This window comes from Sander lucioperca, chromosome 3, assembly GCF_008315115.2.
Source record: "Sander lucioperca isolate FBNREF2018 chromosome 3, SLUC_FBN_1.2, whole genome shotgun sequence".
Classification (NCBI taxonomy): Eukaryota; Metazoa; Chordata; class Actinopteri; order Perciformes; family Percidae; genus Sander; species Sander lucioperca.
Window position 1 is genome coordinate 3,088,032 of NC_050175.1, and position 144,179 is coordinate 3,232,210.

At 41.7% G+C, this 144,179-nt stretch overlaps 7 protein-coding genes and 1 long non-coding RNA gene across 12 annotated transcripts; 3 read left to right on the forward strand and 5 right to left on the reverse strand.

Moving 5' to 3' along the window:
- Positions 1 to 11,846: 11,846 nt before the first annotated feature.
- spg21 (SPG21 abhydrolase domain containing, maspardin) lies at positions 11,847 to 38,234 on the reverse strand. Its single transcript, XM_035999152.1, has 9 exons — positions 37,901 to 38,234; positions 37,526 to 37,588; positions 25,425 to 25,586; positions 24,976 to 25,056; positions 17,501 to 17,646; positions 17,308 to 17,416; positions 13,708 to 13,815; positions 13,466 to 13,606; positions 11,847 to 12,834 (listed from the first exon to the last, which is right to left on the reverse strand). The coding sequence occupies exons 2-9, from the start codon at positions 37,586 to 37,588 to the stop codon at positions 12,727 to 12,729; spliced, it is 918 nt and encodes a 305-aa protein (XP_035855045.1). The 5' UTR covers positions 37,901 to 38,234; the 3' UTR covers positions 11,847 to 12,726.
- Positions 38,235 to 42,325: 4,091 nt separating this feature from the next.
- pdcd7 (programmed cell death 7) lies at positions 42,326 to 47,088 on the forward strand. 4 transcript variants are annotated; one of them, XR_004896798.1, is made up of 7 exons: positions 42,326 to 43,497; positions 43,647 to 43,785; positions 44,261 to 44,491; positions 44,582 to 44,669; positions 46,071 to 46,266; positions 46,346 to 46,414; positions 46,975 to 47,088. XR_004896798.1 is itself a non-coding variant. In XM_031286865.2 (7 exons), exons 1-5 carry the CDS (start codon positions 42,511 to 42,513, stop codon positions 46,201 to 46,203), a joined length of 1,578 nt encoding a protein of 525 aa, XP_031142725.1. In that variant the 5' UTR covers positions 42,326 to 42,510; the 3' UTR covers positions 46,247 to 46,265; positions 46,304 to 46,493. The 4 variants fall into 4 exon arrangements, 3 of the variants coding, with proteins under 3 accessions (XP_031142725.1, XP_031142717.1, XP_031142710.1); XM_031286865.2 differs by lacking the exon at positions 46,975 to 47,088 and having other exon boundaries at positions 46,071 to 46,203; positions 46,247 to 46,265; positions 46,304 to 46,493; XM_031286857.2 differs by lacking the exon at positions 46,975 to 47,088 and having other exon boundaries at positions 46,071 to 46,203; positions 46,247 to 46,285; positions 46,346 to 46,492.
- Positions 47,089 to 49,072: 1,984 nt separating this feature from the next.
- ubap1lb (ubiquitin associated protein 1-like b) lies at positions 49,073 to 69,745 on the forward strand. Its single transcript, XM_031286891.2, has 6 exons — positions 49,073 to 49,261; positions 52,444 to 52,549; positions 56,409 to 57,002; positions 57,912 to 58,106; positions 69,067 to 69,168; positions 69,291 to 69,745. Exons 2-6 carry the CDS (start codon positions 52,445 to 52,447, stop codon positions 69,423 to 69,425), a joined length of 1,131 nt encoding a protein of 376 aa, XP_031142751.1. The 5' UTR covers positions 49,073 to 49,261; position 52,444; the 3' UTR covers positions 69,426 to 69,745.
- Positions 49,263 to 50,853, reverse strand: LOC116041391. Its single transcript, XR_004896799.1, has 2 exons — positions 50,662 to 50,853; positions 49,263 to 50,322 (listed from the first exon to the last, which is right to left on the reverse strand). It is a non-coding gene; the product is annotated as an uncharacterized LOC116041391 (long non-coding RNA).
- An 837-nt stretch (positions 69,746 to 70,582) lies between the features above and the next one.
- Positions 70,583 to 73,518, reverse strand: kbtbd13 (kelch repeat and BTB (POZ) domain containing 13). Its single transcript, XM_031286878.2, has one exon. The coding sequence runs from the start codon at positions 73,101 to 73,103 to the stop codon at positions 71,607 to 71,609; it is 1,497 nt and encodes a 498-aa protein (XP_031142738.1). The 5' UTR covers positions 73,104 to 73,518; the 3' UTR covers positions 70,583 to 71,606.
- Positions 73,519 to 79,729: 6,211 nt separating this feature from the next.
- On the forward strand, positions 79,730 to 89,955 carry rasl12 (RAS-like, family 12). Its single transcript, XM_031287007.2, has 5 exons — positions 79,730 to 80,199; positions 80,717 to 80,773; positions 82,856 to 82,929; positions 84,143 to 84,318; positions 88,622 to 89,955. The coding sequence occupies exons 1-5, from the start codon at positions 80,088 to 80,090 to the stop codon at positions 88,923 to 88,925; spliced, it is 723 nt and encodes a 240-aa protein (XP_031142867.1). The 5' UTR covers positions 79,730 to 80,087; the 3' UTR covers positions 88,926 to 89,955.
- Positions 89,956 to 116,567: 26,612 nt separating this feature from the next.
- Positions 116,568 to 117,159, reverse strand: LOC116041207 (APC membrane recruitment protein 1-like). The gene is made up of 2 exons (XM_031287084.2): positions 117,037 to 117,159; positions 116,568 to 116,946 (listed from the first exon to the last, which is right to left on the reverse strand). Exons 1-2 carry the CDS (start codon positions 117,054 to 117,056, stop codon positions 116,583 to 116,585), a joined length of 384 nt encoding a protein of 127 aa, XP_031142944.1. The 5' UTR covers positions 117,057 to 117,159; the 3' UTR covers positions 116,568 to 116,582.
- A 3,081-nt stretch (positions 117,160 to 120,240) lies between these two features.
- Positions 120,241 to 131,477, reverse strand: LOC116041176. Of its 2 annotated transcripts, none has more exons than XM_031287065.2 (6): positions 131,261 to 131,477; positions 126,808 to 126,849; positions 126,334 to 126,723; positions 123,355 to 123,468; positions 120,838 to 120,928; positions 120,241 to 120,747 (listed from the first exon to the last, which is right to left on the reverse strand). In XM_031287065.2, the coding sequence occupies exons 2-6, from the start codon at positions 126,845 to 126,847 to the stop codon at positions 120,402 to 120,404; spliced, it is 981 nt and encodes a 326-aa protein (XP_031142925.1). In that variant the 5' UTR covers positions 126,848 to 126,849; positions 131,261 to 131,477; the 3' UTR covers positions 120,241 to 120,401. The 2 variants fall into 2 exon arrangements, with proteins under 2 accessions (XP_031142925.1, XP_035855044.1); XM_035999151.1 differs by lacking the exon at positions 131,261 to 131,477 and adding an exon at positions 129,044 to 129,166.
- Between the last annotated feature and the right edge of the window lie 12,702 nt (positions 131,478 to 144,179).

The following is a 144,179-nucleotide window of genomic DNA, read 5'->3' on the forward strand; positions in this document are numbered from 1 at the left end:
TGTCTATTGATGCATATTTCAAACCATCTGCCTTGGTTGTAAAGCACTTTGTGTCAACTTATGTTATTTTAAATGTGCTATATACACAAAGTTGACTTGACTTTACTTGACAATTCCCCTACGGACATATATAGTGAGTTCACAGTTTAGGGACCTCCAACTTCACGTAAGTTGTACTTTCCATATAGTCATACAGTAGGTCACATTATCAGTTTTCTAGCATCAGTTAGTCTTAGGTCTGAGAATACCAAGTTACTAGATAATTATAGCCAGGCAAGCTGGTTCTAGCATCTTCAAATTGGCAATCACCTTGGGTCTTTTACTCACAAACTTTCAAACCGGACTGGTATCAAATGGGATATCGGACGAAGCCCATGTTGAGTTCCGATGTTGAGGGCGAAGAACGTGCATCCACTGTAGAATAGGAAGATCAAAACTTATCTGTTAAGGAGTGGAAAAAAGTTGGATGACTAAAAGGCTGATTTGCTTCTGGTCACCCCTTTTGAACAGCCGATTGAATGGGCTTTATCAGTTGTTATCACTATCAAAGATATGTGGCAGTAGGGCCCCACTCTACCTCCTAGTTGGCTCAGCAGGCCGTAATCATCCATCAGTAAATTGGATCACCCATCCGTGTCAATATACTGATACTCAGAGCAACTGCTCGACCACAGCGCTGTAAGATGATGTATACGAGCGCCAATGTCTAGGAGTAGTATTAAAAAGACCAAAACTCTGCATAAGAAGTTAAGGGGGGGGGGGTCAAACAAACACAGGACTTTAACCCAGGAGTGCGGGGTGTAAAACCTATATGTAAACATCAAGATTTTTTAAGTTACGTAGGCTGCGTAAGTTTGGTTTCTTTTATAGCGTTCTTAACTAATGCACAAACGTTAGTATAAATAAGGATATAAATGGAAGCCGTAACACTTTCACTATTCTTGTAGAGAGAAATGGGACTATTTTATTACACAAACACTCAATTTTGTGCACGCACGTGAATACACAGACACTGAGAATATACAGGAAATATTCAGAGGCTTCTCCACTTTTCATTTTCACATTGATTTGTTGTTGTTTCGCAGTAAACTTTTAAACTCCCTGATAATTATCTTGAGAGTTTGAGCACAATCCTACATTTTTAGATCTAAGCTTTACCTCTGGCAATGAGGTTATGATTCTACCCATTTAATTAGTCTCCATCTGTCGATATACTATCTCCAAAACATTTGACTTCTATTCAGTGACATTTGGCAGACATGTAGGCCTTTGGGTGAGAAACAACTCATTCAAGTTTGGTGTTAATCTGTGATTTCTGCCATTAGACAAAAAATATATAAAACTATGAGTGACTAACACCGATAAAAACAAAGACATGATTCTAAATCCTGAGGGGGTGTTTCAGGAGACGAAATCAATTTAACCGAGTTGTTGTTTTTCAGTGTAACAGCATGTTAGGATATGGCCGATGTTTCTGCTGTAGTGCTTTTTAGTTTGATTTGTCTTTCTGTAGCCTCCTCCACATACCTATGGGTGTTTTTTTCCTGCTTTAGCTCAACAGTGCTGCTGGGATCAAACTGTATAAATGATTCAGGTTTTTTCTATAGCTCTCAACCCAAACCCTACTTCTTATTCCCTCAACACCCTTTGCACAAAAAATAGCTTCATGAACACACTCTCAGGCACTCATGAAACACAGCACCACCCAAAATAACTGCATTCACTATTTAGAAGGTACCAAAGGTGCTTGCATGCCTTTGTAGAAAATGAAACACTGTCCCAAAATGGAAGTGGCTTTAAAGCAAGAATGTGGAGAAAACTTTATAATCTTAATCTATTTTTGTTGTTGTTGTTGTTGTTGTTGGAACCTACTGAGTTTTTGCAATGTGGGTCAACAGTTCCTTTACTAAAATGCAGAACCAAGTTACTGTTTTTTATGTATTACTGTACCTAAATTCAAAGCTCTACAAACAAAATCTAGAAATGTTTTTGGTAAAGCATTTGAGCAAATACCGTGTAACCTTTCTTCTGTAACTGCTTTCTAATGAACATATCTCCCTGATCCATTACTTAAAAAGACACATTCTGTGCACATTCATTCTCCCTTGAGCAAGAAACCCATTGATTTTTGAAACCCCATGACCTTTCTTCCACCATAAGCCCACAATTTGACTGTTTTGGTATAGCTATTTTGTCATATACGTAATGACAAACTGGGAGACTATTACAGTTTTTGCCAATTGCTTACACACTGAAATCAAAAGTATTACACAATTATCAAAACCTTACACTCAAGGAGCAAAACATTGGCCCAGATGTGCACCACTATAAGCCCAATGTCAGCCTCACACTTTTTGCACACTTTATTTCTTCAACCAAAATGAAAGGAGTCAGAAGAAGAGGGAGGATGAAAGGGGGAATCCACAGAGTAGGAGAAGGAGGTAGAGGATGAGGTAACCCAGGCCATGGAGGACGCCTGTGAACAGGTTGACTTGCAGCTGTGCAAGGATGGATTCGACATTCAAGACGGTTCTTCCAACGTTGTCTTGCCAATGAGGATATATTGCCTGTGATGTTGATGAAATTCTCTGGCCAGATCCAGCTAGGCAGAGAGATAATGTCTAGTATTTTCTGTACTTTGTCAGATCTATTTTTTTTTTTTTTTTTTCTGTAATTGTAATCTGTACTGGATACATTATTTATGTTTCTCTGTTGTTTGCTGAGCTAACAGTGTTATGCACACTACTGTAGTAGCTGTATGAAAACTGGGACATTTTTTTGTGATTCTCCATGTTGACATGTTGACTGGTTTTGGTATATGGAGAGAAATTAATTGTATTTTCCTTTAATCGTATAGTCTGCAGTATTGGTCTTGTGTAGTGTTTGGTGAACTTATTGTATATTTGCACTTTCTCTGTGTACATCATTTACAGTACTCTAACCACTAAGAAGTAGAATTGCTAAAAGTGTTTTAGGTGAGCAACAGCAGTGTGTAACTGGTTCAAACAGAATTAAGTCATGGTAACAAAATATGTTTTTTAGAAATGAGTGTATAGTTTTTGCAAGAGCGTTTCATTTTGCAAAGGGTCTGAGGTGTTCTGCTAAATGGGTGTGTGGTTGGGCTAATTATGTTTAGTGTTGATGTAAGTTGATGAAAGTCTAAACGCGACTGAGTGCTTCTATGAATCAGCCTATAATCTATACAGTCAAACATTTTCTTTTGTAACCTAGAAAAGGTAAAAAATCTCATGTTATGTTAGAAATTACCTAAGACATCTCAGGGGAACACAAGTTTCCATAAAGCCTGTAGTGTATTATGTATATTGTTCAATGTCAGCCATTCTGACTTCTGGTCATTGCACATGAGAAATGGGGATGTGATAGAATGGGGGAAGGGCCCAGGGGCCTCTGTTGTGAAACCAGCAGGAGAATTCATCTGTACCTGTTGGGATATTTTAGATTGGTTTGTGTGTGTGTGTGTGTGTGTGTGTGTGTGTGTGTGTGTGTGTGTGTGTGTTTGTGTGTGTGTGTAGTGTTGTATGTGTGTGTGTGTGTGTGTGTGTGTGTGTGTGTGTGTGTGTGTGTGTGTGTGTGTGTGTGTGTGTGTGTCACTTAGAAAAGAATAAAGAATAAGGGAGCATTAGTTCCATGTGTTGACAGAATGTTGTTCGGAGAGAAATTATAAATCAATGTGTCCTCCTTTCATCCGTGTTCACCCTGTTCTTCCTTCCCTTTCATCACAAGCAGTGGTGACCATTGACCTCTACAAACTGTTCATCATGAGATGCCAGGGAGAAAAAGTCCCAAGAAACACTGCATCGACCTTGATATTTTTTATTTTTTTTATTACATTAGATGATGGATGGAACTGGCCATTAACTGAGAAATCGTATTAATCATGATAGAAATCAAACCAATAATCAACAGTTTCATAATCTCAGGTTTGAACCAGGGAGGTTAAAACACCTGTTCTTTGTAATTTCAGGATGTCTGTTTCAAGGATGATTAATGTAAAGGGGATTAAATGATCTTCTATACAGTTATGTAATACAAAAGAGGATTTGGATTGTCTCTCACAGTGGAAACTTTCTGTACTGTATAATGATGAAGGCACTCCGACTGTTGCACAAGAACTCCACAACAATCTGACAGCCTCAAAGATCTGATATAGAAATTCCTCATATATTATGGCTTGGCTTCAGAAAGTTGAAATGGCCTTTGCCTTTTTTACATCTTCATGATGACACCTTGAGCCACTTAGTCTTACCCAGACCCGGACTGGCCATCTGGAGCACAGGAGGAATTCCCCCAGGGCCTAGTCAGCTGATTGGCCTGGAGTGTCAGACCAGTGTTAACCCTTAGAGACCTGTGGGGCTGCTAGCGATTTCGACTGACATTACTGTCCCACGAGACTGCAATTGGGTATGACTGGAAACCTGACAATCTACAGACCAAGGGCATTCAGAGGATGTATTGCTTTGCTATGCTATTCTTGCAGACATATTCAAATGTCAAAGGTTTTTTAAACAAAATCCCAGCATGCGTGGTGTTCCTTGAGGTCTTGGTGTCTTAATGTGATATTTTGTAGGGATGTCTGACCTTTTTTAATTCTAAAGTGATAAAAAAATGGTTAAATTCTGCACCAAATATGTGTAACAACTTAAAAGACATAATTGAGCATGAGAATGGCCATCATACGAGTAAACAGAAAAAAGTAACCGTAGGCTACGTAAATGTGTGGGTATTGGCCTTGACTGCAGTTATGTTCCTGGCCTGAATTATTATCCCTGTGCAGCCCTAGTCTGATCTGCTGCCTTTTTTACTGTCACCATTTTGTTCTGGATTCACTGACTTTAAGTTAACTCATCAATATTAATTTTGTGCAATTTTTAGTTTGTTTTGAGTGTACCGTTTTATTGCATTTACATCTGTGTAGGTACAGTATGTGCAGGGTGCGATTTGTGAACAAAACATGCAAGAATTAAATCCCCCTTCCAATACAATGGGTATAGTGCCACGTACTCGATCGGCCATGCCAAAACACTTATGCACTTTAATAGTCAATGGAAAATAATCTCAAAATGAAATACCACAATGTGATGTTGACATAAAACACACTGTGTTCAAGCTAGAGCTGAAGATCTCTGCCCGAACCCGACGGGACCCGACTTATTTTATTTCTTTGTTCCAACTTCCAAGTGGCCTATAGCCTACGTTAGTCATGAATAAAGTATGTTAAAATGTATAAATGACTCATTCTTGATGAAAGACAAAAGAGCTGTGTGCGTGCGGCGCAGTCTCTTTTTTCTTTCTCTCCCTTTTCCGCCGAGTGGTGCGTGTGCCCGCTCACTGTGTGAAGCGCGTGTCCGCGCTATTTTCCGACATGCACTCTAATCACTGCTGATAGACGGCCTTTTGTACAGTCGGGCTGTAAACAGGTTTGGGCTTTTAAAAAGCTGTCAATCAAAATGTACTTGTTGGGCTCGGGCCGAATTCTGTCGGGCTCGGTCCTTTTTGGGCCAAACTTTTAAGGCCCGATTACAGCGTTAGTTCAAGCCGGGGAGCGGAGTTTACTAAATGCGGCGAAAACAAAATTCTTTCACCCAGGAAACTCTCGTTCGTACCTCGGGAGTGTTTTAATCCAAATCCGATCTATTTCCTAAACTTAACTAGTCATTTTGGTGCCTAAACTTAACTGTCAGCGCCGCATGACGCTCACTTTTTCTGCCGAAACTCCACTACCACGGCCCCTGAAAGGACCGTCATCTGGCGGTGCCTGTAGCCGGCTCACAGTCACCTATCGGCGGCTGAACAACTGCTGCTGGTAGCCGGCGTCCCTGAGCTCTGTAGCGGCTAAATACAACCAGCAACTGCTGCTCGGATTGTATCGTTCTATGGCACTATGTTCACGTTACAGAGATTTACTTAGTTTAAAATTCTTCTATTTTAGGTATATAATTAACATATGGTCTCTAGGCATTGATCACTTTGAGGGGGGGATATATTTTGTCCCCACCAGGATAATTTTAAGATGCATAGGTAGGGAATGATAACAGTAAATTGCTCAACATATTGAAGGCTTGTTTTAAAAAAATGCAGCAAACCTCTGAAAGAAAAAAAAAACAGCTTCCCTACAGTATATTAAGTACAAAAAGCTCTAATAGGTTATTAGTAATAGATTAAAAAAATATATGATCAATGGAGCTTTGGTGTTGCCATTGATGTGATCTTCTGTCATCACCAAGTGGACATTCAAGTGCAGACAACATGAAATGTGCATGAAAATATTGGCAAGCACAATGATTTGGTTCTGTGATCAAAGTCCGGAATTTAACAACAGCATTATGCAAAAAGCCTTTCAAGTCTTCAACTGAGTCTTTGTAGGTGTCACTGCATTCTTCAGCATTTAGATTTTGTTTTTATAAATATTTATTAATGTACTGTATTTGTCCCCTTTCATAATCCTGTTATTTTACTTGATTTACTTGATATTTCTCACATGGTGATGCAACACATGCATCACCATGTGAGAAATGTCAGCACCCCGAGCAGTTAGGGGTTCGGTGCCTTGCTCACGGCCACCTAAGCAGTGCCCATGTGGTGAACTGGCATCTCTCCAGCTACGAGTCCACACAGTCCAAAAGCTCCAGCTCCAGCAGTGAACCAATGTCATCTAGTGGACATATTCTGACATGGCACATATGTAGTATTTTTAAAATGCCTATAAACTGATTAGGTTGTGCAGGTATACCTAATAAAGTGGCCACTGAGTGTAGTTACATGATGCGTTACTGTCCAATGCTGATGCTATGAATGATATGCTCTGATACCGGTAACACTTTGTTTAGATAGTCAATCTGTAGATGCTCTACAAATGTATCAACAGATTATCAGTACATTTCTCAACTGAATGTCTGCAGACTTTCAACAATGAATCTGTAGATGGTCTACAAACTATCAACAAAATATTGTACCTTCATAACTGAATGTCTGAAGACATTCTCAACTGAATGTCTGCAGACATTCGACAATTAATCTGTAGATGATCTACAAACTATCAACAAAATACTTTCATAACTGAATGTCTGTGGACATTCGACACTTAATCTGTAGATGATCAACAAACTATCAACAATTTTCATTGTGATAATCTATAATATATCTATAGATATAAAACAGCACATTTGTAGTTTATCAGTAACATTAATATATGTATAAGTCTCAACAACTTTGCTACAACACATTTGTAGCTTATCAGTGGCGTCTTGAAAGTATTTTTACCATTTACATCTACCGCAAATCTCTAAGAGTCTATTAGCAGCATCACTAATGCATCTGTAACGCTTTTATAACACGTGATGTGTCATTTAAGTAACTATCTGTAGGTATGCTTTGTGACTATCCAAAAAAAGTGAAACACGTGAAACTTAGTGGACTGTTTATGGCTTATCTACTTCAAATTAACAAAATATATATTGATCAACATGTTCAGTGCATTCAAAAAATCTATAAATATGCCTATGACTATGCAAATAAAGTGAAGCTTGGTTGACTGTCTACTGCTTGTGTACATTTAATTACAGTATGTGCAACTGGGTCACTAGGGTAAATACATTAAAATCAACTATTCAAATTATTTTGTCGTTGTAATGAAAAAAAAGCATCAGAGATGCAATGTCAACTGAGGTCAACATTTTAATGAAATGAAAAATCACAGCATTGTATAAATCTTATACAAAAATCAGAGCCTCGTATACAAATGACACAACTCTTCCACAACATTGCTGAACATGATTTAAAGCTATAGTGCGTAGTTTCTGTTGCCCCCATGAGGAATTCTAACTAATGACAACAAAACTGTTGGCGTGTCCACATGATACAAACCTTCCGTGACCTGAAATAGTATCAAAAAACGTTAGCGGACGTTGTTGTTCAGTAGCTAGTTCAGAGATTATCGGCTAATGAAATTACTGCAGGGGGGGGGGGGGGGTTCTGATCCTAGAATCGCCCCTGCTTTCCATCAGTGTGTATTCATGTCCCAGTAATGCTTGTTACTAACTTAGCCACCGTGTGTGATTGTGTGTGTTTGTGTGTGTGTGCGCGCGTCAGTCGCGGGGGGAACTTAGCAGCCCCGCCCACTGCAGAGAGCCGACAGGATTGAAACAGCAGCAGCTTTCAGCGACTTTAGAGAGAAAAAACGTAACAGCGTACATTGATGTTAAAATGTATACAGGTTGGCAGGACAGTCTGAAATGTTTTGCACGGTCTTTCGCTGTACGTTTTGTTGGTAAATGTGAGATGTTCGAGTCAGTCACACACGTCCCGTCTTCATCAGAAACAAGGAAATGATCAACCCGTGGCCGTTCTCGCTCCTGCTTGGTCATTGGCTCTCAGAGTCACATACTGACGGCAAGTGGGACTACTGGGATTGGGTGAAGTCGCGGGAAACGTCAGGTTATTGGTCAAATTTGCAGAAACGTTGCGGTGATTGGTCAAAATTACGAGTCGCACTAAATTCGCGGTGATTGGTTGAATTTGCGTGAATTGGCACGATCGCGAAATCCTGGAGGGACTGATAAAAAGTATAATCTTCAACTTTATCTTTAAGGCTTGTTTGGATATAATATATAGTTCTGTTAAATCTTATCATATATGAAAATTATAATTCAATTTGCAGCAATTCACCAGCGTCTGAGAAGTTTTTTGCTTTTTCCCCGCCAGTTGTCATGATTCGGCGTAACGAAAGAACAACTGCCAGGGTCATTAACATACTGATCAGCATTCATTAGGAGCTTTGCATTGACTATTTATGGTTAAAAATTGCCGTGTACAGGGCGGGATAAGAGGCTGATTCACGTATGCACACTGGGTAATCTGTGATTTATAAAGGGAACATTGCTTACAGATGTACGTATGCACGGTTTTATAAATCTGAATTTTTTCCTACGCACAGTTTTATAAATGAGACCCCAGAACTGTGGAGCTGAACTGCAGAGTCTGGGATAATTCTGTCATCATGAGCAACCTCTTTGACATTACATGTTGTCATTTGATCTATTGATATTGATTGAGCAGGTTTACATAACTTTAAATGTCTTATTGATTAGAATTCTTATAGAGATAATTAAAAATAAAGACACCCACAGAGCATTTAGAAAGGTGCATAATAAAAGTATTGCTTTTATGAAGAATAAATTATTGTGATTTCCTTTAAAAACAATGTTGATGGGTCCAAAATACACTACTCACAAAAAGTTAGGGATATCTGGCTTTCGGGTGAAATTCATGGAAAATGTAAAAAGTTCAAGCTACAGTGGTATAATATCATGAAAGTAGGGCATTTAAGTAGAAGCATGCAATGATTTCCTCATCTCAAAACAATTATTGAAACAAAAGCCAACAACAGTGGTGGGTATAACACAACAAAAAATGTCAATGTCTCAATAACTTGTCATGTGCCCTTGAGCATCAATTACAGCTTGACAACAACGTCTCATGATGTCCACAAGTCGAGTTATTGTCTGCTGAGGCATGGCATCCCACTCTTCTTGAAGGGCAGCCCTCAGGTCACTGAGGTTCTGGGGTACAGAGTTACAGGCCTCAACAAGGCGACTCAGCTGATCCCATAGGTTTTCTATAGGATTCAGGTCCGGATAAAGTGCAGGCCACTCCATTTGAGGTACCCCAGTCTCCAGCAGCCGTTCCCTAATGATGCAACCTCGATGAGCTGGAGCATTGTCGTCCATGAGGATGAAATTAGGCCTGTGTTGTTCATGCAGGGGCACAATGACTGGATTAATGATGTTATTCAGGTAGTATAGGCTTGTCACTGTACCATTCAGAAAGTGTAGGGCAGCTCTGTATTGAGTAGACACACCTGCCCACACTGTAACACCACCAACACCAGCGGCTGATGCATAGCGTTCTCATAGCGCACCCCCTGCTGGCAGGAGCTGGATTTTATATTTTTTAAATAATTACTAATTCGCTGTCTGACATTATTTATATTTTTGTATATCAAATAATGATGCAAATAGCAAAAAAGGGTTATGGATAGGTTTGAATATAGCCTACTAAAAATTAACTGTTATAGCTGCTATAGAGGTGAAAGTGAGTCAAGTGACGTGACTCTCTGAGAAGCGAGCAGGCTGAGACTAGTTGACTAGAACGTTAGTTGTAGAGAAGAATATGTCGCAGAAAAGGATACAAGAGTTTTTCTTCCGGCATAGTAATGCAGCTAAAATTAGCAAGATTTCATCTGTAGATGTTACAGTTGATGTTTCCTCGTCCACCGCCGAGGCAAACTCTGTTGGGGCAGCAGAAGAGCCTGAGTCTGAAATAACATTAGCAAGCAACTCGGCTAACGTTAGCAGCACCATCATAGCATCTAACGATAACTTTACAGAAGGATTCGAAAAGCCCTGTCAGCCAAGCAACTTCAGTTATCCTGGAAGGAGGTTCGGGACAGAAACTTTTCAACGGTCTTTTCAGCTGAGATGAGAATGAATGATAAGCCGTTTCTTGTGTCATTTGTTGTGTTCGAGTGCCATCTACTGGGCACAATTGTTAATTATCCTGAAATACGGGAATATGTTCAGCTTACTTCCTGTTCATGTGTGGAAAAGAACTACGGTTTACATGCTGGTTCAGTGTCTCCTGAAACTTTGGTTATTCTGCAAAAAGAATAAGTTGCTTTAAAGATAATTCCGTTCCCTGTGATGCCTGTAAGTACAACTGTTTTCATTGCAAATGTTTTGTGTAACAGAAACCGGTGTGACGTGGTTAGGACACATTTGCTGTGGAGAAGGCACAAGTTAGGAAATTGTTGGCGAGGTCATTGCAGCCTGATTATTAACATATATTTTCAAGCCAACGATCTCTGGTGTGGTTTTGACGATCAGAAAAGTAATTTACCGTAGTTATATACTGAAACAGGCTAATGATGTCAAGTGCGCTTCTGTGGGGTTGGGGTGCGCACAGTGGAGTCAGAGTGGCGAGTGCTGTTGCATAATTGTGGAACAGTGGAATTTGTGGCTGCCCAGGACTTTTCTAAAACTTATCACTCTCACCCATACACTGCGCTAAAATGACGTATTTAGCTGTCAAAATCCGAAATATTTCCTGGGGAGAAAAATCGTCAGACATCCATTATTTTGTTATTCAGCACCCCTGGTCAAAAATAGGTTCCCGCGCACCTGACTCTAAACTCAGTGGCCACTTCCGTCTGAGAACATCCTGTTTGAAGCCTCGCAATGGCGAGGTACTGTTGATCAATTGTTAGGTGTCGTCTTGGTCTCATGATGTCAAACTGTCAACAGCATGATGAGGAGGACTGTTTAAATACCAATTCTAATTGAACCAGGAAATGTATTGGTCGATTCATGGATCAAACACCTGTTGTGAATTTTGCCGTTAAGCTCCTTGTTAGAGAACAGCAAGTTGTGCAGAAAGTACTGAAACATTGAACTGTTGGACATGCGCATTCAAAAGTTTAGAGAAGGTCACATTAAGTTCACCTGTAAAGGTTATAGTGGAGTTTAGGTTCATCCTGAAATTTCACCCGAAAGCCAAATATCCCTGACTTTTTGTGATTAGTGTAATTGTTTGTTTATGTCGGATGTCTGCTTCCAGCTTCTAACAAGGCTTGTGAGCCAATAGTATAAGTGACTGTAAGTAGTGGCATGGCAAGTTCAAGTTGTGATGTGAATGCAGTAGAAGGGGTAGGGGGAGTGAAACATCTAGTGGCTAAATGCGATCAATTGCACCTAAATATGACCAATGGGTCTAGACTTGGTGGTAAGACAGAGTTTGTTCTACTGTAGTGAAAGAAATGAAGGGAACACTCGTTTGCAGCACATTTGGCTATTCCTCCTTGGTTGTACATGACATTAGTAGACTTCAACATTCATCTGCTAGAAAGTGACATAAAATGAAAAGAAAAGGTTTCACAGTGTAAAGCATGTTTGCATTATCTCTTATACAAAGACACAGAACATCATGTATTCTACAAGCGTTCAGAAGCAGAGAAAGAAAAGTGATCAGTTATCACTACAGGAGCATTTGGAGCTCTGAATGAACGCCCAGGCTGTAGTTGTAGTGGACTTGGACCTATGATTGATTTTCAGCTTGCCAAAACAGAACAGGAAAGTGTTTTTTAGTGGCTGAGGCTTTGGCAGTTCAACAGATGGACTGATTCACGAAAACACTGCTCACAGGCACAACATGTAACCTTAGGACAGAGCCACATTTCTAACAGCTCCCCACTGTGACACGAGTGGAAATAACAACTGCACATGTGACATTTTAAAATAAGTAACTGTATTCAAAAACAAATGGGGAAAAAAAAATGCAATTTCATCTCTTTGAATTACACAAACACTTTCAGATATATGTCTCCATAACCAGTGTTCATCTTTCTGTTAACAGGAAACCATGTTAAGCACAATATATATTACACATAGAAATGAACACTTGAGGCAAACAGTTCAGGCAGTTTATGAGTGCAACGATTATCAAATTCATTCCACATAAGGCAAAGTGTCATAGTTTTTTAAAGCAAAGCGGCCAAGTACAATCCATGTACAGGTCATTATCAAAATATTGCTTCATCTGTTAAATAAAAATATTTTCAGTTGACTCGCTGATTGACTGTTGAGGTCCATAAAAAATTGAAGAAAGTCCTGTGAAATGCTGAAGAGCGAGAGAAAGTGTTGAGGAAGTGGGGTGTCATTGGTCGGGTTCAGATCCCTGCTCCTGCACCTCCAGCTCCTCAGCACTCACCATGGCAGGACTGATGGCAGCGTATCTCGTCCCGTGGAACTGACGCAGGTGAATCTGTGCAGGAAAACAAAAGCAGCATCATAAAGAGGCGGAGGGACTGAGGAAACAGTCAGCTCTCCACAAACTCCTGGGCAGTTCAGTGCTTGTGTTTTAAAACTTTCTTGTGGCAGAGATAGAGGCAGCGATGTTTCCTGTACGGGACTCTCACACCGCCTCAAAACACAGCGGCGGTGGTGCGTGATCACAGAAGGCTTGTATCATGTGGACGTGCTGATAGTTTTGTTGTCATTACTTAGAATTCCTCATGGGGGAGTTGGAAACTATGCAATATAGCTTTAAGAGTATTTATTTATTTAGCTTATTCTTGCTTTTTCTTAAAGTGGAATACTTTGTCTTGTATTTTAAGTTTGCTTAAATTTTTTGTATGTTGTTCGAAATAAAACTATTCACTCATTCGTTCATAGTCATTCATTCGCATGGTGAAAAGTAGAGAATATCACCAACTCTACTAAAACAGCTGTTGAATTTTGGCAGCTTTTCCATTTGATTCTTCGACTCTTTCTTAAAATAAAATACCAGCTCACTACGGACTGAATCCATCTGGGATTGTTCACCTGGAGGATCAACATGTGTCCTCCACAGACAGCAGCTGATAGTTGATAGTAAAAGAGAAACCAGAGCACACCTGTATGTAGAGGTTGACCTCAGCACTCCTGCACAGGTACGGGAAGTTGCCTCCTGTTTTCAGATGAGCCCGTCTGGCGTTAGGATACAGTTTATACATCTCCTCCTTGGCCTCCAGTGACAGAGCACTCTGATCAAACACCTCCACAGAGAAAGCATGTCTTTCAGGTTATGGCAGTAGAAACATACATGGATGTAATGGACACTGGTATACCTGATGGAGAGAGATGGTTCAACACTTACATCTATAATGGTCACAGCAACATCTTTGATTTTGTGCGGCTCCACGTAAGAGTTCTGACAGTTGAGTGTTAGCCGCGATGCTAACTCACTTTGGTTCAGACTCTCCAACTACAGCACAAACATGGAACATGGAGGGCAGAGGTAACATTTAAACAAGGAGACATATCAATCAATCAATCAATCAATCAAGCTTTATTTGTCATTGCATGAATACAGTGTATTAAAACAACGAAATTCAAAGTGGCGCTCCAGATCAGTGCTTTTAAAAAGATAATTAGTAAAACATCTAAAATATGTAACAAACAAACACCCCCCCCCATCCCCTACATACATTCCACTCTCTCTTCTCTCTCTCCCACACACACTTACCCACCCACAATTGACTGACACCCTCCCATCCCTCCCAGACAACACACACCCTCCCGCATTTTTGCAGGTTTCAGCATAAGAAGAGAAGAAAAGTTTGCAGATGAGGTAATGTCCAGAGGTAGTGAGGTTGGTCATGACAGGGGATGGGAGATGGGTTGGGGTGGGAAATGGCCATTTATTGCACAGGGTTATTGTTTGTTCAGTGTACGTATGGCCCAGGGGAAAAAGCTGTTTGTTAGTCTGGCGGTGCATGCTTTCATTGACCTATAGTGCCTGCCAGAGGGAAGCAGGTTGAACAGTTGGTGAGCAGGGTGGGCAGTGTCTTTGAGAGTGGATCTGGTTCTGTTGAGGCAGCGTAATAGACATTACATATGTATACTTAAAGGAACAAAGTGGTCACCTGGTTGGACAGAGTAGTTTTTGGGAAACACATTTATTTGATACAGTGAGGAAAATAAGTATTTGAACACCCTGCTATTTTGCAAGTTCTCCCACTTAAAAATCATGGAGGGGTCTGAAATTGTCATCGTAGGTGCATGTCCACTGTAAGAGACATAATCTAAAAAAAAATATCCAGAAATCACAATGTATGATTTTTTAACTATTTATTTGTATGATACAGCTGCAAATAAGTGTTTGAACACCTGAGAAAATCAATATTAATATTTGGTACAGTAGCCTTTGTTTGCAATTACAGAGGTCAAACGTTTCCTGTAGTTTTTCACCAGGTTTGCACACACTGCAGGAGGGATTTTGGCCCACTCCTCCACACAGATCTTCTCTAGATCAGTCAGGTTTCTGGGCTGTCGCTGAGAAACACGGAGTTTGAGCTCCCCCCAAAGATTCTCTATTGGGTTTAGGTCTGGAGACTGGCTAGGCCACGCCAGAACCTTGATATGCTTCTTACAGAGCCACTCCTTGGTTATCCTGGCTGTGTGCTTCGGGTCATTGTCATGTTGGAAGACCCAGCCTCGACCCATCTTCAATGCTCTAACTGAGGGAAGGAGGTTGTTCCCCAAAATCTCGCAATACATGGCTCCGGTCATCCTCTCCTTAATACAGTGCAGTCGCCCTGTCCCATGTGCAGAAAAACACCCCCAAAGCATGATGCTACCACCCCCATGCTTCACAGTAGGGATGGTGTTCTTGGGATGGTACTCATCATTCTTCTTCCTCCAAACACAGTTAGTGGAGTTATTACCAAAAAGTTCTATTTTGGTCTCATCTGACCACATGACTTTCTCCCATGACTCCTCTGGATCATCCAAATGGTCATTGGCAAACTTAAGACGGGCCTTGACATGTGCTGGTTTAAGCAGGGGAACCTTCCGTGCCATGCATGATTTCAAACCATGACGTCTTAGTGTATTACCAACAGTAACCTTGGAAACGGTGGTCCCAGCTCTTTTCAGGTCATTGACCAGCTCCTCCCGTGTAGTTCTGGGCTGATTTCTCACCTTTCTTAGGATCATTGAGACCCCACGAGGTGAGATCTTGCATGGAGCCCCAGTCCGAGGGAGATTGACAGTCATGTTTAGCTTCTTCCATTTTCTAATGATTGCTCCAACAGTGGACCTTTTTTCACCAAGATGCTTGGCAATTTCCCCGTAGCCCTTTCCAGCCTTGTGGAGGTGTACAATTTTGTCTCTAGTGTCTTTGGACAGCTCTTTGGTCTTGGCCATGTTAGTAGTTGGATTCTTACTGATTGTATGGGGTGGACAGGTGTCTTTATGCAGCTAACGACCTCAAACAGGTGCATCTAATTTAGGATAATAAATGGAGTGGAGGTGGACATTTTAAAGGCAGACTAACAGGTCTTTGAGGGTCAGAATTCTAGCTGATAGACAGGTGTTCAAACACTTATTTGCAGCTGTATCATACAAATAAATAGTTAAAAAAATCATACATTGTGATTTCTGGATTTTTTTTTTTAGATTATGTCTCTCACAGTGGACATGCACCTACGATGACAATTTCAGACCCCTCCATGATTTCTAAGTGGGAGAACTTGCAAAATAGCAGGGTGTTCAAATACTTATTTTCCTCACTGTATATTTCCAAGACAGAGTTTCTGCAGGTTTCACCAAGTGAAATTTAAGACCTTTATCACAACATCAACTAAGCCCTAAGTTCAGTTTTTTCAAGTATCGCTAAAGAATAAAAACGGTTATTAATAAGCTGATTGGCTGCAATATAAGTTGCATGTGGGTCTCATTTGTAGTCGTAATACAGCGAAATTATATTTGGACTAGCGAAAGAAAGAACTACAACACCACAGAATTAAAAAAAGAGCATAAGAGTTAGCGTTGCATGGACGTAGGAAAATTAAGACCTGTTAAAATTATTTAAGACCTAGAACACAATATAGCGAATTTGAGACTTTTTAAGACCTAAAATTTAGATTTTGAAATTTGAGTTTGTCTAAAATGTCAACACATTTCTTTGACTCATTTCTTCACGTCCTTTCCTCACATCTTAGCCCCTCCCACTGAAGATGTGAGGTGAGAGAAAAGACATATCATATATATAGACCCCCAACAGCTGTCCATGAACGCCCCCTCGCTCTGACATCTCTCAAATTAAAATATCCGCCATGTTACTCTGTCCTGTTTGAGTGGCTGTAATGTACAAGTCGCATCAACACAGTCACAGGAAAACAAGGTAACGGCGAGTTGTCAAGATACCACCAATCACAACGGAAAGAGCATTTGCTGCGGGTGAGTGTAACTGTCGTTTATTCACATTTAAAGGGATAAATCGCCATTTCACCGCCGCGTGCGCGTCGGAGTTTGTCAACAAATGTGCGGGCAGCTGGGGCATGCCCGGGCAGAGACGGGGTGATGGACTTATCGGAGCGTTGGCATATGGCAGGCAGAGAGCATTTAAATATATGTATCTCTGTCCTGTTCTTCACATCAGTGAGGCTTTCTTCTCTTGTTTCAACGAAGTGAATACATGATGAAGTGACTGGAACTATCCGTCACCTCTCGCGCGTGGATTCTCAATGTCCCAGCTGTTGCCCGGTCTTTGAGACACAGCCGTTGTCTGTTTTTTTTAATCACTACACGCGGTTCACAACACACTTAAACTGAATCCTATATTTGACAGGGAGCCAGTGCAGAGACTTGAGTACAGGGGTGATGTGAGACCATCTAGTTGACCTTGTCTCTCTCTCTCTCTCACACACACACACACACACACACACACACACACACACACACACACACTTACCCTGTCAACCATGAAGTCGATTGCATCTGCCATTTTAGGGTCCACAGGTCCTTTAGCAAAGTTCCCCAAAACAATCTTCTTCAACATGAAAGCTGGCATCAACCAGAAACTGAGAAAGGAAGATGGAAAGGAAACATTAATGATGACTGTAACCACTGAGAGGACAGTCTGTGATGGAATTATTAAAAAGCACCTGTTGGCTGTCCACGTCTGATTAAAGATGGAGGTATCACTGAAGGAATTACACAGTATCAGCGAGTGCACTCTGGGAGACTTGTGTGTGCACTCTGCAAACTTCTGAGCCAAGAATCCCCCCAGGGATGCACCGAACAGATGGACCTGGAAGTTCAAGTAACAGGATCATCATTTGATAGAGAAAAAAGGGTGATCAGGCCCACAGTGCAATTCTTTTACTGTCCCAGGGGAGTTTGTATTGGCTAGTAAGCAGCCAGTGCAGAAACAAAACTTGCAGTTGTTTGCCTCCATGTCTGTCCAAACTCATAAAATATACAGTTAAGGCCAGTGTTGGGTGTAACGCGTTACTCTGTAACGTAACTACTTTTTCGGGTTAAAAGTAGTCTAACGTGCTACTACTGAAAATTTGGTAACGAAACGTAGTTCCTTTTTCAATTCGGCGCAACGTTACTTTTCCCAGGGACAGATTTAACAGCGACACTGCCTTCTCAGCTGCACGCTCACAAGCTCCACACGGCACGTGACAGAGGCTGGTAGCAGAGCAATCATGGCAAGCGAGAAGCAGCCAAAGCTAACTTTTGAGAGCGTTTTAAGCTTCGTGGCTTTTTGCTAGACGGCGCTCTGAGCCAGGCAGACACAAAGCTGACAAACTCACAGATGGATGCGGTGGAGATGGCCTCATACATACACGCAGCAGACACGCAAGGATTTCCAGAAAAGAGGCTGCATGTGTCTACGACAATGCACGGACCATCGTGGCTGCACGACCGGTACAAGTCGATACAGACATTACATGAATTACACTAACACCGTGTAAGGCTGATGACCTGCTGAATTGTAATTTAACCCGCGCTGGACTCGTTCATAATGAATCAGCCGTCACTCTGTGAGTAGAGAATCCAGTCTGCAGGGTAGTTCAGACACTTCACTGATAAACCATAGATTGGCTTTATGGTCAAAGATAGTTTTTGTATAATTAACTTCAGTCTCTGCCAGAGACCCCTGCTTTTAAAAGTAACGTAAAAGTAACGAGTAAAGTAAAAAGTTACTTTCCATAGGGGGTAACTAAGTAAAGTAACGGATTACTTTTTTAAGGAGTAACGAGTAACGAGCAAACACTACTTTTTAAAAGTGACTTCCCCAACACTGGTTAAGACTGAGGAAATTTCAAAAAAAGGTATTAAGTGTATTTTTTGGCAAAATGTGGATGCTTCACCCACATCTACAACCCGGCAGCACAGAAGATCTTAACAACCACCACAGTGTCACTATCCGACAAAAAGTCTCCCCTTCTGTTTTCCGGAGTTAAGGTCTCAAACCGTTTTTAGTACTTTCTCTCTGCAATAACAAAAAATAATTTCAGCTGTAAAAATAATTTCAAACCTTTTTATCCTATTTACTTAGACCAACTTGTTATTTATTTAGAACTTTTTACACTCCACACAAAATAACACACCTCCCTCTTTCCTCCCAAACGCGTCCCTATAAACTATTAAATCAAATAATTATTAATTTCTTACACTGCACTGGAACTTTTATTCTTGTATTTGTATCTTATCCTGTTTTATTTTCTATCTCTTTTTAATTGCTCTTTAATGTTTTATGTAAAGCACTTTGAATTGCCTTGTTGCTGAAATGTGCTATAGAAATAAAGTTAAATACAGGGCCAGTATCGCTGATACCGATACCGATACTTTTTAATAATTAAGGTGGATTCATCATCAAATTGCTCAATCTGAAGGAATTTTCATGACCTTTACGTGTTTTTGTGATTTTTCCTTTGGATTATTAATAAGTTAAATACCAGGACAGAATTTGCATACGCTTGTATACATTTGTTGTGTTAATAATGTATCTTACAGCCTTTTTTACAAATTATACAGCTTGCTGTTGTTTCATTTTCGGCCTCTGGCCTGCTTGTGTGTGTGTGTGTGTGTGTGCGCTGCTGGCTGCTGCTGGGCCTGGATGCTTGCTTGCGCCGCTGAGTCATGTGACGATACAACATCAAATCACAAGAGGGGGGAGAGGAGGAGCAAAGTGTGCCTGCTCTGCGCTGTGACAGGAGCGGCACTGACACAGACACAGACAGCCAGGTCGCCTCTTTGATGAAACCGCAGCGGTGCAAACTGGAGAGAAACTGAAACTCAAGTATCGACTAGTTTTTTTAGTCGTATTGACTACACTGGTATTGATCAATATCAATACCAACGTAGGGTTGGGCGATGTCCCCTAAATTGGCAGTTGACGATGTTTACAGTAAAACATTGCGATGGACGATGATATCGTCATATGTTTACTATATCTCTTTACATAAATATTTTTTTCCACTTAAAGTGCCCATATTATGAAAAAAACACTTTCTGGGATTTGGGGTGTTATGTTGTGTCTCTGGTGCTTCCACACACATACAAACTTTGAAAAAAAATCCATCCATGCTGTTTAGAGTGAGATACAGTTTCTGAATGTGTCCTGCCTTCAGTCTCTGGGTGAGCTGTTCAAAATCGGCACGGCTTGTGACATCACAAGCCGAAACGAGCAGGCTAACCGCAACCATTAGCTCGTAGCGTTAGCGTTAGCATGCTAACGCTTATGCTAACGCTAGCATACTACCTCGTTCTCAATAGCAAAGCACTGCTACAACACACACAAGTTCACCATAATCTACAAAATAACTACTTACATGTGCGCCCTCATTTAGAAGTCTCCCAGCTAATCCTGCCTTGTAACTGACCAAAGTTGTAGAAACAGCCTTTCTTTTACTGTCTATGGAGCTAGCTAGCTGACATGATCTACATCTGAGCTACTGGGCATGTGCAGTGCAATCAAAGATAGTACAGAAGAAGAAGAAGAAAAGAGGTCTCACTCTGTAGCTAAAACAGAGACCAGCTGAAAAGAGGAGCTGCAGCAGTGAGAGAGAGCACTGCAGTACAACAAAAATATGGTGTTTTTTGAAAATTAAATCATGTAAACCTATTCTGGTACAACATTAAAATACAATTATGAACCTGAAAATGAGCATAATATGGCTGCTTTAAAAACTAATCAAAATAACAAATGAAATTCAAATGGTATTATAGGCGTGTGGGTGCTCCGGAGCTGCAGCACCCACAGAAAATACTGAGCATCCACGTGTGCCAGACTGCCAGTAGGCTACATTCATTTAAAATTAAACATTGCAGTTGTTGCTAAGTGGAGCGTGTGAGCGCTGATCGCAGTTACGTGTCAGTTAAACTTCTCATCTCCAATCCTATCTGTATTTGTGAGGAGTGGCGCTGTCCTGAGTTGAAAGATAGCCTGCTTTACGGCTTTATTATCGAGTTAATAGGCGTGTGTGTTCGTGTCAGCCGCTGTCCATTTCCTAAGGTTCTGAAATGCAAAACATTTGTGAGCACCCACAGAGAAAAACATAAATCAGCACTTATGATAGAGGAAGACTGACAGCTCTAATATAGCTCTAATGTACATATTATAATTTGTTTACAAGACTGTCAAAGGGAGACGGGTATCTCTCTGCCCTGTCACACGCTGCGCTTCCTCGCCTCTGCCTGCTCCGTGGCCGGTGTGTGTGAAAGCCTGGTCAGCGAGCTTGTTACGTTACACCCGCAATCTCTTGTGGAGCATTATAACTTCGAAAAACCACAGGTTCCAGTTAGTCTTATAATGGATATGTGTGTTGTGTTATTTAAACAAACGATCAGGGAACTAAACGCCTCTTGTCCGCGAGGCTCCTGATAGAGCTCCAGCCAGCTCACAGCGGGTCTGTGAAGGTGGACAGGCCGACTGGCATGCCAGCGACCCCGGCAGGCACCGGCTGGCTGTCACGTGAAACTGTGGAGCTTCTGAAATCCAACAGTCGGACCAAATTTGCAATTGGCCATACATTTTCATAAAACAGCCCATATTTGAGCTGTACATAGTTGATTTATCGCATAAAAAAGTCTCAGAAGTTAATTTAGTGATGAAATAGCAGACGAACAATGTATAAAGTTTCCAGTTGTTGGCCACAATAGCAATCCATGGTTGTTGTGATTGTTGCGGCGCTTTGCACATCAACACACTTGACTTTGAATTTCTGATTGGGCGGGCCCAGGACCGCCCACTAGGGGTGTGCAATTCAAGCTCTACCGATTCAATTCATAGAGTTCCAAAAGTTTTTTTTTTTTTTTTTTTTTTTTTTTTAAATTGTATGTCTACTGCAATCACATGGGAAAAGTAACTACATTTACATACTGTGAATAATTTTTTTGATTGAGAATCGTTTTTGAATCAAAAATCAATTTTGAATCGAATCTTGAGCCTAAAAATCGATATTGAATCGTGACATTTTCTGAATCGTGCACCCCTACCGCCCACAGCTCCGCACCTGCCTGCAAAGTTTTTAGGTTAGCTATAGAAGAGACTAGGATTATTGTGTGTCTGACAAGGTGGGGGGCGTGGTATCACAATGGTGGCTCTCCATCGTGATGTCGGTCAGCCATTAGAGGTCGACCGATTCATTGGTTTTGCCGATTAATCGGCACCGATAGTTGATTGGTGGAACTATCGTTATCGGCAAAAATCCATACCGATAGTTTTTCCTGGTTGCGTCCGTTGCTGGAGCGGCTGAGAAGCGCACGCTGTCATTCATTACACAGTACGCGAGAGCTGAGAAGGGTCTGCTGGCATCATGCATTACAATAGCGGCCTCTAGAGGCAAAATAAAAAGTATCACTGATGCCTCGTGTTGTTTATTTTCGACACGTGTTACTGCGCGCTGCACGGAAAGCACATGCTGTGCGGAGAAGGCTGACATCAGATGCGCGTTTAAAGCATCGACAGCAAAAAGGTATGTTTACAGTACATTTTGTCATATCATTATAAAGTTATTAATTTGTTGAATAGATGCTGCATTAGTAGAGAAAGAACAGCACAACAGTATGTTTGTTTGCTTTCGAGGCTGAGATGACGCTAAACATTAGCAGTAGGCTAACTTACCTCAAGCGGTTAAAACACTGACAAAAATAAATGCAAGTCCGACCCAAATGTCAGAATCAGAACCCTAAAGGCTCGTCCACGATCCCAAACGGCACCTCTGATTCATATTTAGATAATTTAATAACAGTTAAACATAGAGACTTACTGATTGCTGCAGCTAAAAGCTAACGAGTTAGCCGTCACGGGGGTCTTTGGTGTCTTTCTAGCCTTTACAGGTGATTTTCTATCCAGCCTGGAACTTGTGCCTTTTTTCGGGGTTGTTGAGCATTAAATCCAAACTGTTACATCCAAGATTTATCCACTTGATGTCCATAATTCATCACGTTTTCGGTCATTTCTGCCGCTAACTCCGTGCTACCCATAGACAGTAGGTGCTACCGACAAGGGAATCTCCCATGATGCCTTTGTTTATGTTTTCAACCAATGGGAAGGCAGGTCCGTCACACATTACGCCTTATATGGGCATCCATGCGAGAACAAAGAGTATAGTGGGAAAGATAGATCCCTCCACGTCAGAGATCGTCTGTTACCGTTCTAAACCGTTCTACAGAGAAGAATGGCTTCACTGTTTTGAGATTTGGCATACATTTGGGCCTTTTTTGAAGAAATGTAAATAGTTTGTCCTTTATATGAATTATAATGCTAATTATGTTTATTTTTGCACTGGATGACTCCAAATATGTAGGAGAACTGTTTTAGACAACACACATGCTTGTGTAGCATTGCTGTGGGTGTAATATCAATAAATATGACATTATTATTTTGATTATTGGCAAAAGCGTCTGGACTTTTTTTGAAACAATGTATGTATTTTTTTCAACTGTATAAGTTATAAATACTATCGGTCGATTAATCGGTTATCGGCAAATACGGCCCAACCTAGCTATCGGTATCGGTAAAATCCACTATCGGTCGACCTCTATCAGCCATCACGCCGGCACAACCCTATACCAACGGTGGTATCGATATTATCGATATTTGGATCGATCCGCCCACCACTACGCACCACGGCTGCTTTCAGCTCGCCATTATATCGCAGTGAACGCCGTCTGCGTGGAGTTTTGAAAACTCTAACCACACTTGCAACCGCATTTGGTCTGTACCCAACCCCAATGGCCACAAACATTATGATGTCACAATGAAGTTCACCTTTGTCCATTTGGGTGTACACTTCATCATTTTATCCTGACATTTGTGTGAAATAGTGTCTTTTTTTTCTATTCAAAACAAAAAACAAAACAGTATATACAGAGCAGTTGGAGTGTAGAAGACAGTGGACATGTATGGTCATGTAACTCGTCAGTCCGTTAAGCAGCGTGAGAGTCCCGTAACGTTACAGGAAACAGGAAACATCGCTGCCATAAACAAGTTAAAAAAGAAAAACACAAGCACTCAACTGCCAAGGAGTTTGGGTAACAACAGGTTACAGTTTACTGCAACAACCAAGCAAAGTGACTTCTCTTTTCTCTCTCTCTGTGACATGAAGCTGTGGTCGGAAATGTTGAACACCAATGCTTACAGAAGGATTTACAAATGTATTTTAGGATTTATACACAAAAATATTTGTCAATGCACAGAAAAATGGTTATTGTTGTATAAATGTGAAACACATAAAATATGGTTCACAAATGTATTTTGGACAAAAATGATTTCTTTGTTGGTGTGGCTGTTTATCATCATAAACTAAATACATTTGTGTGTGTGTGTGTGTGTGTGTGTGTGGGGGGTGTTTACAATTGTACTATACTTTTTCAACAGGGAAGTATCTGTAGCCAATCAGATGTCTCCTTCTGTTTCTAGTAAGCATAGATAATAGGTTTTGATTTTAATGCTATGATTTCATGTGATCACATAACGTCTGCGCAGTCTGCAGTTATGAACTCACTCTGTATATACAGGAAAGTGTGCATGATTACATATGTCTGAGTTATTAATGCTTGCTCTGTTAGTGATGTGGCATTCAACTAGAGTGTTAGCTAACAAGTTAGCTACATAATGCTAATATAATCATTAGCTAGCTAGCCATAATATGAACCTAGTAACATTAGACAACATAATCTTACAGGTTACTCATCTTCAAATAGCTTACCTGTTTAAATATGTGCAAGAAAATATATTCAGTTTGAATTGATCAGCAATTTCTGATTAACTAGGTTATAAACGTGAGGTTGGTAAATTATTAAGCTAAGTAATTATGTTTCATTACTGATGCTCTAGCTGTTGTAAATCCACTAGCCCATTCATATAGGCAGTGCTGTACCAAACAGCTGGCTGAGGTCAGCCAATCAAAATGGCCGAGGGGTCAATGTGTCACTCCCAGAGCTTTTTACTCATTGTGGTTTGCTTCCCTGTTACTGTATAATGATGGGATTCAGATTGCTGTTATGTGTATGTGTGTAATTCCTGGGAGTACTTTTAGATGTTAAGTTGGCCACTCATGGGGGAAGAAAACACTGCATGCTCAGCTCTGAAGCAAAAATGAAAAACGCACACACTTACTTTATCCAACTGCAGGTGATCGAGAAGCTTCCTGAAGCCGTCGCAGAACTCCATGAGATCCCAGTACACCGGATACTGCAGCTGGAAACCACACATTGACCCTGGAATCAGGCTAGTCTTCTACTCAGGCCAATATGCTAGTTAAGTAATGGATTAATCAATGGGTCTATTAACAGAAACTCATGATTTGATAAGCACCAGTCTCAGGTGGTGTCTATCACAGGAAACAGAACAAGACGCCACCTTGAGCTCTGAGAAACTCAAGGTAGGCATGTTAAGCTTTTAAACATTTTATAGAGAAAACTTATAACAGTAACAATATGAATAGAGAAAGGCAGACGAATCCAGAATTAAAATAAGCATTAGCTGCAGCCCTATTCAACCTGAAGCAGTAGAAACAGAAGATGTGACATGCTGAAGCTGCAGTGTGTTTGCAGCGTTGAGCTCACCGAGATGACTCGGTAGCCCCATCCTGTCAGAGCCAGCACCTGCTGGAAGAACACCTCAGCTGTCCCACTGACTGGAGGGAGCAAGATGATGGGGCAGCGGATGCTCTTTGGGCCGGCGTCGTACAGCGACCACACCTTACTGTCATCGTCATCAACAATAATCTGGCGGAGGCAAAAACACAACGTGAGAAGACAGCTTTCTGCAAACTAATCATGGCCCTGAAGTTTCTTTCACACTGGATTTCAAACAGGCCGCGGGACGCAAATATGGAACTATTTGACCTGAAGACTAAAATACACACTAGGTTCAAGGAGTTCTTTATATGCATTTAATAATGGAGACCAAACATGCAATGGTTGCTGCAAAGTATTCCAGGAGAGACGTAATGAAACTAACTAGTTAAAGTTATGATAAAGACTTGAATCTTCAATAATTCTAGGACTCTCTCTCACACACACACACACACACACACACACACACACACACACACACACACCTGCTGCTGTAGCAGTTAGCTAGAAGCTAATTTACAGGAAACACATCTTCTCTGTAAAGAATGACTCTCTGAAGGATTCTCTGGTCCCAGGTTCTGACACGTGACTATTTGTTGATAAATATTATCATTAAAGATATTGGATTAAGTAAATAATTAGTAGGGGTGGGAAAAATAATCGTTTCTTAGATGCATCGCGATTCTCTCTAGAACGATTCGATGCTCGATTCTGATAAGTTAATAATCGATTTAAAAAAATAAATAAAAAAAAACGTGTTGATTTTTAGTTAGTTACTGTTTCCAGACAAGTACAAATCAGAAAACAGAGTGACTGAAAGAGGATGGGATACTGGACAACAACTTAGAGTTTAGGCAAGAGTGCAGAAAAAAAAACACACAAAAATGGCCAAAACACATATAGGCTGTTCATCTACTTTATCACATTACATCTGACCATCTCATGTTTCATGTTCTAAGAAGCCAATTCTCCACCTTTAAACATCATGCCTCTGACATGGAAGATTACTGGGAGAGAAGGTGACTTTCACAAGCATGTTTAAGGCTTAAGCCTGGAATGACTACAAAATAAAAAACCTCAGTAGACAAAACATTTCATTAAAACTTGTGTATGACAAATACTGTATATGTCAAAATCTAAGCTTTGTCTAGCTGCTTTGTCTAGGAAGTGATTAGCAAACTCAGATTTATATGTATATTTTTTTTAAATCACGCATGGAAATGTACATTAAAAAATTGTTGCATCGAGATGCACCGATAATCGGTTTAGAATCGAATTGTTGGCCTCTGAATCGGAATCGAATCGTGAGGTGCCAAGAGATTCCCACCCCTAATAATGTGCAGATTGCCCAATAATTAAAAAAAACTTTAGTCTTTGAACTATGTTCCCAGGGATCATGGGAAAAACATGACACTACATGTCATGGTTTTCTTTTTCTCAAAAATAAGGTAATGCCAATTCTTCTTGTATGTAATTCATGACTAGGGCTGAACGATTTTTGAAAATAATCTAATTGCGATTTTTTTCCCAAATATTGCGATTTCGATTCGATTATTTTTTTAAGCTCTTTGTCTTCTGTATTATTCAACAAAGACAAACAATAAATCATTTTATAGTATGAACAACACACAATTACACACTAGACAGTTAAAAAAGTAAAAATATAGTATATACACACACACACACACACACACACACACAAAGTGTATTTTTTTTTACAGTGCACAGAGAGGAGCTGCCTCCAGCCCCTCCCCCTCGTGAAGTTGCGTGCTGCCGTGTGCACTTGTTCAGAGAGGCTATCGTTGCGTTAGCTAGTTGTTGGTGTTCTTGCCATGGGATTAACTGTACTAATAAAACTGTTGAAACACCGCGGCCATGCTGCTGTGAAAGCTCCCCGAACGTCATTTATCAGAGTCTGATTGTTACCCCTCTCAGTGGCAGCTCCTCCACTCCATATCTTTATAACGGAGCTAACCGCTAACCGGAGCTAACCGCTAATCAGAGCTAGTTGCCAACCGAGCCTTCAGTTCTGCGTGTCTGTATCCATTAACTGCACGTATGGACTCGAACCAGAATAAAACCCTTCATTTTATTAAAATGGCTGTAAAAGTTTTAAACTACAACTCAGAGTTGTTTGAATGACAGAAATCAGCTCAAGGTACAGTGTAGCGTTAGCATGCTAAGTTGATGCTTTCTCTGCAGAGTGCAGACTGATTTTGCTCTCGCGAGTCATGTGACCAAATCGCAGCCTTTGCGATTAGGAAATCGCGTTTTAACATATCGCGATATTATCGCAAATGCAATTAATCGTTCAGCCCTATTCATGACCTGTATTATTGTTTATCTAACCAACTCTAGAACTGTGTCAGTATGGCACACAGATCCACTCACGGCGGGACACATGATGTAGCCTCAAAAGTCACACTGACATGTTAATAGATGTCTAAAAACAACAGGCTTTCATAGGAAGTGAAGACATGAAGACGACTCGTCAGAGTGGGTTTTCAATGGAAGTGATAGATGACAAAATCCACAGTTCTGTGTGAAAACATTTTCTATTTTACATATATTTTATCGGTTTAGTACAGCCCGACTTTTACAGGATTACATTACAATACAAATATTTATATTAAAGACTACAAATAATCTGATTATGAAATATCAAAACCCATAACATAAAAAAACAATTTTGATAAGGTTCCCTCAAACTTGTTTTTTTCTATACCGACTGTGACCAACAAGAGTTAAAATACACGACGTGACACTTGCCTCTGGTGGTTGAGAATGGTGACACTGTTTCTAAACATATCTTTGGATATTTTCTGATTCTGTTTCTTCAGCTGACATATACCATACACATTAGGGATGTTAATAATTAACTGTTAGAGGAATACGCCACCGTTTATTGAAATAGGGTTATTCACCGTCACCTCTATAGGTGGGCAAACGCATTTTTGTCTCAGTGCATGCACTGTCTTAGGCTATGTTTACACGGAAACGATCTGAAGAGAAAACGCAAAAGTGGCGTTGCGTTACCACTTTTTATTCCGCGTTTAGACGAGCGTTTTGGGGGGGAAATCTGCGTGCATATGGTAACGCAAAAGTGTGTGATATTCGATGTAATATGCACTCCAAGCAGCTAGGTGGCAAGTCCGCGCGCCTGCGTACAACCTTCCTTCTACTTCTCTCTCTAGTAGCGCAAAATCAAAACACAACATGGCGAAGCGAACAGCAAAAGCTGTCTTTTGTCTGGACAGACGAGGAGGTGGAGTTATTGCTCCACACAACCTTAAATTACAAAGCCACAAAGGCACAACAGGGCATGGACTGGGAGTCCTGCCAGTCAAAATATACATAGACATAGACATATGGACCGAATTTCTTCAGCAGTACCCTGTACCTGGAGGGACGTCATATCCACACGAGAAAGACGCTATCTGTAAAAGTCAGATACCATCAAAGCTGAAAGCCATTCGGATCAAGTATAGGCAGGCTGTGGATACCCAACAGCGGAGTGGCCATGGGCGAGTAATCACTCTTTATTTTGATTTATTTAACAAAATATGTGGTGGGTCGCCAGCCACCACAACAATAGAGGCTGGTGTTGAAACATCAGAGGTGAACGACACCGTGGACACTAGTAGTGAGTCAAACACGAGCATCTTATCGCCTGATCTGCCGAACACAGAAGAATCAATTGTCAGCTCCCATACCTCAGTCCAGAAGCGGAGTAATCTACTTCAGGTATGTTTTTGTTCATTACGCCTACATACACCATGCCCAGTGGTGTAGTCTACGTGATACGCAGCTATACGCAGTATACCCACTAAGCTCCAGGATTTCCATAAACCCACTTAAAAATGTCCAATGACATGTAACAACATACTTTCCATTATAATTTTGTCATCTGTGGTTTTTCTGTCATCGCATAGGCTAAATGAAAAGATATTTCTTCCGTAAATAAAGATAAAACTCTGTAAAAATAAACATAAAAGTGTGTCAGAATGCAGGAAATGAAGTCTTTGACGCTGAAAATTTTCCTGGGGGAGGACACCCAGACCCCCCACTATGATATGCCCCCCCATATATATAGGCCCATACATATACAGTACAGTATACCCACTACAATACATTAGACTACACCACTGACCATGCCATACGATTTATCATTGTCAATACCAAAGATATTCGCTAATGAATGTTAATACTTTCCCTCTGTTCTTTTCAAGGCAAGGCTCGATGGCCATAGAAGTGAAAGGCTCCAGAAGAAACTTTGAGTGGATCCAATGCAGACCGCCCTCGACATAAAGAGGAAGATTGTAGATATCTTGGAGAAGGCTGAAAGGAGCAACAGCAATAGGCTGGACACAATTGCAGAGGCTCAAATTAGATTAAGCCATAGTTTTCATGTCCTTGTGAGAACCTTGACATCTCAGCCACAAGCAAACCGTGCCCCACCTGACCACTACAACACAGCACAGCTCATGGCCCCCGCACATCCGAACACACCACCACCCATGGGCCCTGCACATTCATACACACCACCACCCATGGGCCACGCACATTCATACACAGCACAGCCCCCGCACATTCACACACACCAGCACCCATGGGCCCTGCACATTCGTACACAGCACAGCTGATGGGCCCTGTACCTCCATCCTCCTACAGACAGTTACTGCTGGGGGAACACTCCGATGAGGAAAAAAACTGAACTTGTGTCTTTTTAGGAAAACTTTTGAGTTCGTAGACAAAGTTTAATTAAGTTTGTTTAAATTTTGTTACACTGTTTTTGTGCAGTACCTGCCTACTGTTTAAGTACATGAGTTCATTATTTCTCAACCACTGGGCAGAGGCCCACTAGTGGGCCGCAAAGTGATATGGGCCACAAAGTTTTATAAATGTCAGGATAACTGTACAAAAACAATTCATGTTTACAGTATCATCAGAGGCGGAACTTCTGTTAACAATATTTACCAGGCTCTGTTGTGTTGCAGTAAAAAAAAAAAGAGACCCGTGCTTTAGTTAATATGGCACTTTATTATTCATTGCATTGTTGTTTTTTATGGTCAATTGCAATAAAAACAAAGTAAAGAACAAGTTTGCAGCTTGAACAAGCAGATGTTGAAACACACCTGAGATTAAACACTGTTCATGTGGACTAATCAAGTGGACTAATAACTGAAGGAATACAAGTGGCTTGTTAGTTGAATCAAAAAGTCATTTTAACAATGCTGTGCTCTATGTGAATACACAGTAGGTATACTGATCTGTATAAAGTACGGAGTCCTCATGGACCCATTGCTCACCTTGCTGTATAGAACGTACAGCCAGTAGTCAGCTACCTTGGTCACTGTCCACACGTGCAGAGTCTAGGCCATAGGCCATTAAGGGCCAAGGTATTTGGTGAGGGTTCTCCTCACTCTCTTTCCACTTCCCTCATTACAGTCGGTCAGACAGCGGTTTGTCTGGGTGCGAGGCTGCAGATCCCTGTCTATGGCTTCCTGCTCAACATGGTGATCCACAGTGTCGTTACAGGCCTCACAGTAGTTGCAGAGGACAAAGCAAGCGTTAATAACACTTGGCAGGACAAGGAGATTTATGTCCATGGGCCGCCTCAGGGCTGCAAACCTGGCCTTTAGCCAACCAAATGCACATTCGATCACCATACGGGCCTTACACAAACAAAGTCCAAAGTACTGTTCTGATGGGGTAGAGCCTCCATTTGAGTACTCTTTCATAAGGTAAGGGAGGGGTGGGGGTAGGCAGGGCCCCCCAAGAGAAAGATAGGTATGGGCTCCTCTCCATCCACTATCTGCTTTTCGAGTGAAGGTATCTTCCCAGTCTTGAAGTAGGTGTTCACTTTGGAATTGGCGAAGACACGCGCATCGAAGACACTTCCAGGCCATTTTATGACCACATCCATGAATCTGTAAGGCAAGCAAATAGCATCTTTTAATTCTAAGTGCTTTACAATTTTATACAATGACAATACAGTGAAACATACATGGGATATAGAAAGAGCACAAGAGTGCTTAAACACCTTGATTATGCCTACCTGTGTTTGTGGTCGCACACAGCTTGGACATTCAGGGAAAACTTGCCCTTCCTGTTTATGTAGTCCATGGCGTTGACAGCTGGCTCTTTTATTTCAATATGAGTCCCGTCTACCGCTCCCAAACATTGGGGCATTCCATGATCCTGCAGAAATCTGGAAACGAGCTCCTCTGCCTCGTGCACAGTAAATGGCAACTGTATGTATTTCGGACCGAGGTGGACAGTCTTGGCTTTGCATGTTTGTCTGATGATGACCGACACAGTGGACCGTGATAAGTCAAAGGCGTTCGCGTTTTTTCTTAGCCGTCCCTCGTCGCTTAAATAATACAACGTGCAAGCTACCTTTTTGAAGACTCCAACAGATGCTGTCATGTTCGTTATTTCACCCTTGATGTAAGGAAGAAGTTCTTCACTTAAGGCGACAAGACAATCTTTGGACATATGGAAGTTTTCACGCCATGCATGGTCATCAATTACTCCTTCCACAAAGTTGTCCCACCATTTACTGGTTCTCCCAGGTCTCGTCCAAAGCCGTCTGGTTTGCCTCCGACGAATTGGTGCATCAACACTTTGATGGAGGTAATTCATAAATTCTGCGTATTCACAACGAGTACAAATAGCAATGCAGATTAAGACTAGACGATTTCCTAGGCAGATATTGACTTGGGACTATATTGGGTGGAAGTAGGCTACAGCCGAAGCACTGCTACTTGGGCACAGAGATATCACGCAGCACCTGAAAATCCCCAACTTCTGTCAACATACCGGCGTGAATATTAGCTGGCTATTTTTCCTACAGTAGACAGTGAATGGCGATGAACATGGCGGATTTTGTGAGAGACGAAGAGGAGTCCAATAAAGTCAACTGGATAAAGTCAACTGGAAAAAACGATAAATGGACCCAATGAACAGCTGTCCACAAAGTAAGTGATTATTGTAAACATGATGCATGGTTATTTCACGGGATAGATCGACCCGTATTAGACCTGTACTCACAGAGTTGCTGCGTGATATATCTGCACCCGAGTAGCAGTGCTTCGGCTGTAGCCTACTTCCACCCAATATAGTCAATATCTGCCTAGGAAATTGTCTAGTCTTAATCTGCATTGCTATTTGTACTCGTTGTGAATACGCAGGCCACAATAAGTAATTAGGTTTTGTTTTTGTTGTTGTTGGGTCACTTTTACTCACAACATGCTAACCGGCAACATAGGATTCCATTCATTACGCTAAGCTAAGCTAGCGGCGGCGCTGCCGGACTGAAACAATGCATGCACTGAGACAAAAATGCATTTGCCCACCTATATAAATGTAGAGGAGACAATGAATAACCCTATTTTAACAAACGGAGGCATATTCCTTTAACTGATAAAGAGAATTTGACCATAACCCTACAAACTATATCATAAAAAAGAAATAAAAAAACAGTTGGTTGCATGGTAGTCTCGCAGTGCCAGACCTTCCTCCACAGCGCTGCAGAGGAGGGTCTGGCTAGTCCACACAGCATTCCAGGATGGGAGAAAAACGTGCTCTGGTTTATTGGCATTTCTTTAAACCAATCACAATCGTCTTGGGCGGCGCTAGGCAATGGGAAAAGTGGCGGAGCCGCTGCAAAATAGCCTCAGGAACTTACATTGTAGCTTGTTTCGCCGCTGCCGACTGCATATACTGGACCAATGTCAAAGATTGGTGTTCCCATTAGTCACTAATGGCGTTTTTCCACTACATGGTACCTGCTCGACTCGCCTCTACTCGCCTTTTTTGGTTTTCCATTATGAAGAAAATCCCTGGTACCTGCCAACAGGTACTTTTTTTAGAATAATCTCCGTTGAGGTTCCAAGCAAGCTGAGGTTATACCAAAAGGTGACGTGAAAACCTGCAGACTACTGATTGGTCGGAGAGAATAGTCACTAATCACTGCGTCATCATTGCTAGCGACAGACGGGACTGTCCTGAACAAACCCGCCATTTTTAAATAGTTTAGCCAGCTGTGTTTTTTTTTGCTGCCTCCAGCTTCTTTTGAAACTAAATCTGTCTTCTGAGAAACAAAAATAACACACTTTCCTTTTTCTGTGTGTGTGTGTCGCGTTAGGTCACGGAAGTTTCCTGCGGCCTCGCTATGACGACCAGCCACGCTCGCCTCACACATGAGGCGGCACTAAATCTACAATGGAAAAAGGAGGACAAGGCACCGCGGCCGAGTCGAGTAGAGCTGGTACTAGCAGTGGGTAAGCGCCATTAGACACAAAAACATAGGAAAATAGGGTCCAGGTTGAAAAAAACGGTAGTTACCCTTTAAGAGTCTCCATTTGACTCGGGCTTTTTGTTTACACAGTAGGTACCGATAATACTGACTACAGCCTGCTTTAATCTAGCCCTGTTTTCCTGTTTGCCCTTTTTTCAGAAATTATTTTTACTAACTCGCAAAACTGCTTTGTAAGGAACTTTATACTGTTAGAAGCTAACTAGTCACTGGTTAGTAGTAGGGTTGTATATTATCTGAATGAAATGATTTTTTTTTTATTTATTTTTTTTTTACTTTTCCAGCCCTGGCCTAATGGGCCGGCTGGTATTTACTGGCCTGACGTTTGTTGGAGCCTGTGTCATTTAAGCAGGTTTCAGTGGTATACCTCTTTTACACCACCTACCAGGGTTGGGCTAGGGGGTATCCGATTAGGGTTCAACCCTTCTTTTGGAAATTCAAACCAAGCCAGTCTACATGGGTATATCTCGGGTCATGACATCTGAGATCACCTGGGTCAACCTGGGAGCACTGCATAAACAATTATCTTAAGTTCTAGAAATGGGCGAGGCTTGAAATGAGCAGCTAACATCACATACTCCCGTCCAGCTGTATACCAGCAGAACTAATGTGTTTTGCAGCTGAAATAGTTTATTTTATAACTGTTTCGCAGTGATTACGTTCTAAAGCACAAAAAAATAACCATCAAACACTGCTCAGATGATTTTGTGGTGTGATTTCTCCTCCTCTGCATATTTACTGCAGCAGCTGGAAAAGGAAGTAGGTTGGTCTAGTATCGATGTTTGACTATTTTAAGACGAGGGGAGAACATTTCTCTTTGTTTGATTTCATTAAAAGTAAAGTTGGGCTTTGCTGTTGGCTTCACGACTTATTTTTTATAAAAAGACAGAGAAAAAAGAGAGAGACTCGCACTTACCAGCAGCCGCACTGAACTGCAGTCTGCAGACGGGTGTCTGTCTCGTAAGAGCGGTGGTGCGGAGAGAATTAAATTTAACTTATTTTCATACGTTCACATTTAAACGCTGGGCTTCGCCTGTAAAACTCCGCTGACGCTCTGGAAAGGTTGACTCGCGGAGTCACCTTGGGCCTCACTGCCAACGGGCTGTTCTCATAGGAAATGAATGGACCTTTTTCACAGCAGACATTTTTTGACTTGTCATAGTAGGAAAAGCACAGCTGAAATTGATAACCTTAACAATGGCTTAATTCCATCAAGTGTCCCAGTAAGCTATTTCAGTGAGTCAGCATCAACTACCAGGGCCTCGCCTAAGTGGAATGCAGCCATCATTAATGGTTTTGAATACACCTGTGCTTTTCCTACTACGACATGTCAACATGTCTGCCATGAAAAAGGTCTATTGAACCGCTCCGCTCTGCTGTTGTTGAAGCTGCCTTTGAAAATCCAGCGTGAAGCATAGTGAGACAATATCTGTATTGTTGTTGTTTTTCCAAAGTGTGCAGCGACCGGTGACTGCCCCACTCTCATTTCCAACCAATCACATACCGTCTGGTAGCGACTAGAGATGTTCCGATACCAGTATCGGTATCGGCTCCAATACTGCCTAAAACGCTGGTATCGGTAAGTACTGGAGTTCATGCACCGATCCGATACCACGAAATAAAGCCCTAAAGAAAATCTACGTTAAAGTAGTTTATTTATGTTCTTCTTCCGTTATAACTGTCTGTCAAACTGCATAATAAAAGAAAGTTCTGGGGCATTCATGTTTAACAAAGAGTTTAACCTGAGCCAGACCGACAACAAAGATAGAAATCATATCACATCCATACAGGGAGAGTAGTATACACTTGTTAAAACATAATAAAATATATGACACACTGGTATCGGATCGGTACTCGGTATCGGCTGATACGCAAGTTTAGGTATCGGAATCGGTATCGGGAAGCAAAAAAATGGTATCAGACCATCTTTAGTGGCGACCCAGGTCAAACGCAATTGACATTGAAATCAACCCTAGTCCTACCCTGATCCAACCCACCTCGCTACCTGGGTCACGATGCCCATTAGATAGAGGGGGGTAATGTCATTCAAACACACAGTCGACCTGGGTATAACCCTGGTTGAGCCCTGGGTGTGAAAGGGGTATTAGTTACAGGCATAATAAACACAACATTTCTCAAAAGCAATTTTTTAAGGGGACACAAATAATATAGCCAAAATTGTACAGCTATGTAAGATAGGTGTAGTTGTGGAACTCCAGTAAGCTGGCTGGGAAGGCTACTTTATTCACTTTAAACTTCAAAAACTGATTTTATTCTGGCCGCCACTGCCAGTGTTTTGTATATAAAGATGAGCTATTATATGTTTGTAACATATGTATGTTCAGGTTCATACTTGTGTTTTGTGTTTGTGCTATAACATGTTTACTTTATATGTTTATATGCTTTAATTTTCAAAAAACACTATAGCAGCACTTTCTACAGTCAAAAATGTTCAGTTATTTTTTACTACATAACCAGAAACGTTTCTGCTAATGTCCAATAAAGTGCTCTTTTTGCTTGTTTCGTCCATTTACTTATTGCTCTCAACAGCATAACATTACAGCATGGCTACTACGGTCACAGCCTCCTGGCACACAACAACGGCAATGTAATTACTATGTCTGTAATCACGTTATCTAGGCATATAGCTATGTACAGTGTTACCATTCTCTTAATACACCCATGCTAGCTACCGCTGATGTTAGCTACTAGCCGATAGCCCCGTCAGTTTGGGAAATAATGACGTTACATCCACGTTACAGTCTTTACAGCATACATACATCCATCCATCCATCCATCCATCCCTCGGATATATCATAAGATACTACCATGGATGTATTAATAGAAAACATGGTGAATTACAACCATTAGCTATATCCATTATTACAGCTACAGGACCTCAGGAGAACCACCACCATACGAGCACGGGCAGTGCAGGGCGACATGGCCGGGCGCAGTCCCGCGGGTCTGCTCGCCTCATTATGCGCGTTCATCATGCCTAGTTTAATAACTCTGGATTCGGCTAATAGTGAATGTTAAAAATGTTAAAAACGTGACATTTTAAACAAGGACCCTTTAAGTGTTCGGGCTGGTAAGTTGATGTACCCCAAAAAATATTATCCGGTGAAATATATAAGTTTCTTTTGCCATGCAAAGTCTCTGGGAAAAGTCTTTCTGGGCCAAAGGGGTGCAGTTCCACCGTTGGCCACTAAGCCCATGGTTGCTTTAAAGGTACAATATGTAACTTTTCTGCAATAAAATGTCTAAAAACGACCATACCTATGTTATATATTTTTTTGAGTTGTGTAGTTACACTATCCCAAATGTTTCCACCAAATGTCAAACCCAGAGAAATCTGTTACAGTACAGCAGTATATATTAATGCTGGACAAAAACACCTTTCCTAAATGGAAATAAAAAATTAGATTGGGCAGGTTCGAAGTTGTGATTGGACTACTTGGCATCAGTGAAATGTGGCAACACTGGACTCACACGTCCTGGGACAGACACATACATGATGTTATCAGACAGATATGCAAATGTAATCATGCTGCATGACAATTATCAACCAGTTACAGTATGTGTTTGAAACACATCAGGCCAAATAATAATACTGACTTGTCTTGTCTATTTACTTGGGCATATTGCTTTTTTGGGTAATGTTTATTTCCATATTTCTACGCGTTTGTAAAATCATTATTACACGTTATGTGTTCATGTGCAGTGAACATGGATTAGCATCACAGATTACAAGTCATGAGGTACTTACTCTTTTGAGCGGCACTGTGCTTCTGAACCAGTTATAGTCAGGAGACACTTTAATCTCGTCCATCTGGGGACACACACATTATACAGTTATAGTAAGGAGACACTTTAATCTGTCCATATGAGGACACAGACCGTTAGCAAATGCAGTGACTTAAACAGCTAACCTCTAAACTAATTCCGCTGTGAGCGTTAGAGGAAGACAAACACCTGGCGCTGCTATATTAGCTGAACTGCTAGCTGTTGGTGTGCGTTGGTAACATTGAAGATACAAATCAACAGTATGTGGCCGTTAACACTCGTTACGGTGAGAACTCAATGACCCCAATATAGCTTAAGTTATTGACTGTGCCTAAATATGATTTATGGTTATTGTTACCGTGTTCGTTGTGGATGTTAGTCACCGTGTCCGAGGAATTTCATCCATATCTAGGTAGCATTTCCTCCGGTCGCCTGCCTGGTCATATGACTACAGCTTCACACACTTCCGCAAATCTGCCACCGCCTACCTAAAACGCACAACACACAGCTGCCTGTCTGTCTGACTGACTGCCTGCGTGTCTTTCTGTGTGTCTGTCACACACACACACACACACACACAAAAGCACACTACACCATGAAGGTTAACTAGCTACAGTCAGAGACGGTTTAGAACCTCTTTGCTACAATGTACAGAGCTGTAGCCTTTTGTAACGGTTTGCAGTCATGCTGTATAGGCTACGTTTACGCATGCGCACACAAACAATCCTCAGTAGTTGTTATCCATGATGTGTTTAGAATTCTGTTTAGCATGGGATATGGAATATCTATGTGTGCTTAATGATAATGTGTCTTTAACAGTCTCTATCAGTATCAGACTTTTACTTATGATAATTAACACATTTACCAGCCATTATATTATACATCTTAAGGCCGTGGACTTACGAAATAAAAGTACCATGAAATAATTAAAAGTAAAACCTTTTAATATATTTATTTAACTAATTGATTAATTGTAAAAAGTGTCCCAAATGATGAGGGCCTTATTTGAGACAGGGTAGGGTTAGGGTTAGGGTAGCACAGGTGGTTTAGCAGGTTCATAATTAATTAAGGACATTATATGGGGAATTTGGGACACTAAACTGCACATATACCGTTTGTACGTAAGAATCTCCAAATAGGAGGTACGCTTTCCGGATGCTCGCTTACCCCCTTGATAATAACCATTGACAGATAATAACGCGACGTGTGTAGGCAGGTGCTGCAGTACCATGTACCAGTCTTGGGCCGCTCCTCTACTCAATCTTTACCAATGATCTTCCATCTGTTTTAGATAAAGCAAGCATTTCAATGTTTGCTGATGATTCCACTATATATTTAGCAGGAACTGATATTGGTGATTTAAATACAAAACTACAGAGAGAGCTACAGTTAGTGGTGGACTGGATAAGGAGTAACAAATTGATTCTCAATGTATCTAAAACTACCTGTTTAGTGGTTGGAACTCCTTTTTCTTTATGTTCCAAACTGAAACTTGAACTCAGCATAAAGCAAAATTCTGTAGAGCAAAGAGAAGAGGCTAAACTTTTGGGAGTGATGATTGATAATAGATTGTGTTGGGATAGACATGTTCAGAAACTGGTAACTAAAATGGGCAACACTTTGTCTGTTATTAAAAGGTGTGCAAAAACTTCACACCACAGACGTTAAACAAGTACTTCATGCTTTGTTTTTTTCACACCTTGATTACTGCTCCGTGGTTTAGTCCAGCACCTCAACAATTAATATAAGAAAACTGCAAGTGATTCAGAATAAAGCAGCACGTGTGGCTCTCTCATGTGGGTTTAGATCAAATGTTGATAAAATGCATGAAAGCCTCTCATGGTTTAAAGTTAAAAACAGATTGGTGTATTCACTAATGTTTTTTTTTTACATAATGTTATAACAAACAAAACACCTTTTACTTTATATACAAAACTATCTTTTAGTACTGATATACATCATTATCCAACAAGACATGCAGTAGGAGGTAGTTTTATTTTACCTAAAGTGAAAACCAAATCAACTCAACGTTCAGTTAGGTACAGAGCAATGTTTGAATGGAACTCTCTTCCAAATACTATCAAACAACAAAACAGTCAGTATGGTTTTAAAAAATCACCTAAAAAATATTACCTTCAAAGATATTTCAATAGGCTATTTAATATCAATTTAAAGAGATTCTGTCATAGGGCTTTTCGTTATATCTTTTTTTTTTTTTTTTAAATGTATTCGGGGTAGCGTAATCTTTTCAACTTCTTTTATATTATTTATTTATTTGTATTTTTTTCTTTTTTTGTGTGTGATTAATTGCATTAACTGTAAAATATGATTTGTATTTTCAAATGTTGTGTAATCTGAATGTCTTGTGCATGGTGTGTAATGTGATGTCGTAAATTGTATTGTCACATGATAGATTGTAGGACCCCAGGAAGAATAGCTTTTAGCTTATGCTGAAGCTAATAGGGATCCAAATAAAACAAACAAACAAACAAACAAACAAACAAAAACCATCTTCCGCCACAGCTGGTTGTTGGTGATGTAACGTACTATAGGTATAAAAGCTGCCGAAAACAGGAAGAATGAAGAAACGACAAAACAATACCGTAATGGGAGGAAGGTGGGTTTTAAACATAGACAGTAGTATATAAGAAGGTTTTAAACATAGGGAAGAAAATATCACCACTCCTCTCAGAATCGGTCATATTCTCAATTATTCATATAAAAGAGGCAAACACCCAACTGGAAAATGCACACACTGTAACCAGACGGAAACAGTTGAACACATAATACCAAACCCAGAGAAAGAAAGCACCTTACAGACACTTGAGAGGTAAAGCCTCCACAACAGCAGCCATTAAGGCATGTCACAACATTATTAAGTTTTTAAGAGAAATTGAATAGTAAAGAGAATCCCGGGGCCTGTTTCACAAAAGCAGAATATATAAATCCAGGATAACTGATAAAGTGAGGCTTGACCTAGTCTAATCTGTGCATCCTGGCTTGGTGCGTTTCACGAAGGCCAAGCCAGGCTGAGGAGGAGAGACTAGGTCGAGTCAGGCTGAAGTAATTCAGATAGATGCGCGTCCACGGCTTTCCTCAAAAGGCCGCGAGGTCGATCACAGATTTACTGATGCCAAAATGGAGAATACGCATTGTACATACTTTATACAGAGTGAGCAGCAGCTTCTTGTGGAAGTATGATGATGTGAAACACATTTTTTGTATAAAAAGAAAAGAAACACAGCCGCTGTAATGAAACAGTGAGAGAAAGCGTAGCAGACGATCACGGACCGACTGAATGCGTAAATAGCCTAAAAATATACATTAACTGACCACTGCTCTGAACTGAAACCGTCATAATCATTCCATTCAAGGATTAGGTTACTAATCATTTGCACAAATTAACAGTTGTACTCTTTGCCTTAAAAGTAAGTAGAAGATAATGTTACTCAGGAAATTTACCATGAAGATCAATTTTCTACAATGCTAGAGTATGATGCGTAAATATCTCTTTCACTCTGTTCCTCCCTCTCTCTCATGGGCTAAAATATAAATTTCCTAAGTCATATTAACTTCCACTGCTCGCTTTTAATGCAAAGTGTACAACTGTTCGTTTTTGCAAATGACAGTGACTCATTGAATGGTTTCAGTTAAGAGCAGTAGTTCATACATGTATATTTTTAGACTATCATTCAGTCGGTCCGCTATTATCTGCCACGCTTTTTCTCGTGTTTTTTTTTAATTTTTTTTTTATAGAGGACGAGTTTCCTTCTCTACATATTATATGCCTTGCTCCCTTGTGGACATAGAAAATAAAGACACTGAAGAAATTTGACTCTAAAATCTAGAAACTATAAAGATAATTAAGTGATAAATTCCATGCACACTGTAAACATGAATGGAACAGAGTATATTCATCAGTTATCCCCCCCCCCAGCAAAACATAAGGTCAAAAACCATTGGGGTGTCCTCTCCAGGTTGTTACATGAATGTACAGTAGCCTACATCACTAGATAGTTACTGGTCCAGTGAACTAAGACTATAATTTGGGAGGATTGTACAATTAGGATATGTTCTTTAAATCCTCCCAAATTATAGTCCCAGTTTACTGGACAACACAATTTGTGTGCTAAGAATGCCAAATACCATGCACATGGAAGTGGAACAAACATGATCCTTATTGTTAAAGAATTAAAAAAAATGAATCAACTAAAATAATTCAAGGGGCATTGGTCAACTATAGAAATGTACAGTATTGTATGTATTGCCCTAGTAACAGACTTCATTTAAAACACATTTGAAATGTTATCAGCCTTTTCTAATTATCTCAACAACTGCCATAATATATTCATCAAACTTCTAACAACAATATGAACAGCAGTCTGCATACAGCAATATAACAGTAACGATGACTGTCACATTAATAATTATTAAAAAATATTATGGTCCCAACTTTAAATAATAACAGTACTTAAATGAACAGCAATATGCACCTGTTGTATTTTAATCCAGGCTGATAACAATAGGGTAAAACCACTGCTGGGTGATCAGAAAAGGCTCCAGGATTAAATAAATCCTGACTGTTAGCCTGGTCGGGAGCAGGCTAGCTGCACAGAATAAATCTCCATGGTGATTTATGTGCCTCCACTTTTGTGAAACCGAGTCAAGGCTTAAATCATCCAGGATAACTGATAAATCCCGGCTTAATCCCTTATCTTGGTTTTGTGAAACAGGCCCCAGGTTTTCTGTTTGTTTGTTTTTTTCTGCATGTATCTCTCGTTCACACTCCAGTCCAGTTGGTGGCGGTAATGCACCTATATTTGGTTTGCCAACCGCCAATAAACCATGAGGAAGAAGACACGGCAGAGACGACTGCAGCTTAATATTACTCCTGTGAAGAGTTAAGAGAAAGAATAAAACTGTTTAGTATTGTACATAACGTAGATTCGGTGTAGCCTTGTACGCGCCATGGACAACATGTATCAGCCCGCCTCGTCAGACACCCAGCCGCCTCCTGTCTATAGTGGCGGCTACAGCGCGAACAGAGCCCCGCCGAGCAGCACTCAGCCGGGCCACACTGCTCCACCGTGGACTCCTTCCCAGGGGTATGACGCTCACCCGTACGGGTTTAGGTGCGATTTTCCAGCACCGTCTCATGGAGGAGGAAGTTTCGGAGGGCCGGGCTTGGCCCTTCCTTATGGATTTGACCCCTCTGTCCCCCCGCCTCCTTTCGGCTGTCCGCCGCCCGGACACTTCCCTAACATGGTGCCCAGCGCTCCGGTAAACATATACAGCAGCAGAGGAGCGTTTCCCCAGCAGCTTAGACCCTGTCCTCAGGCTACAGGCTATGCCCCGGACTGTAGTCAGAAACAACAGCACCAGTATGAGGATTTCTCTGCGAGTGGAGCTCGGTTTCCTCCGCAGGGTAAAGATGACAGGATTCCTGAGGATGAAACAGTCCTTCAGAGGAGGCAGGATCAACAGTGGCTCGGACGCTTCCTACAAGACAGAGAACACAACTCCAAGAGCCTACAGGCCCGGCACAAGACGCCCCACAGCTCTGCCCCGGAGCTGAGAGCGGCTCCGTGCAGCTCTGTCCCGGAGCTGAGAGCGGCTCTGTACGGGGCAGCTCACATTGTCTCCCAGCTGGCAGAGTCCTGTGAAACTCTGAGGAACAACGTGGAGAATGAGTGTGTTTGGGCCAACTCTTATTTAAAGGCTTTACAGGTGAAGAGAGAGCTACAGGACAGACTGGCAGTCCTCGGTGCCAGTGAGTGTTTAGAGAGTTGGAAAACTAAAGTATCCCGTGTTGCTAAGAGGAGAGCCCGGCGCCGGAGAGCCAGGAGGGAGCTCCAGATGGAGCAGACCCAGAGAGAGGAGCGCATCGCGGACAAAGAGGCTGCCATAAACACATGGAGGATGCAGCAGATCCGCCTAGTGGAGGAAAGGAAGAAGGTTAGTACGGATGTGTCATCCAAGTCCTATACTTAAAACCAATGCCTATACATATGCTGTGACTTCTCCTTCATTTGGCCATGCTACAACTAGTGTGTGTGTGTGTGTGTGTGTGTGTGTGTGTGTGTGTGTGTGTCTGTTTTTTTCAGGAGCTGGAGCTGAAGCTGGCTGCAGACTCAGTTCTCTGCGAGGTGAGGAAGAAGCAGGCAGACGTGAAGAGGATGCAGGAAGTCCTGAGGTCTCTGGAGAAACTGCGCAGACTGAGGAAAGAGGCAGCGTCAAGAAAAGGTGAGAGTGACGGCGAAAAACACACCAGCGCAAGTGTAGATTCATGCCGACCGTGCGCCTGGCTGTTCACACCTGACGTGCATTTCTCCAGGCGGTCACAAAGATCCTTCTCCTCTCCACTCTACAGAACGTCTCTCTCTCTCTCTCTCTCTCTCTCTCTCTCTCTCTCTCTCTATTCATAATGTCATCATTGTGTGTGTGTGTGTGTGTGTGTGTGTGTGTGTGTGTGTGTGTGTGTGTGTGTTGCAGGTATGGTGACAGAGCGAGCGTGTAACTGTGTGTGTGTTTGTTGCAGGTATGGTGACAGAGTAAGCTTGTGTGTGTGTGTGTGTGTGTGTGTGTGTGTGAGACTGTAAGACTGTGTGTGACTGTGTGTGACTGTGTGTTTGTTGCAGGTATGGTGACGGCGCAAGCGTGTAATTGTGTGTGTGTGTGTGTGTGTGTGTGTGTGTGTGTGTGTGTGTGTGTGCTGCAGGTATCGTGACGGAGCGTTCCTGTGACGAGGCGTTCAGCAGCCGCCTGCAGCAGCTGAGCGGTGTGATGAAGAGGAGGACGGCGGTGTACTCGGCCGAGGAGAAGGCTCTGATGGTGATGCTGGAGGGAGAGCAGGAGGAGGAGAGGAGGAGAGAGCAAGAGAAACGAGGGAAGAAGGAGCGGGAGAGACAGCTGCAGAGGAAACGCAGAGCGGACGCCATGCTGTTTGGAGGTAACAGTCCCTGGTTTAATAGCAGTGTGATTCAATCCCATATGTGTGTGTGTGTGTGTGTGTGTTACGTATATATTGTTTGTTTCTCAGATGAGCTTCCTGCCGACTCTGTGCTGCAGCCCTTCAGACAGTATTACACCGAGGCCGAGCACTCTCTGCACGCTCTGCTACATATCAGGTTGGTTTTCATCTTCACTTCACTGTGGCATAATAACAATCATAAGACAGAATTATGGTAGCCCAAACAAGACAGAGCAACAATTCTCAGAAAGGGCTCGATTCATCAAAGTGCTTCTGCTTTCCTTCTGTAACTAAATAAAATCATGTGGGAAAGCATGTGGGAAAAATGTCATGACTTGCCTTTTAATGACTGAACAGTGCAGGGATAGTTAATTAGTTAATAATTAGTTTAAACACTGGCCCCAAGCCCCTAAATCTGGTGGCCAAAGTAAATTTTTTGGTGGCCCAAATGTAAACTTAAAAACAACAGTAAAACAGTAAAAACAATCCAAGTTCTTTCGTAAACCTACTCTTTCAGTGTCTTAGTTTTTATTCCAAGTATCTAACAGCCAGTGTGGGAAAGGTTGAGAGATGAGTGAGCCAAAGGAATGAAACACTGATGTATGATTGCAGACATGAGAACTCAAAGAGAACTCACTGAGTCCTGCTACAGTAGTAATTTAAACAGGCGTCCCTAATAGTCGCTTGCTTAGACCACTGTGGGTTATAAAGCAATTTTACTTTGGGTAACGTTATTGATCTTATAAGTGAGTGTGAGTTTGCTTGTAACGTTAGTATCCAGCGGGCGAGGTTTTAGTTTCCAGATAGACGCCGGTAGCCCGCTGCAGCTACGCGGCTTTCCACAGACTTTAAGTTGGGCTTTTATTGTGAAGGGTAGAAACAGAAGAAGTGAAGCTAGCATTAGGCTGGCTGCAGTATAGGTCATAAGCCACGCCCCTCCATGTTGGCAGATGGCGCATTGACCACACTAAAAAATTCATTCATTCAACCTTTATTCATACTCAACAGATCATCAAGGCGCGGCCCTCATTTACAATGACGTCGAGTTACAAAGACAAAAAAAAACAACACAGAAAAGGAAGCCACACCATCATAACATAGAAAGACACTACAACTTTTTGAATTGGAAAAATGATTTGATAAATAAATTAGGATATTTAAGATGCAAAAGAAATACAACTATGTAAAGCAATTACAAGTAGAAGGTTGGTCCGATTTCTAAATTGTCCAATAGGCACAAGTGAGTTGATTTTAAGAAAGTGCAGTAATTTGTTCCAGGAGTCACTAAAACTTTCGTGGAACATGAAGTGAAGGCCAGTCAGCAGAGCGAGTCTGATAATGTTCCTCTGAGTACCAGAGAAGTTCTGTAAAGTAGTGTGGTAATTTCATAGATAAAGAGATACCAGTGAGTATCCCGTCTCTCTTTTAGATGGAGAGCTGACTGCCACCAACACCAGGAGCTCTGAAACTAATTATTTAGTCAACACTCCTGCTACCATGCTGCTAATCACATGACCTGGAGGAGGACATAATAACTGGTAGTGTGTTCTTCTTTCAGGAGACAGTGGGATGCTTTTGTGGTTCCTGCGGATCATCCAGACGGTTCTCCGGTTCCTCAGGGTTGGGTGCTGCCCGAGGCCCCATCAGACCAGGCCTGGGCCTCTGCTCTGCACACGGCCCACTCCGAGTGACACAGCCCACTCCGGGTGACACGGCCCACTCTGATCCGAGTGGCACGGCCCACTTTGATCCAAGTGGCACGGCCCACTCCGAGTGACACGGCACCGTCCGAGTGGCACGGCCCACTCTGCTCTGAGTGACACGGCCCACTCTGTGACTGTGACAACAGCCAGCAGCTGGCACACAGCTGGAAGGAGAAATCCAGCTGAAGAAGATATGGAAATAATGGCGTTTTTCCACTACATGGTACCTGCTCGACTCGGCTCGGGCACGGTGCCCCTTTTTCCATTGCAGATTTAGTACCGCCTCATGCGTGAGGCGAGCGTGGCTGGTCGTCATAGCGACGCCGCAGGAAACTGCCGCGACCTAATGGCGACACACACACAGAACGTCGAATGTGTGTTGTTTTTGATTCTCGGCGTGTGGCTGTTGCCACAGCCAGAAGACAAATTTAGTTTCAAAAGAAGCTGGAGGCAGCAAAAAAAACACCGCTGGCTAAACTATTTAAAAATGGCGGGTTTGTTCAGGACCCCCCCCCCCGTCTGTCGCTAGCAATGATGACGCAGTGATTAGTGACGATTCTCTCCGACCAATCAGTAGTCTGCAGGATTTCACATCACCTTTTGGTATAACCTCAGCTCGCTTGGAACCTCGATGGAGGTGATAATAAAAAAAGTACCTTTTGGCAGGTACCTGGTAGGCGAGTACCAGTTTTTCTCAGCGTGCACAAAGCGAGTAGAGTCGAGGCGAGTCGAGCAGGTACCATGTGATGGAAAAACGCCATAAGACTTTAATGAGTAGAGAAGTTAATAGAGGTTTGTTTGTTTGTTCCAAACCCTCTGTGAACTTAAATAAGAAAATGAGATAATAAACATGTGATGTGTTATTGTCTTGGAGCTGTCAGACTCTTTATGTCAGATCTAATATATGAAGACTGTCAGGTCAGAACTGCAGTTGGGGAGAAACAGTCAAAAACAAAGTACTGCTCCATTGATTTGCCGGTCCAGTCAGAGAAACTGAGGGAAAATGTTGCAGTTATTTTAAAACCCTAAAAGATTTGGGGCTCCACCCCTACTATCCACATCAATCATGTAATGACGTACTCTTGTAAAAAGGCTAAATGATAAAAGGCAGATTTCGATTTTAAAAACAGGATGGTGATAAATAATGTTCATTCTCTTTCTGTTGTGGTTCATATGTTTTTATTGAATCTCACATGAACAGCATAGCTTCAGGTTGGCTTAATTTCCTTTTAGAAAGTACTTTGTGGTGTTGTTTTGTAAGTAGCAATGATACTTTTAAAATCCAGCAATTGTTTGCTGTTTATGGAGTTTTTTGAATGTACATTTTCAACTTTATTCAAAGCCCTATTCACACAGAACGAGTATTACCTGGTGACCTCTAGATGAATACGGTGGTTGTTTGTGATCTTAATCCCGTGTGAATCGCCCATGTCTGTAATTTGTAAAATAATAATTCCCTCGCAAATGACCTACCATATTTCACCGAACACAGAGGTCCTATGATAATATTAGTCCTGTGCGAAACGACATGTCTGTGATTTGGCGGGGTTGTATATACTTTTTTCATGGTTTGTTTCCTGTGCGCCTTTTTGTCCCTCTCGCAAATACGGGTATGGGATGGTGGGGAGCTGTGGGCACCACCTTAATGATCTACCTAATCTGAAACACTGCCCGACATAGACCTCCATCCCCGAGTCGACGCACTCCCTGTGGCTTCGTCTGAGGGCTGACGCTGATGCTCTGTGCTGTATGGCGTGGATCACAGGGGATGTGCCTCTGGTAACCTCTACCAGGCCTGGCCCAAAAAGATACGCAACCCAGACCCAAGTGCGGTGCAGCGGCCTCGCCCTGGCTGTCCTCTGCAGGCCTCCGGTAGCCGACTCTTACAGATAAGTCAGTAAATTTGAGTAAAAGCAGGCTTTGCTTATCCCGTGCAAATGCTCCACATGAAACTGTGTGGGGGTGTAATTACTAAATCAAACATGGTCCCCAGATGATACTAATCCCGTGATAATAGTGCTTAACTGTCATAGAAAAGGCGTCTGATGAGCACAAAGTGTTGGGTTAACCTCCCATTGTCATGGCATTGAAGAAAGTCACCAGAATCATCGGACATCACGAATGGGAGAGAAATCTGTCCAGTCGTCAAATGGGAGAAATTTGTCCAGTCATGTTCTGGACAAATGGATCAGCTCACGCCAAGCTGAAAGTCACACATAAAATATGATTGTTATTATGTTTTTATCATGTTTTCTGTGTATGCTGTGGCATGCAATGTGGTTCATTATCCAATAGAACCTAACGTTGGCCTGTGTCCTGCTGTCACACAGTACTAACGGGTTGGAAGCCTTTCTCAGCCAGCAGAAGAAGCAGCTCCATGGTCCGAATCAAAGAGCAAAGTCACATCAGCTGGTTTCATTCTGTCTAAAACAGGAGCGAGACCAATCACACACCTCTTTCATGATCGCCGTGGATACAGCATCCCAATAATCAACAGACTTGAATGAAGCGTGGTATGCACTCTTAGCTCTTCGTGTTAGATGTCTCTTCCAAAATGGTTGATGATTGGACCAACTGTTCATGGACTTATGTATGACTTATATTAGCAAAGGTCCATCATGGCGGATGATTCTGTTTTTTTTTTTTTAGAGCACATGCCTCCATGTGCCCGGTGGGGCTTAACTTTCTTGTGAAGCCTCTGCACACTATTGCTGGTAATTTGGCATTAGACAACAAATAATGCGACTACTAACAATAATAAACAGCACAAACTCAATAGAGTTCTACCCCTTCAGGGTTTGAACGCTATTAAGTAATCAAAGAATGTTGTCACAGTGTTTGACTCCAGCCAGCCTTACATCACTTCCTGTATTCAGCCGTGGGACCTTCTGCTCTCTTTGTTGACTTCCTATGTGGATCAGCTGATTCAGGTTACTGGGAGTCAGTAGATTACTGGCTCTCTAATCTGACCTGCAGTCAGTCTGAGCTCCACACACTGCTGAGAGGAAACTAACACTGACGGCAGCAACAACACTACACCACACAGGTGAGCGCACATTTGTTTTATTACAACATTCAAATCTACAAGTCTACAACTTACTGGAACACAAAGGTTATTGAACGATTAGGCTGTGCTATACATTGTATTTTATTTCAAAAGACGCGCACACACACACACACACACACACACACACTTTCACATCTTATTCTAGCACATTTAAACAATGTTACAAAGTGGTTCACAAAGGCAAACCGAAAGTCAGCACCACAATTAAAAAATAAATAGAATGAAATACCCCAAATGCAATAACATAAAACACAAACAACAGTGAAACTTTAATCATTTTGAAGTTTTAAAAGCAGCCTCTTTGGGATATTCACTGTTATTTAAGTTCACAATACAGCTTTCTTTTTTGTTTTAGGAAAACATTTAGTTTTGTGGAACATGTTTGGTTTATTGCAGGACTTGCTGTATAAAATGGAGATAGAGGTGAAGAATATCTAGTGTTTGTGTCTTCCATGTGTTGCTTTCCGTTAGTGAAGTTGTGCTTGCCAAACTGGGAGTGGTCACACGCGTTTCATGTTGTTTGTGCAGCTTCTGTTTTGCACGTCAGAGACAACACGATGAGCTTATCTGTCCTCTGTGCTGTGGGACGTCCCGGACCATCTGGCCTGGTGCTGTTGTGGTGTTCAACGATCCAACATGTGATCAGCTTTCTCAGGACACTAAACACCTGATTCACCCTATCACACAGCATACAGTAGCCTTCTGGTTTACACACACACACACACACGTTCCCTGCACACACATCTCAGGATTGTGTAACCCATTGGACCAATATAGAAGGCCAGCGTATGAGCAGACAGGCTTTATGGGAAAGTAAGTCTGATTTAGCTTTCAGCTTTTCTCAGCGTGCACAAAGTCAATAACACCTGGTGTACTGTATGTGATTGGACAGTTCCTGTATCTTCTACTCATGTTGTCAGCTGAGCTCTTCTTCAGTAGTGTGTGGAGGACTAGTGGAAGAGGACAGTTTGAAGCTGCAGATGACATCAGAGAGGGATCATGCTGATTGGTTGTTTCAGTGCCAAACAGCGGAAACCTTCCTGTTGATAGTCACATTTCCATCCTTCCGTCACCATGTTAGCACATAATCACACTAAAAACAGTAGCTTCTCTCTCTAAAACAGTTTACAGTCTGTGATGATCTGATATATAGTAATATTTTCATTATAATATTTATTTATTCCCAGCATCGAGAACACAACATTCAGTCCTCTGCGGTTACAGCGTACAGGACAGAAATGTAATGTGACTCTACTTTTAGGGTGGAATTCTGCTTCTCATGACACACTGGTGGAGTTGGAGTAAAATAACATTAAAAGTGTCGTCTGGATGCCCTGCTTGGTGGCCCAGTGGAGACACTGCTGTAACGGCTTCCCTACCTGTTAGAGAACTTCTTGTGCACCCCCACATGCAGCTGGAGCCCCGCCCCTCAGACAGCTGAGTCTGCCTCGGTCACTGTTGCTACACGCACTCATAAACAGGTCCAGAGGAATGGAGTGACCACTTCCTGTGCATGCTCATTGGCTGATCAGCTGTTTCCTTTTCTTTATATTCTGATTCTTGCTTAAAAAAACACATGTCATAAGTGCATTTGTGATATAAAAAATAAAAATTGATAATGTGATAACCTGCCAACAATGTAATAAAAATGTAAAGCAGATAATACAATAACAATTTGCCCATAGTGTTATAAGTCAAATCATTTTGTGCTGGCTAATGCATTATGATTTTTAATGAAACGTGTAACAATATATATGTTTCATTTCAGAATCAGATTCAGAAAAAGTTTTAATGCCAAAATGAGTACACTTACGTTGAATTTGCCTTGGTTAAAGGTACAAACATAAACGAACATATACATAATACAAATATATACATACAAAATAACAGTTGCCTAAGGAAAAATAGGCTGAATGGGTTGAGTGCAGAATGTCCAAAGAATATAAAGTATATGCAATAGGAAGATGTATAGTCCAGGATAAAGGTTAGTGCAAAGTGTAGTGACTAGGGATGGGAGGGATGGGTGGGATGGGGGGGCAGTGGCCTTGTTGGTGAGGCTGACTGCAGAGGGGAAGAAACTGTATTTATGGCGTGAGGTTTTAATCCTGATGGACCGCAGCCTCCTGCCAGAGGGTGGGGTTCAAACTGTTTGTGTCCGGGGTGAGAGGGATCGGCTACAATCTTTCCTGCCCGTCTCAGGGTCCTGGAGGCGTACAGGTCCTGGAGAGACGGTAGATTGCAGCCAATCACCTTCTCAGCAGAGCGGATGATACGTTGCAGTCTGCCCTTGTCCTTAGCAGTGTTCAGTCCTCTACAGACTAAAACGTGGACCAACAGAAAAAGGATTTGGTTCTTTTGCATTGACATTGTAAGTTATTTTCAAAGATGACTCAGTTGTGGTATTTGGTTAAACTGGCCCACCGAGATAGTGCAAACTAAAGTATAATTGTTCAGATCACATTTAAACACAAAAAGAACGGTTTGTTTGGGCATATATGAACGCAGCCATCACATTCAGATGCTGGGAAAAACAAGCACACAAAGATTACCAAGAAAGGTTGGTCTTGGCTCGCTTGTAATCCAATCCGTTTGCAGCAACCAAGCAACCCAAACAACTGACTCACAACTGTGGTGGTCCATCGTGCTGGGTAACTGTGATGGGTCCATTGTGCTGGGTAACTGTGATGGGTCCATTGTGCTGGGTAACTGTGATGGGTCCATTATGCTGGGTAACTGTGATGGGTCCATTGTGCTGGGTAACTGTGATGGGTCCATTGTGCTGGGTACCTGTAATGGATCCATTGTGCTGGTAGTGAGGAGCAGATGTAACCCTTGACCTGTCGTTGAAAGCATTATAGAGGTGAGTGCCACTGGGCGGCAGTCATCCAGGTGGCTGGTCTGGTTTTTTCTGATACAGGAATGGTGTTGGACATGTTGAAGCCTGTGGGTATGACGGACTGAGCCAGTGCCACTTGTATCATAGTGAATACTAGCGCTGTTTGGTCAGCACACAGTTTGAGGTCCCACCCACTGATACTGTCTGGTCCTGCTACTTTCTCTGTGTTCAAGAATCAAAAGTCAAACGGTGTGTGTGTGTGTGTGTGTGTGTGTGTGTGTGTGTGTGTGTGTGTGTGTGTGTGCATGTGCGTGCATGGGAGCAGGATGGACGGTGTCCCTCTGAAGATGCCACAGAGTGTCTCACAGGAAGTCAAAGAAGACGTGGAAGTTATTGTCCCTGATTATCTGAGCACACTGCAGGATACAGAGGTGAGTGTGGTCTGAATGTGTACAGTAGGTGTGTATGTGTACATACAGTATGTGACACACAGACTCACAGTGTGCTCCTGATGATCTCTCTTACAAACACACACACACTTGCTATTATTATCTGCTTTACAGGCAGAAACAAATAACTTTGCTTTTCAAAATTAATTTGTGTGTGTATGATTGACTGCAAACTTCAGACAGGTGAATTCACTGGACATGACCCCTTAAAGCTTCAGAATTGATCTAATTATTATGTGTAATATGAAAGGATTGCACATAGTGATGAACCCAGAAAACCCTCACAGAGCTTTATAGTTTCAACGCATTGTTCAACTCACAGCTTCTGTTCTGGTTCACTCTCACCGCTCTCATAGCGTTGTTATCAGCAGCAGCAGCTGTTTTCAGGAATAAAGCCTCTGTACTCTCAGCAGCAGACAGCAGACAGACACAGTTAGAGACGAGCTGGGGAACACAAATGAGTATTTAGCAGCTAAAGAGTCCGATGTTTTCTCATGAGTTTGTAGAGACCTGTGGAAACAAGCAGCTGTTTAAGCAACTGTTTGTAACAAGTTCAACATATCAATCTAAAACCGGATGATGTGTCAGTGTTGTGATCACAACTTGTGTCACACAAATGGACAAAGAAATCAGTTGTTGCAGGTTTAAGTTGCAAAATTAGGACTTGTGTCTCAACTGTCATCGATCTGAATGAATCCATGGCCTTGCCTCCAGCATTGGCCAAAGCAGAAACTTTACATGCTTAGCTTCTGGCTCAAAGAATTGTACTTACATATCAGTGTGATGTTTATTGAAGGCTTACATGGCTTCTAGTGTGTCTGTCTGTCAGTCTGTCCATCACTTTGGTCCAGACTGAAACGTCTTAACAGCTGGATGGATTGTGATGCAATATGGTTCAGACATTCATGTTCCCCTCAGGATGAATTTTATTAACTTTGGTGATCCTCTGACTTTCCATCTAGACATCTGTCATCATAAACAGACGTTGACAGAGATACATCACTTCACACCATAGACTGTAAAATAATGGAGGAAGCTTCCAGGTCCGAGAAGTGAAGCCAAAGCTGAAGCTCCTTAAAGCTGCAGTCTTTGTAACTCCAGCAGGGGGCAACTCCTTAAAGCTGCATTCTGTCTAACTTCCAGCTGGGGGAGACTCCACTGGCTCCAAAAAGAAGTCTGTTTCTATAGAAGTCTATGAGAAAATGAATCTACTTTTCACTTGATTTAGTTTCAAATCTTCTTCAACACAGCATGATGTTTATTCAATAAATGATGGTCCCATTTATTTTAAAATAGATGATAAAGCAGGGGCTATGCTTTAGGACCTGTCAATCAGGACAGAGGCTTAGTAATGCTAACAATGCTAACACTATGGACATTAAAATAGACCTCAACTTGTTTTTGGCTGTTGTCCGTGTTTTAATCTTAACCTTTGACCCTCTCAGTGTGTTTTCACTTAAGCAAAGTTCATCGGAACATTTGGTCGCCTAGAAATGTCTTGGCTCAAGGCTGGCTAGCTAGCACTAGGGTTGGCTGGTAACTTAAAGCCATAGTGCATGGTTTCTGTTGATGCCGCACCCCCACCCCTCCTCCACGCAGTTGCCAGTAGTGTTTAATCTGTCAAATAAAGGAGGACGCAGAGGATTAATAAACAGGATGGACTCTTCAGAAGAGATAGCTGAACGCTGCTGTTTCCTCTCTTAGCGGTGACGTAAAAAGCATCACTCAAGCTTCTGCGCGCAAATGTTGCCAGACTACACCATTTAGCAAACATAGCCATACTGAGAAATACAGAGAGAGTTTTGTGGACTTGATTAGTTAATGTGAATTGACTTAATTAGCTTTGTATTAACTTATTTGGATGGACGTCCATTAATATAAAATAGTTTCGCATTATAGCTGTAAGAAAAAGTCTGCAGATTTTCTATTCTGCCGTACATGCAGAAGAATGTCTCCAGTACCCGGAGGTCTGTGTTTACCTGCCAATAAATCTTCGCTGGATAAACGCTTCAGACGGGTTGAAAATCAGCAACTTTCCCTCTTTAGCATTTAGCTTAGCACAGCGCCATGAAACCATTAAAGTGCCCATATTATGAAAAAAAACACTTTTTCTGGGATTTGGGGTGTTATTTTGTGTCTCTGGTGCTTCCACACACATACAAACTTTGAAAAAAAAACATCCATGCTGTTTAGAGTGAGATACAGTTTCTGAATGTGTCCTGCCTTCAGTCTCTGGGTGAGCTGTTCAAAATCGGCACGGCTTGTGACGTCACAAGCCGAAACGAGCAGGCTAACCGCAACCATTAGCTCGTAGTGCTAACGCTAGCATGCTAACGCTAGCATTCTACCTCGTTCTCAATAGCAAAGCACTGCTACAACACACACAAGTTCACCATAATCTACAAAAGAACTACTTACATGTGCGCCCTCATTTAGAAGTCTCCCAGCTAATCCTGCCTTGTAACTGACCGAAGTTGTAGAAACAGCCTCTTTTACTGTCTATGAAGCTAGCTAGCTGACATGATCTACATCTGAGCTACTGGGCATGTGCAAGTGCAATCAAAGATAGTACAGAAGAAGAAGAAGAAAAGAGGTCTCACTCTGTAGCTAAAACAGAGACCAGCTGAAAAGAGGATCTGCAGCAGTAAGAGAGAGCACTGCAGTACAACAAAAATATGGTGTTTTTTGAAAATTAAACCATGTAAACCTATTCCGGTACAACCTTAAAATACAATTATGAACCTGAAAATGAGCATAATATGGCTGCTTTAACAACACTGGCTTGGCTGCATCATGCTCCCCAGCTCCACCCTCTCGTCAAAACTCATCACATCTGGTTGGAAAAAACCAAGATGGCAACCCCCTATCGCCAAATTCGAGGCTTCAAAACGGCAGTCCACAAGGCAATGGGTGACATCACCGATGCTACATACATAATTTTTACAGTCTATGCTTCAGAGCAGAACTCGACCAACAGACTTAGTGAGATTCCTGGAGTGGAGCCATTAAAGCAGCCATATTCTGCTCATTTTCAGGTTCATAATTGTATTTTAAGGTTGTACCAGAATAGGTTTACATGGTTTAATTTTCAAAAAACACCATATTGTTGTTGTACTGCACCGCTCTCTCTCACTGCTGCAGCTCCTCTTTTCAGCTGGTCTCTGTTTTAGCTACAGAGTGAGACCTCTTTTCTTCTTCTTCTTCTGTACTATCTTTGATTGCACTGCACATGCCCAGTAGCTCAGATGTAGATCATGTCAGCTAGCTAGCTCCATAGACAGTAAAAGAAAGGCTGTTTCTACAACTTCGGTCAGTTACAAGGCAGGATTAGCTGGGAGACTTCTAAATGAGAGCGCACATGGAAGTAGTTATTTTGTAGATTATGGTGAACTTGTGTGTGTTGTAGCAGTGCTTTGCTACTGAGAACGAGGTAGCATGCTAGCGTTAGCATGCTAGCGTTAGCATTAGCGTTAGCATGCTAACGCTACGAGCTAATGGTTGCGGTCAGCCTGCTTGTTTCGGCTTGTGACGTCACAAGCCGTGCCGATTTTGAACAGCTCACCCAGAGACTGAAGGCAGGACACATTCAGAAACCGTATCTCACTCTAAACAGCATGGGTGGATTTTTTTCAAAGTTTGTATGTGTGTGGAAGCACCAGAGACACAACATAACACCCCAAATCCCAGAAAAAGTGATTTTTTCATAATATGGGCACTTTAAGGCTAATGTTGCAAAGCATGTTGAAATATTGATATTTGACGAGAGAAAAGAGAAAGCTACAAGGTAGTAGGCTGTGCAGAACAGTTTGTGTCACTAACATGTTGTTTGTCCATGTGACAGTACAAGTTCCATCTGGAGAACTGGGTACTAACTGGGCTACAGAGCGGCTTCAGCAGCCAGCTTCGGCCGCAGCTCTCCTCATCAGGACTGCAGCCATCTTGTCCGCCATACTGGATGATGTTCAGCAGCCCGCAGCAGAGCCGCCTGGCCAGCCGCCACTGCTCCGACTACTGGGAGCCCAATCCTCGCCAGCGCTCCCACAGCCTCAACCCCGCCGTCCTGCGCACTACGCTGGCCATCTCAGACTCGGAGGATGATGGAGAGAGCGCTGCAGAGAAAGCCAAGATCCGTTTGTCAGTGAAAGGCAGCTCTGGTGGGGAGCGTCCTGCTGCTTTATGTCAGCGTGCTCAGAGGAGAGCACAGAGAGCCTTTGTCCCAGACCTCCTGCACCCCCCGGCCTGCCTCAGCAGCCTGCCACACCAGCGCAGGAAGAACCTACGACAGTGCTCCCTGTCAGGGCTGGACACGTCCCGACAACCTGATCCCAACACATACAGCCAATCCAAGAGCCTGTCCTCACACAGGACCCCCACTACCAGAGCCAATACCATCGACGGGCTGCCCAGCACCTACAGCCACACCATAGCACGCACGGTAAGCTATCTGGCGGAGTCAAGTTAGTGATAGACAGATGGTTTGTCCAATCAGCTAACCAGTAGTTCCCAGATGGATATGCCGAGCAAATGCGAAGCAATCCATCTGGCGGAGTCAGGTTAGCTGCTGTCAGCATTACAGGAACAATCTGAGACATGTACCACACCGGCCGTTTTTGAAACTGCATACTATACTAGCAGTGTGTACTGATTTGGCCAAAATCTAGCATGCAGTATTGTATGTAAACAAAAGCTAAATCTGCAGTATGCCAAAAATTCCCGGATGTCGGACTGATTCGGAGAAAATCTCCAGTATGCCTCGGACCAGTCTATCTTGCCTACATTATCCCACAATGCAAAGCGCTGCAACAATCGCAACAACTGCGGCTTGCTGATATGGCCAACAACTGGAAAGTTTTTACAATTTTCATCTGCTATTTCATCACTAAATTCACTTTTTTATGCAAGAAATCAATTGTGTAGAGCTCGAAGGTGGGCAGTTTTCGAAAATTGATGGCTATTGCAAATTTGCTCCGATGTTTTAGGAGTTGAGAAGTTCCACAGTCTGACGTGACAGCCAGCTAGTGCCTGCTGGGGTCGCTGGCTGGCCGCCCGGCCTGTCCACCCTCACAGACCCCGCTGTCAGCTGGAGCTCTCTCAAGAGACTCACGGACAAGAGGCGTTTATTACCCAGATCATTTGTTTAAATAACACAACACAAATATTGATTATAAGATTAACGTGAACCTGTGGTTATCTGCCTTTTCTGACTTAAAAAGCTCCACAAGCAATTGCGGGTGTAACTGTATACTGCATCCTGCTTACAGTGTTCGTCTGTAGTATATAGTAGGCGATTTCGAAAACGGCCACAGTGGTGCTCACCACCTGTTTCTTCTCTGTTTCCTTACAGCCTCTGGGCCCAGACTGTTGCCCTGCAGGCCTCCGCCCCCTGGATCTCAGCTCCCATGGTTCCGACTCATCAGCAGAGCTGCTGTCAGCTCTGAGCCCCGAGGAGAGAGAGCTGTTGGGGGCCATCACTGCCCGGGGTTACCCCCTCCGTACTGCCATCATCGCCCTGCAGAGGGCAGGCCAGAGCCAGGACCAGGTCAGTCACTGACACATACAGTACAGACTAGCAGAGCCAGGACCAGGTTAGTCATTGATACATACAGTACAAGCCAGCAGAGTCCGGACCAGGTCAGTCACAGACACAGAATGCAGCATATATATAATATATATAATATATAATATATTATATATATATATATATATATACACATTAGGGCTGGTCCGAATAACATTTTTTGAGCTTCGAAGCTTTGGTAGTAATGAGCATCGAATATTCGAAGCTTCGGAATTGTAGTAACTGCTGTGAAGTTTTTGGTGTGGTTGAGGATGTTGATGGCTGCGAAGGCGATACCTGGGGATGTACCTATATAGACAAATTATTATTAGGCTGGGCTACAGTAGGCTACATTTTTACTGTTCGTCATTAACTGCCATAGCCTATTCACAAGTCACGTTATTTTCCATGAAAATTAAGTGCACATTTTTATCACGTGTAAATGGCGGATAAAAGCAGCTCGTTCTAATTACAGAACTCAGGTGATTTCTCAAGCTTGATGTGCTGTTGTGGTAGGCCAGTTTCAAATTGCATATTTGACACTCTGCCTTTGTCTTGTCCTCACTTAATGTAAAGTTCTCCCACACAGATGAAGTCTTCAGCATTTTTGTCTTCTTTTCGCTGAATCGTGACGGTAATGACGTTCATCTCATGGGCGTTTTAACTGGGGCATGTGACGTGATGTCCCAGTAAAATCTCAAAGTCTCCTATATTTCGCAGTAGATTAATTTAGAGTGATAATAACGGGTAAAAAGGATAATACATTTTGTTTCTATTATTTTATTTTCCACAATGTCTAAGCAACGCAGCTTAACCCAAAATACAAGCTCAGGCATGCACTTCTGTCCATGCAAACTGCGCTGTTCTGCGCTCTAGCCAGAGAATACTCCCGTTGCAGGAACACTTTAGTAGTCCAAGAAGAAGCAAATATATTTATTAAGTATAACGAGGTTGGGTTGTCCATCCTATTAAAATGGCTAGGCTATATAAGAAAATTGTAAAAGAGAGTATTATATTTCAAACATATTCAAGCGCGAATGAGAACCGTTTGGAGAGGGATGCCAGGTTGTGCAAAAAAACCAAAAAAAAAACCGAATATTCGAATGTCAAATTTTCAAATCGAATACCAACCCACCGAACGAATATTCGAATATTCGAATATTCGGGTCCAGCCCTAATATACATACATACATACATACATACATACATACATATATATATATATATATATATATATATATATATATATATATATATATATATATACATATATACATGTGCATTTAAAAAAAAAAGACAGCACTGGAAGGAGAAAGGAGGAAAATAGCCACGGTAGCGTTTCTTCACAGACTTTACACGCCATCAAAATGAGACCAAAGTCCATATGTTGTCGTTTTAATTCTCTTTTTAACTTCCTTGGCGACTCTGTTACATGTCCTAGATAGGTGCTCCATTTCTAGCTACAAATATCCCTAATGTAGTGACTACTGAGGAAACAAATGATCATTTTATCGAACAGAATCCCGAATTCAGAATGTTTCTGAAAACAGTGGTGGAAAAAGATCATATATTGTTCATATGTGTAAAAACAAAATATCTACTGACTGCGATGACATCTTTAACCTATGATTTCAAACCGGTAAATTCCCAAACAAAATGAAAACAGCAAAATGCATACCCTTTCACAAATTGCAGGCCTGTTTCTCTGCTCCCACAACTTTTCAAAATTCTAGAAAAAATATTCAATGAAAGGTTAGAAAAATTCATAGACAAACACAAATTACTCAAAGATAGTCAATATGGATTCAGAACAAACCGCTCATCATCTATGGCATTAACTGAATTAATAGAAGAAATCACAAATTCCATTGACCAGAAAAATCATGCAGTTTGGGTATTCATTGATCTAAAAGCATTTGATACAATAAATCATGACGTATTAATCAATACACTTGAAAGGTATGGGATCAGGGGAATAGTGTTGAATTGGGTAAGGAGCTATATAATAAACAGGCAACAATTTGTGAAGATTGGAGAATATAAATCTGAATGTTTGGACATTTCTTGTGGTAAGGTTATTCATAATGTACATTAATGATATATGTACAGTTTCAGAAGCATTCAAATGTGTCATATTTGCAGATAAGACAAATATTTTTAGTTGTGGGGACAATTTACAGAAACCTTTGGACTTGATTACTTTAGAACTTATCAAAATAAAAAAAGAAATGCTTTGACAAAAACAAGTTATCATTAAATCTGTGCAAAACACCAATCATGTTGTTTGGAAAATATAAACCTAACGCTTAAAAACAGCTACAGATTGATGGAACTATAATTTTTAGGTGTGAGAATAGATGACAGAATTAGCTAGAAACCTCACATGAGACACATACAGTCCAAACTATCAAGAAGCATTACAGTTCTGGCTAAAGCAAAACATGCACTGGATCATAAATCACTCCACATCCTATACTGTTCTTTAATATTGCCATATTTAAATTACTATGTAGAGATTAGGGGAAACATACTAGTAGTACACTACAACCACTATTTATACTTCAGAAAAGAGCCATAAGAATAGTGCACAGTGTCAGATTTCGTGATCATACTAACATACTAAAGTCAAAAATGCTAAAATAATTCGATCTGGTCAAATTTCAAACAGTTTAGGTAATGTATAAAGCTAGATATAATCTACTGTACTACCAGAAAATATTCTGAATTTTTTCTATGAAAGAGAGGGAGGCTATAATTTTAGGGGGAAATTAAATCTAAAAACAAACTATATATCGACAACTATAAAAACATGTTCTTCAATCTATCTCAATTTGTGGAGCGAAATTGTCGAACAGTCTGCATGTGAAACTAAAGCAATGTCCAAACATTATCCAGTTTAGGCAAAATTATAAAGATATGATCCTATGATCCACTAAATGCAGGGACGAAGAATCTTTGATCACTAGATGTATGTAGGTATGTGTATATGTATATGCACGTGTACATGTTTATTCATTGCTCTGTCTTCAAGACAATTAAGATTCTATGTATATAGCTGTCTAATTATGTAGTGTATTTAACTGTAATTAGGTTACTATGGGTGTGATAAGTGCCATGTATGTCAAACTATAATTATATTAAGTTTTGGTAAATAATGATTTAATTATGAAAGGGTAGGATTAAATAAGTTATACTTCTTCCTACTCCCTTTCTCACATGTTAATCAAGGAAATGCTCTGTTTTGTTCAATGTTCTATTTTGTTGGATATGTTTTCAACTACTGCTGTTGCAACAGCACTGACACTGCATATTAAAGGTGACAAAGCAGCACTGCCAACAAGTTAGGCTATTAATAACTTACATATATTGTCCACTCTCTTTTCTCTCTCTCTCTCTCTCTCTCTCTCTCACACACACACACACACACACATATGAAGCTCAGTTTAAGTTCATTCAGGAAGACTTCTATGCTTCACATTTCTTTCTATCCCAACCTCATCAGCTGCATTGTGATCAGCTGATTGTGGGCGTGCACTCTTTCAGTTAAACCAACCAGATTTTGCCAAAATCTCTGTGAGCAAACGTGTTGCTTTCAAACCTTAAATCTGTTCCAACTAGCCAACTGGAGGTGGAAATGAAACTAAACGACAGTATACTAAGCCACTTTAAGCCAGTGTAAAAATAGACAGTTTCCACAGCCTGCTCTGTGTTTTCCCATAACCCTGCCTCACCTCTGCTTAGAGTAAATCCCAAAGCCACATGGCAGGGTTGATGGGTAAGAGGAGATTCTGATACATTTTAACCCCTTAAATACGTTCCACTTAACTTAAGTAGTTTTCTTCCACACCAGGGGCGATCTAGGATCAGACCTTTAGGGAGGCTCAGCCCCTAATGAGAATGTGACACAGATACAGTGCCTGTCAATAGTGTTAAACCTTTCCTTGACTGGGTTACAGGTGCATAGCATCGGCGACAGACACACAGGATATTAAACCTGTTTCAAGCCCCTTTGAACATGTAACTGTTTGTCCTCTGTCACTAACAGACAAGTTTGCAAACTCTAACTTAAAGCACTAAAATTGCTTTAAAAAAATCAGATTTTGCTGCACCATGCACTCATCAGACCCAGGGACAGCAGTAGTGTGGCTGTGTTGTTCCATGCAGCAGTCTGTCTGAGGTTAGCATCATACAGCTGCGTTCAGCTTCACAGGGCTTTGTGACAAAGGTGAACTGGTTTGTTATTGCAGAAACGTATAGACATGATGAAGATATTCATTCTCCACAGACTTGAACTTTTATAGTAAGCCCACGATGTGACAGATTTAACATGTAGGTTGAGTAGTTTCATTTCATGCAACATTCTATTTGTACTCTGCTACATTTCAGAAGGAAACTACATGTATGTGACTGCTGCAGTTATTAGGGACTTTACAAAAAAGATGGCTTTGCCTAAAATATATCAACCAGCTTATAAAATATGATACTTTCCTATAAATTAAGCTACATAACAGTATATATATAATTAGAGCTAAAAATCTTAAATTTTTTGAACAACTTGATCAGTTGATTGATATGAAATGAATAGATAAGTCCTTTTTCATGTGAAAACATTTCATGGTTTGAGCTTCTTCAAATGTGAGCTTTTCCTTGTCATTATTTTTAAATTTAATTTATTTGTGATAATTTGAAGGTTTGGAAAAAATCTAACTTAGAAAAATAGTGTTAACTATTAGTGTGTCAGCACTGATGTACCTGTTGGGACACCGATGTTGTCTGTACCGTTACCTGTTGGGACACCGATGTTGTCTGTACCGTTACCTGTCGGGACACAGATGTTGTCCGTACCGTTACCTGTCGGGACGCAGATGTTGTCCGTACCGTTACCTGTCGGGACGCAGATGTTGTCCGTACCGTTACCTGTCGGGACACAGATGTTGTCCGTACCGTTACCTGTCGGGACACAGATGTTGTCCGTACCGTTACCTGTCGGGACACAGATGTTGTCCGTACCGTTACCTGTCGGGACACAGATGTTGTCTGTACCGTCTCTGGTTCTGGCTCTGACCACAGGAACAGTGACAGGGCAGCGTAATAACTCCTGAAATTAATGGGAGTATGTCCATCTCGCAAATGTATCCGCAGTCATCTCAACCATCAAATTCCAGCAACAGGAAATAACATTCAGACTTTTTTCTGTGCCGAAATGTTTCGCAGTGTTGGTGAATTCTTAAAAAAACAAAACAGCTCATATTCAAACCCTGCAATGTTTTTGGAAGGCTGTAAATTAGAATAAAAAAAAACTTTTTATCACTTCCTACCCAGACCAAGGTCAATGACTGTCTATTGTCTGACCATAAAAAGATTAGTTCAGCCTTCAATAAACATTTTGTAGACACCTTTTTGAGAATGGGGAACTAGATCCACCTCCAACTAATGACAGTGTATTTACTGCTCCTCACAGGCATATATTTACCCTTGATCCTGTCTCTGCAAGTGTAGTTACAGATGCTCTCCTTACCATCGATCCCAGGAAATGTACTGGAGAGGACAATTTGGACCCCTTTTTTCTGCAAGAGCCAACCTGAACCGTGCCATCAGGGTTGCAAAACGTGCCCATAGCCAGAAAATCTGGGATTTCTTCCAAGACCACACGAACACCAGGCGCATGTGACGGTTTGAGGCAATTAACAACACTCCTGCGAGAAAAACTGTTCCTCATCCAAATGAGCAGGCACTCAGTCTTGACACATCTGACGTCCGGATGGCCCTGAAGAAAGTGCTTGGAAGGCAGCAGGCCCTGATAACATCCCAGGATGGGTGCTTAAAAAATGCGCTGACCAGCTAGCTCCTGTCCTGACAGACTTCTTCAACACCTCGCTGAACCAAGCTGTTGTCCCATCATGTTTCATGACTGTTATTATAATACCAGTGCCGAAAAAACCCACAATTACATGCCTCAATGATTACCGTCCTGTAGCACTCACTCAAATAATGATGAAGGGCTTCGAGAGGCTGGTAAAGGACCACATCATCTCAAAACTCCCCCACACATTTGACCCTTCCCAGTTTGCTTATCGCCCCAACCGCTCCACAGAGGCACCATCTCCTCTGTACTCCACCTGAGCCTGGCACATCTGGAGGAGAAGAACACACATGTGCTTTTTTGTGGACTTTAGCTTGGCGTTCAACACAATCATCCCCCAGCATCTGGTAAGCAAACTGGGAACCCCCTGTGTAACTGGCTACTGGACTTTCTAACAAACAGACCTCAGTCTGTGAGGGCTGGTAATAACATCTCCAGCGTCATCACCGGCTCCCCTCAGAGCTGCGTCCTGAGTCCATTACTGTTTACCATGATGACCCACGACTGCCGTGCTAGGTTCAGTACAAACCACATTGTAAAATATGCGGACGACACGACAGTGGTGGGCCTCATCCAGGACAACAATGAACAGGCCTACACAGAAGAGCTGAGACAGCCTGTGGACTGGTGCATGAGAAACAACCTGCTACTGAATGTGGATCAAACAAAGGAGATCATCGTTGTCTTCAGGAGAAACCAGTACAGTCACACACCACTTCTAGTCAACAACAACACCGCCGTGGTGGAATTAGCCAGCAGCACCAAGCTCCTCGGGGTGCAGATAACAGACAGTCTGTCATGGTCCATCAACACCACCTCTCATGTCAGGGTTTCCCGCAGCACTTTGCAGCTTGGGCGGCCGCCTAAGCTGGGGAACCCCACCGCCTTAACTAGGTCGTCAAAAAAAATAAAATAAAAAATCCGCTGCACAAAAGGCCGTCAAGTGCATCTCGGACAATAGCGCGGACGCTCTAAACACCGCGAGCAGGCACGCGCGCCACACGGCCGAAATGAGAGAAAGAAAAAGAGACGTGGTCCGTCGCTGTCTGGAGGATAACTAGCCAGTTGATATCGCGCGTGTGTCTGTTAGAACAATCGCCATTTTACTGTCGCGTGTGCGTCGGAGTTTGTCAACAAATGTGCGGCAGCTGGGGCATGCCCGGGCAGAGACGGGGTGAGTGGACTTACCGGAGTGTTGGCATACGGTGGGCAGAGAACATTTATATGTTTTCTGTCCTGTTCTTCACATCAGTGAGGCTTTCTACTCTTGTTTCAACGAAGTGAATACATGACGAAGTGACTGGAACTATCATCACCTCTCGCGCCGCGTGGATTCTCAACGTCCCGGCTATTGCCCGGTCTTTGAGACACAGCTGTTGTCCGTTTTTTTTAATCACTACACACGGTTCACAACACACGGTCAGTTAGCGTAGTTACACACAGTGAAATTACGTGTCCTGTTTTTATTTCACGCATACTATCTGCTGGAGTGTGTGAAGCTATGGGCTGAGCTCTGTTATCTCAGCGCAGTTTATTTTGGAGAAGAGTTGTCAGGCAAAGTGGAAGAGTGTGTGTCACGGAGGATAATGGGAGCAATGCCAGTAAAATTGTTATAGCACTTTTTTTGAAAATAGTTTAATGAGCTTAAAATTGCACATTGCAACTGTTATTTTGAAAAGCTGGTTATTTATTTATTATTATTTAAATGTAATATTTGGTGTAGTGTGTAGTACAGAGTCTGCACTACAGAGATGTAGGCCCGCCTTGATAAACCGGCATAGGGGCATAGTTGGCTCGTTACGCCACTGCATATAAGAGATGAGATGACTGACAAAATCAGAAGTAGCCTACAAGCACCACAACAACAAAAACACTGGTGAATGCACACCATAACACATGAGTTGTTGCAAAAAAGTTGCAATTTTTTTTGTATAGTTCTTAAAAATAAAAAAAATAAATAAAAAGGAAACTTGTTTTGGGGAGAATAATAATTATTAATTTTTACTCTGGGCTGAGATTTCCTAGTAACCTTACCAAAAAGGCTCAGGATGCTGCAAATGTTGATATAATATGAAAACGGCTGGTGGATTTAAGACAAAAAATAATAATTTATTGAATGAATCAAATATGAACATATCTGTTATTGTCAGTGGCTTGTTGATCTTTACATTGTTAGTTAATTTCCTATCCTGGCCTGGGACACACATTCATACGGTTTAATAAAGTACTTATTGGACTTTAACTTATCATTGCACTTACGAGCATAATAATAGCAAATAACGAGCGTAGCTGTCCTCACTTTAGGTCATCCTGTACATCTCATCTGCGTTTTTTCCTGCATCCACCGTGTGTGATTGTGTGTGTTTGTGTGTGTGCGCGTCAGTCACGGGGGAACGGAGCAACAGCCCCGCCCGCTGCAGAGAGCCGACAGGATTGAAAAATTAAAATGTATACAGGTAGGCAAGACGGTCTGAAATGCTTTACACTTTCACTTTGTTTTGTTTTGTTGGTAAATGTGAGATGTTCGAGTCACACACATCTCATCTTCATATCAGAAACTAGGAAATGAATTTGACCCGTTCTCACTCACGCTTGGTCAGTGGCTGCACGTGGGATGCTGGGATTGTGTGAGTAATGAAAATGCGATAGGGGGCCCTATCGCATTCTGCTGTCAATCAATGTCTTCCACTGATGCGGGCACCTGATTGGACCGGGCCCAGCAACCGTGCTTACCGATAGTTACGCGTCTGAATCACTCAATTCTCATTGGCTACCCGCCAACGTGGCAGGTAGATTGACAGTGTTACCCGCCAATTGCAAAATTCACCCGCATTTGGCGGGTGGTCGGGTGTTAATTCCATGCCCTGGAGAGCATACTACAGGTATGCTCATACATACCTACAGGTACAGTTCAGCTGTATCTTTGTCTGGTTTGGGGACTGCAGAGCCTCAGACTGGAAGACTGTAGGGAGAGTAGTGAGGACAGATCATTGGGTCGTCACTGCCTTCCATCCAGGATCTTGCACCCAAACACTGTCTGACCCGGGCCCAAAACATCACAGACAAAACAGACCTCACCCATCCTCATAAGGACTGTTTTCTCTGCTGCCCTCTGGCAAGAGGTTTGGCAGCATACAGTGCAGATTCTGCAAGAGCTTCTTCCCACAAGCCATCAGACTCCTGAACTCAAAATTACCCCCCTTAATAACCCCCTGCAGTGGGCCTCATGTGGACTATGACACTGCATTAACAGTCTTTATTTATAAACATGCAATAACAGTATCTATTATTTTAAATGTGCAATAACTGTTTTTATCTGCTGCAATATTAATAATTTTTTAGTGTCATATTTTAGTAGTAAAACTAACACTCTGGGCATTTGTATTGTATTATTTTATATTATATTTTATTATTTTACATATATATATATATATATATATATATATATATATATATATATATGTATAATAATAATATATTTTATATTCATTTCATTTTTTTTTTACTTTTTTTAGTTTAAGCAGTATTTATGAGCAAGTGGAACGAAATTTTGTTCATATGTGCACTCTGTATGTACAGTTGAATGACAATAAGGCTATCTATCTATTTAATGGTGATGTGATTTATAGACATGCATCATCTTCAACTATTAAATCTCTGGACTCACTATCTGTCTATCACTCTGAGATTCATAACCCGTCATGTCTAGTACACATCATTCTTTGTGTGGCTTCTTTTCTGTGTATTTGTTTTCTTTTTTGTCTTCATAATTGACTCGATGTGAGGGCCGCCCCTTGATGATCTCTTGAGTATGAATGAATGCTACAACAGTGAACTCATGTTTTTATGTTAATGCATGAGTGATAATCAGATAATATAATAGTATGACAATCACAGGGGACATTTTTCTGCATGAGAACTTTTAAATATTTGATAAATTTAATACCACCATAGTAGGACTGATAATGAACAATAATGAGTCAGCCTACATTGAGGAGATTCAGCATTTTATAAAATGGTGTTCTCACAATAACCTGGACTTATACACCACAAAAACTAAGGAGGTAATTGTGGATTTCAGAAGATGCAAGCGCACCGAGCACTCTGCCCTCTACGTTCACGAGGAGAAGGTAAAGAGAGTGGAAAGCTTCCAGTTCCTCGGTGTGCACCTCTCGGCTGACTCGGCTGACTCACCTGGACCACACACATCTCCCATCAGGTGGGGGAGGCCCAACAGAGGCTTTACTTCCTCAGAAAGCTGAGGCACTCTCACCTCCCTCGACACCTGCTGACCAACTTCTATCGGTCACCAATAGAGAGCCTCCTAACCTACTGCTGCACAGTGTGGTTCTCCAGCTGCACAGAGGAGAACAGGAAGGACCTGCAGCGGGTGGTGAAGGCAGCAGAGCGCGTCATCGGGACAACACTACCCACCCTCAGAGACATATACACTGGCCGACTCCAAAAGAAAGCCAGCTGTATCATAAAGGACTCCACTCACCCTGGGCATCACATGTTCTCCCCTCTGCCCTCTGGAAAAAAGATACAGGACAATCAGATCCAGAACCAACAGACTAAAACAGCTTTTTCCCCCAGGCAGTCAAAAGCACAAACCCTTCTCTCCACCTCCTTCTTCTATAAAGACTTGTGTGCAATAAACTCCAAAACTGGAAGTGCAATAATGTTATGTATATACTGTATGTGCCACCTCATCGTGTTTATTTATCTTGATTGTAATATTTTACTATTTACATTTTGTATTTTGTTGTTATTTTATATTTTACTATTTAAATGTTTTATTTCTGTTTGTCTGTGATTTAATATTGTCATATTGAGAGCTGCAAAACTGTGTTTCGTTGTTGAAAACAATGACAATAAAGATCTATTTTATTCTATTCTATTCTAAACTGAGGGGACATTTTCCTGATTATACCATATAATCCATTGCGGGAAATTTCCTTTTTTACTTTAATGACAACATTGATTTGAACACTCTTTTCCTTTTGGATTCTGAACCTATTTGACCCACATGGTGTTGCTGTGTCCTACATGAATGGATGTTTCTGTGTGTGTTTGCAGGTCTTGAGCTACCTGGTGGCATGTGACCATCTGTGTCAGCTGGGTTATGACATGGCTCTGGTAGAAGAGGCTCTGGAGATGTTTCAAAACTGTGAAACAAAGGTAAGACATGCACAAGTCTTTCTTCTTCATAGAGACAACGATACTTTACACTTTTCCTTTGATACAGTCACTTTTATTGATACTATTGTATTAAAAAAACCCAATGGTGTGTTTCTCTTGAGGCAAAGGAGTTCCTTCATCTGCTGAGTCAGTTCAATGAGATGGGCTTCCAGCAGAACGCCATCAAAGAAGTGCTGCTGGTGCATGAAAACCACAGAGAGCGTGCGCTGGAGGAGCTGATGATGCGTGTGGCGTGATATATCAGCACACACACGCACGCACACACACAGAGCTAACGTGTTATTTACTATAGGAGAATATGAACAGCCCGTTGTTAAGACACAGAGAGAGAGTAAACACATTAATATTATTAGAGCTGGAGATGGACGTGGCCTTCACTCAGGGAAAGTATTTTGTTGATATATTACATTATATGGATGATGATGATGATATGCCATAGTGCACAGTTTGGTTCCTGTTTGTCAACAATGTGTGAACGTGGCTGAACTTGTGTGATCTGTGTATCTGAGTAGTTGTAATTGTGACAGATTTATTAAACAAGTGTCATGAAAATCCACCACGGCAGTGTTTTTCTTTAATTATCATTCCTGTGACAGCTTGAATGCTATTTGCAGCTTTCTGTTTTGTCCTCCTCTGTGTTCTGGCCTTATATAACTCCTCCCCTGGGATGAACCCGTCTGGGAAACCTATCCAAGACTGGTTTCCTGAGAAAAACAGGAGCAGTGTCCATCAGGGATCTAGTTCCCACAAACAGAAAGCTTCCATAAACATCAACATATGCTTATGTATTCACTTTAACATCACCCAAACTGATTCACTGGTTTTTAAAGGGTTTTTCCACCTGATCCCAAGTTGGCTGCTATTTTTTTGTAGTTTTGTCCATAATTGTCTATATATCTCAGTTTAGAGAACTGAGATATCTGAGTCAAACTTCACATTTTACTGTCAGTATAGAGACTTTGTTACAAAAATAGAACGCTATAGCAACAGACAAACAAAATACCAACATTTAGTAAAACATACAATATGTATATAATTATGTTTGTCTTGTTTCTATTAGTCGTCTATACAGCTAATATTACGTAGAAAACGTAATCATGGGTAAGCCCAGCGCTGTTAACCGGGTCTAAACAATCATACTAAAGATAACTTTATGAGCGTGTAGAACAATGTTGTAACCTTACAATGTTAAGGTACGGTTCAGCCACCAAGCGCCAGCCTGACCCACTAAGTCTTGTCAACGTAGCACATTGTAGTAAACTGGACCATATCGATATATCATATCAATAAATTAGGTATTTGCTGTATTACTGTTACCGAGTATAATTCTGAGACATTGTATGATTTACAATTACTCTCGAACGAATCATCCGTTGTTTGCCGTATTTTGACCGACGTTAGAGTAACTAGAGGGGTCAGGTTACATGACACCTGACAGGCGACCAAACGGCACGCTCTGTCATTGGTTAAAATGACAGATTTCTTTGGGTTTGAACATTGTTGGAAACATTTGGGATAATGTAAGTACACAACTCAATATAGGCACAACATATAGAACATAGGTATAGTCATTAGGTAAGTCGACAGGTAGCCTATAGAAATATTACAATCATATCTTTAAATGACAGCTCATTAGAGGCGGTTTGATGCCAATTCGCACTTGTGTGTATGTGTGAGCTTGTCTGGGTGCATGGTAATAGCGTGGAAACATGAAAACGTGGAACGGTGTTTATTGATTTGGGCATTCCCTCAATAAGCAAGCGGAATAGATTTGATACTGAAGTACTGAACCAGAGCTCTAAAGAGTTGTAAGACCAATGCACTGATTTTTGACATGGTTAAAGTGTATGGGGGGGTCTAAGGTAATAACTTTTAAAAGTATATGATGGCTCCAACGCCCAGGTGCTGCGCCTATTTGTCTGGGTCGCTATGAATGTAGTAGAAATACTTTGATGAATTTAAAACAGCTCTGTGTCATCTGAGTGTGGACAGTATGTGCAGATGAACGTTCTTTTGCTTCTAGTTTTGCATCATCCAGGGGATCTCAGCGGACCTCCACTGCTCTGCTCTGCTCCAAGGAGAACTCCATGCGCTTGTGCCACGGGGGAAACCCAAAAAACTTTCATCGGCACACACTGCCCACACTCAGATGACACAGAGCTGGATCAGTATCTCTAACTCTTCAAAAGTTCTTTACATTTTCATGCCAAAAACACATTCCAGACAGTGTCCTGGCTGTGCGTCTCCTCTGCCATTGTCGTCTGGTGTGTGGTGCAGGTGCACTGCACACACACCAAGTAATCTATTTTAAAGACAGTAACTGTATTCAGAATACCACCAATTTAAACTGTAACGGAATACAGTTACTCATAGTTCGTATTTTAAATACGTAATGCCGTTACTTCTTTCAGCAGCTCTTACAGGTTATCAGAGCATTGTGGGGAGAATGTGGGACAGTCTCTGAGGTTTTTGTCCCGAGTCAGATCTGGAAAATTTCCTATAGGGGAGACTTGGCTTGGAGTGGCTTTAGGCAGCCTCATCAGAAATGTATATATGGATCCAATCCTGCCGAAACCGCACATCTCACGCTTTACTCTCCATTGGTAATCTTCTACAGTATACTCTGTGGTCACCTGACGGCTGAGTGTGAACACGGAGTCTCCTCTGACCACAGCAGTAAGCAGAGAGCCTTTACTGTTCCCGTACTGGCCGCACACTGCCGTCCACTGGCCTGAACTTAGGTTGTAGCAGTCCATCACACACAGTAAGAAGTCATCACAGGGCCCATTGCGCATCACATACAGATTGTCCTTATGGGCTACCATATAAAGACCATAGCTGTGCGTACGGATGAGCGTGGTGACCAGAAGCCATTGGTCCCGTTTAGACACATACTCGTGTATATCTGTGGCCCCCTTACCTTTCCAGAGACAGATGAAGATCCTGTTCATGGCTACAGCCGACACCACTGAGGCTGCAGGGGATGGAAGGGGGGAGACAAAACCCCAGCTTCCATTAGACACCCTGTATCTCTCCACAGACGACAGGGCCTTCCTGTTGTACTCACCTCCGAGAGCGTAGAGGCAGCCCTCGTGACCTATCAGAGTGAAGTTGTAGCGCAGCTGCTGGGAGCCGCAGATGGTGGACCATGTGTTGGCTGCAGGGTTGTAACAGAAACCCGTCTCTACTACCTTCTTGCTTACATCATACACTCCTCCAATGATGTAAAGGTTGTTGTCCAGGACGGCTACGCCTGCCATGGTAGTGCTGGTGCTGGCAGGTAGATGTGTCAGAACCTTCCACTGTCCACTGTCTTCGTCCAGGTAGCAGACGCTCCTCTGGACGTCCTGCAGCAGATCAGTGGTTGGCGAGTGGCTGCACACTGCCATGTAGCTGCTCGGGAGAAGGGACTCTATGTACTCTAGTAGCTTGCTAGGTAAGGTGTGGACATCCTCCTTCAGGTCAGTGTACATATCTCTGATGAATAAGGCGGACCTGTGGGAGAGCTCACACACACCGTAGGTGGCAGCTGTGTGGTACATGAGTAGGCAGTTTTCAGAATTGACGGTATTGATCAAGTGCTCGGTGAGAGCCGGCACCTGCAGAAAAGCCGTACACTGGATGGCTTCCACGATCTGGTCGCTGCTCAGCACAGGTTGCTCCCCACCCAGGACCCGCAGCAGGACCACAAAGCCCAGAAGCCCTACACACTGCAGCTGGATCTCTCCCTGTTGGCACTCTCGCATTCCTGACTGGAACAATGCTCTGAAGTACTCACAGTTCTCAGCCAAAAGGCTTTTCTCTACAATGAACAAGCTGTCGTCAATGTTGACCCTCAGGCTTTCCGCTGACTTCCAGTGTCCTGGCTGTGGACAGCTGTTGGACTCCATCACTTCCCTGCTGAGGATCTTCATGACATCCCAGCTGAACTGCTCACTCACAACAAGAAAGCTGTGACCCAGATCAGAATACTGCACATCGGGGTGTTTCACCACATACTGTCCGTGAGACTGAGTAGCTCCTGTCCAGAGCTGATGCTAGTTGACAGCACAGCTCTGAGAACACACTCTATACATAGTAGGCAGACGTGTGACACAGTTCAAATACATTATGATGACATGCAGCCAGAAGAGAAAGAGGAGCCGGATAATGGCAGGGAGCTGTAAATGTGCTGAGGATTCATATCGCTCTTTGTTTGTGGAGCAGCTGAAGATTTGTCCTTGAGTGGCAGGAACAGTCAAAGTGTAACAATAGTTGTTTCCCTAGGTCACAAAGTGTTCGTGCCACTATTTCATTCTCATTGAAAGGTTGAGTGCAGGATATGGAGGCCTAACCTTAACCCTTTGAAAATAAATAATAATAATACTCTTTATTTATATAGCACTTTTTAATATCCAAGTTACAATGTGCTTTACAAAGGCAGCAAAATAAAACAGACAAGTCATTAAAACATCAGGTTAAAAAACCCCAGATAATAACAATTTGGTGTATAAAAAGCAATCAAGTTTAGGAAAAAGTAAGAATGGGGAAAACAAACATCTCTAAAAAATGTTTGTTTTCCTACTCACGCACCACTCGGCGGAAAAGGGAGAGAAAGAAAAAAGAGACTGCGCCGCACGCACACAGCTCTTTTGTCTTCCGTCAAGAATGAGTCATTTATAAATTTTTTAACATCATTTATTCATGACTAACGTGGGCTATAGGCCACTTGGAAGTTGGAACAAAGAAATAAAATAAGTCCTCCAGAGGCCAGTCTCCGTTTCACCTCCTCAGCAACCATTTTCACGTTAATCGAAATGCATCACCTGACTGCTCATTTACCGCGCAACCCGGAGCCCGGCCCGAGCCCGTGTAACATAATAGAAATTAAGACCGAACCCGACCGAACCTGTCGGGTCCCGTCGGGTCACGTCGGGTTCGGGCAAAGATCTTCAGCTCTACCCCTAGCTGCCTGTCCCCTGAACACACTGGAAAAAAATGTGGTCTCTGTAGACAGCCAGGCTCCACAAACAGCAACAAAAACAAAGTGCACCAACCTGCACCGACATAACAAACAGTGTTCCAGCCAATAACCGACCGAGATTTGGGGGTGGGGGTTGGGGGGTTAGTGCGTGTGCACATGAAGGGGGGAGAGAAGCGTGAAGAGGGAAGTTAGCTAGAGGAGAGCTGTCCTAGACAACGAGAACGACTAACATTAGAGGAGGGAAGGGCGAGCTAGCCTCCGTTTTGTTTGACAATACTTCGAACATCAACAAGAAGTGACGTCATCCAACATCGCTTAGAGCACCTTAAATCGCACTACAGGCTGTAGGTGGTGCCAGAGGAGCTGGATTTCTTTTTAAATTACCTGCTTTGCTTTGTAAATTATAGTGTGGTCTAGACCTACTCTATCTGTAAAGTGTCTTGAGATAACTCTCATTATGATTTGATACTATAAATAAAATTGAATTGAATTGAATTGCTTCATGTAGTTCTACTGGAACATAGGGTCAGTTTCAGCAAATATGACAGAAAGTTAGTTTTATAAGGCTTACCTACTGCATCTTTAAGTGAACTCAACATTCAGGGTCTTTGGGTCTAATCCAATGCATAGAGAAGTTGCTTGGACGGTATAGTTTTCTAAAATGTTTGATATAAAAAAACTCCAGTGGACACAACCACTAGACAAGGAACTGTTAAAAGCAGAAAGCAAACAGGGCCCGACACATTCCATTACTTTTAGTAAAATGTGTTGATATTACATCAAGAAGCTGGTGGACACTGTTATACCTGATACTATTCCCCATTCCATATTTTACTGAATATTGGCTGATAATAATCGGTGGCAGATCAATCAGACAAGGTAATAGAATTTAATAAAGCTGGTTTAAACTATGTTGTAAAGGATATCAAATTGGCATCAGGGATACTAGAGGCTGTAATTGACTCAACTTTATCAGTTAAATGAGATAAAAACATTTCACACTCAGCATCACTTTCAGCTGGGGCACAAGAAGGGGCTGAGCAACAGTCTGTAGTAAAAGTTAAATCTATAGTGCATAGTTTCTGTCGCCCCCATGAGGAACTCTAAGTAATTTCAACAGAGATGGGGACTCGAGTCTGAGACTCAGACTGAAGTCGCACTTAACCCCCAATTTCCACTGGATGCGTAACGGCTGCGGATCCGCTCCGGAACGGCGGCGGAGTCATTAGGTTTCCATTAAAGTCAATGTGTGTATTTCCACTGACTGCAGAATGGCTGCGTTCTGACTGCGTCCCAGCTCCGGCGGTCCGCAGCCCTCCGAAGCAGATACATAGAGCTTCTATTTTTGCCGGACGCCGGAGAGCTCCGCAGCAATTCAGCACACGGCAGATAGTGCGAGACAAAAAGTCGAGCACAGAAACAAAATAAAAATCTGGTTAATTTTCAAAATAAAATACACCGTGCTCACGGCAGATCATATTTGCCTTATGTGCGCGCACTCACATAAAACAAAATACATTGACATGGTGACACCAAGTCCTCCCGGAGTTGTGCCTTTTGATCCTGCTGTGGAGACGCTGGCCTCACTAACCTCTCCTCTGAGTCGGTTCTCCCTCGTGCTGGACTCAGTTTCACTGAGCCTACTAACAGTTAGAAAATAAAAGGCATTACATCAGTGAGTTCAAAATGCTTATTGTGGTAGGTCAGGAGAAGGATTTTAAATTAAATCCTGGATTTTACAGGAAGCCAATGCAGAGAAGCTAAAACAGGAGAAATATGATCTCTTTTCTTAGTTCTTGTCAGAACATGTGCTGCAGCATTCTGGATCAGCTGGAGAGTCTTAAGGGACTTATCTGGGCAACTTGATAGTAAGGAATTACAGTAGTCCAGCCTGGAAGTAACGAATGCATGTCTGACTAGTTTTTCAGCATCGTTTTGAGACAGGATGTGCCTAATTTTGGTAATGTTACGAAGATGAAAAAAGGCTGTAGGATCACAGCACGACTACGGTAGCGATTAGTATGAAATGCCGAAAATGGGAGGTTGGTTGGGGTGGTGGATGGATCAAACAACACAGGACTTTCACCCTGGAGACCGGGGATCGTGTCCCGCGTGTGACGTTAACTTTCCCTGTTGTTCTTTTCCTAAACTCAACCGTCCCGTTGTTGTCCCACGTCTCCCAGAGAACGTGGATCGTGTCCCAGCGTGTGACGTGTCCTTTCCCCGTTCTTCTTTTCCTAAACACAACCTCCATATAGATGCTTCCCATTACGTTTCCCCGTTCTTCCTGTCCTAAACCCAACCTCCGTATAGATGCTTCCCATTTCGTGCTGACCACCACAAAATAAACAAGATAAACGTATCCGTGTACATGAAACAATAGATTAAAAATAACATGTAATATACTTCTGGTGTAGTTACAAACTTTCTAATGCCTCGTTTTATAAGTACAGAAACTATTTGTACTACTGTAGAAGTTTGGTATCATTCCAGGCATTATTAGTGGGGTAATTTACGAGATACAAACGTGGATCCATTATCGCCTGCACTAAGCTAACCAGCTGATAACGCTAACTCGACCAACGTTATAACAAGGGAAAAAGCTTATGGGGGGTTGTTTGGCTCGAGGTCAAGGTGCAAAGCAGCCCAGGGTGAAATTACTCCAACCCATCACTTTAAGTAAACATTTTCATAATGAGTTCATGGTCTCAATTGCTAGTTTTAAGTCTTCTTTGATACTCCCATTTATTTTAAAATAGACGATAAAGCAGGGGATGCTTTAGGACCTGTCAATCAGGACAGAGGCTTAGCAACGCTAATGCTAACCATGACATTAAAAGAGACCAACTTGTTTTTGGCTGTTGTTCATGTTTTCATCTTAAACTTTGACCCTCTCACTGTGTGTTTCACTTCAGCAAAGTTATTTGGAACATTTTGGTCGCCTAAAATGTCGTTCAGCATTCTGCCAACCAAGCTAGCTAGCTACTGCTAGAGTTAGCTGGTAACTTAATAATTATAACTTATACCAAAGCCCGTCTACGGAAAGCCGTTCCACTCCCTATTAAGCCCCATTGTACCTACTTTGGTTGCAGTTTCACCAGAGTTCCACTGGGGGTGATCACGGTCCAGTGCAAAATGAATGGGACCCTATGGAGCTAGACGGCTAAATTTGTCTCTTTCGCCTGATTGTCGTTGAGAAATCTCAGATTTGATTGTAGTTTTTGCAAGTTCAACATGGATTATAGGTCAAAAGTTGAATGAACGAGTACTTATGCCCTTTCGATTTGTTACAGGTTGAGTCGTTGTTGCCCATAACACGCTAGCATTCTGCTAATGAATGCTGATTGGTCAGTGAAGGACTGATTACGATCGGAGATCCCGTTTGACGGCATCCGAAGCAGAACCAGAATGCCAGATTGAATATTTCGGCGTGGTCTTTAAAACATTAGCAAACTTCTTTCTAGCACGTGTATTGACAGGGAGAGTCTAATCTGTCAGCTGTGTTGTCGATGCCTTGAGAGAAAAAAGGAAGCGACTCAGAGCTTGCCGTAAAGCAGAATCTCTGGCCATATATGTGTATGACGTCATTGACATTTTAAAAGGCTTTTTAGAACAAAAAAGCCACTTTAAAAAAATCTAACACGCAGCAGTGTGTATTTTCTTAGCCTCCCCTTTCAAATGCAACATTCAAATTACTAGACAAAAAATTATATCCTGAGAAAAGTGGATTTTGAGGGGTATAGTTCCATAGAGTCCCATTCATTCTGCACTGGCCTGTGAGCGCCCCCTATATGGAACTCTGGTGGAACTGCAACCAGTTCAGAAGCCGGAAGTAACGAGAGAGTGGAACTTCTTCCCATATTAGAAATTCTTTGCTTATACCTTATACACAGGCCTGAAATACACACACACATACATCACTAATGGAGAGATATCAGAGTGAGGGGGCTGCAACTGCTGGACAGTCGCCCCGAGCAGAGGTAACTGGCACCAGCTACCAGTCCACACTATATACTTTGGTCTGTACGGGGACTTGAACCAGCGACCTACTCCCTATGCACTGAGCTAGTGCCATGAGAGATGGTGTGCAGAAGGTCTGTTCTGCCGTACATGCAGATGGACGTCTCCAGTTCCCAGAGGTCTGTGTTTACCTGCTGGATGACTCTCTTCAGAAGGTTTGAAAAGCAGCAAATTTCTCTCTTTAGCGTTTAGCTTAGCAACCATAAACAATACTGGTTTGCCTGCATCATGCTCCCCAGCTCCACCCTCTCGTCAAAACTCATCACATCTGGTTGGAAAAAACCAAGATGGCAACCCCCTATCGCCAAATTCAAGGCTTCAAAATGGCAGTCCACAAACCAGTGGGTGACATCACCGATGCTACGTACACAATTTTTACAGCAGTTGACCCAGCACCGGGGGTTTGATCACCATGATCTGATCCCAAACCACCCCGACTTCATGAAATAAAAGTCCCATGAAATAATATTTTTTGAAAAACGGCCTTTTTAAAATAAAAATCTATTTATTTATTTATTTTAGGGCTGTCAATCAATTAAAAAATTTAATCTAATTAATTACATACTCTGTGATTAATTAATCGAAATTAATCGCATACATAATTAACGGTGCCTGAACCGATACGTTTTAAGAAAGTACAAAAAGAAAAGAAAAAAAAAGGGTACTAAACAACAGTTGGTGACATTAAAGAACGGCTTGTTTATTGCTAAGGCCATATGGTCAAAATGAAATGATTTAATAATAATGTATAATAATAACATTAACTTATTTCACTAGTAAATTAATGTTGAACGACAAAAACAACCACCAGATGGGAAAGGTACATTTACAATAACTTCAAATGCACCACAACGCTGTAGTTTACCAGTTTCATTGAACGCACCGTCTGTGTTGTTTTTCCGACGGTAGCTGCAGATTGTTACATACCGGTGTTGAATCCTCTACAGTAAAACACAGTCAAACTTTACACCGTTTAGCGTTAGCTGTCAGCATTTTAACCGTGTTTAATCCAGCTACTAGCTAGCGGTAGGCTAACGTTAGCTGCTGTTGAGTATAGTGTTAACTAGCTAACGGTAGGCTAACGTTAGCTGCTGTCGAGTATAGTGTTAACTAGCTAGCGGTAGGTTAACGTTAGCTGCTGTCGAGTATAGTGTTAACTAGCGTCACGTGCAGCGGTGTTTGTGTTGCCTGTGTTGTCTTCAGAGCATCAGAGAGAAGCGCAGACATATCAGTGGCACCAGATTTCGGTAGCCAGGGTTGTCAGGAAGAAGATTTTTACAAGTAAATGTTCCAATTAATGATCCAGGCAGCACATTCTCGTCTCCCTCCTTCATTTTACAGTCGAATGGTGGCTAGAACGGCTCCGGGTCAAACGTCAATATGGAATGGATTAATCTGCGTTATTTCTTTTAACGCGTTATTTTTTCTCAGATTAATTAATCGAAATGAACGCGTTATTTTGACAGCCCTAATTTATTTATTGAAGTATACCCCCCCTCCCCCTTTTAAAGATGGGTGGGGGAATAGGGGGGTGATGTATTTCCCCAGTCCCAGAAAAGTTTGCACTAGAGAACAAAAGGAGGAACAGCAGCAGGCCTTATATGCAGAATCCCAGCCATCCTCGTTGAGCTCAGGGATTGGCTGGTGCTTCAGTAAAGTTACAGTTCAGATTTTACAAGCTTGGTTTGAAGTCTTCTTCCTGAAATGGAGAGGTCAATGCATGAGTGGCCCACCCCTCCTCAGGAGCAGAAGACTCCCACTGACCACAGCACATCGTCTGGCACTATCAGTCCACTTGGATCTGGAGAGGACTTTTCAGCCACAGCCGTCTGTACGGAAATTTGTTTTATTGAAGAAAGCAGTGATTGGGGGGGAATAAGTGGCGTTATATGAAGAACTTTGTTGGACCATCATCATGTCGCTGATGTTTGGGAAGGTGAAGCCGTGTAACTGTGCTGCAGCTGCTGACAGAAGTCCAGCCCAGTGTAACCTGGTGCTGCTCGGTGTGACGGGCTCCGGGAAATCAGGTCTGCCTTTAACTTAGGTATTTATATTCAAACATTTCAAGAAACCTTAGCCTTACCTTCAAACTGTAGCTGGACTGAATGTAGTTCATACTGAGTGAGCTGAATTAGTTAATAATTGTATTCTTCCTGTTGATGTTTTAGACATTTGTGTTTATTTATCAAAGTCATAATTTTCAATAAAGTAAGCAGCTGACTGCATTCACACAAACCAGTAAAATGACTTATTTCTGTTAAAAATACATTATTAAACGGTTTCATGAGAATTTACAGGCTGTATCTTTATTTCAGTTCTAAGTTTTGAAGCTATAAACTACTGACACTTCTTTATTTTCTTCAGTTTGAGTGGAAGCTGTTGTCAAAGGTCAGACACAGAAAGCCCCGACCCTCTGTGTGTTGTTTATTTTCAGTCAACACGGCCCAGAATTTCATTTGAATGTGAATGTTGGTTCTCCCAGGGCCCTCAGTGACCCCGGGCCCCTGAGGTTCCACATTAACCTTGCTTGTCTCTGTTTTACAGCACTGACTGTCAAATTCCTCACAAAGCGCTTCATCAGTGAATATGACCCTCATCTAGGTGAGATCTCTCTGCTTTCATTTAAACAAGACGATACATAACTCCAGGACTGTACCGCAGTACAATGTTGAGGTACTTGTACTTTACCTGCAGATAGCATGAGGAGAGGCAAATCCAAACAATGCAATAGAGCTCTATAGTTACCACCCATTTTTTGAATGGCTCTGGTTCCAGAAGTGTTTTCCCCATGCAATTGTTTCTTAATTTGCTGATAGAAAGAGTTTTAAGTCTGGAACCAAGCCAACCAGTTACGAGAAGAATCGTGACCGTAAAACATTTGATTTGGTGCAAAAGAACATTTTGAAAACGGAAACTTCAGAAACATTCATTGATAGCAGCTCGTTCTAGCCATTCGCGGGTTTGCGGGTATGGTAAACATTTCCATGGTAACAGCGAATTGGACCAATCAGAGACACGTGGGAAGTGTAGTACTTCTCCATAAGATCCCGAATAAAACTTGTTATTCTTAAAACCTGGTTGATTTCATACAGACTTCTTCTAGCTTCTACAGGAGCAGTAACTTTAGTTTCACAACCTCACAGCTCGGGGTCAGTCTACCTCGGATGGTTTAGACTTCATGGCTGATAATCTAAAACGTTATGGAGAAAATGAACAGAATTTTTACTTCCAGAAACACATTGTTGAGCTTTATTCAATCTCCTGTAGCAGAACCTGTTTTCTTCTTCCTTTTCTTCATCTCCAGTAATCATCTCATGACCTTACTGCTGGTACTTCTAGGTACTTTGCCTAGAATACTTCTTTACTTTGACCTAAGTAGCATTTTGAATGCAGGACTTGTAATGGAGTATTTTTACATGGTGGTATTGGTAGCTTTAGTTAAAGATCTCCTGCAGACATATTTTAAGACATAACATACTGTAAAAACAGAATACAGGAAGTTTGGCTGATAGTATGTGCTTCAGACAACCATAGAAAACCTCAGCCCATACAATAGATTAAAAACTATTTTAGTGCAGGAGAGGAAGGAAGACTAAAGACTCATTCAGAGTCTTCCCTTATACAAAGAGAAAAAAACAACTAATGCAACAACTAAACCAAACATGCAATACAACACACAAACAAACAGGGAAATATAAAGCACAGACACACACACAATATATACAGTATACTGTATATCAAAAATAAAGCAAACAAAAAGAAAAAAGCAAATAGAAAAACCAACTGTTATAAATGTATTTCTGCAGCGTATAGCCACATATCTAACCCACCAACCCAATTCATCAGCGTCTCAAAAGGTTTGTCAGGCCGCTGAGGTAGGCTTCTAGCAACATGTGGGCCACACAGGGCGCTACAACCACACCATGGCCATACACGCATACTGACCAAAGACATGTCAAGCTACAATAAGACATGATTACAAGAAGTGATTAACAATAGGGGAAAATATACACATTCCTAAAAATACCAAACAAATACAAATATATACTATACATACATATATACACATGTACTTGTAGAAGCCCCCCACAGCTGCCTGAGAAGACTTTTCAGACGCTGATGAAGGCCTGAGTGAATACATGTTGCTGGGTTAGATTGCCCATATGCTGGAGGAATACATTTATAATCTCACCTAAACATGGAGTGCCTTGGTTTTTTCCCCATGGTTGTCTGCACCACTTACTATGGAGCCTTACTTCCTGTTTCCTGTTTGTAGCACTGATGAACAGCTGTGGGATTAGCCATGCAGCGCTCCTTCGTCCACTGAAGACAGAAATACTCTGCTTGGAATAATAATTAGTGTCTTATATGGGGTTTCCACAATAAGTTACAAAAGTTAAAGGACCTTGTTATAAATGAAATTTGTATTTGAGATTTGTACAGTTTAACATCTGGACATCATGTTGTGAGCTGGGCGCTCCCCCCTCCACAGCACCGTGTACTGTAGGTTCAGTCTGAAGCCAGCTGTGATGTCACGGATCCTGCAGGTGAAACCTCCAGCTGCTGAATGTGAAAACATGTCTGTGCAACACAGTTTGGAGTGGAGACACAGTGGAGTGCAGAAACACATGGAGATATATGTGCGAAAACAGTCTCTTCTCTGTGTGATTGGCTGCCTTGTAGAGGATATCTACTCATCAGAAGAGACGGTGGACCAGCAGCCAGTCACAGTGAGAGTGATGGACACCTGTGATCAGGTATGTGTTGGAGACACACATACTCTACTGCTACTTCCATTAAAGATAGAAAAAAGAAATAAAAATCAAATCACAGATTCACCCCCATATCTACTCTGCTATATAGTGTGTATTTTTACATTGTGAGATTGCTGTGAGGGCCTCTCCTGTCCGTACAGAGCTTATGGTGGCGTTAGCCTCGGTGCACTAATCTTCGCTAACCTTCATTAACTTTCACAAACCTCTAACAGACGTCATGACAATACAACAGCAGAACATGGGTCCCTATAGAGATTAACGTCCAGACTTTTGTTTGATCGTTTGGACTCAAGCAAGGTGTTTTTTTGTGCATCATAGATCATAGAAGGTGTAATAAAAACCTTGAGGAGAACCAAAGCTCAGAGGCAGTTGTGAGCCAGGCCTGCCACCTGCAGGTGAAACACAGACACTGCTGTCTCACAGAAACTCAGCTGCATTCCAGTTCTACTGAGGCAGGGACAGCACATGCAAACCTTTCAGAGAGGACTCATAACTGTCTGAATCCCTTCAAACAGTAGCCTGAGTTTCATGCTATTTAACAAGGACCGCCACGTTATTTGAAGTTTCCTTCCACATTATGTTGTCACAGTTTACACGTATGTAACCCAGAGGCATGCTGGGACTGTGTGCGTCAGACTTAATCATTTATACGTTTCACCCTTAAGTTCATATTCAAATATCTTTCAATATGGGGAGTTGTACATGTCAAACACACAACTCCCTTCTTCTCTTCACTTATATTGCAAACACCCAAAATGCCATCCTAAAGATGAGTGCAAACAGCGATGGTGGAGCCTCATCCTGCTGCAATCACTTCCTTTAGTGTCTCCCGGGGGCCTTACTGAGTCCTCACCTGGACACAGGTGTGCTGAGACCTGCAGGAACCCAGAGATAAACAACCAAGACCAGCCAGGTGGCTTGTCACATGAGACAAAAGCTCACACCCAATGCATCCTGGGACATGTAGGCGCACACTGAGGAATTATTTTCTTTAACTGAGTACATTTACCATCAGCAATGATTGGACATTCATCTAAAAATGTGAGCAGCCAATGAGAGTGGAGGAGAGAACAGTGCAGTGTGTTTCCTGTTTCTGTGTGTGTGTGTGTGTGTGTGTGTGTGTGTGTGTGTGTGTGTGTGTGCGCGTGTGTGCGTGCGTGCGTGCGTGTGTGTGTGTGTGTGTGTGTGTGTGAAGGAGGGTCCAGTGAACAGCGAGCGTTATCTGTCGTGGGCCAGTGCCTTCCTCGTCGTCTACAGTATCAACAACATGGAGAGCTTTAAAGGCTGCCAGCTGTACCTGCACACACTCGCCCTGCACAACAAAACTCCCATCATGCTGCTGGGGAACAAACTGGACATGGACAGATACAGGCAAGTATCTGTGTGTGTGTGTGTGTGTGTGTGTGTGTGTGTGTGTGTGTGTGTGTGTGTGTGTGTGTGTGTTCTACTATATTCGTGGGGTCCAAAAACCGGGAATACAGTATACTTGTAGGGCCAAAATGCTGGACCCCACAACTTTAAAGGGCTGTTTGAGGGTTAAGACTTGGTTGTAGGATTAGCGATAGAATTATTATGTCAATGACGGGCCACACAAAGATAGTGTGTGTGTGTGTGTGTGTGTGTAATCTGATCAACATAATAACTAGAAAGACCTCAGAGCATCTAGAAAAATATCATCCAAGCGTGTCTATCAGTTTGTCCATCGGTGTGTCTATCAGTGTGTGCCCATCGGTGTGCGTGTCCATCGGTGTGTGTGTCCATCAGTGTGTCCATCGGTGTGTCTATCAGTGTGTGTCCATCGGTGTGTGTCCATCGGTGCGTGTCCATCAGTGTGTCCATCGGTGTGTCTATCAGTGTGTGTCCATCGGTATGTGTCCAGCGGTGCGTGTCCATCAGTGTGTCCATCGGTGTGTCTATCAGTGTGTGTCCATTGCCGCATGTCCATTAGTGCGTGTCCATCAGTGTGTGCCCATCAGCGTGTGTCCATCAGTGCATGTCTAATAGTGTTTCTATCAGTGTGTGTCCATCGGTGTGTGTCCATCGGTGCGTGTCTATCAGTGTGTGTCCATCAGTGCGTGTCCATCAGTGTGTGTCCATCAGCGTGTGTCCATCAGTGCATGTCTAATAGTGTTTCTATCAGTGTGTGTCCATCGGTGTGTGTGTCCATCAGTGTGTCCATCGGTGTGTCTATCAGTGTGTGTCCATCGGTGTGTGTCCATCGGTGCGTGTCCATCAGTGTGTCCATCGGTGTGTCTATCAGTGTGTGTCCATCGGTATGTGTCCAGCGGTGCGTGTCCATCAGTGTGTCCATCGGTGTGTCTATCAGTGTGTGTCCATTGCCGCATGTCCATTAGTGCGTGTCCATCAGTGTGTGCCCATCAGCGTGTGTCCATCAGTGCATGTCTAATAGTGTTTCTATCAGTGTGTGTCCATCGGTGTGTGTCCATCGGTGCGTGTCTATCAGTGTGTGTCCATCAGTGCGTGTCCATCAGTGTGTGTCCATCAGTGCATGTCTAATAGTGTTTCTATCAGTGTGTGTCCATCGGTGTGTGTCCATCGGTGTGTGTCCATCGGTGCGTGTCCATCCGTGTGTGTACATCAGTGTGTCTATCAGTGTGTGTCCATCCGTGTGTGTCCATCAGTGCGTGTCCATCAGAGTGTGTCCATCAGCGCGTGTCCATCAGTGCATGTCTATCAGTGTTTCTATCAGTGTGTGTCCATCGGTGTGTGTCCATCGGTGCGTGTCCATCCGTGTGTGTATATCGGTGTGTCTATCAGTGTGTGTCCATCGGTGTGTGTCCATCGGTGCGTGTCCATCGGTGCGTATCCATCGGTGCGTGTCCATCGGTGCGTGTCCATCAGAGTGTGTCCACCAGCGCGTGTCCATCAGTGCATGTCTATCAGTGTTTCTATCAGTGTGTGTCCATCGGTGTGTGTCCATCGGTGCGTGTCCATCGGTGTGTCTATCAGTGTGTGTCCATCAGTATGGGTCCATTGGTGCGTGTCCATCAGTGTGTCCATCGGTATGTCCATTGGTGTGTGTCCATCGGTGCATGTCCATCAGTGTGTGTCCATCGGTGTGTGTCCATCGGTGCGTGTCCATCCGTGTGTGTACATCGGTGTGTCTATCAGTGTGTGTCCATCCGTGTGTGTCCATCAGTGCGTGTCCATCAGAGTGTGTCCATCAGCGCGTGTCCATCAGTGCATGTCTATCAGTGTTTCTATCAGTGTGTGTCCATCGGTGCGTGTCCATCCGTGTGTGTATATCGGTGTGTCTATCAGTGTGTGTCCATCGGTGCGTGTCCATTGGTGCGTGTCCATCGGTGCGTGTCCATCAGAGTGTGTCCACCAGCGCGTGTCCATCAGTGCATGTCTATCAGTGTTTCTATCAGTGTGTGTCCATCGGTGTGTGTCCATCGGTGTGTGTCCATCGGTGCGTGTCCATCGGTATGTCCATTGGTGTGTGTCCATCTGTGCATGTCCATCGGTGCATGTCCATCAGTGTTTCTATCAGTGTGTGTCCATTGGTGTGTGTCCATCAGCGCGTGTCCATCAGTGCATGTCTATCAGTGTTTCTATCAGTGTGTGTCCATTGGTGTGTGTCCATCGGTGCGTGTCCATCCGTGTGTGTATATCGGTGTGTCTATCAGTGCGTGTCCATCGGTGCGTGTCCATCGGTGCGTGTCCATCGGTGCGTGTCCACCAGCGCGTGTCCATCAGTGCATGTCTATCAGTGTTTCTATCAGTGTGTGTCCATCGGTGTGTGTCCATCGGTGTGTGTCCATCGGTGTGTCTATCAGTGTGTGTCCATCGGTATGGGTCCATTGGTGCGTGTCCATCAGTGTGTCCATCGGTATGTCCATTGGTGTGTGTCCATCGGTGCATGTCCATCAGTGCGTGTCCATCGGTGTGTCCATCGGTGCGTGTCCATCAGTGCGTGTCCATCAGTGTGTGTCCATCGGTGTGTGTCCATCGGTGTGTCTATCAGTGTGTGTCCATCGGTATGGGTCCATTGGTGCGTGTCCATCAGTGTGTCCATCGGTATGTCCATTGGTGTGTGTCCATCGGTGCATGTCCATCGGTGCATGTCCATCAGTGTGTCCATCGGTGTGTCCATTGGTGTGTGTCCATCGGTGCATGTCCATCAGTGCGTGTCCATCAGTGTGTCCATCGGTGTGTCCATTGGTGTGTGTCCATCGGTGCATGTCCATCAGTGCGTGTCCATCAGTGTGTGTCCATCAGTGTGTGTCCTGCCCCTCAGCAGTGTGAAGAGAGGCTGGGGCCAAAGCTCTGTGTAATTAAACACATCTGTCACATCTGTCCTGAGAACAAGTCTGAGCTGCTTTTCTTTTGTTGGAATAATAACTAGAAGGTGGTATACTGAATGTGCTCTCTGGGTGCTTTCTACATTATTTCATCAGTTTAACACATAACTACTTGTACTAATAATTACTATAAATACGGCATTACTTGTTTAACTGTTTGTGGTGTCAGTTTTTTTGCACACCTTTTAATAATGGACAAAGTGTTGCCCATTTTAGTTACCAGTTTCTGGACGTGTTTGTCCCAAGACATATTGTCAGTCATAACTCTACTAGCTGAGTTCAAGTTTTGGTTTGGAACTTAAAGAATAATGAGTTCCAGCCATTAAACTAAACTTTATTGGTTGCAGGATATCTTATCTTGTCATAAATATAATGTTATTTGCATAGTATATCATATATACTCCTATTTAGTGAATACAGGTTGGTTTTTCGTCCGTACTCATATTTAAATAACAGAAATTAGCCTGTCTTGAGTTCTCGAAATAATTTAATTTTAAATTCAATCCTAGCTCACGTACTATTAAATATTATTTCAACTAATCAGCATATAGCATAAGTATTTTAACAATATGTTATGTCCCCAAAGTTTATGTCCGTGTACCAGTTCCTAACTCAGTCAGTCATAACTCTACTATTTCATGGCCAGACAGCGTCGGTCCAGTCATTTGATTGAAGTAGGTATCTCCTGATTATGATTATGATCATCAGGTGCGACCACTGGAAATGTTTTGTAGAATGTTGGTCGCATATGCGAAAATTTCACTTAGCTGCAAAACCTTATGGTCGTGTTTGCACCGTAATATCATTAGTGCAATATCTTTTGTGAATCGGAGCTTGAGATAGCAATTCACAGTTCTATCAGCAGTGAATTTGCCTCCGACTTTCAACCTTTCAAATTCTTTTTTCAGTTTTGAATAATGACGTTATATTGATCCCGCTGAGAGGAAGGACTGTAACACTGGAGGAGCCAGACTATATTCATCTTAACCAAAAGTTAACCAATTGTTTTAATTGCCTAACTAACCAAACCTGAAACATAGCTTCCCCAAACATTTTTACCCAAACTGTAGGCGTCATAAAAATATCTCATTTGAAAAACATTAGTATTTGACGTAAAAAAACTCATAATGTTCAACACTGCATTGTAATCTAAAAAGTGTTATTACTCAGGATGTGCTGCGTCCATCTGTGCTTGTTTCCATCTATGCTTGTTTCCATCTATGCTTGTTTCCATCTATGCTTGTTTCCATCTATGCTCCCAAAAAATAATAAAGATAATTGATAAAAAGTGATGAAGTGATAACCCCAGTACTGAGACTGTTGTCAGTGACCGGTGTGTTCTGTGTCAGGCAGGTGAGTCGCTGTGATGGCGAGCTGCTGGCGTCTCGTTTCGGCTGTGTGTTCTTCGAGGTGTCGGCCTGTCAGGACTTCCTGTCTGTGCAGCGTGTCTTCCACGAGGCGGTGAGGAGGGGGAGGAGTCTGGTTCCAGCTGTCTACATCAGCGCTGTCCCCTCCTTCCCCCCCACCTGCTACACGGAGCTGCCTGCCCCCACCACTGCCACCGCCACACTGCTCACCGTGAAGACTTCCAGAGCGCAGAGCAGACGCAAGGCTGCCACACTCACCCTGCTCAAAGGCTTCAAGATCTTCTGACTGCCCGCAGACACAGGGTGGACACAATAACATGAACAACTGTACAGTGTACCAAGCTCCGGTGTACCCAGCTTTTGTTAAAACATGAAGGGGAGCATCAAAACACTTAATTTCCTGCATTTCTATGCATCAATACATGGTGGAAATGGAAAACACAAAATTCCTTTGGCAGGTGACAATTTAAAATATAAAAACATAATGGAATATAATGCAGTGAGGCTCTCAGGCATTCTGTATTTCTTTCAAACCTTTATAATTTATTCTCCTGTCGATTAACTTTTGTCATCAGTCTTATCTCTGCTGAGTCACTCAGCACACATGCAGGCAGGATTTACTCTTCCCTGCTCTTTGTGTTTTTTGTTGGGAACAGAACCTTTATAAATGTGCATGTGGCATATTCATCTCAATACATTCATTCATTTTAATTTCATTCATAAACGCCTCAGATGTGTTTCAGCCAGATTTCTGCTCATGTTGGAGAGTTGTAATATTTTGAGAAAAAAGTCATATTGGGAAAATAAAGTTGTAATTTAATGAAAATAAAGTCACAATATTTCAAGCAGAAATCCCCCTGCCCTGTAGTCTGCTGTGCTATTGGATGTGTTATTGGAACAAAAAAAGATTCATCCTGGCCTCCCTCCATTGGCTTTAATTGTCTAATTTTAATTTGCTTTACATCTTTACATGGCTGGGCTCCACACTATATGTCACTATATGTCCCCTCCAGGTCTCTCTGAGTGAAGAGCTGCCCCTCCATGTGACGATGCCCCCCACCCCCCTCGGCCTGGTTTGACCTCCCGTCTAAAGACACACTATAACCCAGCATGAGAGTTCTCCTTATCCCTGGATTGATTGTTTCTCTCTGCGTATATATCAATCCCTGTGTTTTCATATATTTTATTTATTATTTTTATATAATATTGTCTCTCTGTTACTATAACCCTTTTTGCTTCTTGACTGTGCAGCACTTTGGCTCATTTCTGTTGTTTTTAAATGTGCTTTATAAATAAAGTTGGATTGGATAATCGCTCTGTTGTATGGCACTATCTCATTACGACCGTCTGACAGACACTGTCCAGTTTGGGACTCTGGTATGTGCATGAGACAAAGTTTAAAGGTGCAATATGTAATATATTTACTGTATTAAATCAGAAAATGACCACAATATGTCATCAGATATTAAGGTAACATGCCAAGCTGAAATACTATGTTTTCTGACAACAATGCTAAAGCCAGTATTTTCTGCTTTGAAATGTCCATTCCATGATGTTGCTGTAACGTTCTTGAACATCGCAATAATGATATAACTTGTGATAAATAAATAGATATTAAAATGTAGCCTACTCAGTTCTGCATTTCTGCTGCTTTCAGTACTTTGCTAAAATACAACAAATTGCTCGTTAAATTTTAAACAAATGACAAAAAAGTGTAGCCATGATGTGCTTTGTCAATTAAATCAGTTTGGTTTTTTTTGCCAAATGTTAACGATTCAGCAGATAAAATACCTGTAATACTGTACTATGATCCATACAGAAAGTTCCATGTTATTAATCTCAAGCATGCACGTGCAGAGGGGGGGGGGGGCGATGGGTGCTTGAGCACCTGCCCTTTTTGCCCCTCAAGGCCAAAGTGTCCTTTTTTTGTCCAGATTTTTTTTATACCTTTTTTCTTTGACGATGGCCCACAAGTGGTCCGTTTAAGAATAATATTTAACAATAATAATTTGCTAGATAAAACGACCTAAACCTTCATATCACATGATGACCAGGCTTCCTGCCAGGCGCGCCACTTAGATACAAGTGAGTCCATGCCATCCGTCGGCGGCGCGGCCAGCAAGAGCGAGAGAAAGTTGAAGTGCAGGTAAGTGTGCTTTTGAAGTGAATGATAATGCATGCATGCACATTTGGTTTGTTATAGAGGCCTCTAGCCGCTGCATAACGAGTCTCCTCCAGGATTAAAACAGCCAGCAGGCAGCTAACTTTGAAGTAGTCACATTTCGCGGTAACTGCACAAGCTGCCGCAGCCACAATTACTCATCGTGTGATAGCCTTATAGCGTCACCGTTTCATTCTCTGATACACAAGAGAAGACAGCAGCAGTTCTCTGTAGGTTAACAGAAGTGTGTGTGTGTGTGTGTGTGTGTGTGTGTGTGTGTGTGTGTGTGTGTGTGTTGCAGCAGTTCTCTGTAGGTTAACAGAAGTGTGTGTGTGTGTGTGTGTGTGTGTGTGTGTGTGTGTGTGTGTGTGTGTGTGTAGCAGTAGTTCTCTGTAGGTTAACAGAAGTGTGTGTGTGTGTGTGTGTGTGTGTGTGTGTGTGTGTGTGTGCAGCAGCAGCAGTTATCTGTAGGTTAACAGGTGTGTGTGTGTGTGTGTGTGTGTGTGTGTGTGTGTGTGTGTGTGTAGCAGTAGTTCTCTGTAGGTTAACAGAAGTGTGTGCGTGTGTGTGTGTGTGTGTGTGTGTGTGTGTGTGCAGCAGCAGTTCTCTGTAGGTTAACAGAAGTGTGTGTGTGTGTGTGTGTGTGTGTGTGTGTGTGTGTGTGTGTGTGTGTGTGTGTGTGTGTGTGTGTAGCAGTAGTTCTCTGTAGGTTAACAGAAGTGTGTGTGTGTGTGTGTGTGTGTGTGTGTGTCTGCTTTCTGCCTCTCAACCAGCAGCCCACTTAAAAGAACATGTCACTTCTTTGGGAAATTAGCTTAGGTTATTAGTCTGCGGTGTAGGTTGGTGGTCTATACATTTTGACTTAATAAAGGACATCCTTATATTTTGAGAAAATAATCTGAAACATGCTGCATACCTTTGCAAATCCCTTTCTGATTCAAAGCCTACTAGCCCACTGCTACAGAAATCTGATAGTCAGCTCAAGTTGCACTTATAGGCTACAATTAAACTGTTTCTGGTTTGATATCTCGTTATCTTGTATTTGTGTGAATGTAGTCTAATGTAAGGCTCTATATTTCATTTTGAGGTATACAGTATTGTGGATTTAGTATTATGTAACATTTCATATTGCACTTTCTATATACAGTTTGTATACTGTTTGTAAGATTACATTTTGCTTGGACAACAGTTGCATTTTTTGGATATATTTGTGTGAATGTAGTCGAAGGCTCCATATTTCATTTTGAGGTGTACAGTATTGTGGATTTAGTATTATGTTAAAATATACAGTTTTTAAAATAAAGATGACATACTGTATATTGTTAGCAAATCTTGTTCCATATGCCCTTTTTTGAATTTGAGCCCCTGCCCCTCAAAAGGTCTCTGCACGAGCCTGATCTAAAGACTGTTCCCTTCTAACTCCCGTTGAATGATATAAGACTAGAGCTATCTAAAGTTAATTCTTCTTCATTTTGTTGGATTGATCATTGTTCGTTTTTTTTAAATGTATTAATCCGTGATTTGGGGATCCTAAACACGCTGTTCTGTACATGTCCTGTTGCACTCATTTAAATCTCATCTGATCAGATTTCTGTCATTCAAACAACTCTGAGTTGTAGTGTAAAACTTTTACAGCCAATTTAATAAAATTAAGGGTTTTATTCGGGCTCGGGTCCATACAGTTAATGGATACAGGCACGGAGAACTGAAGGCTCGGATAGCAACGATTAGCTCTGATTAGCGGTTAGCTCCAGTCAGACACTGATAAATGACGTTCGGGGAGCTTTCACAGCAGCAAAAAAACTGATTTAATTGACAAAGCACATCATGTATATTTTGGATTTATGAGGTATAATATGAGAGAATATGTGCCAAAGCCTATGAGGTGTTTCAACTGTCATGAGTTTGTGCATGTGGCCAAAATGTACAAAAGGAGGAGGAGATATGCTAGGTGTGGTGGGGATCATGAGTATGGAAAGTGTGTAGAGGGAGTGAAACCAAGGTGCTGTAATTGTGGATGCAGTCACAGTGTTGCTTACTGGGGTTGTGAAGCATTGAAAAAAGAAGTGGAGGTCCAACAGATAATGGTGAAGGGAACAATTTCATATGCTGAGGCAGTCAATATGGCAGGACAGAAAAGACAGAAGGAGGGAGAAGGTGGCAAAGAGTTTGTGGCAGCAAAAGAGCAGCAAGAAAAAAAGAATGCTTGGAGAGAGAAGAAGAAATTGGTGACTTGTATAGCTGGAGTTATAAATGCAACATGTGAGATTAAATCCGAAGGATTCAGGTTATTGTGAATGCAACAGAACATCATTTGGGTATGAGAGGGCTAAAATGGGAAGAGGTGAATGATGAGCTCAGGGTACAGTCAGAGATGTATAGTAACGAAGTAGAACTACTTCACTACTGTATAAGTACTAAAAGGCTGTATCTGTACTCTACTGGAGTATTATTTTTTTCTCTTACTTCCACTTTTACTTCAGTACATATTTTCAATGAGTTTAATACTTTTACTCCGATACATTTTTTATGTGCTGCATCATTACTCGTTACTAGTGATGCACGATATTTTGTTACATTGCCATGTGCGCATGCGCGACAGGACGTTGCGATGTTGACGCTTAAACTTTTTTGCTGCTTGATAGAAAAGTAAGCTTTCACCATTCTCCTTTACATGATTGTTACCGGCCGAGCCTTCACCTTTAACTGTACGTACACACCACCGTCGACTTGAGCTTCTAAAGATACCGGAAGTCATTCATTTTCAATGGAAGCTGGCTTCTCTCAGCTGCAAGGAGCGTCAAATCTGTCGGCGTTGCATTTTGGGCGTTTTGAGCAACCAGAGCATCAATCAGAAAGTTGAAAGTAGGTCAACTTTATGGTAATGAGCTATGACGTGGTTCAGCGGCAACCAATTGGAATATAGACGTCCTACGCGCTGGCTGATTCCAGAGAAACATACGATGTAAACTTTCGTTCCTACAAAAACATTAGTTCCGAGAAAAAGGAAGAAAAGCTCATCATCGCCGTTGCTGGGTTCCCTCTCATTTATGATATTTGCGTATAGGGACCAGTTAACGTTACCTGCCGGTCACATCGTCTCTAAACAGTCCGCTCACGGTGAAGTTCTGCACAGATCAACAGCTGGCGGCTGCTCGCTCTGCCTGCATTCTGCTGCGGTTCAGCGACTAACGAGCGAGTTAAATGCTAACAGACACGGCTGCGACCAACAACCAATACAAATTCTGTCATTATATATGTAATTTATAAAAGGTTTCTAGTGTCAATGTATTGGCCGTGCAGTGGCTGCTTGTGCTTTTTCCATGATCGAACATAGAATGCTACTACATCAGAGCGGCCAAAGCGTCAAACAGCTTCCCCGTACTTTTTGACAAGCGTCCTTGACAGGGCGGCCAGAGCTTCTTTGCAGCTCAAGTCGGTGGCGGTGTGTACGTACAGTAAGACAGGTGGCCATGTGGGCAACGTGTGTATGTGACGTAACGTTAGTCCGACGGGGTTTATTGTTGCGGGAAGTGAGGCTCTGTGTGTAGAAAAGTACCGTAAGCGGCAGCTGCTGCTGACACAGTGATGCACATTTCCATGGCTAGTGAAGCTACAGTAGTCAGTTGTTTATGTTCGCTGCAAAGACGAACTAAATCACTTGATTAATGCAACGCTATCACGACATCTCCTGGCCGTTTTTCACCACAGAAAGCTGCTACCAGCCAGGGTAAAGCTAATATAGTTAGCCTAAAGAAACAAGGCGTCTGTCCCAACTAACGTTATGGTTCGGTGCTGCGACGCTGGAAATGTAACACTAATCTACAACAGAAGTCTGTGTATTTTAAAAGGCTAATTGGGGAACATTTCTGCAGGTGAGTGATAGCTGTCTGAATCACACCAATGAATGAATATAGAAGCACTTGACAGCAAAATAAAGCAAGGCATAATATTGGCTGCGTTTCTAAAAGTAAAGGAAACAAAGAGGAAAATAGTGCCCTGGTGGGATGATAAGTGTAAGGAAGCTGTGAGAAATAGAAAGAAAGCATTCAGAATAGTGAAAAGAACTCATAATTTCCAACATATGATACAGTACAAGCAAGCCCAGGCCATAGTGAGGAGGACAATAAGACAGGCAAAAAGGACACATTGGAGAAAATACTGTAATATGATTGGCAGCACAACACAGGTGGGAGAGATGTGGGGTATGATTAAAAAGATGGGAGGGGACAGAAAGGAGTGGAGTTATCCAGTTCTGACTTAAGGGAATGAGACAGCAGTAACAAATAAGGAAAAGGCAGAGTTGATTGCAAATACATTTGTTAAAGTGCATAGCTCGAATAATTTGTCTGAAGATGAAAGAAGAGGAAGAGAAAGAACAAAGTCAGAAAACATGGAGGCTCTATGCAGGAAAGCAAATTTTGATGATGGACAAAATGCCCCTTTCAGTATAGGGGAATTAAGAAAAGCACTAGATGAATCGGGTACGACTGTGCCTGGTAAAGATGAGGTTTGTTATAGAATGGTAAAGCATTTCAGTTTTTGGAGGCCTGGAGAAATGATTGATACTATATAACAAATTTTGGGATGAGGGTAAAATGCCAGAGAGTTGGAAAGAGGCAATACTTGTCCCACTAAGGAAACCAGGAAAAGATACAAGCAGGCCTGGGAATTACAGACCAATTGCATTGACATCACACATATGTAAACTAATGGAGCGTATGATAAATGAGAGGTTAATGCACTATCTAGAAAGTAGAGGCATGGTAGCTACATATCAAAGTGGCTTCAGGAAGGAACACTATGGCTCCGGGACTGTGTTTAGAGGATGAGATAAGGAAAGCCCAAGTAAATAAAGAGACAAAGCCTATGATATGTTATGGACAGAGGGGTTTCTAATAAAGTTACATATTATGGGAGTTGGAGGAAAAATGTTCAATTGGGTAATGGACTTTCTAAATAAAAGAACTATTCAAGTGAAGATAGAATCAGAGCTGTCCAGCCAATATGTTGTAGAAAACGGGACACCTCAAGGGAGTGTAGTAAGTCCAACGTTATTTTCTATTATGATAAATGATGTTTATGTAAATATTCATGGACATGGGGAGATCACTGTTTGCAGATGACGGAGATTTTCAGAATTCTCAGTGGAAAAAACTAAAGCTATGTTCTTTACAAGAAAAAAACTCATACTATAATCTGAAACTCTATCGAAATAACTTGGAGAGAGTTGATCATTTACATTTTTTGGGTGTGTATTTTGATACGAGACTGACGTGGAAAGAACATATTAGGCATGTTGTTAATTAATGTAAAAAAATTATAAATGTTATGAGTTGTCTTGCAGGATTGGAGTGGGGAGCAGAGTTTACGTTGCTGAAATATATTTATCAAGTCTTAACACTAGAAGTGCCGGAATTCAAAAAAAGTTGATAAAATTCCATTTCCATAACTACTAGAATTGCTGTGAGTGGTCATTTTGACCGCCAGATTCTAAACTCTATAATCTCTCATGATAAATACCTAATTGTGATATTAATGCATGTATTGTGTTAGGATATCTTTAGAAAAATGAAATAATACCAAAATGTACATCTTAACAAGTTTAATTATACATTTGAGTAGTAGGCCTAATAGGCTACGTGTTTCAATAATTCATATCATGGCATAGTAAACCGTAATTATTTCATAGGCTACATTCATATCCGAAAAATATGGTATGGAAATTTATTCAACATAACTTATAACAGGCAAATAACACCGAAAGATTAAAAACAATACCGCGAAAATCCGAACGGTCAATATGACCGTGTATGGCCAAAATACATTACGTTACGTGTCATTTAGCTGACGCTTTTATCCAAAGCGACTTACAATTGCTATATATGTCAGAGGTCGCACGCCTCTGGAACAACTAGGGGTTAAGTGTCTTGCTCAGGGACACATTGGTTGATGTATCACAGTGGGAATCAAACCCAGGTCTCCCACACCAAGGGCATGTGTCATATCCACTGCGCCATCACCACCCACCACCAAAATAGGTAAAAGTGATTGTATTTTCTTTGCCTTTTGTGTAATGTGTATAAAAACTATTTTACATGAAAACATAGACTCTTTTAGGAAAAGTCAGGTACCAGCAGGATTTTATTTTTTTATTCAGCAAAGTTATTACACATATAAATTTCAAAATGACCGTCATGGCTGTTCTAGTGTTAATAAGATCAAGGTCATATTATGGCAGTATCATATATGGATCAGCGGCTTAATCTGTACTCTCAGACCTTGATGTTATTCAGGCCCGTGCTCTGAGGATTTGTTTAGGGTCAATGAAAACTGCAACAGTTTGTGCTCTTCAAGTTGAGGCAGGAGAAATTCCACTGTGGCTCCGTAGAAAACAGTTTATGGCCAATTACTGGCTAAACTTAAGGGGCCATGATGAATGTGTCACATCTAGTCCCTGTGTCAAGTTTCTGTGTTAAGTTGGTTTCATGTTTTCTGTTGGTTTTTCATTTCCTGTTTTATTTTGTAGTCTCTCTGTTCTCTCTGTTGCCTTTGTGATTGTTTGCTCCGCCCTGATGTGTTTCACCTGGTCCTGATTCCTTGTGTCACCTGTCCCTTGTTTTACCTTGTTACCCTGTGTATTTAGTCTCTGTTATGTCTTTGTCTCTTGTCAGATTATGACGTTCTGTTTGCTGTGCGTACTGTTTCCTGTCGTGTATTTCCTTGCTGTGTGGATTATTACTCCAAGTAAGTGTTTGCCTATCTTTTTTTTTTTTTTTTAAGATATTTTTTTGGGCATTTTCAGCCTTTATTTTGATAGGACAGCAGAAGACATGAAAGGGGAGAGAGAGGGGGGAAGTGACATGCAGCAAAGGGCCGCAGGTCGGAGCCGAACCCGGGCCCGCTGCGCCGAGGAGTAACCCTCCATATATGGGCGCCCGCTCTACCAACTGAGCCATCCGGTCGCCCAAGTGTTTGCCTATCTTTAATAAATTCCTTTGAACTGCATTTGGGTCCAAGCCGTGACAGAATGGCATCCTACTAAGAGGGTCTTGGAGACTTGCTGGGAAAGGGGTAAAGCGCAAAAGGCAAGATAGGCAAGAACAGAACATAGCAGAGCAGATGAAAGTCCCAAGAAATTGAATTTTGTCCAATTGTGCTGTGACCTGTGAGGCCAGCCTGGATGCTGCATAGTGCTTGTGTGGATCTGGAGCTGCTGAATATCAAATGCAGAAATAAAACAGCAGACCTAGTTCAAGAATACTACAGTTATAAGGATAGAAATTACAGTGATTATGTACAGCTTTTCACTGATGGATCAAAAGATTCCCTAACAGAGGCAATGGGAGTAGCAGTGGTGAATCCCAGTTACCAGACTGGAGTCAGTCAGAGAAGAGCAGATTATTTAAGTGTATACGCAGTTGAGATACTTGGAGTTCTATTAGCATTACAATGTAGAAGAGGTGGCAGCACGTAAAATACTCATCTGTAGCGACTCAGTGTCAGCACTGTCAAGTATTAAAGCAGGATCAACCAGAAACCATCAAGACTTAGTGTATGACATTTTGTTTACTAATTCAAGGTTCGCCAATCAGGGTAAAACTGTGGTGTTCATGTGGATACCTGCACATACAGGAATTCCAGGAAATGAGAGAGTGGATAAATTAGCAAAGGAGGCGGTCAAGAAAGGAAATGTAGAACTGCATATTAAACTGTCAAAATCAGAGGGAAAAAGCATAGCATGGAGGGAAATATCCAAACAGTGGCAACAATATTGGGATAATGGGGAAAAAGGGAGACACTTGCATGCATACAAATAAAGTAGGAGGAGTGAGAAAAAGTGAGGCTAACCAAAAAGAGCAAGTAACTATCAGTAAATTGAGAATTGGTCACAGTAGATTGAACAGTACACTTTTTGTAATAGGAAAACACCCAACTGGGCATTGCAGTCTGTGAGGAAAAGAGATGGTGGAGCATGTCCTGATTTCATGCAAGAAATACAATCAAGAAAGAGGGGTCATGTTAGCAGGATTACATACATTATGACCAGTGGAAATCAGGTTCAAAGATGTCCTTGAAAGTAGGGTTTCTGTAAATGGAAAGAAACATATATTTACATTTTTGAAAAGCACCGGACTATTTAGAAAATTATAATGAAATTGCAATGCATAGGATGCCAACTGCCGTAAAACCCCAAACGATGCCTTACTGTGATCACAGCTAAGTGTCATATCGTTGTATGGTAATATTAATGCAGGTTGCTCTCCTCTCTCTGTATATCAGCCTGAACCTGTACAAGGCTGGGGCCGTGTCGACACACTGCCTCCTTGTGGTGAGACTGCACTGGGTGACACTCTGTAGTGGTGTGTGTGCATAACATCGACACTGCATGATATTTTCTAGCGCATCTTGTAGAGATAGGCATGTAGCGCATGTTCATGTTGGTGATGGGCCTTTCTGTCTCCTGCAGTCGCCTCCCGGGGTGGTGTGTGCGAGCCGACCCGACCTTCCTACTTTGAGGAGATTAAGACTGTAACGATGTCTGCCATCTAATTTATTATTTTACTAATTTAACCTACCTTTGCCATTTCAATTGGGATTTTAACTATATTTTGTACAATTTGATTTAGGGACCGTTCGGTATTTATGGAATGGACCAACAGAGGAAAATAGGGGAGGGTCATGTCTTTTTATTTGTTGTTGAGGGGAGGGTCATCCAACATTTTTTAGTCTGGGCGTCACCCAACTTTTTTATTCATGAAAAGAGCAAAATTTCAAAGTGGCTTGTTTGGTGCATATTTATCCATGTAGCTCTCAGTCTCGGCCCCCTAGCAGATGGGTCTGACCGCATACGCGGAGTTTGCTGGGGGGGCAGGTGGAGCGCTGCCCCCTGGTGGCTCAAACAGGTAATTGCATTGTTTAAAAAATTAGTGGAATAATTACATCTGGCATGACCAGATATTTTATAAATATCTTAAATAACACAAAACAACTAAATGGTGATAGGTAATACATCTGATTTCATATACTGCTTTAGTAAAAAAAATATTACGACGATGACGATGGGAGCAGCAGGATGCAAAAAACGAAAGTTACTGTTGCACTATGTCTGGACATCTTGCCGTGCCAACCTTGCAATAAAGGTTGCCTAAATGCCATGTATATAAATGTGATGTCAGCTTACTAATTGATTGCGGGTTTTGTGTAGATTTGGACTTTTATACGTTTATTCCACTTTGTTTAAATGGCGAAGTGGAGAGGCCTCGTTCACCTGTTTGGAGCTGGCTGGTGAATGTGACGCTCGTATCGGCCTTGCTCGATACACCGTGACCCTTTTTGTGGATCTACTGATCGCTGTGGATTACTTTTTTTTCGTGTCATTGGATTACGGCAAAATACGGATCTTTTTTCTCAACGTGTTTTAACGTTTTATGGTGAGTTTGGAGAGGCATCTCAACAGACTGTAGGTCAAACACTGATTGTTCACCGTTACATTTTAGTTGAATTTAAGCGTCTGTCTATTGAGTTCCAAAACAGCCGTGCCGCGATTGGATTTCATAAGGGCGAATTGTTAAATTGTTACAATGTAACTTAAAATCTGCTTTAAAAATAAACATGTGTTTTGGAATATAATGTTCAGCTTCGGCAGCTTTACCTATGTGCTAAAATATACAATGACGAAGCCTAGTGACAAGTCCATACATGGATTTCTCGGCAACGTCATCACTGCTTGCGCACGCAACCGGGGGGCAGAAAGAAGACGTGTTTCGTGAAGCTAGTAGTAGTAGCAGCATAGCGTAAGTCAAAATGCCAAGGAGTTGTTGCGTGGTAAATTGTACAAACAGAGCCAGTGATGGGTGCCTGATGTTTAACATACCTAGGGGGAAGCATGCTTTTGCCAAAAACCGGCGGAGGTTATGGCTTCAAGCCATAAGAAGGGCAGATTGGGATCATATGTAAGAGTCAGGCTCCCTTTGTATCAATCAGAAAAGTTGCAGCTTGTTCAGTTGTTCAGCTAAGTGATATCTACCTGTCAGGGCTGTAGTACTCAAGTCCGGACCGTAGATAGTTAAAGTACTCGAGATAAGTTTAGACTGCTAGCTAAAGCTACGCCGATGTTTTGTTAACATTAGCGCAACAGCGTTAGCCTAGCCTGCTAGCTAGGTAAATATTACGACTGCCTTCGTAGTTTCTTATATCTGCGTCCACGTTGTCAACATAAGACCTGTGGCGTTAGTGCTCCTTTTGTACCATAATGTTATTGAATAAAATATTAAGCTTCGCTCCTACGAGATGGGTGGGTTTTTATTACGTTACACACAAAGCTAACTGGCTATAGTTAGCCTATATGCTAGCGGACATTAGCTAACGTTGCCGAGACAGCTGCAGTAGAGTTTCGGCGAGCTAACCACGACAGTGTTGTCGCCCTCTCGCCCACAATCAACCTCTGCTGCTAAAAACAGTCAACCTGCAGTGATGTTTTGAAATGGAGACACACATATTGTACCTTTTCCCGGAAATCCTGGCCATTATTTTAACGCATAAACCAACCATAGGGTACACTCAGGGGTAACCCTGCTGCTAACATTGGCTATTACATTAGCCTAAAATGATAATTATAGCCATACATATATATCACAGTAACACTGCAAAATTAAAGACAGACAAACAGATCCAACTAAAATCACGTTTTATTGAGTCAGCAGTTAGCTATACAAACAATAAGGAAAGCTTAAGGTTGTTGCAGTAGTGGACCAGCTCACCAATCTGGCTTTCTGCCAGTGGTATGCGCACGCTAGAGCTGAAGATCTTTGCCCAAACCCGACGGGACCTGACGAGACCCGACGGGACCCGACGGGTTCGGTCGGGTTCGGTCTTCATTTCTATCATGTTATACTAATTCAAGGTTCGCCAATCAGGGTAAAACTGTGGTGTTCATGTGGATACCTGCACATACAGGAATTCCAGGAAATGAGAGAGTGGATAAATTAGCAAAGGAGGCGGTCAAGAAAGGAAATGTAGAACTGCATATTAAACTGTCAAAATCAGAGGGAAAAAGCATAGCATGGAGGGAAATATCCAAACAGTGGCAACAATATTGGGATAATGGGGAAAAAGGGAGACACTTGCATGCATACAAATAAAGTAGGAGGAGTGAGAAAAAGTGAGGCTAACCAAAAAGAGCAAGTAACTATCAGTAAATTGAGAATTGGTCACAGTAGATTGAACAGTACACTTTTTGTAATAGGAAAACACCCAACTGGGCATTGCAGTCTGTGAGGAAAAGAGATGGTGGAGCATGTCCTGATTTCATGCAAGAAATACAATCAAGAAAGAGGGGTCATGTTAGCAGGATTACATACATTATGACCAGTGGAAATCAGGTTCAAAGATGTCCTTGAAAGTAGGGTTTCTGTAAATGGAAAGAAACATATATTTACATTTTTGAAAAGCACCGGACTATTTAGAAAATTATAATGAAATTGCAATGCATAGGATGCCAACTGCCGTAAAACCCCAAACGATGCCTTACTGTGATCACAGCTAAGTGTCATATCGTTGTATGGTAATATTAATGCAGGTTGCTCTCCTCTCTCTGTATATCAGCCTGAACCTGTACAAGGCTGGGGCCGTGTCGACACACTGCCTCCTTGTGGTGAGACTGCACTGGGTGACACTCTGTAGTGGTGTGTGTGCATAACATCGACACTGCATGATATTTTCTAGCGCATCTTGTAGAGATAGGCATGTAGCGCATGTTCATGTTGGTGATGGGCCTTTCTGTCTCCTGCAGTCGCCTCCCGGGGTGGTGTGTGCGAGCCGACCCGACCTTCCTACTTTGAGGAGATTAAGACTGTAACGATGTCTGCCATCTAATTTATTATTTTACTAATTTAACCTACCTTTGCCATTTCAATTGGGATTTTAACTATATTTTGTACAATTTGATTTAGGGACCGTTCGGTATTTATGGAATGGACCAACAGAGGAAAATAGGGGAGGGTCATGTCTTTTTATTTGTTGTTGAGGGGAGGGTCATCCAACATTTTTTAGTCTGGGCGGGGGGGGGGGGTCACCCAACTTTTTTATTCATGAAAAGAGCAAAATTTCAAAGTGGCTTGTTTGGTGCATATTTATCCATGTAGCTCTCAGTCTCGGCCCCCTAGCAGATGGGTCTGACCGCATACGCGGAGTTTGCTGGGGGGGCAGGTGGAGCGCTGCCCCCTGGTGGCTCAAACAGGTAATTGCATTGTTTAAAAAATTAGTGGAATAATTACATCTGGCATGACCAGATATTTTATAAATATCTTAAATAACACAAAACAACTAAATGGTGATAGGTAATACATCTGATTTCATATACTGCTTTAGTAAAAAAAATATTACGACGATGACGATGGGAGCAGCAGGATGCAAAAAACGAAAGTTACTGTTGCACTATGTCTGGACATCTTGCCGTGCCAACCTTGCAATAAAGGTTGCCTAAATGCCATGTATATAAATGTGATGTCAGCTTACTAATTGATTGCGGGTTTTGTGTAGATTTGGACTTTTATACGTTTATTCCACTTTGTTTAAATGGCGAAGTGGAGAGGCCTCGTTCACCTGTTTGGAGCTGGCTGGTGAATGTGACGCTCGTATCGGCCTTGCTCGATACACCGTGACCCTTTTTGTGGATCTACTGATCGCTGTGGATTACTTTTTTTTCGTGTCATTGGATTACGGCAAAATACGGATCTTTTTTCTCAACGTGTTTTAACGTTTTATGGTGAGTTTGGAGAGGCATCTCAACAGACTGTAGGTCAAACACTGATTGTTCACCGTTACATTTTAGTTGAATTTAAGCGTCTGTCTATTGAGTTCCAAAACAGCCGTGCCGCGATTGGATTTCATAAGGGCGAATTGTTAAATTGTTACAATGTAACTTAAAATCTGCTTTAAAAATAAACATGTGTTTTGGAATATAATGTTCAGCTTCGGCAGCTTTACCTATGTGCTAAAATATACAATGACGAAGCCTAGTGACAAGTCCATACATGGATTTCTCGGCAACGTCATCACTGCTTGCGCACGCAACCGGGGGGCAGAAAGAAGACGTGTTTCGTGAAGCTAGTAGTAGTAGCAGCATAGCGTAAGTCAAAATGCCAAGGAGTTGTTGCGTGGTAAATTGTACAAACAGAGCCAGTGATGGGTGCCTGATGTTTAACATACCTAGGGGGAAGCATGCTTTTGCCAAAAACCGGCGGAGGTTATGGCTTCAAGCCATAAGAAGGGCAGATTGGGATCATATGTAAGAGTCAGGCTCCCTTTGTATCAATCAGAAAAGTTGCAGCTTGTTCAGTTGTTCAGCTAAGTGATATCTACCTGTCAGGGCTGTAGTACTCAAGTCCGGACCGTAGATAGTTAAAGTACTCGAGATAAGTTTAGACTGCTAGCTAAAGCTACGCCGATGTTTTGTTAACATTAGCGCAACAGCGTTAGCCTAGCCTGCTAGCTAGGTAAATATTACGACTGCCTTCGTAGTTTCTTATATCTGCGTCCACGTTGTCAACATAAGACCTGTGGCGTTAGTGCTCCTTTTGTACCATAATGTTATTGAATAAAATATTAAGCTTCGCTCCTACGAGATGGGTGGGTTTTTATTACGTTACACACAAAGCTAACTGGCTATAGTTAGCCTATATGCTAGCGGACATTAGCTAACGTTGCCGAGACAGCTGCAGTAGAGTTTCGGCGAGCTAACCACGACAGTGTTGTCGCCCTCTCGCCCACAATCAACCTCTGCTGCTAAAAACAGTCAACCTGCAGTGATGTTTTGAAATGGAGACACACATATTGTACCTTTTCCCGGAAATCCTGGCCATTATTTTAACGCATAAACCAACCATAGGGTACACTCAGGGGTAACCCTGCTGCTAACATTGGCTATTACATTAGCCTAAAATGATAATTATAGCCATACATATATATCACAGTAACACTGCAAAATTAAAGACAGACAAACAGATCCAACTAAAATCACGTTTTATTGAGTCAGCAGTTAGCTATACAAACAATAAGGAAAGCTTAAGGTTGTTGCAGTAGTGGACCAGCTCACCAATCTGGCTTTCTGCCAGTGGTATGCGCACGCTAGAGCTGAAGATCTTTGCCCAAACCCGACGGGACCTGACGAGACCCGACGGGACCCGACGGGTTCGGTCGGGTTCGGTCTTCATTTCTATCATGTTACACTGGCTCGGGCCGGGCTTGGGCTTGCGCTCCGAGTTGCACAGTAAACGAGCGGTCAGGTGAAGCGTTTCAATTAGCGTGAAAATGGATGCTGAGGAAGTGAAACAGAGGCTGGCTTCTGGAGGGCTTATTTTATTTCTTTGTTCCAACTTCCATGTGGCCTATAGCCTCCGCTAGTCATGAATAAATTATGTTAAAAAATGTATAAATTACTCATTCTTGACGGAAGACAAAAGAGCTGTGTGCGTGCGGCGCAGTCTCTTTTTTTCTTTCTCTCCCTTTTCCGCCGAGTGGTGCGTGTGCCCGCTCGCGGCGTGAAGAGCGTGTCCGCGCTATTTTCCGACATGCACTCTAATCACTGCTGATAGACGGCCTTTTGTACAATCGGGCTGTAAACGGGTTCGGGCTTTTAAAAATCTGTCAATCAAAATGTACTTGTCGGGCTCGGGCCGAATTCTGTCGGGCTCGGGCCTTGTCGGGCCGAACTTTTAAGGCACGATTACAGCTCTAGCGCATGCACCCTGTAATGTTTGTAAACAGGAAACCCGTCTATAGCAACCAGTGTTGAATTGGTTATATCCTAGCGTCCTTTGCTGAATGGTCTCAATGTTTTATTGTTCTATTTCATATGAATACTAGTTTACTAGAGGAGGAACTTAGTATTTGAAGTAATGCAGTAATGCATGAAGTGACGAGGGGAGGGTCAAGTGTTTTTAGGTTAGAGTCCACAAAACTCCTCTGGTGGCCCCTTAATTAAATAATGAACAGTCCCTTACTTTTTTTAAATATACGCCTCCTGGTAATTGTTCCTGTTCGGGGAAACTAGAGTTGGTCACATGACAATGAAAATCTTAAGGGTTTAAAGGGTTCCTCCTGCCCCTCAACAGGAGGTGGTGTTATCAGGTCTGAAGGTTTTCTGTGCTCCAGCACTACATATATATCTCATGTATAGCAAATGGCTTTAATCATTTAAAATGGCAATTTTCATTTTATAACACATTTTAGGTTTCATCTAGTATTTTGAATGAACAACCTTCCTCATGTCACAGCAGTAACACAAACTTGTAAACTCAAATCTAAAAACGCTAGAAGCCGTGGGAAACAGACAATAGAGGAGACAATCGGGAAAATACTGAACGATATGAAAGCTGAAATCTCCGGTCAACAACGCGAACGTTGTCAACATAACTCACTGGAAATCCAAAATACTTCCACACTTTCACACACTTCAGTGAAAGAGGAGGGGGCTCAAGTTCTGTCGATGGGTCTCCAGCATCTGCAGTTGCCATGCTATCTTTTGACTGGCTCTAGCTAAGTTACAGGAGGTTGACTGACTCGCAGCACGTCAACACGTGTGTTTTTTTCCGCTTGACAAGCCGACCGGACGTGACATGGGGGCGTGGCAGTATCGACGATTCCATTTTTTTATTTGATATTCAAGATTGTGACTTAATTTCGATCGATTTCAATTTAAAATCGAAATCGTGGCACCCTTAACATGAACTACTCATCTAAACTGAAAGTATTCACCGAAGACAGCACCGTACTGTTCAAATCCGCTGCGGAGGCAAAGGAAGCCCTCCAGGAGAAAGGCCTCCTGGATCTTCTGCAGATAAATTGGTTACCAAGAATTAAGAAATGTACAACAGTAATTGATCCCCTATGGTTATTTCGGTTTGGCTTAGAACTTGTTTTAGAGTAAAATAAATGACAATAACTAAACAAATCAACTAATGGATGATAATTTGAGGGTCCCCTAGGGAGTCCCCATTGGTGTAGAGTTCTGCCCTCACCAAATTACTCAGGGTTTTACCTGCCCAAGTTGGGAAAGGTTGGCAGGGATGGGAGGGAAGTGGGGGAGGGTAACTGTGAGGGTTTTTTCTGTTGTTCCTTGGGTTGGTCAAGAGTCAGAGATGGTGTTTGCAGATATATTCTACAATATGTGTAACGTTAATAAAATTAGTCTTATGACATGGAATATTAGAGGGATTAATCCAATTAAAAGAAAGAAAATAATGAATTTTGTTAAAAGTAAAAAATGTAACATTTAATTTTTGCAAGAGACGTCATCTTTCCCAAACGGAAGTTAATAAATTAAAAAGGGACTGGGCTGGACATGTTGATTTCAGTAACTATCGGACTAAAAGTAGAGGAGTGGCAACTTTACAGTGACAACCAGCACTGCGGATGCTTTTGGGAGATACATAATCTCTATAGGGTCTCTAATGAATAACAAACGTAGCTTTTATTAATATATATGGTCCTCCTAACTCAGATGGGACTGTGTTTCATTAAATTAATACCCACATTGCTCAATAGCTGGGTTTCAGTCACGTGATTATGATAACGCGCGAAGGCGGTGCGATTTTAGACGGAGGGCAGGAAGTAAACATGGAGAATACGTCTATGGAGGAAACCATTGCTTAGAGTCCGTATTGTACGGATTTAGATCCAGTTTCAAGACATAGATACAAGGAGTTAATTAACAGATCATATCTTGGACATGACCCGTACCTCATGAAGATGAGTGAGTTTTCGGTAGAACTTAAAGATTTGCCGACAGTCAAGGCTGTTGACATCACCAACTATCTGGTCCTTCAGACATCGTACTACACCAGACAGCAAATGAAGGCCTATAAAAGTCTGGAGGCATACAACTTTTTTGTCAGCAGGTGGGTCCACAACCTCGGTACCAAACGGCTCTACGATGATCATCGTTTGGTCTTCGCCAGAGTGTTTGTTCTTATATTGTTTTATGTGTTAAGATGCTAGCAGTAGCGGCTATAATGCCAACAAACATTTTGTTTGTTTTGTTGCATCTTTCATTTCGCTGGTTTCAGTTTCTATGCAATCTATATGACGTTGATTCTGCCACTGAGCCACAGCGTGTAAGTGGAGTGAAAAGCTTTCGGCCAATCTGAGCGCTGCATTTTAACCCTCCGCCCACCTGCCCCTCCTAGCTAAATGCTTCGCGCATTTAATTAAATTCAGTGCCTCAAGCAAGCCAGGCTGGCCGGATAACTGTAGGTTTGCATGCCATGGTTGAACCACCTCAAAAAAAGGTTTGGAAACCACAGCGATTTCTTGACAGCTATTGGGGGAGATGGCCTTGCCTCCACATGTCCAGTCTACATCATCACAAGTTCTGCACCGTGTGCAAGACAGACATCAATATCAGTCACGAAGGGGCAACAGGTAACGAACACAGTCCCACACTCAAATACTGAGTCGGGTATGGCTGCAGCCTCGAGACCTCCCGTCTCATGCCTCCCATGCTCACTAACTTAACCGTGACTTAATTTAGAAAATAATTCACGATTTCGTAGGCTATTCTGAACATCTGAATTTATCGTCATATTCTGAACATCTGAGTTTACCGTTGGACATGCCCACGCATGAGACGGGAGGAGCATGAGACAGGAGGCCTCCAGGCTGCAGCCATACACTCTTGCAAATACTCCCCGCCCACCCCCTGAAACATAATGATATTAAAAATAAAAGGATGATAAGAAAAAAACGTTCATAGTGTCAATAGGCTAGCCTATCACACCCACCATCCTTCCCATTAGTTGGGGGCAGTTAGAAAAGTGGTGGAATGGCTAGAAAAAAAGAGAAGGTTTTAGACAGGCCAGGTGCTGATTAACGTAAGATAAAGGTAACAATTAGGCTATTGTTTAGCCTAATTGAATTTATGAACATAAATAATGACCTTGACATCATAATAGGGAGTCCAGCTGTTACGAGCTCAGTTAATGATGCATAGCATACAATAGGGATATTTGCTAGGCCAATGTGATGGCAACTGACATAATGCAATGTCACCCATGTCAAACTTTTAAAAGCCTATCTGAAAATATCTGACCCATGTTATTTATTAGCCTATAATTGTGTCTCTGCCAGGCTTCAATCGTGTGCTTTTTTAGTAGTTGCTTTAGGCCTATTTAAAGTTGCTTTATAAGTAAATCATTACTTAGTAATCAGAAGAAGGCTATATGTTAACCTGGTCTGACTCTCATCTTTAACATAGAAGTACTTAGGCCTATTTATTAGCTCTCTCTGCCTCATATTGGTTAGACTAACAAATATATGGGCACAAAATATTGGACAGGATATAAGAAAACATTTGTGTAGTTTCAGTACACCTACAGCCATTCATCCACTCCATTCCTCTACACAGTAATAATAATTTATTGTAATCTAGGAGGTAGTGATGAGCCAAAAAATGTATTTGAATATAAATTACATGTATCTAGTTTTACTTTGAATGAACTGTGTGTAATGTAATTCATAATATTTGTAACAATATGCAGGAATATGACCTACTCATTGTAGCCTATCATAATCTCCCCCCTCTCCACCTACATTTTCAGATTGCAGACACCATGTGTATATTATGTATTATGGTGTTAGGTATCTCATAGGTTTCTCACTGGTGGGTGGGCAACGGTGGAGTGTACATTGGCGGTGGGCACGCGGGGGGGGGTTGTACTCATAAAATTTCTTCAAGGTTGGCAGGTCTGCTCATTGCAATTGCATGGCAGGGTAAGTAATTTATGTAGGCTAGGATGTTTATCACGAGATCACACACACACACACACACACACACACACACGTACTGCTAGCATGCTGCCAGTGTATGTCAGAACCAGCAGGGAGAGAGCTTTAAGGGGATAAACATGTTAATTAATGTAAAGTGCTACTCCATATTAGTATAAGTAGGCTATATTGCACATCATCAAAATGTGCTGACACAGACTGCACTTTGCTAATCTATTGTTCACATGTCCTTCTCACTGTGATTTTAGTGCCCACACTCTCACCAAGATGAAGCCAATCTGCGCTTGTGTGCTGGGGGAAAGGCCTTCTGCTTCATCAATGATGGGGATAATGTCACGCTGGACCAGAGTCATGACTACTACTACTAAGTTCAGGCACAGCTTCACATTGTAGATGCTGATCACTGTGACTCTGTTGTGTGGAACCGCAATTACATTTTTGTTGGAAGGATTTTGCCTGATCTTGAACTTTGGGATGATGTGAGTCCTAAAGTTGAGTGCTTTTTTAGAAACAGTATACTTCCAGAAAAACTGGGACAGCAAGTTACAAACTTACATGTGTAATGTGTTGAAAGGATATGAACTTTGGTCCAGGCACTCTTGAAAGTGGGCTGTGTGATATATTGCTGTTATATCAATACTGTTGTATGAGACAAGATGACATTTTGAATATTGTTATGACCTGAGTGTGGTCTTTGTGAGTTCTGGCTGTTGTATAATTTGCTTTGACATACTAGTCATTATATTCACATTACTTATCAGAATAGGTTCATATCTCGTGAGAGCACCAGTTGTCATCAAGTTGTATATTGAGTAGCACTACACAATTTGGAAGATGTTTACTGAGAAGATTAAATGCCATTGAGAAGACAGAATAATACATGGTGGTTTATTTACAAGATTAGATTTTTCAACAATTGTTATAATAACTACAATAAAATGGTGTGCAACAATAAATTGGAATCCATTTCATTATATATATATAATACATATCGCCAGTACAATTGGACTAATGGATAAAAATAATACATTTGAAATCATATTTACAGACTGATGTGTGTCAGGGCTCAGGTACTACTACTCCTCTACCCTGTCCTCCTACTTATCATCATCAACATCAGAGCCAAGCAGCAGGGATCAGGTACTGGACACTACTACTATACTCCTCCCTTTCCCCCCCTTCAGTGAGCCAAGCAGGTGCTCCAGACCAACATGTGTGAGGGCTCAGGTACTAGACTGACTGATTATCCCTCCTCTCTTCTCCTCCCCCTCTTCCCCTCCTCCTTATTCCAATGGGACGACAGACTCCCAAAGATTAGACAAGACACAGCAAATAACCCCAATCTTGTCATCAATGCTAGTGCCTCACCTGGTTTTGTTGCCATGTGCTCTATGGGCATAGCCATAGGCATAGCAAATCTGCTATTTTCTTTTGACTGAACCAATGACTCTCTCAACATGAATACGCAAATTAGCTATTTTTCTAGTTTCTGCCACCTCATACGCTCAGGGGCGCAACTACCCAGTGTCAGAGGGGTATGCAGCAACAATTTTGGCAATTTTTATTTACCAACAGAAATGAATCTGTTGGTATCAAGTGGCTCCCCCTACACTTCCACCTAATGTTAGACCTACCCGTCCCGTCTTTCCTGTTCCACCATCCTCACACCTGAATGAAATGAACTCACTGTTAAATATAGCAGCCTAAATTAAATTCTTATCAGCCTAGTGATGGCACTTAGCATAGACCTTTAAAGAGAGAGATGTGACCCTGTAATTACAGCATCTATGTCACCCAACAGATGTAACTATAGCCTGTATGTCTGACAGCACAACATGAAAAGCTAATGGTAAAACAAAATCTATTAATGATTCCATGGTAAACCAGAGTTATTGTGTAGCGCCTCTCTAGCGTGGCTGGCTATAGTGAGAGGTGGCTATCCTGAGTTCTTTAAAACTTCTATCCAATTAATCAAATAAGTGGGGTTTCACTAGTAAACGTATCAGTGTTTAACTTGTGTGTATTCACTAACTTATTGTATGAAATACTCTTTCCCTTTAAATCACCATTTAAACAGTATACTATTCACACTTTAACATGAGATGAAATGTATATGAATTACTTTTAACCTTTAAGCACTTCCACTTTTAAACCAAAAATACTCTTTTCTTAATTAACTTAAAATATCAAAATAGTCACTAACCACAACTGTTTTATAAAAAAAACAATATAAAAGATTTATTTATAAAAAAGTAGGTTAGTAATTCAATGTATCTTGCAAAAATCACTACTCAAATCACACATGCATTCACATTCACATTCAAAACATAAGGGCCCAAGAAAATAAAATAGCCGGCAATAACCTAGCCTAACTTGAAATACCCTTCAAATGTCCAAATGATGCAGGCCTGTATGTAGCTCGTGGACGTTGTAGCCTTTAGCAAAATGGCGTCTCCACTAGGGATGGGCGTATCGATCCTGTGGTATCGATAGATCGATATACTCACACTACTCATTTGGCATTGATTTCCTTAAAGAAATATCGATATAAACTACAAAATAATAATTGGGGGTGTATGCATCACTTTCAGCTGTTTTAGATTACTTACTTAAATTACTATGTGCCGGGACACCCCTGTACCTGGCAGCGTATTGAGCTGGCCCATGTCATGTGACAGGAGACGAGTGAATGAGCGTCAACGTGCGACACAGCCGACAGCGACACAGCCAAGGCCAGCCCAGCACGAATGCGGGAGCCGATGGAAAAACCAGAGAAGCGTAAGATATAAATAAGAAAAGTGAAAATGTGTATGTTTTTGTTCATATTTAATTTATTTCATTCATATTTATGTTATTTATTATATTATATATTATGTTATACATTTTCTATAAATGGTCTGTTTTTGTCTTGTGATTTGTCTTAAATGTAATAATATTTTTACTGACAAAAATTGCCAATAAGAAATTAACGGTATCGGTATCAGTATCGATATCGATGAAAATGCAAGAAAAAGTATCGGTATCGTATCGAATCCTAAAAGTGTGGTATCGCCCATCCCTAGTCTCCACCACGCAGGCCAAAACAAAAAAAGTACCTGTACTCAATGGGAATGTAACCTCACACGCGCAGGATGAAAGGCGATAGCAGCAGGAGATATGACGAGAAGATGCACGATGGAGAGAAAACGGTTGAAGAGAAGATTCACAGGATTAACGAGATGACTCACACAGCTGACGATCTCGGCAAAGTCCACAATCGGTAATGCTATCCAACTCTGTCAGGGTCTTTGTCCGCCGTCCGTCTCGCAATTCCACACAGGCTTTACTAGTTCAGGCCGCTAGCCACTAGCTTGTTAACAAAGTCCATAGGAAAACACTAGCCACTTAGCCAGCAGCTACACTTCTTTCTGTCTTCTTGTGCTGAGTAGTCCACTCAAACAGACAGAACTATCACCATTAACGTTTCGTATAAGAGTCCTGGTTTAAAACTCTCACTAGACTGGTGCATTACATTAACATTAACCTCTAGTATCTCTCATTCAACAGGCAACACGCTTCTCCCCTCTTACTCGTTTCTTCGCTCTCCCTCCTTCCTGTTTCCATTGTTCTCCTTACGTTTTTCTCGCTCTACTCACTTCCTTGTTACTTTGAACTCAAATGTGATTGGCTCATTCACAAAACTTTCACAAATAAAATAAATTCACAAAACATTTGTGTCACTCTTTCTTCCTATTCTTACAGGCATTTTTAAAACATTTTCTCATACATTATTACACAACAAATATTTAACCTCTTAAATGCTGTATTCAGTTTAACATGAACATTACCCAATATGCATTACTGGTCAATAAATCTTAACTTTTTTAACCTTAAATTCTATTTATTAAACTATGAAATTATTTATTCAAACTTGTAAATCTTATATTAATGAATTAATTTCAACTGGGTTACAATTGCATACGTTATGTTTTCCATAAGCTTCTTGTCATTTATTGTGCATTCTACCTTATATTTACCAGTTGTTATTTTACCTTAATAAAATTGAGATATGTCATGCATGGGATTGGTACCATAGGGTTTAACCAAAATCTAAACGTAGCTATCAGCAACATTGGTTTGCATTAAGCTAGCCGTAAACCCCACTTTAGCTGCTAGTGTTGCAGCTAAAGCAGTTACCCCGCCCCCCCCCTCGCTCCCTCTTCTATGTCAACATTCTATGATGGAATCTTATGAGACAGGGCGTTATATAACATAGAGGAAATGCTGAAATGATTTAGAAACGCACAACAGCAGCTACATATAGAATTCTTATTATTTTTTTACCATCGCTTTGGCGCCCCCATGGTGCTGTGCCCCTATGCGCCGCATATAGTGCATACTAGACCTGTTCGAGTCGTGATTCACTCGGATCTTTAACCCGAGTCTTTAAATTGACTCACGAATCGCGAGACTCTAGTATCATTAACCTGGTTCAGTTGAGTCCTACTACAATTCAATCTAAAATGATAACAGCGCCACACACAAACCTCTTGCCACATTAGCTTCTACTATGCTAGCCATCTTAGCTGCAAAAAGCTGTATAACTTACAATTTCCTAGGCAACAGCAACTCCACAAGTCAACTCAAGCGGAACTCAAAGCCGGAAGCTCGCAGACCATGGGATTCACTCGAGAACTCACGAGTCAACGAGGGCTCGTGAGTTGTCGAGTGATTCATGAGTTGTCGGTGATTCATGAGTTGTTGGTGATTCATGAGTTGTTGGTGATTCATGAGTTCTCGCGCGAATCAGCCGGCTATATGAGTGGATCTGATTCAGACGAGCGAGTGAAGTCTCTCCTTGAGCTCAGAGTAAAGCAAATCCACAACAAAAGCCATTCTTTCACTTCTGAAATAACATACAATGTTCTGCACGTAGCCTAGCTAGGCCTACTGTAGGTTTTGGTGTATAAATGTAGTATGTTAAATGCAATTAGGTCGAGCAAACAGTCCGAAACATTACAAGCTCGGCTCGCAGATAACTCATGAGTTGCCGACAACTCACGAGTCATCGACGACTTGTGAGTTCTCGCGGGAGTTAGTCAATCCCGTGAATCAGCCGAATCAACCGGTTACATTGTTATGAGTGAATCTGATTCAGACAAGCGAGCATAGCGAACGAGTGAGGTCTCTCCTCGAGCTCAGGGTAAAGCAAATCAACAACAAAAGCCATTCTTTCACTTCTGAAATAACATACAATGTTCTGCACATAGCCTAGCTAGGCCTACTGTAGGTTAGGGTGACCAGACGTCCCCGGTTTCGGTGACCTGTCCCCGGCTGGAGCAGTCCCCGGAAATGTCCCCGGTTTTCACTGTGACTGACAGACCCGAAATTGGAATAAAAGAAAGAAAACATTGACCAAATGTATAGTCGCGCACCTACACGCGCAGGCTCAAGACAGCCAGAGCAAGCGCTGCTCAGTGCTAAACTTCAGTAAAGTTAGAAAGATATTCACAGATTCGAACTTCCGGGATCAATTACAATTAATCTACTCTCTCTACTCAATTATAACTTGTCTCCTGCTAGTTGTACTACAGCACTTTTCAAAAATAGGCATATGCCTAATTTTGGGGAATATTTTTTGCCAAAAAAATTTAATATGTCAAAATTGGAGTAATGTCTCCAAAACTACTCCACACATAGAAGCCCCCCTGCTGGTTGTTCTACGGCTCTTACCTTTCAAAAAATAAGCATCTTCATAATTTTGGGCAATATTTTTTTGCCAAAAACATTTAATATTTGAATAATTAAATAGAGTTGTGTCTCTAAACTTCCCTCACATATAATTAGTCTTCTGCTGGTTATACTACATCACTTACTTTTCAAAAATAGGCATATACATAATTTGGGGGAGTATTTTTTGCCATATATTTTTGCCAATTTTTTTTATATAATTACAAAGAGGCATGTCTCCAAAACTACTCCACACATAGAACACCTCCTGCTTGTTGTCTGAATTTCTTTTCAAAGTGCACCAGATTGAGGCATTTAAACATTAAAATAGACAAAATTTTCTAACAGGGGAGCATGCCCATGGACCCCCCTAGGGGGGCTTGTGCCCCAGTGCAGCTCTAGGTCTAGTGACGCCCCAGTGTCCCCGTTTTAAGTTTACAAAGATAAAAACATTACCTGTTTTGGAGGTATTTACGCTTCTGAGCTGAAAATGTCCCCAGATTTTGTCTCGGAAATCTGGTCACCATACTGTAGGTTTGGTGTATAAATGTAGTATATTAAAATGCAATTAGGGCGAGCAGACAGTCCGTAAGCTCACCTTGCCGACAACTCATGTTTTTTTTTGTCTTCAAAAAACTTTATTATTCAGGTACAGATACACATACACATTGAAAACATTAAATGCATACATACATACGTGAAAAAGGGGTGCATGGAATTTACATTAAAGGGGTTGTAAGTCATTGTGAATGTTCAGAGTCTGGATGGCTTTCTTATTTGTCAGTCCTATTAAAGTTTCAAAATATAATTTCATGTCATTTTTAAATGAATATTTTTGGTTTTCTTTCAGACCATTTACATTTATGGCTATAACGTTTTCCAAATAAAATTGAAAGAGTCTAAATGAAAACATGGCATTTTATCCAAATCAAAAGCTCGCCTTGGATGTAGCATACAATACTGACTCAAGTGACTCACACAACCCGGATCAGTTTAGTGAGTGATTCATCATAACCCAAATCCTTAAAAGGAATCGAGTTTGCCAGGCCTAGCGCATACCCACTTTTTGCGCCACTGCATACACTGACAGCTGTTTCCTCCCTTTGGTAATGAAGCACAGTAAAATCCCACACTATCGCCAATATTGAACCCACCGTCTGCTAGGACAATATCTCCAGGTAACAAGTTTTTTAGGAGGCCACTCTCTATTGTGATCTGTTTATCGCTGACCCCAGGCACAAGATATGTAAGTGACATAGCCTTGGGGTGCAACACCAATCAGACATTTTACAGTATGGTGATGCTTGTAGTTTGACCACGTTTGTGCTTGACAGCTGACTCCTGCTCCTGGTTCTCCTCCTGTTTCTCCTCCTGGTTCTCCTCCTGGTTCTCCTCCTGGTTCTGGTTCTCCTCCTGGTTGTCCTTCTGTGCTGCAGTGTCGGGGTACAGGCAGGAGGTGTTGCCATCCTTCCATGTGACCCTGATGTCTCCTGCTCTGAGCTCCGTCAGGCCCCCATTCCCCTGTACCTGCCTGGCGAGCACCGGTGATGCTTTGCTGCTGCTGTCATCTCGGAGCGCTGCAATCATCTGCAGCTCCTTGCCTTTCTGAGCAGCAGCTGCTGCCTTGTACTTAGCAATCTTCTTTCTGTTCCTGATGGAAAAATATATAAATATAAAGTATAAAATATCCATATTATACATTTGTGTACAAGTGTTTCCATTGCGTAAATTGAGGTCATACTTGTTGGCCATGGCTCCCATTCCCAGCAGCAAAAAACCAACAAGAAGGCAGACGAAGGCCAGTCCTAGCAGCACAAACTTCCATGTGGTCGCTGCAACAGAAGAAAGACAACACTCTGCTTAACATACAGCTATGTATTAACATTAATATAGTGCTTTACAAAAAATAATATTAAAACAGCAAGAGGTTGCAAGAGGCATGAAATGTTAGTGAATTAGTTTGACCACGTTTGTGCTTGGGCTAGTAAATTAGAGGGCTTCTCAATAAAAACTTCAAAACAGTCAACTATCACAGCAACTTTACATACAAATGCCTATCTGAATCCCATTGGCATTGTAGCTTAAGTACAAGGGCGGACTGGCCATCTGGCATACCGGGAACTTTCCCGGTGGGCCGACGTGCTTTTTGGGCCGACCGCCGACACTTTTTACTTTTTTTTTTTTTTTTTTTTTTTGGTCCGGCCCATGAACCAGCCCATAAAAGTGGTAGGCCTTAATCAGCGGCCCATTGTTTTTTCAATTGACACTGGGCTGGCCCAAAACACTTATGGTATACATATTCAGGGTAGCGCAAGGACGGGTGGTATTTGTGATCTTATGTGGTGGGCCGGTCTGGCCAAAATGCCAGGGCCAATTTTTGGTCCCAGTCCGCCCCTGCTTAAGTACATGTCACTCTGGCCACTCAATTTGAAATTCTAACCTTTCATGAAATATGTCAATTACTTTATGCCAAACTCTAGAAGCAGTGGGCAGAGAGATCTTGAACCTGAAAGCTAAATCTTTTAGCAGGAGATTTAGTCTCAGCCTTAGCAAAACTAAAATGAACTGTTCAAATTTAGACAGCACAGACATAGGACCACAGGTGACGTAGGGTTCGCACAGCTCACAAATCTGAATTAAAACTAAGAAGTTGGGGAGCCCCTAACCCTTTGTCTTGTCTTTGTTTTTTTCAAAGGACTCCTGGTTGAACCGTGTGTCCAGTGCTTTGGTTCGAAGATCTCCCAGCTCTGTTGTGTTCTGTCTCAGAACATCCTCCATCTTCTCAAAGTCATCCATCGTTAGCTCAGTCTGGCATCCGGCATCTGCATAGCCTGCAATATAGCAGTGGGGAGCATAATTAGTTAATTCATGAATATGAATTATGTGAATTGTTGTGAAGTTATCTTTTTGACAATCTCTTTACAAACATGCAAGTTCTCTGGTCCAATTATACAGGGTGATTTTCTGACAATCACATTTGTAACATTTATTAATAATACTGGTTACACATCTTAGTACAATAATTAACCTTGATCATTTAATGTCCCATTCCCACTGACGCCCTCTGCTTGTGGGTTGTTGTCAGCTGGCTGCTTCGGTTCGGAGCTCTCGGCTGTCTGCGTCAGATCCGGGCTCATACCCGGGCTCTCAGCTGTCTGTTGGAGTTCCAGTTTAGCCTCTGCACATTCCGACCGTCTCTGTTGGTCTTCCTTGAGCTTCATCCTCTGCTCTCGTTGAAGAGATGCCTCTGATTTGGGCTTAGTTTTTTGGTAACTGAGGTTGACCGTCAGAGCCCAGTCTACCGATCAACGTCACCCAAAGCACTAGGGCAGCCTAAAAAGTCCCAATGAATTCCATATTAGACTACTGGTAACTTAATAATCATTACTAAGTAAATGAGCATTTAATGCCAACCTAATGCTATATAAAAAAAAAGTTAGCTAGCTAACATGGGCATTAGCAGGCTGCTCCTCCCGACCGCAGACGTACATTTAAAATCCACTTTTTACGACATTGTTCTGTGAGCTTTTTACATTTCTCACCTTTATGAACGACAATTTTGGTACTCTATAAAACCCCTTTCCTTTTCTCGGTTAAAACGATTGGAGCAGCCGTAAACTACACAAAATATTCAATTTTGAATTGTGATATTAAAATATTGGCTAAGGTGCTAGCAAATCGATTGGAGAAGGTGATATTCAACCTAGTGCATCTTGACCAAGCTGGATTCATAAGAAATCGCTCTGGTGCGGACAATATAAGGCGTTTACTTAATATAAAATGGGTTACTGGTACCTCCCACAGTGCATAAGATGCATTAGAAACCTGTCTTCAGGGGCTAATGCCTCAGTTGTAACAAATGGCCAGGCATCCTCAAGTTTTAAACTCCATAGAGGGACTAGACAGGGATGTCCTCTTTCCACGTTACTGTTTTGTACTGGCTCTTGAACCTTTGGCTATTGCTATTAGAGATGATGACAAGATACACTGTGTCACTATAGCTAAGGAGGTTCATAACATGTCCTTGTATGCAGACAATATTATTCTGTTCCTTACTCAACCACAACTGTCAATCAATAGACTTTTCACTATTATAGTGTTTTTCTTCCTTTTCCAGATATAAAGTGAATATTTCAAAATCACAGGGTCTGCTCCTTTCTGAACAATCAACAAAGCCTGATTTGAGCAACTTTAATATTACTTAAGTTTTCTAAAAATGGCCTCACTTATCTCGGTATTATATTTCCTCCTCCTGATTTTGACACAATAATAAAAGTAAATATTTCCCCATTTGGATAAAGTTAAAAATATGTTTGAAAGATGGAAAGGCCTCAATCTCTCCTTCTGGGGGAAAATATCCACCATAAATGGTGGCCATCCCAAACCATTTTATGTGTTAAGTATGTTGCCAATCCAAATGCCTGATTTATACAATCAAGTTAATAGGTTAATAAATAATTTCATATGGAATGGGAAGAAAGCACGTTTTAGGCGTACAACCTTACAAACACCAAAAGAGAAAGGAGGTTTTAACTTACCCAATGTATAGCTGTATCATTGGGCCTTCACTTTACACGCATTTCTGAAGCCAGTTAGATCTAGTCAACCTAAACCATCTTGGACCAGTATTGAAGAGAAATGTGTAACATCTAATCAATTAAACCATTGGATTAATAAAGTAGCTGATCTCTATAATGATGAAGGGTTTTAAGTATATGCAGAAATAAACTCAGAAATCTCTCCTAAACAAATACCTTGTTGGAGTTATCTCTAACTGAGAAGTGCAATTACTACTTTTAGGAATCATGCAAAAGAACAGCGCAAAACATCCTATTGCGATAAATATTATTATTATTATTATTATTATTATTATATTGCTGTTCTGTCTGATTTTGGTTTAAAAAAAAACAAAAATAAATAAATGTGTTGTACTGTCAGACTACTGTGAATGTGATTTAATGCTTTATTAGCTGCCAATCAAAGTTGTAAATACAGTTAGCATCCTGCAGGTGGTGAAGGGTTAAACCCTAACAAGTTCTAACAAATCTTCATGAACAACATGGCAAGTGCAAACACTGTCCCAGCTGCTGTTGGCATCTTAACTCTTCACTCAGTCATCTTCACTGGCTCCACAGCTGACTCCTGCTCCTGGTTCTCCTCCTGTTTCTCCTCCTGGTTCTCCTCCTGGTTCTCCTCCTGGTTCTGGTTCTCCTCCTGGTTGTCCTTCTGTGCTGCAGTGTCGGGGTACAGGCAGGAGGTGTTGCCATCCTTCCATGTGACCCTGATGTCTCCTGCTCTGAGCTCCGTCAGGCCCCCATTCCCCTGTACCTGCCTGGCGAGCACCGGTGATGCTTTGCTGCTGCTGTCATCTCGGAGCGCTGCAATCATCTGCAGCTCCTCGCCTTTCTGAGCCACAGCTGCTGCCTTGTACTTAGCAATCTTCTTTCTGTTCCTGATGGAAAAATATATAAATATAAAGTATAAAATATCCATATTATACATTTGTGTACAAGTGTTTCCATTGCTTAAATTGAGGTCATACTTGTTGGCCATGGCTCCCATTCCCAGCAGCAAAAAACCAACAAGAAGGCAGACGAAGGCCAGTCCTAGCAGCACAAACTTCCATGTGGTCGCTGCAACAGAAGAAAGACAACACTCTACTTAACATACAGCTATGTATTAACATTAATATAGTGCTTTACAAAAAATAATATTAAAACAGCAAGAGGTTGCAAGAGGCAATTAGTGTATGTGTATGTGCATGAAATGTTAATGAATTAACTTAGGTTCGGGAGCAGGGCCATGCCTCAACCACACCTCAGGAAAGATATACTCATGCACTCCGATAAAACAGCAGTAGAGATCCTAAACAAAGGTTGTTCACGTTCATTAGCCATCATGCAGTTCCTGTGCAGATTAACCTTAATCTCAGCCCAACATCAGTTCATCCTCATATATAAAATATATACACTACCAGTCAAAAGTTTGGGGTCACTTAGAAATTTCCATTCCACTCCATTACAGACAGCCCGCATACCCGCTGAGATCAGTTGCATTGTTATTTTAATCAGGGCAGCAGTTTTCAGATTACATTATGTGCTTACATAATTGCAAAAGGGTTTCTTGACTGCTGTAGAAAGAAGTGGTTGATCTTTAATGGCCTACATTGGCCCTCATTTATCAACCTAACGTAGAAACCAGCGCAGATATGAGCGCAGAAATCCTCTTACGACAGGCTTCACGTGTGATTCATGAAACGTTCGTATCACACCAGTCAGAATGGTCGTACATTGATAAATGCAGCGGCTGGAAACGATCGTAATTTAAATATCACGCCCCAATATATTCTCGGTTTTGAGGCCTCGCCCCTACAATTTACGACATGGTGAGACGTAATCCGGCTGAGAAGCGGCACTTTTCAGAGGTGGAGATTGAAACCCTGATATCTCAGGTTCATTTGCACTAGCGTTTGTAGTTTTGTCAGCCTGAAAACTGTTATTAAAGGTTGTAGAAAGAATGGGGAATGGAAAGAGATCACTGATGCAGTGACCAGTGTTGCCGTGGTAAATCAGACTCCAGCTGAAGTTTATTTAATTTATACATCCTCGACATATGTATGCTATAGTCCTAAAAGTAATTTACAGGCTTATATTGCAATCTCTTAGGCCTATATGGTTTACCTATATTTAAATAAACACACAGTAGCGGAGTTTATGCAGTGTCTTTTATTTTACTCGTGTTTTTTTCATGAGTCAGAGTTAGGCAACAGCTGTGAGGGAGAGCGTGTGTCCTCCGCCCCCCCCCCGTGTTGGACCACCACCTCCACCCTGTCTCCTGACAGCAGAGGGGCTGGAAAAACAAGCCGAAATAACTCAGTCAATGGCAGAAATAAATCGTTCACTTGTGGCCATTAACGACACTTTAAAAGAGAAACGAAAACCTGAAGAATAAATAAAAATGTTGTGCATCGTCATGTTTCCTGTATTGAGTAGGCTATCATTGCCAAACATAACACTATACCTTTTAAAAGCGAGGAATAATATCCTGTCTCCTTCGTCTAGCCCCCATTTGGGGCTGTGCTGGACACTGCTCTCTGGGCATTGGGTCATCTGGCTCCATCACTATATTTATGGCACCCTGTTTTCCTGCGTGATGTTGTGCAGAACCCCACAGGCTAAAACTATGTTGCAGACTTTTTTCTGGCGTGTATAGTAGGGTCCCCCCGTTGATGCAAGACAGAGCCATCTGCCCTTAATCAATCCAATGGAGCGCTCCACCGTGGCCCATGCGCATATGTGTGCACTGTTGTACCACCGAATAGAGGACTTTTAAAAGAGCAGATCTGCCATTGCTGATAAGTGATCAACTGATGACTTCTCCTTCTCCTGTTAAACTTGTTATATGCTGCACCGCAAGTCCACACTGACTCGAAAACTTGCGTACACGAGTTCAGACCAGATGTGAGATTTTATCGCAGCCTACGCTCACGTTCAAATTGATAAATCCCTTGCTTTGCGTAGGAATCGGCGTACGCCCGTCCTACGCCTGTTTTTGGTTGTACGCACGTTTCATAAATGAGGGCCACTCTGTTTACTAATCTGATATCATTTTAAAAGGATAACTGAGAAAACATTGGAGAACCCTTTTGCAATTATGTAAGCACATAATGTAATCTGATAACTGCTGCCGTGGTTAAAAAAACAACGCAACTGATCTCAGTTGGTATTCTGTCTATAATGGAATGGAATGGAAATTTCTAAGTGACCCCAAACTTTTGACCGGTAGTATATATATATATATATATATATATATATATATATATATATATATATATATATATATATATATATATATATATATTTTTTTTTTTTGCACATTCTGCACTCAATCCATTCAGCCTCCTTTTTTTTAATGTTAAACAGCTATTTGTATATATTTGTTGTAGAAGTGTTTTAAAAACAAACGATTTTAAGATCAAGCGTTCTGGAGTGATGAGAGGGATCTCTGACACTCCACTTTCATTTGGATGAAGTACTTTAGCAGTGTCAGCAGCACTTACGGTCCTCTGTGCGATAGTACCAGCGGAGATATTCTCTCTGTTCCTCCGTCATGGCCGCCAGCTTGTCTGTGTGCTCCTCTGCAGCCTCAAACTCATCAGATGCCCTCCTGGATCCTGAAGGAGTACCAAATACACACAGCAGCACTGTTTGTTACAGATCATATGACATATAACATATAAACACTAAACATACCTTATATTATCATCAGTCTTATTCTAAATATTCTCCAAAAGCCAAGCCAATTCACTGATTTGTTTTTATATACGGTATATATATATATATATATATATATATATATGTGTTGCATATGTAAATGCAACCATTTCTGTCAGAACATCTTAAGTTTAATGTATGTTAACTATTATTTTAGTATAGTACTAAACTCAGTAAATTAGAAAGGTTTAACCGTTGTCCAAGTTCTAGCTTAAGTCATTAAAACTAAAGTCAAGTCTACAGTACTTCTCATTTTAATTCTAATATCATAAGTTCATTTTTTATCTATACAATATTTTCAAACTAATGCAGCAAGGCTGTTAAATCGAGGAATCTGGTGTGTGTGTGTGTGTGTGTGTGTGTGTGTTTAAATATCAGTTGTTACTCTGACATTAATCATACATTAGAAACGTGCGATGACTAATGAAAAGCACTGCTTACAGTCTGTCTGTGTGCCGAAGGACGTAATGTTTCTCTGTTCCATGGTGTTTTTTTGTACATTTTATGAACCTAAATTTAGGGATGTCTACCTGTGGTCGCCGGGACCTGTGCAGGAGAGAAAGACGTTCCTAAAAGTCAGTACGTTTGTAGCTTCTAATTGAACCTCTGTGGTTTGAAGTTTAGTTTCTATATTATAACTGCTTTATTTTACGTTTCATGTTCGCTAATGGGAGTCGTGTTACATTACTGATGAAGACTAAACCTGTTTGAGTCGTGACTCACTCGGATCTTTCACCCGTGTCTTTAAATTAACCCATGAGTCGCGTGTCTCTAGTATCATTAACTCGGATCAGTTGAGTCCTACTACAATTCAATCTAAAATGATAACAGCGCCACACACAAACCTCTTGCAACATTACCATATTTTCCGGGCTATAAGTCACACTTTTTTTCATAGTTTGGCTGGTCCTGCGACTTATAGTCAGGTGCGACTTATATATCAAAATATATAATTTAACATGTTTTTAAATGTTAATTCATACTGACTGACATGAACCAAGGAGTAAACATTACTGTCTACAGCCGCGAGACGGCGCTCTAGGCTTGTGACAACTATATAGGGCAGTGGTGGCCTAAAGGTTAGAGATGCGAACCGGGAGGTCGTCGGTTCAATCCCCAGACTAACAGGATAAAATCTGGGTGGGTAAAGTGAAAGAGCAGCGCTTGTCCCTCCCTCATTACCACCACTGAGGTGCCCTTGAGCAAGGCACTTAACCCCAACCGCTCCAGTGGAGCTGCTCAGTGGCCAGCAGATCAGACTGTGGTTGTACTGGGCAGCTTCCAGGTATGAATGTGGAACTGTGTGAATGTGATCAGGGCGTTTTTTTTTTAAATATGCTGCTCCTGTACCCCTGAAAAAACTAACTGAAAAATGAACTTAAAGACAACTGAGAAAGACTGAACACAAACAAAATGCCCCCAAAAAGAAAATCCTATTCTGCAGATTACAAACTGCAGGTAGTACAATATGCAGCCGAAAATGGTAATCGAGCAGCAGAAAGAAAGTTTGGAATGAGTGAGAAACTTGTGAGGGACTGGCGAAAAGCAGAGGTTACTCTTACTGCAATGAAGAAAACAAAGAAAGCTAATTGCGGGCTGAAAGCAAGATGACCAGAGCTGGAGGAACGAGTCCACAGATGGGTGCTTGAACAACGTGCTGCTGGGAGAGGCTTGTCAATTGTGCAGTTACGTCTCCATGCCCTGGTGGTTGCCAAGGAGATGAATATAAATGACTTTGCAGGCCGGTCTTCTTGGTGTTACCGCTTCATGCAACGCAACCGCCTCTCTATCAGAGCACGGACAACGTTGTGTCAGAAACTGCCAGCAGACTTCCAAGCCAAGGTCGACAATTTCCATGAGATCGTTGAAAAGCAGGTAACTGTAATAGGTAATAGTCTATATTAATATCCTAGATATTAGTGAATTTGGGTATGTTTTATGAAACTAAAAATAAGGTTACTGTGTACCAGCAGTCCCCTGGGACCTCCTTAATGTGTCCCAGGACACATACGCATAGGGCCTGCTAAAACATGCGGCCACATGTGGCCCAGACCAGCTCCAAATGTGGTCTGAGTGATCAGATCTCAATGCGTCCTGGGTGCAATTACACCTGTACTTAGAGCTGTCCACCTGTGACCCCATCACTCAGGATGGATGTTACAGTAATGCTAGGGGAGAATGGGCCTATGAAAGCGTCTGTATTTTGATGCCCTGGGATGTTTTCATGTGCTTCGGTGTTGCCCTGCTCCTTGTCTCTCTCCTCTGCTGTTTGTGCTATCGTGTCAGTTTCAATTCAATTCAATTTTATTTATAGTATCAAATCATAACAAGAGTTATCTCAAGACATTTTACAGATAGAGTAGGTCTAGACCACACTCTATAATTTACAAAGACCCAACAGGGTTGATCGAGGGGGGTGAGGGGGCACACAGAGCCCAGAGGCACAGCATTCTAGATGAAGCGTGTGTGTGGGCTGCATTCACCCAAGATCTGGCAAATTAGGCAGCTTCCAACAGTGTTGTGGGTGTGTTTGTGCTTTAGAATGTAACCAAACGTAACATTCAGAAAGTAACGTTTTATTTCTCTAAATGAATGCTTTGTTCTCGCTAATGGCGCTCCCGCTCTCCATTCCCTCTCTAGCATGCTCGACCGCCACTGCTCTCTCTCTCTGGCTTGTTGAGCTGGGAAAGAGGGGCCAACTTTGAAAGCTGTGTGTTTACATGCTTACTGTTTACTTTCTGTTCCTGTTATCCTCACTGACTTACTGAGTTTTTCCTGGCAGATGTCCCCCTCATCCAGAGATCTCCACTTTGAGTGTTTGCCGTCATGTGTGAGAATCAGACGCCAGCCATCTACTGACAGCAGCATTGAAGTGTTCCTGCTGATCAGTCGGCCCCTGTCACAGTCCCACATTAACCCTGTGGCATCCACCTTGGGCCCCCAGCAGGGCCGAGTCTGGACAGGCTCTCTCTGCAGGGCTGACAAACATCTGGACGATTGGACACACATCAGCATGCCCTGATCAATCCAGATCCACTGCTGAGACTCTGAGTCCAGGTTGCAGGTCTTCAGCAGGACTTGACCTGTAGCTGCTGAATCTTGCAGACACAGGCTGCGCTGGCTGTTGTGGATCATGAATGCCCTCGCCCCTGCAGCTGTTGTGAGAGTGACACGTTTATTTTAATTGTTGTTAATATATAAGTTAGTCCTACATGTGTGTGAATGATGCATTAACTTACCTAGCAGGAGAAGAAACAATGGGATCCAGGTAACAAACATATCTAAAGAGGGTGAAAGATTGTAATTAGAAATCACTGCAATTTTAAGCTTTTCATTAAAAAGCATAAAAAGTGACTTGAGGAAAGTGGGGCATTTTTTATTCGGAGATGACACAGTACTATACACCTCTGTTTCACATGAAGTTAAATCTAGCTATAAATCGATGTGTGTGTGTGTGTGTGTGTGTGTGTGTGTCTGTCTTTCAAACGATCCCATATGCGCAAAAGACGTCATACACAGCTTGCTGTTGCAAGGCTTTTCACAGAAGCAGGGGCATAGGATTTGTAACATCCCTATAGCTCCCTCACACAAGGCAAAACATGGATGATATTTTACAAGAAGCTAACGTTACATGCATTACTAGAATTATTATAAGCTACAATGTCATTTTCATCCCGCCATAGGTAGCTGAAATAAAGGTAGTGAATGGTGTTGAGCCAAGTTCCAAATACATGTCTAAAATCCAAGAAAGCGGAGTGCAGTGTTGAGTGTGGAGTAGTCACTGCAGCTGTGGCTCAGGATGAAGAGCGGTACAGGCGGAGCAAGCCACGGAACCTCAAGTTGCTTCTGATGAGTAGGTCAGCGCCGTCTATGGCAGCATCACCACCATCAGTGTATGTGAATAAGAGGCAGATTGTAAAATGCTTTGTCTGGTAAGGTAGAGAGGCACTAATATAAATGCAGTACATTTATCATTTACCATCGGTTGAGTGGTTCTCGAGAACGCTTCGAAAGGGCACGCCACCCAACAATGCTGCAAGCGGCAATACTGCGAACCAGGGATATGCTCCAAACTGGCACTACACTAGTCTAGTTAAATGAAGTGATTTTGCTAATCAGGGAATCTCTCTTATTTGTTGCATCTTCTGTTTTGTTTTTAATGTTCCTACTTTTTGAGTCTTTCTAGGTATGTGTACTTTTCATCTTATATTTTATCCTGGCCCGAACACCAACATCATCGGTCAGCAAAGGCCCTATTGAAATTGCTGTTTGTTATTATTTCTATAAGTAAATCACATTTTTGAGGGCCTACGCATTCTCACAAAGTTATGAAACTGCAGAAGTTGTGGAAATTTACATCTGATAGTGGTCTTGGTCTTGGGCATGGCAAATGGGCTCGATAGCGCCCCCTACAGAATTTCCCGAAAGTAGCCTCTGCCGTGAGTTACACCTAGCTGTATGACATTTGGTAGGCATATGTATTATGACCAGACTTACAAAAAAGCCTATGGGAGCCATACCCTAAATGCAACAGGAAGTCAGCCATTTTGAATTTAAAATGATTTTTTTTTTAACCATTTGCAGGTATACTTTAACGAACTCCTCCTACAGATGTAACGCGATTGACTTCAACATTGGTCAGTACAATCTAAAGACCTTGCTTAAACTTGTTTCAGGGAGAATTAAACTACTCTGGGCTAACTGTTTTAAGTAACCATACCAAAAAGGCTCAGAATGCTGCAAATGCTGGTATAATATGAAAATGGCTTATAGATTTATGACACATAATAATAATTTACAATTATATGAATCAAATTTGAACATATCTGTCATTTACTTAAGGTCGTCGTTGTGACAGCCATCTACATACCACCAGGCGCTAATGCTAAGTTAGGGCTCGAATACCTGCTAACTGCTATAAATAAACAACAGAACACATATCCTGATGGCATCTTCATAGCAGCCGGAGACTTAATCATGCCAATCAGAAGAGGTTTGATCAGCATGTTAAATGTGTAACTAGGAGGGTTAACACTCTGGACTGTGTATACTCTAATATCAGCAAAGCATACAGAGCCAACTACAGGATTGCTTTGCAAGACCCAACTGGAGCCTTTTCTGTGACCCGAACATAGAAACTTATACCACTACTGTTCTCTGCTACATCAAGACCTGTATTGAAAACATAACCACCAACAAACGCATCAGAGTTTTCTCAAACAGGAAACCTTGGATGACCAAGGAGGTCCAGGCTCTGCTGAAGTTGTGGAATTCAGCATTCAGGTCAGGGGACAAAGACCAGTACAGTACAGCCAGACACAACCTTAAAAAGGGCATTAAGCAGGCTAAGGCTGCTTACAAGGAGAAGATTGAGGATCACTTTCCTAACAGGGATCCAGCACGTATGTGGCAAGGCATCCAGACGTTACCAACTACAGGGGAAACCAACAACCGCCTCCTGACAATGCTACCCACCTTGCAGAGGAGCTTATCAACTTCTGTGCACGCTTTGAAACTGTAGAAGGAGATGCTGGACACCCACCCCCACTGGATGCTGGCCCTCTGACACTGCAGACACACAAGGTGAGGAGGATCTTCAGCTCTGTGAATGTCAAGAAGGCTGGAGGGCCAGATGGAATCCCAGGGAGAGTGATTAGAGACTGCACCCACCAGCTTGCAGAGGTTATTACAGACATTTTTAATCAGTCCCTGTCCCAGGCCACCGTACCTACCAGCCTCAAGTCAGCCACAATTATACCAATGCCAACAGAGTAACCTGTTTAAATGATTACAGGCTAGTATCACTTAACCCCATAATCACAAAATGTTTTGAGAAACTGGTCCTGAAACATAAAATCCAGCCTTCCTGCCAAACTTGACCAGCACCTGTATGCCTACAGAGCACACATCCACAGAAGATGCGACTGCCACTGTCCTCCACATAGCACTCACACACCTTAACCAGAAGGGGACGTACATGAGAATGCTTTTCATTGATTACAGCTCGGCATTCAATACCATCATCCCCAGCAGGTTGGTGACCCAACTGCTTGGCCTGGGTCTCAATAACACACTGTGTATGTGGATTAAAGACTATCCAAAAAAGACAGTTAGACTTGGCACACACCTCTCTGACCCTCAGCACTGGGGCGCCACAGGGTTGTGTTCGGAGTCCCATGCTGTATTCACTTTTGACTGCATTTCCACTTATCCCACAAACACAATAATCAAATTTGCAGATGATACAACAGTGGCACTACCGATTTCAACAACAATGAAACACAATACAGGGAGGAAATAGACAGGTTGGCAGACTGCTGTAAGGACAAAAACCTCACACTGAACATTAAAAGGACAAAAGAACTCATTATTGACTCCAGGAGACACCAAGGAGAGAATGCTCCACTAACCTAGTATGTACAGAGGCCAACCGTAAAAGTCTCCACAGAGTCATAAAAACTGCGGAAAAAAATAATTGGACTCACCCTGCCCTCTCTGGAGGACACCTTAAGGACCTGCTGCCTCCGCAGAGCTAACAACATCCTGTCGGATGTGACCCACCCCTGCCATCACCTGTTCTGTCTGTTACCCTCTGGGAGGTGCTACAGAGCACTTAAAGCTCATACCTCCAGACTGTTCAGAAGATTGTTTCGTCCGGTGACTTTCCCGCACAGAAACTCAAGTGAAGATAATTACCTCTTCTGAAGAGTTCATCATGTTTTTTTAATCCTCCATGTCTTATATGATGTGGACGCGCAGACAGTTTTGTTGTCATTACTTAGAATTACTCATTTGGGCGACAGAAACTACGCACTGCATTGCAGTTTGAAAACCAGTTTGAAAGTTTCCTGTCTTTTTGGTTTGACGGACAACTAGGCGGCCCAAAATGTATTGTGAACCTAAATTGATATGCCGGCTGGATCAAAATTTGCGAGGTTCCGGATTCAGCCCACTGGCCTGTGCATTAGAGTAAAAGAAGACATGGAAGCAAAATAGACCAACATCTCTAAATTGATAACTGCATGATAAAAGTGTCCTGCATTAAACAGTAACTTCATCATTTGTAAAGTAGGCTCCTCTTCTTTTAATAATAACTGTTTTTTCATTATGTTAACTTAACAAAATTGCAGCAACAGCCTTTTACAGTTTAGTGTGAAGATTTATGTTGATTTTAAAGTGTTATTTATTCCAATAACACCAAAACAATTTTAATGATTTATTGCCATATGCAAACAAAAGCAAATTATTAATGAAACTTTGTCCACCTTGGTTCTGTCAGTTATTCTAAATATATACTTAAAACCATGAACATTGTGGCATATTTTCCTTTGCTGTTGCTGCTCTTGTGTTAAACCGAGTGAATACGAAAGAAGACCACGGTCTCTGTGTCAAATGATTATTTTATACAATTGTAAGTGTGAGGGAATTAAAATAAATTGGTAAGGTAGTCAGAGTTGAGAAATAAAATAGAAAGCCTCTATTTTATTTCTATTTAACAAGCTGTGACTGCTTCACACATGACCTGTAATACTGCACTTTACAAAATGTACAGAAAACATACATCAATATGCCTAGGTAAACATAACCACACACTAACTAATCACATTGTGGCAGACTGTGATGATATTATGTTCTACCATGAATTCAAAACTACATATAAAAATAGTGTTAGGTATTTGTACACGTACTCACTTCTATGAGGTTCTGTCCGTGGCTGAGATGAGCAGGAGGGAAAGTAGGATTGTTCAGCAAACACAGATTTCCAAAGATTTTTTTTCCATGGTTCAGAGGGAGGAGCCTGCAACACTGAATGTGACAAACTGCCATCATAGGCACAGGGTGTAGACTGGACATGACATTATGTGCTTATGTATTGAGAAAAGTGTTGTCTGAAAGGAGGAAAAGCTGTGAAGTCAAGGCAGACACAACTTAATAATTTCTGTTCTCTGTGTGAGTTGATGTATTTGTAGCATCTACACATGATATTAAAGAGAGACTGGCTTTCACAAAGGAACTATGGAGCCTTTAAAACAAAGTTCACACTGGTAGATGTCAGGTCTTTGACCCTGTTGCTTGGTTACTGTTTAGACAGCCTCGCAGTAACCTTGTCTTTCTGTGAGGGTAAGTGACTCAAAGGTCAAACGCCTGCAAACACACACTCGGAGCGCTAGAACATTGGGTTGTTAAAAGCTTTTACTTTTATAGCAGTGTTCTGGAGAGGTAAAGGAATGAAGAGGACATAATTGTATCTGATCTTTGTATCTGATTAGATAAGATTAGATAAGATGTAACTTTATTGTTATTGCACAGGAGTACAGGTACTGCACGTGTCAGTCAGTTAGACAGAACAGATGGCAGAGAGTGATAGTGGATGTCAGGGTAATAGCTCACACACTGACAGGTTTAAAAACAGAATGTAAATTGCTGTGATATTCTGCTTAAACAATGTTTCACTTTTGCAAAGTGATACTATAACTCTAACGCAAGATATTTTTCTGCAGGTTGCCACAAAGCTTTAGTAGCTAACAGTTACATTAAGCTAACAAGCTGTAGTTCGAATGAAACTCTCACGCGAGGTAGAAATTAGCTACTGCCAAGCCCCCTTTTGGCAAATACGCCTGGAATTTTTAACAGTTTTTCTTTGGCTCATATTAATATTGTCTATAACTTTTGGAGATATTGTGTTATGAATATCCAATGACAGACAAACGAACAACAAACTAATAGAAAGGGAAGAAAACATTACCTCATTGGCGTAGGTACTAATCTGAGAGAACATAAGGTAGATGGAACATAGACACCATTCCACCATTACCTTGCTTAATGTCCCACCTTGTTATATATAATTTATAGTTTGTTAAATTATATTAAACAAATTTTGTGGTCTATGCACATGCAATTGCTCCCATGGCAACCCTGAAACCACATAACAAATCCCAATTTAATTGCTGAATGTATAGGTATGTGAGAGTGTATAACGTGTAAAATAAGTATATGTACAATAGTTTGGCAGGGTTGATAAGTGTGAGCCTGTAGCCAGTGAGGCAGAGGCCATGTTCACATCAGGTATTAACATCTGTCCTGATTAATCGGATCACAATTGGACAGCTCTATATCCAAGTGTGAATGCACCCAGGGTGCATTGAGGACACATTGAGATCCGATGGCTCAGAACACATTGGGAGGTGCTTGCATTGTTGCTGTCACCTGGGTGCAGAGTTCAGTGAGCTGACAGCTGAGGTGAACAGCTGTCCCTGAGCCTTCTGGTCCTGGAACGGAGAGGCCTGTAGGGCCTCCCAGAGGGAAGGACGGGAAACAAGCTGGGGCTGGCTGAGAGACATCTCTGACAGACTCCATGGCAGGGAATGGAGAACCAGTGATGCATTTGGCAGTATAACACCCTCTGCAGTGATTTCCAGTCAGTTGGTAAGGATGCTCTTGATGGAGCAGCAGTAGAATTTCACCAGAATCTGAGAAAACTTTCTTCAGTCTCCTCAAGAAGAAAGAGCACTGGTAAGCCTTCTGTACCAGGGTCCTGTGGACACCCAGAAACTTAAAGCTTGAGGCACACTCAACCTCTGTCCCGTACAGATGGGAGTGTGTCTTCCTGAAGTCCTCAATGATCCTGTTGGTCTTTGTGGTGTTAGGGCCAGGTTGCTCCCTGTATGCTCACTCATCAGCAAGCCATATTATGTGTCAGATATGTGCATGAGAAAGTCACAAACAACAAAAAGCACCACAGCCACCTGTCACTCAAAGTGGCCACACCATAGAAATAAAATGCATAGAAAGGTCATTTCCATTCAAATCAACATAGCAGAATGGTCAAAGTGGCAGCCATTTTTGTACCATTGCCATGGTAATGTATACAATTCCATATAAACCGACTTCCAGCAAGTTGCGGAGGTGAGGTTTTGGAGTAACAGACAAACGAGCAGTGGAGTGGTAACATTGCGAGTCAGAGAACCAGTCGCTGAATGAGTCAAATTTAACAACTTCAGGCTTCATCCACAGAAGGGACTTTGATATCTCCAGATGAGTGACAGCTTAGTTCGGCTCATTTTCTCTCAACAATGTGGTGATTGTCTAATGCTAAAAATACCCTTGCCGCGATCGGGAGCAGAGCGGCCGCGCCAGCCTGTGCGCTGCAGCGATCGTTTTAGCGTCTCCTCTGTTTTTTTCATGAGAAGTTCCACCAAGATGGCGGGTTGAGCTAGCCTGGATGCTAGCCGAACTTAGCCCCGCCCACAACATTTGAGGTTGGGAAGTTCGGTCTGGACTTGATCCGTTGTGGAGCAACTATGCTCGAACCAGAGCTGTTCGGACCAATCAAATTGTCAGGGCAGTCTTTATACGATGATGGACAGATGATCAACAGTAACGTAATCAACCACGTCACCAAAGAGCGCTTAGTTTAATTTGTTTACAACAAAGATGGCTGCCGCTGGAGAATTGAGATGTGTAGATTCCGCCATCACGTCTGTTATAGAAGATATCGACAGCGCATTAATTTTAAAAGAGGAACGGAGAACCGAGATCACGTATGTATACACATTGCCACACCCGTCCACACAATACGTAAACTGCCGCCTCTGCCTTTGCTGTCAAAGCCTGCCTTTGACTTGCAGCTTCTGTGACGTCTGTCTCTGTTGCTCTGATTGGTTGTAGGCCTATCCAATTGAGTGCAGAGGCATTTTCTTTCCTGGTTCAGTTGAAACATGCCCCATAATCACAGCCCAATGGAGCAGTATCAGACTCATATTCTGACTAGAATCTGAGTATGACGACATCAGGCTAGGGTTGAGCAGCAACCAACATCTAACTCTGATTCTCCACCAGACGCGTCTGCGCTGCGTTACAGCTGTGCCACGGTTTTGTTCCGTCCTCCGCCACATGCGATACCACATCGGGAGCGTCTCAGAAGCGGAGCGTCTTGCCTGCCCGACTCGCAGATTTTATTGACTCTACAAGAACTTTACAGAACAATCAGGTGTTTATTAAGCTAGTATCTACCTTCCACTCCAAGCACTTCTGTAATTCAATTCCATGCTTGTCTTTTCTGGTGTTGTCCTTATTAAAGGATCTGTGATGTTTATTATGTTTTTCAACCTAACAAGATGAATCTCTCTTCGTCCATGGAGTTGTAGAGGAGACGTATATGATAGTGGGGGGTGGCTTTTGGTGAATTGACTGGATAGTCTCACTGTTTGACTTCCTGCCCGGCTGTACGAACGGCCGTGAAAATAGACCTGGCGCGTATCTGTAGCCGAGTGGAGAGCCGCTTCACACACGCTTCTGGGAAGCACCGTGGTGCGGCTGGTAGAATACCAAGCATGACTTGAATGGCCGCGATTGCTCACGGGGGCTGCAGCGCGGAACACAATGCAGACGCGCCCGGTGGAAAATAGGGATAAGGCTGCAGTGAACTTGGCACTTGATAATTGACACTCAAACTTTTGAAAATGGAGGCGAAAAATGTATTGAAACCTGGCAGACTGAAAATTAACGACGTAAGTAATGAAAACAACCCATGAAACAGAGCTTAAATGAGCGAATGTTTAAAGATGCAGTAAACGCCACTGACCACGATTGCGCCACTGACTACGCTACGGACGTTTGGTTTTGGTTTTATTGGTTTGCACACATTCATAGAAAACAATACAGCATAAATCACAACATATGTCTTTCACATGGAAAGAGAGAGTGTGTGTTGAAGAGCTCAGAAACCCGTGGGGGGGCTTATAGTGAAACCTCACAAGGTCACTAAAATGTAATTTACAATATGAAAAAAAAGGACATAAAATAACTAAAACTAAAACTCAATATGGCGTAAATAGAATAACAATAATATTACAGGCTTAAATTCAATTTGGTTAAAATTAAAAAAAATGACAATAAAATAAAAATGTTATTACTGAAAAAGGCAGGAGATTTAGATAAAAAAAGCCAAAGAAGAGTTTAAAAAGCTAGTAAATCATTTCAATAGGAGGCTAGGTATCAACTGAGCACAATTTTTCTTTTAGTTTTTTTTTGTATACAGGTAGGGAGGATGAGCTGCATATCATTCCTTGTAAAACACCTCTGTATTTTATAAAGTGCTGCCCTCTGTTGGTACGAGAAGGAGGAAGGTACAGCAGGCTTGTTTGTCTCCTTGTCATAGAATTAATATTTGCGTTATTATGAACATATGGTTGGAAATGGTCTGATATAGTGTGGCCCTGATATTTGACCTTGTAGATAAAGATACATCTTTGCAGAATGTTTATTTTGTAGATTGTATTTTTGTAAGTTTGTGTAAATATGTGGGATATGTACTGGCCCATTCAGCATTACAATACATACGATAGGGATAAATGTAACTATAATATTTCAATAAACAGGATCTATTAAGAAGTGGACAAATTTTCTTAATGATTTTCCCATTTTCTCCAACAGCATTTTTCGTCAACAATTACCCCCACGAAGAGAGTGGAAGATACTCTATTGATTAAATTGCCTTCAATTGAGAACTTGGCTTCAATTGTGTCATATTTTTTCCTTCCAGAGAATAATATAAAGTTAGTTTTTTTTTAAATTTAGTGATAGTTTAGTTAAAACCATTTTGAGAATGCAAGGAGTCCATTGTTAGCTTCATCAATGAGGGTTTTAAAATGTTTTGGTATCAGGTCTGTAGAATTACCCAAAAGTGCAAAGTGTGGAGGTGAGGAGGCAGTGAGCAGGTTAAGAAGGTTTATTTAAATGAAAATTCATCTAAAACAGCTTTTTTTAACAGGTTATTGTTTGTTATTTCATTTGTTGTACTGACATGGAATGCTATTACTAATAAATATTTGATCATGTTGGTGGTATGAAAGCAAGTAATTAAGATTATGATAATATTGCTATTTCTATATCTAGAAACCAACAGACAAGGTTATATCTCAAAAGCAATCCACATCCGACTTGACAGACCATCATGAGGAAGATACACAGGGAAGCATCATTCAAAGTAGAGTTGATGCCCTATCACAGGTAATCTTATGTACAAAATATATTATCAATACAGTCAATGCAAGAAATGTATCTGTATTGTTAATTGTTCTACATTTCTTTCAGTGCAATTATTTGTACAGGATATGTATTTCTCTGAATGACAAAATAATAAACAAATAATAAAAGTGCAAAATAAGCGATAAAGTGAAATAAAGGAGGGAATAATTAAATTAAAAAAGGAAGCAAAAGTACAGTAAAAATGCATAAAGAAACAAGGATTTACATTATTAACTAAGACTTACACTAACACCCTAAAGAAGTTACACAATTAATAGAAAGGACATTTTAGAAAAAGGAGGGCTAATAAGTGCTTAAATAAGGAAAAAAAGGATTGAAACAAGGTAGTAATTGGTAAAAAGGATGAGCGAACACATAACACTATTTCATAATTGTCTATTTACTAGAGTTGAGCCGGATACTCGGCTGAAACGAGTATCTGGTACGGATAAAGCACTTTTGCCGAGTACGAGTATTATACGAGTAATACGAGTCAATATCTGTGCTCGGATTGAATAAAAATCCTCATTGGGTAGCTGACTGTGTCTGCGTTCTGTGATAGGCTAGTCGTCACAGCACCCCTCCCCTACACACATACAGATTTATTGTGTTGCTGTGTGTGTCCCGCTCTGCTCACTCACACACAGAACAGCTCTCTCTCTCTCTGTCTCTCCTTCAGTCACTCAGGTTCGCGGGTCTTTTCTGTTAACGTTGAGGGCTTCTTCAGCTTCAGGTTTGTTTTTTACTTCGGTTTGTAGTACTTACTTATTAACCAGTAGAGTTCTGGTAAACGTGGGGTTTGTTCAGACGTGGAGCTTGGTAGAATGCGACTCGCGTTGCGTCTCTGCCTGTCGGAGATTTTTTTTCTTTTTTAAACCGTCAGCTGGCTCTAAACAGATCTGAAAAACAGCATCGGACTATTTGATCCGTAGAACACAGTCCCCTCCACCCCCCTCTCTCTCTCTTTCTCTCTCTCTCTCTCTCTCTCTGTCTCTCTCTCTTACTTACTCACACACACTCACACACACACACACACACACACACACACACACACATACCTGGTGTGGAAAAAAAAAAAAAAAAAAAAAGAAATCACACTGATCATAAAAAAATTAAAAGTTAAAAAAAGAAAGTTATGTTAAGTATGAAAACTCTTGTTCATTACATTTTACTTCATAATTGCAACCGCAATGTGTTGTATTCATTGTTGCAAAACTTGTTCTGTATATAGTTATATGTATATAGTCTGTAAAATTGTTTGTTATCGTGATCAAAACCATTGATCTGAAGCTCAATGCTGATGCTGTCATGTAAATAGTTTTCTAATCAGCAATAAATATAACAATTTCTGATCAACCCATATCAATTGCATGCTTAAAATAACATACCGGTTAAAGCCCTGCCCATTTCAAGACAACCCGACCCACTTCCGGGTTAAATCCCGCCCACTTCCGGGTTAGGCCCCGCCCAGTCCGAGTACAGATACAGATAATTCATATGGTTAACAGATACAGATACAGATACAGATAATGCTGTACTCGCTCATCCCTACTATTTACATAAGATATCAATGTTTACTATTTTGAAAAGATAGGCTTTTCCCGCTTTCAAAATCCATAAAAATAGAAATCCCTTTACTTACAACGGATTTATATTCCTGATATTCTAACCTATCAAAAGACATCAGATATATTCAGACATTTTTTTTTGAGGGATACGGCTAAGGTTTAACGTTGGGAGGAGTGATAAAATGGTAATACCATCAATTGGAAAATGGAATTGCCCATTACTCATCTTCTAGTCTTTATTATCTACTTCCAGAATCAATTAAGCATTGCGTTATTTAGTTCATGCAGGACACAGAAGTCATATGCCCACTATTTGAATTATCATTCCCACTTGTCACAACCAATTACAACCATTTTCACATCAGGCGGTCCATTTAAATGCCTCCCTATTCCTCACTGCTTCCTGCTACTCCAATGTTGCCTCACACCGCTGCTGCTGGCAAAACTTGCCTCCATCGCCCCAGCCTCCACCTTCTTGGTTTACAGCCCAGTCTCATGGCAGTTCGTGAAATGGTTACGTTATTGAATCTATTGATTCGTGAACAGGACACAATTATGTTGTGTTTTTCGTTTGGTGATTACGAATTTTAATTTAATGCATTTAAATGGGAAGCATATTTCGTGATCACAGCACGACAACGGTAGGGAGTAGCATGAAAAGCAGAAAATCTGCATAGGGAGGTTGGTCGGGGTGGTGGATGGCTCAAACAATACAGGACTTTCTACCTGGAGAGGTACGTCCGGCGTGTTGCAGTTCCTTTCCGCATTATTCTCTTCCTATCCACAATCGTCCCGTTGTTTTCGGCGTGTCCTGCGTGTGACGGTTCCTTTCCCAGTATCTTCTTTTCCTAACCTCAACCGTCCTGTTTTTGTGGCGTTTCATGTCCCCGTTGTTGCATACCACAGAGACCGCGGATCGTGTCCCTGCGCCCGGGGATCGCGTCCCCGTGTGGCGGTCCGTCCCGTTGTTGTCCCCGGCATGTGGCGTTGAATTTCCCCGTTGTGGCTGCGTGTGGCGGTCCATCCTGTTGTTGTCGCCGGCGTGTGGCATTTATTTTCCCCATTGTGGCGTTTAATTTCCCCGTTGTTGCGTCCCCCAGAGCAGCCCAGTGTCATGGCAGTTCGTGAAATGGTAATGTTCGAAAATCGTGACCTGTACACAAATCAATAAATCAAAATAACGTGACTATTCAACGAACTGGCGTGAGACCGGGTTGTGGTTTAGAGTGTCATTATAACTTAGATCTAAAATTGTTTTAATGTCTTGGATTGGTCCCACTCTTTTGTACAAGGGGTTTAAGCAGCATGCTCCCTGTTTCAGCTTAGCATGCTGCTTGACTGATCCAGGGAGTATCAATAGAACAGATCCTTCATCACCAATTATAACTATATTTCCATTTGTTGCATGGTTTAATCTATGACTTGAGTGTTCCTGACTGAACATACAGCATATTGTTTTTCTGACTTTCAGCTCAAGGAATTGTGGAAAAGAAGTGACACAGAAGTGATTGTGTCTGTGGTCCCCTCTCAAATAACAGGGAACAGCATACTTATTCACCACAGTGAGCTACGGACACTTAAACCCCAGTACTGGCTTACAGGCAAGGTATGTTGTCCTAATAGAACAGAACCAATTATCCTAAAAAAAACTAAGAAAAAGACGAAAAAACAAAATTAAATTTGTACAAAAAAACAACAATCTAATACCCATGTTATGCTGCCACCACATGAAGACCACAGTGGTTGTTGAGGTGTGATTAAGTGCATCCACAGTTAAATATGGACTCAAAAGGCATGTAATTTGCACACTTGCAAACAAGTACACGAGTAAACCAGTTTGACAATTATAATATCAGCTGCATGTGTGGTTGTAATTGTCATTAATGTAAATTAATGTATTGTCTGTATACATGTCAAATATCTTTTAAGATCATCCAGTGTCTCTTCCATCACACTGCCAATGACCTCAATTTCGGGAGTAGAATTTATATTCTTCATCATTATATAGCTGGTGTGATCCTCTTTGGGAAGAGAGAAGTGGTCAGAAGGAACAGTTTATCTAGGGTAAATAGTCTTTTTGTCGTGTAGACGTACAGATGTTTGATTGTTTCAATGTTAGCTGATAAAACATGTTTGTGTGACTGTGTGTACAATATGAAAAAGCAGATTTATTGACAATTTTTTTACAAAATTTCAAATAAATTAATAAAAACATTTTAAAAAGTTGTTAATTTTTGGATGTGGTAAAGGCCAACTTTGACAACTATGAAGCAATTGTGTCTTTTGTGAATGTACACAATGTACACTGAAAGTTCCTGGTTAGTAGTGACTCCATTTGTATTTATTATGAATTTTTTTTGAGGTTGGGAATCATTTGTGAATAATATTTTATGTGTTTCCTGTGTTTTCAGTGCATCAGTACAGCAACAAGCAGCGTGTATTTGGTTGATCCAGCACGCAGCTCCATAGAGCTGACAGACTCCAACCATGCTGCAAAAAGATTGACGTACTTATGCAATTGGAGCTTTTCATCCTAACTAGAATTATTATATTCCCTCATCTATTTATGTCACAATATTAGCCATGGTAGTAAAAAGAACATTAGTATAGAAGCAATGGTCAGTAACAGACTAACAATAATTGGCCGCTGGTCAAAAAACACAGTTATGAAGCAGATTTACAAAAAAGGAAACATGTAAGGGGGACCGGACTAGGAATTTGGAGCAGGTGTAACAGTTTGTGTGGGGATTTGGTGACAGGAATGGTCATGAAAGTTTGATGTCAGGAAAATATGGGGTACATGCCAATTCCCTCACTAGTATGATATCTTTTTATTGCATATGGGTCCCTCTAACCTTTGGAGGATGACTTCCAATGAATGCAATAGAAACAAATGGTTGCTTGATTTTCGTTTCAAAATACAAAATTTGAAATTGAAATTTTCCTTTTCATGGTCAAAAGGGGATGAGAGAAATTTAAACATATGCTTTGATATTAATTTTCTATTTCATATAACAGAAAATAAAATCACTCGAAAATATAAACAAATTCAGAGACTGCATGTTGTCATTTCCAAGGCAACAGCGCCAGTTGCTGAAAGTGTTGCTTTCAGCACAGGCTAAAATGACTTTGGAACACAGTCTATGCTTTGGAACCCTACTCTGATGATGCTTGAGCAGACTTTTTTTTCCAAAATGTCACATTTATTTATTTCCCCCTGCCTCCCTCCGACTCTCTGTCTCTCAGCACGGCAATATGCAACATGACCCCACACAAATTGCAACAGAAACTCTTTCAACTGATCTAGTCTCATAAAAGTCCATACAAAGTCCTAAGAAATCCAAATGGTGGAAAGTATTTCAGGAAAAATACTGAAATCAGTAATGCCAGTTTCCAATTGCAGCCTATGTTAAAGAGACACTACAGGTGAATAGGGAAAATACTTTAACTAGGGCTGTCAAAATAACGCGTTCATTTCGATTAATTAATCTGAGAAGAAATAATGCGTTAAAATAAATAACGCAGATTAATCCATTCCATATTGAACTTTGACCCAGAGCCGTTCTAGCCACCATTCAACTATAAAATGAAGGAGGGAGACGAGAATGCGCTGCCTGGATCATTGATTGGAACATTTACTTATAAAAATCTTCTTCCTGAATAGGGTTGGGTACCGAAATCCGGTGCTAATACGGCACAGGTGCCTTCATGACCTGTATCTACCAGACCAAATAGCAACGTGGATTTCGGCGCCTCATGTCTGCGCTTCTCTCGGATGCTCTGAAACAGACGTTACAGGCAACAGAAACATCGCTGCACGTGATGCTAGGTAACACTACACTCAACAGCAGCTAACATTAGCCTACCGCTAGTTAGTAGCTGGATTAAACACGGTTACAATGCTGACAGCTAACGCTAAACAGTGTAAAGTGTGACTGTATTTTACTGTAGAGGATTCAACACCGGGATGTAACAATGTGCAGCTGCCGTTGTCGGAAAAACACAGACGGTGCGTTCAATGAAACTGGTAACCTACAGCCTCGTGGTGCATTCAAAGTTGTTGTTAAAGGCCCTTTTCCCTTCTGGTGGTTGTTTTTCTCATTCAACAGCAATTTACTAGTGAAATAAGTTATTGTTATAGTTATTACATTATTATTAAATCATTTAATTTTGACCATATGGCCTAGCAATAAACAAGCCGTTCTTTAATGTTGCCGACTGTTGTTTAGTACCCTTCTTTTTTTTTTACTTTCTTAAAACGTATCGGTTCAGGCACCATTAAGGCACCGGGCAAAAATTATGTATGCGATTAATTTTGATTAATTAATCATTTTTAGTATGTATGAGTATGTAATTAATTAGATACATTTTTTAATCGATTGACAGCCCTAATTTTAACTAACAGATATATCCATTAAACTTCCCCAGTTGATTTACATTAAGACAATAATCTCTTGTATTACAAGTATTCTGAACGTGTATGTTTAATTATGCAAATGACTGAGGCATTGTCTAATTAAATATGTGCTAATTTGCATAAATAATGGTGTTTCAGTATTTTTCAACTTGGACTTGAACTTATATGTTATAGAGGAGACTTTTATGAGTAATAAACATTTGTCAGATTTTCTGTTGCAATTTGTGGGAGATTCACATAAAATGCTTGTACTATCTCCCCCCGCTGAGAGACAACTTTGCCGCACAAAGAGTCGTGTCCAGCTCAGGAAATAGTAGACTTTCAGTTCACGGCTGTAACGTTACTGTTACATTAACGTTACTGTTACAGCGCCAAGGTCTGATCCCAGCAAACTTTCTGTTGCTGCCGTTGAGTTTGGGATCAGATCATGGGGATCAGACCTCCGGTGCTGGGTCTAATATTAGCTGCTGCCGTTTTCATCAAGTAGCAGCTAGCTAGCAGCTAGCCATCAGCCCGTTGTGACCATAGGTTGTGACCCGGGTGCTGACTGATTCTGGTCCGTGTGCGAAGCTAGTGTGACCCGCACTAGCTAACATTAGCTGGGTATCAAACGAACCTGCTCTTTTATTCATGGGTGTATTAAGGTTTTATTTCCTTTGGCAGATAGTGATATGGTTTGATGCACTACGCCAGGGAGGCTAGCTAGTTGCTTTTAGTCTGAGTCTGTAAGATAACCAAACTTAATTTAAATGTAACGTGCAAATAGGGAAATAAATGTGTAACATTACATATAAAATAAAGTCCCCTGAAATAAATAAAAGTAAAACATATGTATTTAGGCTATTGAACTATATTGACTAATTTATATCTTTATATGTATTGCCTCATTTATTCATTTGAGGATGTATGTTATAGCCATATTTATGTATATTTATGTAAAGAGGTGCAAAAAAAGGAAGGAAGTTGGGTACAAGTTTCCCTCAACTGCAGAATCAGATGCTGCGAAGCGGAAGCTAACTTCAGCGCGGTGTCAGATGAGTCCATACAGTCCATGGTCGCATCAAATTTCTTGCAGAAAATCCTCTTGCACCCTCACTTCCCTGTGATATGCGCACAGAGATTTCTGCACATGACAGGCTTTTTTTTCGCCATGTCTAAAATCACATCAGAGTAAGAATCCAAAGTCATTTTAGCCTGTGCTGAAAGCAACACTGGTACACTGGCGCTGTTACCTTGGAAATGACAACATCCAGTCTCAGAATTAAATAACAGTTCATTCTGTGTTCATTTCTGTTTTCTAGTGATTTTATTTTTTGTTATGAAATAGAAAATGAAAATCAAAGCATATTTAAAATTTCTCTCATCCCCTTTTGACCATGACAAGGAAAAAACGCCTTGTATGTCAATTTTCAAATTTTTTATTTTAAAACGAAACTCAAACAACCATTCGTTTTTTGTTTTTTTTAATACCTGTTTATGAAAGGAAAATTGAATGACTAAGATTAATATTTCTTGAAATACAATATTTTTTTGAATGATCTCCATTAATTCAGCATTTTATTCTGTTTTAAAGCATTTACAATCGCAACATTTTTAT

Excerpts from the sequence above, each read along its gene's own strand:
- ubap1lb (XM_031286891.2), top strand. The coding sequence starts at position 52,445 with ATGGACGGTGTCCCTCTGAAGATGCCACAGAGTGTCTCACAGGAAGTC. Across the intron at positions 57,003-57,911 it reads GCCACACCATAGCACGCACG|CCTCTGGGCCCAGACTGTTG; the intron begins GTAAGCTATCTG and ends GTTTCCTTACAG. Across the intron at positions 58,107-69,066 it reads CAGGCCAGAGCCAGGACCAG|GTCTTGAGCTACCTGGTGGC; the intron begins GTCAGTCACTGA and ends GTGTGTTTGCAG.
- LOC116041176 (XM_031287065.2), bottom strand. The coding sequence starts at position 126,847 with ATGTTTGTTACCTGGATCCCATTGTTTCTTCTCCTGCTAG. Across the intron at positions 123,469-126,333 it reads CATCTGCCAGGAAAAACTCA|GATCCAGGAGGGCATCTGAT; the intron begins GTAAGTCAGTGA and ends GTACTCCTTCAG. Across the intron at positions 120,929-123,354 it reads GTACTATCGCACAGAGGACC|CGACCACATGGAAGTTTGTG; the intron begins GTAAGTGCTGCT and ends CTTCTGTTGCAG.
- kbtbd13 (XM_031286878.2), bottom strand. The coding sequence starts at position 73,103 with ATGAAGATCCTCAGCAGGGAAGTGATGGAGTCCAACAGCTGTCCACAG.
- LOC116041207 (XM_031287084.2), bottom strand. The coding sequence starts at position 117,056 with ATGGGAGCCATGGCCAACAA. Across the intron at positions 116,947-117,036 it reads ATGGGAGCCATGGCCAACAA|GAACAGAAAGAAGATTGCTA; the intron begins GTATGACCTCAA and ends TTTTTCCATCAG.
- rasl12 (XM_031287007.2), top strand. The coding sequence starts at position 80,088 with ATGTCGCTGATGTTTGGGAAGGTGAAGCCGTGTAACTGTGCTGCAGCT. Across the intron at positions 80,774-82,855 it reads TGAATATGACCCTCATCTAG|AGGATATCTACTCATCAGAA; the intron begins GTGAGATCTCTC and ends GCTGCCTTGTAG. Across the intron at positions 84,319-88,621 it reads CTGGACATGGACAGATACAG|GCAGGTGAGTCGCTGTGATG; the intron begins GCAAGTATCTGT and ends GTTCTGTGTCAG.
- pdcd7 (XM_031286850.2), top strand. The coding sequence starts at position 42,511 with ATGGACAACATGTATCAGCCCGCCTCGTCAGACACCCAGCCGCCTCCT. Across the intron at positions 43,786-44,260 it reads AGAGGCAGCGTCAAGAAAAG|GTATCGTGACGGAGCGTTCC; the intron begins GTGAGAGTGACG and ends TGTGTGCTGCAG. Across the intron at positions 44,492-44,581 it reads GGACGCCATGCTGTTTGGAG|ATGAGCTTCCTGCCGACTCT; the intron begins GTAACAGTCCCT and ends TTTGTTTCTCAG.
- spg21 (XM_035999152.1), bottom strand. The coding sequence starts at position 37,588 with ATGGACGAGATTAAAGTGTCTCCTGACTATAACTGGTTCAGAAGCACA. Across the intron at positions 17,647-24,975 it reads ATCACCTGCAGTTGGATAAA|GTCCATCTGTTCGGTGCATC; the intron begins GTAAGTGTGTGC and ends TTGAACTTCCAG. Across the intron at positions 13,607-13,707 it reads TTGCTGTGACCATTATAGAT|GTGTTTGATCAGAGTGCTCT; the intron begins GTAAGTGTTGAA and ends TTCTCTGTGGAG.